The 144,179-nt window shown below is 44.6% G+C and overlaps 1 protein-coding gene across 12 annotated transcripts; it reads left to right on the plus strand.

Moving 5' to 3' along the window:
- The first annotated feature begins 9,802 nt into the window (after positions 1-9,802).
- LOC147124203 (FSD1-like protein) lies at positions 9,803-103,370 on the plus strand. 12 transcript variants are annotated; one of them, XM_085983798.1, is made up of 15 exons: positions 9,803-9,913; positions 14,524-14,619; positions 41,364-41,495; positions 50,011-50,112; positions 56,147-56,169; positions 57,612-57,733; positions 70,504-70,713; positions 74,072-74,170; positions 81,211-81,340; positions 81,427-81,462; positions 82,496-82,528; positions 88,947-89,047; positions 90,359-90,610; positions 99,092-99,180; positions 99,659-103,370. In XM_085983798.1, the coding sequence occupies exons 1-15, from the start codon at positions 9,899-9,901 to the stop codon at positions 99,779-99,781; spliced, it is 1,563 nt and encodes a 520-aa protein (XP_085839924.1). In that variant the 5' UTR covers positions 9,803-9,898; the 3' UTR covers positions 99,782-103,370. The 12 variants fall into 12 exon arrangements, with proteins under 12 accessions (XP_085839924.1, XP_085839944.1, XP_085839958.1 ...); XM_085983771.1 differs by lacking the exon at positions 9,803-9,913 and adding an exon at positions 33,854-36,388 and having other exon boundaries at positions 14,534-14,619; XM_085983777.1 differs by lacking the exon at positions 9,803-9,913 and adding an exon at positions 33,854-36,388 and having other exon boundaries at positions 14,534-14,619; positions 88,950-89,047.
- The last annotated feature ends 40,809 nt before the right edge of the window (positions 103,371-144,179 follow it).

The following is a 144,179-nucleotide window of genomic DNA, read 5'->3' on the forward strand; positions in this document are numbered from 1 at the left end:
AAGAATAGATCCTTAGGGGACTCCATGGTAATGGTGCGGGAGCGGGACGGGAAGCCTTTGCAGGAGATTTTCTGGTTACGACGGGATAGATAGGAATGGAAGCAGGGGAGGGCAGTACCACCCAGCTGGACAAGGAAGGAGAGTCGTTGGAGGAGGATGGGGTGGTCAACCATGTCAAAGGCTGCAGAAGGATGAGGATAGATTTCACCATGGTCATGGTCGCATATGATGTCATTTGTGACTTTGCCAAAGGCCGTTTCAGTGATGTGGCAAGGGCGGAAACCTGATTTGAGGGGTTCAAACATGGAGTTGCGGGAGAGATGGGCATGGATTTGGGAGGCAAAAACATATTCAAGGGCTTTGGTGAGAAAAGGAAGGTTGGAAATGGGGCAATAGTTTGCAAAGTGTAAAGGGGGCATAACGAGCATATAGTTATATGACAACGAAGTCCAACACCGCCTTCAGTGTGCCAGTGCAGCCTTCGGTCGCCTGAGGAAGTGTTTGAAGACCAGGACCTCAAACCCGGCACTAAGCTCATGGTCTACAGAGCAGCAGTGATACCCACCCTGCTGTATGCCTCAGAGACATGGACCATGTACAGCAAGCACCTCAAAGCACTGAAGAGGTACCACCAACGTTGCCTCCGCAAGATCCTGCAAATCCATTGGCAGGATAGGCGCACCAACGTCAGTGTTCTTGCTCAGGCCAACATCCGCAGCATCGAAGCTTTGACCACGCTCAATCAGCTCCGATGGACGGGTCACATTGTCCGCATACCCGATACAAGACTCCCAAAACAAGCGCTCTACTCGGAGCTCCGGCACGGCAGGAGAGCCCCAGGTGGGCAGAGGAAACGCTTCAAGGATACCCTCAAAGCCTCCTTGAAAAAGTGTAACATCCCCATCGACACCTGGGAATCCCTGGCCCAAGACCGCACAAAGTGGAGGAGAAGCATCCGGGAAGGCGCCGAACACCTCGAGTCTCTTCGCCGGGATCAAGCGGAAGCCAAGCGCAGGCAGCGCAAGGAGCACACGCCAACCCAAGCACCCCACCCACCCGCCCCTTCAACCACTGTCTGCCCCACCTGTGACAGAGACTGTAGCTCATGTGCCAAGTGCAGAACCTAACTGACTGTACTGCATAAATGCAAAATGTACTAACTTGTGACTGCTTGCTGGACCTTGTTACCACATTGTAAAACAAAACAGTCTTGTGATGATAGTAATAGGAGCGGAACAATGGTGACACACCTAAATGATTCAGTTCCTCAGGGCAGTGTCCTAGGCACTACCATCTTCAGCTGCTTCATCAATGACCTTCCCTCCATCATAAGGTCAGAAGTTGAGATGTTCGCTGATGATTGCACGGTGTTCAGTTCCATTTGCAACTCCTCAGATAATGAAGCAGTCCGTGCCCACATGCAGCAAGACCTGCACAACATTCAAGCTTGGGCTGATAAGTGGCAAGTAACATACGTGCCACACAACTGCGAGGCAATGAGCATCTCCAACAAGAGAGAGACTAGCCACCTCTCCTTGACATTCAACGGGATTAGCATCGCCAAATCCCCCACCATCAACATCCTGGGGGTCTATATTAACCAGAAATTTAACTGGACCAGCCACATAAATACTGTGGCTACAAGAGCAGGTCAGAGGCTAGGTATTCTGTGGCGAGTGACTCACCTCCTGATTCCCCAAAGCCTTTCCACTACCTACAAGGCACAAGTCAGGAGTGTGATGGAATACTCTCCACTTTCCTGGATGAGTGCAGCTCCAACAACACTCAAGAAGCTCGACACCATCCAGGACAAAGCAGCCTGCTTGACTGGCATCCCATCCATCACCTTAAACCTTCATTCCCTCCACCACCAGCGGAACATGTCTGCAGTGTGTACCATCTACAAGATGCACTGCATCAACTCGCCAAGGCTTCTTCGACAGCACATCCCAAATCCACAACCTCTACCACCTAGAAGGACAAGGGCAGCAGGCGCATGGGAACACCACCACCTCCAAGTTCCACACCATCCTGACTTGGAAGTATAACGCCGTACCTTTGTCGTCACTTGGTCAAAATCCTGGCACTTTCTCCCTAACAGCACTGTGGGAGTACCTTCACCACACGGACTGCAGTGGTTCCAAAAGGCGACTCATCACTACCTTTTCTAGGGCAATTAGGGATGGACAATAAATGCTGGCTTTGCCAGCGACGTCCACATTCTATGAATTAATTTAAAAAAATTACCTGTATGATTAACATTAAACAAGCTGGCCATCTGGAATTCTGAGAAGAACTCCCTCATTTTTTACCATCGCCAAATCCCCCACCATCAACATCCCAGGGTTACCTTTGACCAGAAACTTAACTGGACCAGCCACATAAATACTGTAGCTACAAGAGCAGATCAGAGGCTGGGTATTCTGCAGCGAGTGACTCACCTCCTGACTCCCCAAAGCCTTTCCACCATCTACAAGGCACAAGTCAGGAGTGAAGAACAACTCCAATCACGCTATAATAAATCAATCAGGATTGGTTACTAAGATGAGAACATAGAAACATAGAAGATAGGAGCAGGAGTAGGCCATTCGGCCCCTCAAGCCTGCTCCGCCATTCAATGAGATCATGGCTGATCATCCAAATTCAGTACCCTGTCTATGCCTTCTCCCCATATCCCTTAAGGCTAAAGGGATCAAGAAATATATCTAACTCCTTCTTGAATATATTTAATGAATTGGCCTCCACTGCCTTCTGTGGTAGAGAATTCCACAGGTTCACCACTCTCTGGGTGAAGAAATTCCTCCTCATTTCTGTCCTAAATGGCCTACCCCTTATCCTTAGACTGTGGCCCCAGGTTCTGGACTCCCCGGCCATCGGGAACATCCTTCCTGCATCTAGTCTGTCTAGTCCTGTTAGAATTTTATAAGTTTCAATGAGTTTCCATCTCATTCTTCTAAACTCCAGCGAGTATAAGCCCAATCGACCCAATCTCTCCTCATACGTCATTCCTGCCATCCCAGGTATCAGTCTGGTGAATCTTCGCTGCGCTCCTTCCATGGCAAGAAGATCCTTCCTCAGATAAGACGACCAAAACTGCACACAATACTCAAGATGTGGTCTCACCAAAGCCCTGTACAACTGCAGCAAGACATCCTTGTTCCTGTACTCGAACCCTCTCGCTACGAAGGCCAACATACCATTTGCCTTCTTAACTGCCTGCTGCACCTGCATGCTTACCTTCAGCGACTGGTGCACAAGGACACCCAGGTCTCGTTGCACTCCCCCTTCTCCCAATCTACTGCCATTCAGATAATAATCTGCCTTCCTGTTTTTGCCACCAAAGTGGATAACCTCGCATTTATCCACATTATACTGCATCTGCCATGCTTCTGCCCAATCACCCAACCTGTCCAAATCATACTGGAGTTTCTCGGCAAAAAATGAGTAACGATGTATAGAGGAGGGACACTATGTAGTAACAAGTGGAAGAGTGGCCAGATGGCGATGTATTCTACCCAGAGGAGGAAAACGTTAATATAATTTTGCTTCACTGAAAATTACTACTTAAATATTGAAATGTATTAGAATATGCTTGTGTTTAAAATAAAGAACCGTTGTACCAATTTTGGTATCACTTCTGAATTCTTACAAAGGACAGAGGGGGGGTCAATGAGTTTTTTTGAGAAGGGGCTGATAATGGCAGATTTTAAGGGGAGGGGAAACCGTTAACAATATCAGCTAACATGGGAGCCAGGAAGAGAAGTTGGGTGGTGAAGCCTTGCAGTCACCCACATCCCAAGAACCATAAAAATTCTGCTACCTACATGATGCCACCATCAAGCACATTTCTCTTTCCCTCCCTTCTCCACTTTCCAGGTCAGCCGTTCCACTCCAGGTCCAGATCGCCGAAGGGATCCACTTGCCTTCAGTCACTCAAGCGGAATGGTCACTGGTTGATCATTGGATAAATGAAAAATGCATTTATATAGCACCTTTTAAGACCTCAGGACTTTACAGCCAAGGAAGAACTTTTGAAGTGTTGTCCCTGTTGTACTGTAATGAGAAGCACAAATTAGCGCCCTCATCAGGCAAAAAGCAGATACCAAGAACTCCCCACAAGAGCCAGGGTGAGCAGCACAATGTGCCATAAGATGTGTGAGTGCATTACCACCATCCTTGACCACAGCATTGACTCACACCAAATCCCTCTAACAGTGGTTCCACCAGTGGGGGACGCAGTCACTGCTTGGCTTCCTGCAAACCAATAAAGGTTGGCATCAAGTGCTGAATATATAAATTCATCTCGACATATCAAGCCTGCAGGAAACACCTTTCAGCTCCTGTTGCCCCAAGCCTTAGAGTTTGTTCATTAACTATGTGATGGGCAAGTCTTTTCATTGCAGTGGGAGGATTCTGTAGCAGTTTGTGATGTGGCAGATACCTTGATTTTATAAGCCAATAGCCAGTGTCAGGTTTACTGGTCACCAACTGCTTAATTGAGACCCTCCTAGCAAGGGTTTGGCAAAGGGACCTACAATATCCCACCAAACACTGAAACTGGACCTTGTAACTTTGTTGGAGTTGGCGCAGAAATCACACTTGTGGTTTTTCTATTTTTACCAGGTCAGGAGACAATCCCTGTTTCAATATTTAAAGTTAGTGCCCAAATTCTGCTGGAGTGGGGCATCTCGCAACGGGCTCAGTTAGGTAAGACTTTTTCCCTCACCCTTCAGCTCGAAAAGATTTTGTCCTTAAGTTGCTGGAAGTGCAAGCTGATAATGGTGCAGCGAGGGCAATGAGCCATCTGGGACCTTAGTGAACGACAGACCAACAGTCTATCTCCCTTACCAATGAGATTTAAGGTTGAGAAAGAAACTGAGGAATCATGGAGAAGGAGGGTGAATTAAGAGTAAAATTAGGTACAGAAAGGGAAATAAAGAGGGAACGAAGGATTGGATTAAGAGAGAAAAAAGAGACAGAAAGGAAAAATATAATTGTAAAATTTGACTTCTTTAAAAATCTCTAAGAAGAATTTATTACATGTAGGAATGAGACTCAACAGTTCCCTTTCTGTGCCGGAGAGGCTGATTGGCAGTGCATTAACAATGATCAAAACATTAAAAGGGTTCTTATCCTGTTAAATACGAGTCCTAACTTTCTCCGGCAAGTTTAATTTGAGTTTAATGTTGACGTGCCAAATAACTGCCTGAATCCATGAGGTTACAACTTAAAACTAAAGGCTTTTATTAAGTAAGAATCTTGGCATCAAGTTAACACAGGGCAACCATCATTCGTCACCGACCCAGCCCTTGAGTAAAACCCAGCTCTTATAAATAAGACACACACCAATCAGGAGGATCCATAAAGGCGGAGCTAGGGAGGAACATTAGTGGTTACACCTGTAAAACATTTACAGACATTAACAAGTACAACAACAGACAATCCAGAACACAGTTATTTCATCACATGCACCCCCTGCTATAGATTCAATCTGTCAGGAGGTCTGATAGTCCTCTGGGAACGACGTAACTCTTGCCGAGGCTCCTCCCGGAGTACCAACTCCGGTTCATCCGAATTCCCAGAATCATCAGTGTTTTCCACGCTGAGGGTTTGTGTCTCTGAAGGTCCAATACCACGATTAAAAACTCTACTCTCAGAGTCGAACTCTTTGAGCTCCAGCAGGTGCAAGATCTTTAATAGAGACCATATCCTCTCGCCCATCCGGATATTGAATGTACGCATACTGGGGATTAGCATGAAGGAGTTGTACTTCCTCCACCAGTGGATCAGTCTTGTGGCCTCTCACATGTCTGCGCAACAGCACAGGGCCCGTGGTCGTCAACCATGTGGGTAACGATACTCCATTAGTAGCTTTTCTTGGGAAGCTAAACATCCTTTCATGAGGGGTGGCATTCGTCGCTGTACACAAAAGAGACCTTATGGAATGCAGCACGTCTGGCAGGACATCCTGCCAGCGAGAGGTCAGCAGGCCTCGCAACTTCAGAGACAATACGATAGCCTTCCACACTGTCGCATTTTCTTTCTCGACCTGCCCATTACCACGAGGGTTATAGCTGGTAGTTCTACTCGTTGCAATTCCTTTCAATAGCAAAAACTGTCACAATTCTTCGCTCATAAAGGAAGAACCCCTATCACTATGTATATAGTTAGGCATGCCAAACAAAGAAAACAGTTGGCGGAGGCATTTAATTACAACAGCACTAGTCACATCCGGACAGGGGATAACAAAAGGGAACCGTGAGTACTCGCCTATAATATTAAGAAAATAGACATTACGGTCGCTCGATGGAAGGGGACCTTTAAAATCGAGACTCAAACGCTCAAATGGTCGAGTTGCTTTAATAAGATGAGCTGGCTCGGACGGCTTATAGAAGCGGGGTTTGCATTCAGCACAAACACGACAGGTTCTGGTCATTGTCCGGCCCTCCTCAATGGAGTAGGGTAGATTGTGGGACTTAATGAAGTGGTTCATTCTGGTAACCCCAGGGTGGCAAAGTGCATCGTGGAGACTTTGAAGCTTATCTATACCTAGACTAGCACATACTCCTCGTGACAAAGCATCCGATGGCTCATTCAATACTCCAGGCCTGTACTGAATATCATAGTCATATGTTGACAGTTCTATTCGCCATCTTAAAATGTTATCATTTTTGATCTTGCCTCTCTGCTTAGTATTGAACATAAAGGCCACAGATCGCTGGTCAGTAGTAAGCGTAAAACGTCGGCCAGCGAGATAATGTCTCCAATACCTGACTGCTTCGATAATCGCCTGCGCCTCCTTTTCCACTGAAGAATGTCGAGAGAAGAAAGCTACTGGTCTACCAGCTTGGTTAAGAGTTGCTGCCAACGCAAAATCAGATGCATCACTTTCCACTTGAAAAGGGATCTTCTCATCCACGGCACATACCACTGCCTTCTCAATGTCCCGTTTGATATTACAGAAAGCCTCCTGTGCTTCCGCCAATAGTGGAAAAGGCGTCGACTTAATAAGAGGTCGGAGTTTATCTGAGTAGCTAGCCACCCACTGGGCATAGTACGAAAAGAATCCCTGACACCTTCTTAAAGCTTTTACAGTGTGAGGTAAAGGTAATTCCTTAAGTGGGCGTAATCTTTCAGGATCCAGCCCGATTACCCCATTCTCCACAACACAACCAAGAATACACAAACGTGTAGTATTGAAGGTACACTTGTTTTCGTTGTAGGTCAGGTTTAACCTTTTTGCCGTCTCTCGGAACTTCGCGAGATTTTGATCATGCTCCCGTTGGTCACGCCCACAGATAGTAACATTGTCCAGGTACGGGAATGTTGCTTCCAACGCGTATTCATCCACCATACGATCCATCTCCCGTTGGAAGACGGATACCCCATTCGTCACTCCAAAGGGCACCCTAAGAAATTGATACAGGCGCCCATTAGCTTCGAAGGCCGTATAAGGTCGGTCTTCTATTTTGATAGGGAGTTGATGGTAGGCAGACTTTAAATCAATGGTGGAGAACACGAGATACTGAGCTATCTGGTTCACCATCTCAGAAATGCGAGGCAAAGGATAGGCGTCCAATTGGGTATACAAGTTTATAGTCTGGCTATAATCGACCACAAGTCTTTTCTTTTCATTAATTTTAACCACCACCACCTGGGCACGCCACGGGCTATTACTATGTTCGATGATTCCCTCCCGTTAAAGCCTTTCCATTTCCTCTTTTATAAATGTGTTATCTTCTGAACTATACCGTCGACTCTTAGTCGCTATAGGTCTACAATTAGGAGCACGGTTCACGAACAAAGAAGGCGGACTTACTTTTAAAGTAGAAAGGCCGCAGACTGTGAGTGGAGGCTGAGACCCACCATACTTAAGGGTAACGCTCTCATGCTGACACTGGAAGTCCAAACCTAAAATTAAGTTCACACACAACTGAGGTAATATAAGGAGTTTAAAGTCCTTATACTCCGTATCCTTAACGGTCAATGTGACTTTACAATATCCAGTTACCTCCGAAGTAAGGGACTTGGACGCCATCACAATTTCACTTCGAGTAGGATACACCTTCAATGAACAGGAGTTAACAAGGTTGGGATGTATAAAACTTTCAGTACTGCCACAGTCTATCAAACACCCAGTAGGACGACCATTAATCTTAATGTCCAGCATAGATTTCGACAAGGAACACGGTATGGTCTGGTCAACCGTAACCGAGGCTAGAGTAAAACAATAGGCGGCAGCAGAGAAGACATCAGGTACAGGATTACCCTTACACACTTTACTAAAATGTCCCCGTTTCTTACATTTAAAACAAGTAGCCTCTCTGGCTGGGCATCTTTGCCTGGAGTGTTTAGGTTGGCCACAAAAATAACACTTAGACCCATGGGGTACAGCCGCAACAGTAGGATTAAGTGGAGGCTCCATTGACGTTATGGATGCCTCCATACTCAGAGCACACGAGGCTGAGAGAGACGCATGGGCTGATGCATACACTTCTAAATTCTTCTGGGCTACATCTAACGATTGAGCCGTAGCAACGACTGTTTTTAAAACTAACGAGTCATTCTCGAGGTGTCTCTGTCTAATATAATTAGATCGAAGGCCAGATATGAAAGAATCACGGATGGCTTCTTCCTAATACAATATGGCAGAGACAACCTTGTAGTTGCAATCCTTAGCCAAAGCCTTAAGATCCTGCAGAAAATCATCCAGGGATTCCTCGGGTAATTGCCTGCGAGTAGACAAAAGATACCTGGCGTATACTTCATTAACCAACTTAAGGTACTGGGCCTTAAGAGCTGCAAGGGCCTCTTCATACGTAGTAATATCTTCAAATATAGAGTAAGTTTGATGACTTACCAAGTTGGTTAAAAGACCCAACTTGTTAACTGTCGGATCGATCGATGCGATGAAATATTCAAAACATCGAAGCCAATGCGTAAATTTCTTCGATGCATCTGCCGAATGGGGATCGATATCCAGACACTCTGGTTTCAAAAATCGATCCATCTTCCAAAGTTGTTACTTAATAAAATTGATGTGCCAAATAACTGCCTGAATCCATGAGGTTACAACTTAAAATTAAAGGCTTATATTAAGTAAGAATCTTGGCATCAAGTTAACACAGGGCAACCATCATTCATCACCGACCTAGCCCTTATGAGTAAAACCCAGCTCTTATAAATAAGACTCACACCAATCAGGAGGATCCATAAAGGCGGAGTTAGGGAGGAATATTAGTGGTTACACCTGTAAAACATTTACAGACATTAACAAGTACAACAGACAATCCAGAACACAGTTATTTCATCACAAATGTGCAAATCCAGCATTTTAAAAAAAATAACAGGATTGAGGGTGAACTGTCGTTTTCATGAGACTAACAAGTCAAGCAACTTGCGCCAATTCGCAATTCATGAGGAATCTCTTCCTTGCCACAAGTTACTGGACGATTTACACTTGTATTTATTGTCTTGTCTCGGTTGGGCCGGCTTACGCAGGCTAGCTTGTACAGGTACTCCACCAACTTTAGTAAGGGATTGGCTAGGACACAGGGGATAACTGGGCAGCTCTTCCTCGAAATAGTGCCATAGCATCTCTTACGCCCACCTGAGAGAGCAGACGGGGTCTCGGTTTAACGTCTCATCCGAAAGGCACATTCCAACAGCGAGTCCCATTAAACTCGCTGTTATTTGGTCAGCATGAAAAGCACGTAGCGCGGCGAGCGCGCCTGTGATGTCGCGGATTGTGACGTCGCTCCGCCCTCATTAATATTAATGAGCTGCGCTGTGGGCGCCGGTTGCCGCGCATGCGCGTTTGTCTGCGCTGAGGGTCGGGGTTTCTAGTTGTCTTCTGGGACATAGACAGTGGCCGCCGGCAGGGCCCTTCACCGGAGCCATGGACTCGCAGCGGGTAAGTGCGTGGCTTCCCGCCTCGGTTGTGTGTATGTATGTGTGCGCGCGCGCGTGTGAGAGAGATGGGATGAGCCGGCTCTGGACAGCAGGCCCCTTCTGCCCCATCGCCAGTAGCAGCGGTGTCTGACCCCATAGTAAGGGAGAGGAGCGCGGTCAGCCCCCGGCCCACACACCCCCCGGCCCTCACCTCACCTCCATCTCAACACCGGCTCGCTCGGCCACACCACAGCAACAGAATCATCGCTGACACTCGGCTCCTTGCCGTAGGCTTGTTTTATTTAATTTTTCTTTAGTTTTGTGTAATTTGACTTCTTGTAGTTTATTGATTTATTTTGTTTTTATTTTAGTTTGGTTTTAGTTGTGTTGAGTCTCTTGGGGTGGGGGCTGGGGCGGTATTTCCATCCCTCGTTTATTTGCCTTGAGTGTCTGTGCGGATCTTGATAAATATTAGTCTCGTCGCGTTCAGGTTTTGGAGGTGAAAGGGGACTGGGTGGGGTGAGGGTGAGTTTGGGATGGGGTGAGGGTGACTTACTCGCAGCCCCAACAAGTTCATGCGGAGGAATGAAAATGCTGCATCACTGGCGTGTTAGCGCCGTCCATCCTGACCGGGTTTTAGATTTGCAGCAAGATCAATAGTGGGACTAATGTAGGGTGTTGGCCGAGTTACAGTCCATTTGTTGCAGTGTGGGTTTACATTTTATCTTTCAGCAAGTATGTGTACTTGTTTCCGTGCCCAAATGCTACAAACTCGCTTTCATGTGAAACAATATTTTTCTGGAAGCAGTTAATCCTACAGACGTTTTTTGCGATTATTTGGATAACTGAGTGCTAATACTTAAAACCTGTTTAGCTTCTTGTTTAGCAACGATGAAAGATTAGATGTATTTAAAAGGGGTGTGTAGCAGAGCTTTATTATTTTATATTTTGAGCACCAGGATTTGAAAAGAATCCTGTATCAAAGTGTTTAGTAGGTGATTTTTTTTAAGTCTCTGAAATACACTTGAGATAAAGCCTAGTCTATATGTAGTCTGAGCCAAAAATGGAGTGACTGCTGTCTGATTCAACGTACTGTGACGAGAGCATTTACAGGATTAGTGGATTGGCAGATAGACTGACATGAGATTTGTCAATCAGTGTATGCGATACTGGTAACTGTAATTTGGCAGTAAGGAGCTTCCCTTTTAAGATTCAGAGGATATGATTAGACCCACGACTAGATTGTTGGTTCGGGCTGAGTTAAAATTTGCTTGGCCATTGGTGATTGGATGTGGGTGCCCCTGGAACTTTCTACATATGCGACTGTCTGTCCTGTCCCTTTGCGCAGGAATTGAGGTGTAAAACTCCGCGGGCACGGAGGGGAGGTGGAAAGACTAGGGAGAGTGAATCTGACATTGATTAAAGTGAGTCAAAACTGTCCATTTCAGTATTCTGGCCATCAAACTCTTTCCTGGGTAAGTCCCCCTTCATTCTTGCTCTCAGCACTTGGCATGCATGTGGGGAGCAGAGCCACTTCCAAAGGGGAAATTAAATGGAGTAAAAGTGAATGTAAAGGTGACCAGGGTCTGTCTGCATGGGTGGCGGATTGCTGGTTATTTGTGGTCAAGGAGACTTGACTCTTCAATACCTCAGCTCGGTTTTGTAAACATAGTTTGGAAAATTACACTTTGTAAATTTGAAGAATCTAGAGTTTTATCTATTGTCAGTTTTACCCTGTAAATGTCTATCTAATGTCACTGTAGCAATTCATTGGAAACGGTGGGTGCAGGTCTGTGGTTACAATACAATGGTAAAAGATCAGTGTTGACATTATGCATGTCAGCGGGGTGAGCTTGTTTTGCTGCAGATTTTATTGTGAATTATATTTTTTTTCACTGAATTCAATGGAGGTGACTTGCCTGCTTATTCTGTTGTTTATCCCTACACTAAGGAGGTTTACTTGCTCTCTCCTTGTTTTTTTAAATGGCAGGATGAAGTTTAGTGATTTGGTGAATTTTTAAAAATCTAATAATTCAATGATGAGCAAATGCTGCGTCATTAGTAACAATTGATACGGGACTGGGGTCAAGGGAGATGCATAGTTGAGGAGTGATTACACTTTAACCAATTTCACTTTAACCACTGAGGCTGAGCCCAGGAGTGCACTTTCTAAGAAGTGGGGTGGGTGAGGGAGAAAATAAACAGAAGTAAAACAAAAGACTCAGCAAGCCAGCAAATACAGGAGTGAAGATAAAGGTACAAAAGGAGAGGAACAGGAAGGTGAAAGTGAAGAGAGAAATAAGGAAGGAAAAGAGGACAGATTTTTTTTTAAAGGAAGAAATTTTGGTGCATCATGTCATCAGTGCCAGATAAGGCACGAGTGAGTGTGAGCTTACGTATGCAGAGACACAGTTTCCACAAGATATGCTGAAGGTGTGTGACCAAACATCAGAATCCTTCCCAATCCAGGTCAAACGATAGAGACACTTTGGACCTTGAGTGACAGCACAGCCCTGACATGGCATGACCCATGAGAAATGTGGGAGTGCGAGCTTCAGTGCTGCGTACTAAACTATTTCGTTTTATCCACAAGCAATGGTGTGGGACATCCACTATATTATGTAATGACAGGTACATTGCATCGTACAACATTGTTATGAAACAAACCACAGGCGATCCACTAGTAGTTGTTAAAAATATACACCTTTTATTTGAAACATAATCCTGGGAAATAGTGAAGGACAAAGCCATTACATTAGAATAAATATCTGCCTAATGCTTACATCTAAAGCCCCAACGTGATAAGTTTCTATCATGCATCAAATGCAGCATTGGTCCGCAGCCTTTGATACAGTTGACCACTCCATCCTTCTCCAACGCCTCTCCACCGTTGTCCAACTGGGTGGGACTGCACTCGCCTGGTTCCATTCTTATCTAGCTAATCGTAGCCAGAGAATCACCTGCAACAATTTCTCTTCCCGCTCCTGCATCATTACCTCTGGTGTCCTCCAAGGATTGATCCTTGGCCCCCTCCTATTTCGCATCTACATGCTGTCCCTTGGTGACATCATCCGAAAACACAGCAACAGTTTCCACAAGTACGCTGATGACACCCAGTTCTACCTCACCACCACTTCTCTCAACACTGCCACAGTCTCTAAATTGTCAGGCTGTTTGTCCAACATCCAGCTTTGGATGAGCAGAAATTTTCTCCCATTAAATATTGGGAAGAGCGAAGCCATTGTTTTCGGTTCCCGCCACAAACTCCATTCCCTAGCCATTGACTGCATCCCTCTCCCTAATGTCTTTCTGAGGCTGAACCACATTGTTTGCAACCTTGGTGTCATATTTGACCCCGAGGTGAGCTTCTGACCACACATCCGCAGCATAACTAAGACCGTCTAGTTCTGTCTCCGTAACATCACTCGTCTCCGTCCTTGCCTCAGCTCATCCGCTGCTGAAACCCTCATCCATGCCTTTGTTACCTCTAGACTTGACTATTCCAACGCACTCCTGATTGGCCTTCCACATTCTACCCTACATAAACTCGAGGTCATCCAAAACTCGGTTGCCCATGTCCGATCTTGCACCAAGTCCCGTTCAGCTATCATCGCCGTGCTCGCTGACCTACATTGGCTCCCGGTTAAGAACAGAAGAACATCAGAAATAGGAGTAGGAATAGGCCACCTGGCCCCTCGAGCCTGCTCCACCATTCAATAAGATCATGGCTGATCTTGGGCTCAAAGCCACTTCCCTGTCTGCTCCCCATAACCCTTCACTTCCTTATCTTGCAAAAATCTGTCCATCTCCACCTTTAAATGTATTTAATGACCCAGCCTCCACGGCTCTCTGGGGCAGAGAATTCCACAGATTTACGACCCTCTGAGAGAAAAAATTCCTCCTCATCTTGGTTCTAAAAGAGCGACCCTTTATTCTGAAACTATGCCCCCGAGTTCTAGATTTCCCCACGAGGGGAAACATCCTCTGCATCTACCTTGTCGAGCCCCCTCAATATCTTGCATGTTTCAATAAGATCACCTCTCATTCTTCTAAATTCCCATGAGCATAGGCCCAACCTGCTCAACCTTTCTTCATAAGTCAACCCCCTCATCTCTGGAATTAACCTAGTGAATCGTCTCTGAACATCCTTGCCTTAAGCAATGCCTCGATTTCAAAATTCTCATCCTTGTTTTTAAATCCCTCCATAGCCTCACCCCTCCCTATCTCTGTAATCTCCAGCCCCACAACCCCCCCCCCCCCCCCCCCCGAGATATCTGCACTACTCTAATTCTGTCCTCTTGAGCATCCCTGATTATAATCGCTCAACCGTTGGTGGCCATGCCTTCTGTTGCCTAGGCCCTAAGCTCTGGAATTCCCTGCTTAAACCTCTCTACCTCTCTTTCCTCCTTTTTAAGACGCTCTTTAAAACCTACCTCTTTGATCAAGCTTTTGGTAACAGCCCTAATTTCTCCTTATGTGGCTCGGTGTCAAAAAAATTTGTCTTATAATACTCCTGTGAATCGCCTTGGGATGTTTTACTACGTTAAAGGCACTATATAAATAGTTGTTGTTGTATTGGATCATATGTAGAATATCATTTTGTGAGGCGGCTAACTTATTTCTCTCTTGTAGGAAGCATTGCAAAGAATTATCACAACACTGGCAAATAAAGATGATGAAATACAGAATTTCATTGACACATTGAAGCATACTTTAACAAATGTTCAGGTAATACTTATATGTTGGATTATTCTACTGTAATATATCTATATATATATAAAAGAGCTCTTCTGTCTGTCTGTCCCGATGTCTGTCTGTCTGTCCGTCCGTTCTCTATACGTTTGAAAGTTACAGAGCGTACCGACGCGCGCCTCGCCTCAAAAGAAAGCTTGCGATTCCGGACCGGTCATAGGCGTATTTACGTTTCGGCCGGACAAAAATCCCGCCCGTGGTATCCCAAAAACGTTCAGCGTTCCGCTCATTAGCATCTCATTAGCGACCGTGTGACGTCGAGGTCCACCAATCGGACGGCGGGTTCCTTCCTACAGTTGAGTGTCGAGTGACTCGACGATTGACCAATCCTATGCTTCGGTGACCTGACCGGTCGACCAATCGGTGCGTGTGTGGGCGGGCCTTATCCTTCTGAACCGAGGTGAGTGGCCGCCATCTTGATTTTTCACAATTTTTTCCCCCACACTTTCTGTGTGTTAGGGAACTAAGGTAAATATTTTAATGATGTGTTAGGGAATTAAATAACAATTTAATAGGGGGGGGGGGGGAGAGCCTCGGGAAACCGCGGGGGGGGGGGGAAGAGCCTCGGGAAATCGCGGGGGGGGGGGAGCCTTGGGAAATCGCGGGGTGGGGGGGGGGAAGCCTCGGGAAATCGCGGGGCGCTCGCGCTGACTGCGCATGCGCCGCCTGCACTGACCGCGCATGCGCCGCCCGCCCGCCCACAGCGGCCGTCCATCAGCGGCGCGATACGCGGGGGACCTCAGCTCCGGACCTCGCGCTAGGCAGGGGGAGGGGCCGGAGAGAGGGACAGAGGGGAGCGAGGGAGGGAGAGGAGGGGAGGGAGGGATAGGACAGGGAGAGGGAGAGGACGTGACCGGGAGAGGGGGGACACACAGGGGCAGGGAGACCAAGCGCCCCAAAATTGCCCACTGACCGCGCATGCGCCGCCCGCCCGCCCACAGCGGCCGTCCATCAGCCGCGCCATACGCGGGGGACCTCAGCTCCGGACCTCAGGCGCTAGGCAGGGGGAGGGGCCGGAGAGAGGGACAGAGGGGAGGGGAGGGAGGGAGGGAGACAGGGGAGGGAGGGATAGGACAGGGAGAGGACATGACAGGGAGAGGGGAGACACACAGGGGCAGGGAGACCAAGCGCCCCAAAATTGCCCTCGCGCCCCAAAATTGCCCTCGCAACGCGGGGCTCCCCAGCTAGTATATATATATTTGTTCTTGATTGACTATCTCTTTTTTCCCCTCCATTCATATTTCTTCCTTTTAATTGGCTATATGGTAATTGCAATTCAACTGTATGCAAATCTATTAGAAAGTAGAGGGTGAACTAATCAAATTGCTGAATACTTCTTGACCAGGACTTCCCATGGCCTACTGTCAAAAAATCTTTCTAACATAATTTGCATATTTCACAATAGTTTGCATATTTCACAATAGTATGCTTATATTTACTTGTAGAATTGTCGTGTGTCTTTGAGTACCTTCACTAAGGTTTTACTTTGAGGCCTTGGCCTTTCTCAAAAGCCTCAGCTTCCAATTGATAGTTTTGCAACAGCTATCAGTGTCGCTTGAAGGGTGTTATCAACTACATCTGTGCCTTTAATTCCCAGGAACGCTGCAATATTATGAGAAGGTACATGCAGTGTGCATTTCCTGTCCTTTACTTTGTTACTTCTCTGACAGTTCAGGTGTCACACTGAACTTTGTGCCACACTTCAAAGACAAGTGTGAAGATACAAAGGAACTCGCCAGCAACACAGCACCAGAGCCAAATGTCTGCAGTCTCTTAATTGACCTTTCTATGAGCTCACCTAGTGTTTACTTAACAACATTAAAACCTGGTAGCATTAAAGCGTATGTTACTGACTATAAAACTGTGCAAGCTCTGACTGTATAAAAAAGATCACCATCACCTGCAAGTTCCCTCCAAGTCACAAGTATCCTGACTTGGAAATATATTGCAGTTCCTTCATAGTTGCTGGGTCAAAATCCTGAAACTCCCTCCCTAACAGCACTACAGCCCGGATGTCCACCTTCACCACATGGACTGCAGTGGTTCAAGAAGGCGGCTCACCACCACCTTCTCTGAGGCAATTAGGGATGGGCAATAAATGCTGGCCTTGCCAGCAAAGCCAGCATCTCACCAGTGAATTTTTTTTTAAATCCCAAAGTTTAGCACTGCAGATGGCTGAGACACAAGAAAAGAAGGAGGAAAAACCAGTGAGGCCATTGCAGCTCAAATACATTAATTCTACCATTATGGTATCTAATTGTAATTTCATAGAATCATAGAATAATACAACACAGAAGGAGGTCATTCTGCCCATTGAGTCTGCGCCGGCTCTTTCCAGGAGCAATCCAGGCTATTATTGAATCTGTATCCACCACCCTCTCGGAGTGCACTCCAAATCCTAACCACTTGTTGCGTAAAAAAAAGTTTTCCCTCATGTTGCCTCTGGTTCTTTTGCCAATCACCTTAAAGCTATGCCCTCTCGTTATCAACCCTTCAGCCATTGGAAACGATTCATTATTTACTCTATCTAAATCCTTCATGATTTTAAACACCTCTATCAAATCTCCTCTTAGCCTGCTATGCTCCAAGGCGAACAACCCCAGCTTCTCTAGTTTACCCATGTAACTGTATTCCCTCATCCCTGGAACCATTCTAGTAAATCTCTTCTATACGCTCTTCAAAACCTTCACGTCCTTCCTAAAGTATTGGATGCAATTCACTAACATCTGGGGACTTGTGCCAAAATTGGGAGAGCTGACCCACAGACTAGTCAAGCAACAGCCTGACAGTCATAATTACAGAATCCTACCTTTCAGCCAACATCCCAGACTCCTCCATCACTATCCCTGGGTATGTCCTGTCCCACTGGCAGGACAGACCCACCAGAGGTGGCGACGCAGTGGTATATAGTCGGGAAGGAGTGGTCCTGAGAGTTCTCAACATTGATTCCGGGCCCCATGAAGTCTCATAGCATCAGGTCAAGCATGGGTAAGGAAACCTCCTGCTGATTACCATCTACTGCCCTCCCTCAACTGATGAATCAATACCCCTACATGTTGAACAATATTTAGAAGAAGCACCTGGGGTAGCAAGGGCTGGGTGAGGGACTTCAAGCCCATCATCAAAAGTTGTTTGGTAGCACCACTACTGACATAGCTGCCAGACAGTGCCTGTGGCAGATGGTGAGAGAACCAACATGAGGAAAAAACCTACTTGACCTCATCCTTGCCAATCTACCTATCGTAGATGCATCTGTCCATGACAGTATTGGTAGGAGTGACCAGTGCACAGTCCTTATGGAGACAAAGACCCATCTTCACACTGAGGACATCCTCCATCGTGTTGTGTGGCACTACCACCATGCTAAATGGGATAGATTCAGAACAGATCTAGCAGCTCAAAACTGGGCATCCATGAGATGCTGTGGGCCATCAGCAGCAGCAGAATTGTATACTACCACCACATCTGTAATCTCATGGTCCGGCATATTCTTCACTCTACATTACCATCAAGCCAGGCAATCAACCCTGGTTCAATGAGGAGTGTAGAAGAGCATGCCAGGAGCAGCACCAGGTGTACTTAAAAATGAGGTGCCAACCAGGTGAAGCTACAACACAGGACTACAGGCATGCTTAACGGCATGCTATAGACCAGTGGTGGGCAAAATACAGCAAGTGGGCCATATCCGGCTCGCTGAAACTGGACAGAAATAAAACGCGAGCCACATCTTGAGCTGAACATTAGTCAGAGTCGAGTCATGGCTGCTCATCTCGATTACTTTTTTTTAACCAAAGAAAGAGACTGGCGTTGCATCTTTCCTCTCCCAGTACCCATAGTTCGATGGCAGGGGACGTTCCCATTGCCATCTTGGACACTGGAGTGGATCCTGGAGCACAAGGACTCCAGGTAATAGCATGCGATTGTGGTTCAGGCCTTGTGAAGCCTCGAGCTCCTGTACCCCGCACACTTTATTAAAAAAAAAAAGAGAAAAGCTCTCGCGTCGGTGGCCCTGCAGACTCGAACCGCTCTGCCAAACAGCCACGTAGACTTACATAGAAACATAGAAGATAGGAGCAGGAGTAGGCCATTCGGCCCCTCGAGCCTGCTCCGCCATTCAATGCGATCATGGCTGATCATCCAAATTCAGTACCCGGTCCCTGCTTTCTCCCCATACCCCTTGAACCCTTTAGCCTTAAGAAATATATCCAATTCCTTCTTGAATATATTTAATGAATTGGCCTCTACTGCCTTCTGTGGTAGAGAATGCCACAGGTTCACCATTCTCTGGGTGAAGAAATTCCTCATTTCTGTCCTAAATGGCCTACCCCTTACCCTTAGACTGTGACTCCTGGTTCTGGACTCCTCGACCATCGGGAACATCCTTCCTGCATCTAGTCTGTCCAGTCCTGTCAGAATTTTATAAGTTTCACTTAGATCCCCTCTCATTCTTCTAAACTCCAGCGAGTACAAGCCCAATCGACCCAATCTCTCCTCATACGTCATTCCTGCCATCCCAGGTATCAGCTTGGTGAATCTTCGCTGAACTCCTTCCATGGCAAGAACATCCTTCCTCAGATAAGGCGACCAAAACTGCACACAATACTCAAGATGTGGTCTCACCAAGGCCCTGTACAACTGTAGCAAGACATCCTTGTTCCTGTACTCGAACCCTCTCGCTACGAAGGCCAACATACCATTTGCCTTCTTAACCGCCTGCTGCACCTGCATGCTTACCTTCAGCGACTGGTGCACAAGGACGCCCAGGTCTCGTTGCACTTCCCCTTCTCACAATCTATTGCCATTCAGATAATAATCTGCCTTCCTGTTTTTGCCACCAAAGTGGATAACCTCACATTTATCCACGTTATATTGCATCTGCCATGCTTCTGCCCAATCACCCAACCTGTCCAAATCATCCTGGAGTTTCTCGGCATCCTCCTCACCGCACACCCGCCCACCCAGCTTTGTGTCGTCTGCAAATTTGGAGATATTACATCTAGTTCCCTTGTCTAGATCATCATTAATAGATATTGTGAATAGCTGGGGTCCAAGGACCGATCCCTGCGGTACCCCACTAATCACTGCCTGCCCCTCAGAAAAAGAGCCGTTTATTCCAACTCTGCTTTCTGTCTGCCAACCAGTTCTCTATCCAAGTCAATATCTTGCCCCCAATCCCATGTGCCTTAACTTTACACGCTAATCTCTTATGCGGGACCTTATCGAAAGCCTTCTGAAATTCCAAATACACCACATCCACTGGTTCTCCCTTATCTATTTTACCAGTTACATCCTCAAAAAATTCCAGTAGATTAGTCAAGCACGATTTACCTTTTGTAAATCCATGTTGACTTTGTCCGATCCGGTCACTGTTTTCCAAGTGCTCTGCTATTGCATCTTTTATAATGGACTCTAGCATTTTCCCCACTACAGATGTCAGGCTTACCGGTCTGTAATTCCCCGTTTTCTCTCTACCACCTTTTTTGAATATTGGGGTAACATTAGCTACCCTTCAATCCATGGGTACTGTTCCAGATTCCATCGAATGTTGGAAGATGATCAGCAATGCATCTACTATTTCTAGGGCCACTTCCTTAAGTACCCTAGGATGTAGATTATCAGGCCCTGGGGATTTATCGGCCTTCAATCCCATCAATTTCCCTAACACCATTTCCCTACAAATACTGATTTCTTTCAGTTCCTCCCTTTCATCAGACCCTATGTTCCCTGACATCTCTGGGAGGTTATTTGTGTCCTCCTTTGTGAAGACAGAACCAAAATATGTATTTAATTGGTCAGCCATTTCTTTGTTCCCTATTATAAATTCCCCTGATTCTGACTGCAAGGGACCTACGCTTGACTTCCAATCTTTTTCTCTTCACATATCTATAAAAGCTTTTACAGTCAGTTTTTATGTTCCCTGCAAGCTTACTCTCATATTCTATTTTCCCCTTCTTAATTAATCCCTTTGTCCTCCTTTGTTGAATCCTAAACTGCTCCCAATCCTCAGGTTTACTGCTTTTTCTGGCCAATTTATATGTCCTCTCCTTGGATCTTATGCTATCCCTAATTTCCCTTGTTAGCCACGGTTGAGTCACCATTTTTGTTTTATTTTTATGCCAAACTGGGATGAACAACTTCTGTAGTTCATCCATGCGGTCCTTGAATGTTTGCCATTGCCTATCCACCGTCATCCCTTTGAGTGACATTCCCCAATCAATCCTACCCAACTCGCGCCTTAGACCATCGTAGTTTCCTTTATTTAAATTCAGGACCCTAGTCTCTGAGTCAACAACTTCATTCTCCATCTTAATGAAGAATTCTATCTTATTATGATCGCTCCGACCCAAGGGGCCTCGTACAACAAGATTGCTAATTAATCCTTTCTCGTTACATAATACCCAGTCTAAGATGGCCTGATCTCTGGTTGGCTCCTCGACATATTAGTCCAGGAAACCATCCCGTAAACACTCCAGGAACTGCTCCTCCACAGTATTGTTACTAATTTGGTTAGCCCAATCTATATGTAGATTAAAGTCACCCATGATGACTGCTGTGCCCTTATTGCATGCTTCTCTAATTTCCCTTTTAATGCCATCCCCAACCTCCGCATTACTGTTTGGAGGTCTATATACCACTCCCACTAACGTTTTCTGCCCCTTGGTATTTCTCAGTTCTACCCATAGAGATTCCACATCATCAGAGCTAATATCCTTCCTTACTATTGTGTTAATCTCTTTAACCAGCAATGCTACCCCACCTCCTTTTCCTTTTTGCCTATCTTTCCTGAATATTGAATACCCCTGGATGTTGAGTTCCCAGCCTTGGCCACCCTGGAGCCATGTTTCTGTAATCCCAATCAAATCATATTTGTTTACCTCTATTTGCGCAGCTAATTCATCCACCTTATTACGAATGCTCCTCGCATTAAGACACAAAGCCTTCAGGCTTGTTTTTTTAACGCTCTTAGACCTATTGAATTATTATTTACTGTGGCCATGTTTGATTTAAACCGTTGATTTCTCTGACTGCCACTTTTGTTTTCCTCCTTCCTATCTTTTGCTTTAATCCTTGTTTCCCTTTCCTCTGTCTCCCTGCTCAGGTTCCCAACTCCCTGCCATTTTAGTTTAAACCCTCCCCCAGAGCACTAGCAAACGCTCCCCCTAGGACATCGGTCCCGGCCCTGCCCAGGTGCAAACCGTCTGGTTTGAACCGATCCCACCTCCCCCAGAACCGGTTCCAATGTCCCAGGAATTTGAATCCCTCCCCCTCGTACCATTCCTCTAGCCACGTATTCATCTGAAATATCCTTCTATTTCTACTCTGACTAGCACGTGGCACTGGTAGCAATCCTGAGATTACTACCTTTTTGAGGTCCTATTTTTTAATTTACCTCCTAACTCCCTATATTCAGCTTTTAGGACCACATCCTGTTTTTTACCTATATCGTTGGTACCTATATGCACCACGACAACTGGCTGTTCACCCTCCCCTTCCAAAATGTTCTGCAGCCGCTCTGAGACATCCTTGACCCTTGCACCAGGGAGGCAACACACCATCCTGGAGTCTCGTTTGCGGCCGCAGAAACGCCTATCTATTCCCCTTACAATAGAATCCCGTATTACTATAGATCTACCCTTTTTCCTCCCGTCCTGTGCAGCAGAGCCACCCCTGGTGCCAGGAAGTTGGCTGCTGCTGCCTTCCTCTGAAAAGCCATCCCCCCCAACAGTACTCAAAGTGGTGTATCTGTTTGAGAGTGGGATGTCTACAGGGGACCCCTGACTGCGTCTAGTACTCTGTCTGTTGGTCACCCCTTCCCTTTCTGCCTGTCCAGCCTTTACCTGCGGTGTGACCAACTGATTAAACGTGTTATTCACGACGTCCTCAGCCTCGCGAATGGTCCGGTATGCATCCAATTGCAGCTCCAGCGCTGCGATGCGGTCTGCCAGTAGCTGCAGCTGGATACACTTCCTGCACACATAGTTGTCAGGGACACAGGAAGTGTCCCTGAGTTCCCACATATCGCAGGAGGAGCATACCACGTGGCCGGGCTGTCCTGCCATGACTTACCCTTTTAATTAATTGAAATTAAATCAAATCAATCCCACCAATTACACTACAGTTAAATGGTATATTTCAGTACAACATATAATCGATTGATCATTTCATTGATTTAGTAACGGAAGATTTAACTATTTTACGCTACATTTTGTGTATTTAAGATAGTACCTGTCTACTATGTGAATTTATGTTTATAAATTATTGGGAGAGTAGAAGTGGGAGTGGTGATCAACATTGGGTGGGCCTGTTTCAAATTTAACACTTTGCTCTGTCCAATGACTGTTTGTTAGTGGGGTTATTAATTCTTGCATAATTATTCACTTGTTTTAATATTATCCCAGTTAATCAGCATAGTGGAGGCATAACTAAATGGACCTGGGTATATTGGACATAGCATCTCATGGTTTTTAATTTAAGCCCTTTTCCCCCATACCATGAACAATTAAGTTTGTCACGACTGGAAAAGGGTTGTAGAGATTTGTCGTTGGCCAGTCCCTGTAATAAATAGAGCACTCTGGGAAGAAATGTGTATTATAATGGTGCATTACTTGTGCCCATTCTCAAGTGAAAGCTCGCAAACTCTAGAGGCATCTTGGCATTTCTCAGGAGTGATAGTACGTTGTCAATGAACAAGCCCAATTTGATGGCTGATCTGGGACGCCATTTGTGGTATAAATCATTTTCCGAGTCACCTAATTATTTCTTAGCGAGGTTTCAAAGGCATCAAAGTAGCTTTATCATATGTAATTTTTAATGGTTGTATAAATGATTTTATCCTTCATTGTGCCTTGTACCTTGTTTAGAATCGCTAGTGGAACCGGAATTGATATCTCAGTTTCCACTATAAGAATGAATTTAGACCATTTGTAATAAACAGACCGTGCACATTTCAACGTGACTTGTAAATCTGTATCATGTTTGTTAGCATGTTGATAATACTTTTAAGTGGAAACGACATGAATGGTTCCTTATACAATAAATGCCATAATAAATTTTAATGGTATCTGTTGTTAACACAATTCATTGTGTGGGGCCCTCAACAGCTCACCAAAACTTGTTAGTGGCCCTCTAACCCAAATAATTGCCCACCCCTGCTATAGACAGAGCTAAGCGATCCCACAACCAACGGATCAGATCAAAGCTCTGCAGTCCTGTCGTGAATGGTGGTAGATAGTTAACTAATGGAAAGTGGAGGCTCTATGAATATCACCATCCTCAATGATGGCAGATCCCAGCATGTGAGTGCAAAAGACAAGGCTGAAGCGTTTGCAACCATCTTCAGCCAGAAGTGCCGAGTGGATGATCTACCTCGGCCTCCTCCTGAGCTCCCCACCATCACAGAAGCCAGCCTTCAGCCAATTCGATTCACTCCACGTGATATCAAGAAACAGCTGAGCACATTGGATACAGCAAATGCTGTGGGCCCTGATAACATCCCGGCTTAGTGCTCAAGACTTGTGTTCCAGAACTAACTCTGCCTCTAGTCAAGCTGTTCCAATACAGCTACAACACTGTCAGCTACCTGACAATGTGGAAAATTGCCCAGGTATGTCCTGTCCACAAAAAGCAGGACAAATCCAATCCGGCCAACTACTGCTCCGTCAGCCTACTCGCAATCATTAGCAAAGTGATGGAAGGTGTCCATCGACAGTGCTATTAAGTGGCACTTACTCACCAATAACTTGGTTACCAATGCGCAGTTTGCGTTTCGCCAGAACCACTTGGCTCCTGACCTCATTACAGCCTTGGTCCAGGCATGGACAAAGGAGCTGAATTCCAGAAGTGAGGTGAGAGTGACTGCCTTTGGCAACAAGGCAGCATTTGAGCAAGTGTGGCATCAAGGAGCCCCAGTAAAATTGAAGTCAATGGGAATTGGGGGGGAGGGGGGAACACTCTTCACTGGCTGGAATCCTACCTAAAACAAAGGAAGATGGTTGTGGTGGTTGGAGGCCAATCATCTCTGCCCCAGGACATCGCTGCAGGACTTCCTCAGGGCAGTGTCCTAGGCCCAACCATCTTCAGCTGCTTCATCAATGACCTTCCCTCCGTCATAAGGTCAGAAGTGGGGATGTGCGTTGATGATTGTACTGTGTTCAATTCCATTCACAACTCCTCAGATAATGAAACAGTCTGTGCCCAGATGCAGCAAGACCTGGACAACATTCAGGCTTGGACTGATAAGTGGCAAGTAACATTTGTGCCGCACAAATGCCAGGCAATGACCATCTCCAACAAGACAGTGACTTACCATCGGCGAATTCCCCCCACCATCATCATCCTGGGGGTCACCATTAACCAGAAACTTGACTGGACTAGTCACACAAATACTGTGGCAACCAGAGCAGGTCAGAGGCTGGGTATTCTGCGGTGAGCAACTCACTTCCTGACTCCCCAAAGCCTTTCCACCATCTACAATGCACACGTCAGGGGTGTGATGGAATACTCTCCACTTGCCTGAATGAGTGCAGCTCCAACAACACTCAAGAAGCTCGACACCATCCAGGACAAAGCAGCCCGCTTGATTGGCACCCCATCCACCACCTTAAACATTCACTCCCTCCACCAGCAGCACATCGTGGCTGCAGTGTGTACCATCTACAAGATGCATTTCAGCAACTCGCCAAGACTTCTTCAACAGCACCTCCCAAACCTCTACCACCTAGAAGGACAAGGGCAGCAGGTGCATGAGAACACCACCACCTGCAAGTTCCCCTCCAAATCACACCATTCTGACTTGGAAATATATCACCATTCCTTCATCATCGCTGGGTCAAAATCCTGGAACTCCCTCCCTCTTAGCACTGTAGGAGTACCTTCACCATACGGACTGCAGCAGTTCAGGAAGGTGGCTCACTACCACCTTCTCGAGGGAAATTAGGGATGGGCAATAAATGCTGGCCTTGCCTGCAATGCCCACATCCCATGAATAAATTTTTTTTTTAAACTCCAGCTGGGGCCAAACTAATGCATATAGATTTAACATAACTTCCTGGCTTTTGTACTCTGTGCCTCCTATGTATAAATCCCAAGATCCCATATGCTTTATTAACTGCTTTGTTAAACCTGCCCTACCACCTTCAAGATTTGTGCACAAGAACCCCCAGTTCTCGATCTTTGCACCCCCTTTAAAATTGTACCATTTAGCATGTATTGTCTCATTCTTCCTACTAAAATGTATTACCGCACATTTTTCTGCATTGAATTTCATCTGCCATGTGTCTGCCCATTCCACCAGCATGTCTGTCTTCTTGAAGTCTATCACTATCTTTCCCATTGTTTACTACACTTCCAAGTTTTACACATCTGCAAATTTTGAAATTGTGGCCTGTACCCCCAAGTCCAAGTCATTAATGTACTGTATATGGAAAACCGCAGTGGTCCTACTACAGAACCTTGGGGAACTCCACTGTATACCACCCGCTAGTCTGAAAAACAACCATTCACCACAACTCTTGTTTTCTATTCCTTAGCCAATTTTATATCTATGCTGCTACTTCCCCTTTTATCCCATGGGCTCCAATTTTGCTAACAAGCCTAATATGTGGTACTGTTATCAAATGCCTTTTGAAAGCCCATATACACAACATCAACTGCACTGCCCTCATCCACTCTCTGTTACCTCTAAGTTAGTTAAACACAATTTGCCAATGATTTGAATCTATGACCTCTGGTTATTAACCCACTTGCCAGAGGGAATAGTTTTTCTCTTTCTACTCGATCAAAACCTCTCATCATCTTGAAAACCTCTATTAGGTCAGCTGTGGCTCAGTTGGTAGCACACTCGTTTGAGTCAGAAGGTTGTGGGTTCAAGTCCCACTCCAGGGACTTGAGCACATAAAAAAGCTAGGTTGACACTCCAGTGCAGTGCTGAGGGTGTGCTGCACTGTCGGATGTGCCGTCTTTCGGATGAGACGTTAAACCGAGGCCCCATCTGCTCTCGGGTGGATGTAAAAGATCCCATGGCTGTATTTCAAAGAAGAGCAGGGGAGTTATCCCCGGTGTCCTGGCCAATATTTATCCCTCAACCAACATAACAAAAATAGGTTATCTGGTCATTATCACATTGCTGTTTGTGGGAGCTTGCTGTGTGCAAATTGGCTGCCGCATTTCCCACATTACAACAGTGACTCCACTTCAAAAAGTACTTCATTGGCTGTAAAGCGCTTTGAGACGTCTGGTGGTCGTGAAAATTGCTATATAAATACAAGTCTTTTCTTAACTGAAGTCCCTCATTCCTGGTAAATGTCTTCTGAACCTTTTCCAAGGCCTTTACATCTTTCCTGAAGTGTGGTGCCCAGAATTGTCCACAATACTCCAGCTGAGGCCTAACCAGTGATTTATAAAGTTCTAGCATGATTTCTTTGCATTTATATTCTATTCCTCTATTTCTAAACCCAAGTAACCCATATGCTCTTTTAACCACCTTATCAACTTACCATGTCACCTTTTAAAGATTTGTGTATATGGACACCAAGGTCTGTCTGCTCATCTACACTTTTCAAAATCGTGCCATTTATAGTGTACTGTCTTTCCATATTGGTCCTCCCAAAGTGCATCACTTCACATTTCTCAGCATTGAACTTCATCAGCCATATTTCTGCCCATTTCATCATCCTGCCTGTCATCCTGAAGCCTATATCTATTGTATAGCTCTTTCAAAAGAGCTGGTATAGGCACAATGGGCCGAATAGCTCCCTCCTGTGCTGTGTCATACTATGATTCTATTATTGCAAGTGGTTTTGGCATTTTGGCCAATATAAGTGACTGCCTGTTTTAAACATCGATGTTTTAAGTGGTGGGGACGGCATCTTTTTTTGTTTCATGATGACCAAAAACTGAACAGGATATTCTCCATGTGGCTTGCCTAATTCATTGCAAATCCTTAGACTTGTAGTCTTACTGTGTGGTATATATATTCTAGGCTTTTCATTTGGCACGAAGAGTAATGTTTCCGCTGTTACTCCTGGGCTCTTTTGAATCTTCTGTGCTAATTTTATTCAATTTGTTGTATACTCATGCCCCACATGTGTAATATGGCCTCTGTCAGTGTTAAATTTCACTTGCCATCTGTCTGCCCAATTCAACACTGATCTAAATACTTTTGTTGCATTGTCTGTGTTGCTCTTCTATTTCCATGCTGTCAAGAAACTAATCTCCGTATCCAAGTCCTTTTGTGTAGATGAGAAGCAATAGCGGTTTAATCATCTTAAGATCTGCAGATAGGTCATCAATCTTCTCATCAGCAGTCCCAGTTGACTGATGTAATTGTGTATTACTGTTAATTGAGGTTGAAATAGCACACCAGTAATGCCATTGCTTTTGATTATTTACAAATTCCTGAATGCAGAGTTTTGAGTTGTAAAAATGTTTTGATTGTCAAACATTTCCAGGAATCTGGGTTCCTCTGTGAACTTTTTTGGGTTGGGTATCCAATCCCACAAGGTTCAGTAATCCTGTTGGTCCACATGATTTCTTAAATCATAATGTCCCAAAGAACAGTTTTTCAATTACTTTTAATGTTGCGAATGATCTGAAGTTATGTGATTGTCAGTAATTGAATATTTTCTCTGGTTTAATATGAAGTGTTAATAGACTTGCATTAAAATGGATTGGAATGTCATTTTTAAAAAGGGAGATTTCAAAATGATCTTCAACTTGCATGCGCCTGAATCACTTATACAGGGGTTTGTGTACACATGGATTAACTACACATTGAGGCTTAAGGTTGTCAGTAATGCAACATTTAGTTTAGTTTTTGACTGGAAAGTTCTGAATTCTTCACTCTCTCATTAACTTCTCCTGATTACTGCTTTAAGAACCTCTCATGGTTAAATAAAAAGGCAGAGAGAATGGGAAGTTCCCTGGTCCAATATATCCTCATAGTCATTTGTTAATTCTGAAGAGTTTAATTTTCCTTGAAGTAAAATTACTGGGGCAGAAATTCCTCCCCAAACACGTGAGTACGGAAGGGGTACTCACGCGTCTGGCCGGAGGAAATGCCTGTTTTCAGCATGCACAGCGCATGCGCTGAAAACCGGCATTTCCTCTCCTCCAACCCAAGAGTTGAAGAGGCTAGCGCGTGCGCTGTAGGGGGCAGCACGTGCGTCTTGGATTTCCTCTGTTTTGGGGGATTTGCGCATGTGTAAAGGCCTCCGGTCTTTACGCTTGTAAAAAGCACACGTAAGTATTTATTTTTACAGGTAAGTGGTGTTTTAGTGTAATTTCGAACTTTTTTCCCCACAGGTTTATTATTTTAAAGAATCTACAATAAGGTAAGTTTAGTTTTAGACCCTTTTTATTAAAAAAAAAAAAAAAAATTGTTTAAATTTTTTTTAACTTATTTATACTTAATTTAATGGTTGGGATTTTTTTTAATTTTTATTTAAAGTTTAAATAGTGTTTTGGGCCCCTGTAGTTTTCATGAGTTTGACAGTTCTTACTCTCAAACTCATGAATGAACCTTCCCCTCCCCTGATTGGTTGTACAGTGCTCACCTGATCCCAGCCGGCACATCGCACTAACTACGTCGCTGGATCAGGTAAGCACTGCGCGCTGACATCTGAACCGGGCCTGTCACAGGAAATGCAAGCAGGCCCGGGCTTCAGATGTCAGCGCGCAGGGTGAGTGCAGATCAGGGGCTTGCACCTGCGGGAAGCCCCCGACCTGAATTTTTGGCCCATTAACATTTCAAGTTGCAGTGAACGTTAGCTACGCTCCATGAGTACATCTGTTTGAGGGAAAATGGCATCAGGGGCACTTTGTATATTAAAAGGTTCTGAACAATTATGGTTTACTTCCCCTTTTATTATTTATTAATTTTGTATAAATATTTGGCACTGGTGACATTGGAGGTACCGGACTGAAACTATTGAGGCTGACTTAGCTGATTGTCCTTAGTGGGGAGACCGTCAGAAACAGCGTGATTACTCAACAGCAATGAGCGCTGTTCAGCGTCCTTTAGGCATTTATGTCCATGTTCATTGTTCTTAGAATTAAGATCAGCATCCTTATTTTATTTTTTTGTAGAAACTTATTTTTTTAGGGGGTTCATATGGTGATCCTCTAAAATCATTTAGTTTATTATTCTTCAAAGCTTTAGCAATTATTTTTGTCTAATTAATAATAATCAACTTTATTGTCATTGTTAGTGCACAAGTGCAGTACAACGAAATGTAGGCTTGCAGCTCCCGAGAGTGTACATTTAGATTAAGACATTTAAACATTCAACATTCATTTGGCTTGTAATACATTAACATAAACATAATAAAGTGCATTGGCAGATGTGCAGGCTTTAGAGTTTATTTGTGGAGTTCAGTAGGATGACAGCCCTGGGAAAGAAGCTGTTCCTAAACCTGGTCGTTCGGGTGTGAATGCATCTGTAGCGTCTCCCAGATGGCAGGAGGGCGAACAGACTGTGGCTGGGGTGGGTAAGGTCTTTGATGATGGTCCGTGACCTCCGTAAACAGCGTTTCTGGTATATGTGCTCTATGGTCGGTAGCCGGGTGCCGGTAATGCATTGGGCAGTTTTGACTACCTGCTGCAGGGCTTTCCGGTCATAGTAGCTACAGCTGCCATACCATACTGTGATACAGTTTGTCAGGATGCTCTCTATTGTGCAGCGGTAAAAGTTAGAGAGGATCAGGGGTGACAGGTTACATCCCTTTAGCCTCCTTAGGAAATATAGGCACTGCTGGACCTTCTTCACCAGAGAGGAGGTATTGAGGGACCAGGAGAGGTCTTCCGTGATGTGGACTCTGAGGAACTTAAAGCTGTCCACCCTTTCCACCACAGCCCCATGGATCTGGATGGGGGTGTGACTTCTGCCTTTAGACTTCCTGAAGTCCACAATGATTTCTTTGGTTTTCTTGATGTTGAGGGCCAGGTTGTTATCGGCGCACCACTTCACGAGATGCTGGACCTCCTCCCTGTAGGCTGACTCATCGTTGTTGGTGATCTGGCCTACCACTGTGGTATCATCCGCAAACTTGATGATGGTGTTGGAACCATGAACAGCCACACAGTCGTGGGTGAAGAGGGAGTAGAGGAGGGGTCTCAGCACACATCCTTGTGGGGCCCCCGTGTTCAGGGTCGGGGGGGGGCAGGGGAGAGAGGTGTGGTTACCTAATTTGACAGACTGGGGTCTGTTTGTTAGGAAGTCCAGGGTCCAGTTGCAGAGGGAAGTGTTCAGGCCAAGAGTGTGGAGTTTGGTGGCCAGCTTGTTGGGGACGATAGTGTTGAATGCTGAGCTGTAGTCTATGAACAGCATTCTGATGTCGGTCTCTTTACCGTCTTAAGTGATTCAGTGTAGAGCAGTTGTGATTGCATCCTCCGTTGATCTGTTTGCACGATAGGCAAACTGGTGTTGGTCAAGAGAGGCGGGAACACTGGCTTTGATGTGAGCCAGGACCAGTCTCTCTCAACACTTCATTATGATGGGTGTGATTCTTTCCAATTTTTAATAAAAAATAAATTTATCCATTTACTCATGTTGACTACATCTGTGATGAAACAATTTTAATTGTAAATTGCAGACAAATGCCTAAATTCGGTCAACATTACATATTTATCATTCTTCACTACAGCATGCTACATATCCGTCCAAGTCTGCCAAAACACAGCTAATTAAAACTAAGATGAGGCAACTTGTATTTTTAGAATTACAGTTCATAAGTGAACATAACTTCTATAGCCAAATAGTTATGTAATATGAATTGACTGCATACAGACAAATTGAGTGCACTGCACATGACTTTTTCCTTCAGTTCCTTGCTCCTCTCAGTTTTGTTTTATCCGATTACATAGGATTGTATTGGATATACAGCACAAACAGGCCATTTGGCCCAACCAGTCCATGCCGGTGTTTATGTTCCACTCGAGCCTCCTCCCATCTTTCCTCCTCTAACCCTATCAGCATAACCCTCTATTCCCTTCTCCCTCATGCTTATCTAACCGCTCCTTAAATGCATCTATACTGTTCGCTTCAACCACTCCCTGTGGTAGCAAGTTCCACATTCTCCCCACTCTCTGGGTAAAGAAGTTCCTTCTGAATTTCCTATTTGATTTCTTGGTGACTATTTTATATTGATGGCCTCTAGTTTTGCTCTTCCCCACAAGTGGAAACACACTCTCTGTATCTACTCTATCAAAATCTTTCATGATTTTAAAGACCTCCATTAGGTCACCCCTCGGCCTTCTCTTTTCAGGAGAAAAGAGACCCAGCCTGTTCATTCCTGATAGGTGTACCCTTGCATTTCTGGTATCATCCTTGTAAATCTTCTCTGCACCCTCTCCAGTGCCTCTATATCCTTTTTATAATATGCCAACCAGAATTGCACACAGTACTCCAAATGTGGTCTAACCAAGGTTCGATACAAGTTTAGCATAACTTCACTATTTTTCAATTCTATCCCTCTAGAAATAAACCCTAGTGCTTGGTTTGCTTTTTTATGGCCTTGTTAACCTGTGTCGATACTTTGTGTATTTGTACTCCTAGATCCTTTTGCTCCTCTACCCCATTTAGATTCTTATTTTCCAAGTAATATGTGACCTCCCTATACCAAAATTGATACCTCACATTTATCTGTGTTGAATTTCATTTGTCAATTATATGCCCATTCTGTGAGTTTATTAATGTCGTCTTGTAATTTATTGCAGTCCTCCTCGCTATTGGCTATGCCCCACAATTTGGTGTTGTCTGCAAATTTAGAAATTGTATTTTTGATTCCAAAGTCTAAATCGTTAATATAAATTGTGAACAACAGTGGGCCCAGCACCGATCCTTGTAGAACACCACTTCCCACATTCTGCCACGCTGAATAGCTACCCTTTACCCTTTCTGTCTTGAAGCCAGCTAACTATCCATTCTGCTACTTGTCCCCTGACTCCGCATTCCCTGACATTCATTAGTCTGTTATGTGGTATCTTATTGAAGGCCTTTTGAAAATCTAGATAAATTACATCTACTGCATTACCCTTGTCTACTCTCTCTGTTACCTCTTCAAAAAATTCAATTAGGTTGGTCAAGCATGAAATCCATGCTGACTTATATTATTTTTGGTTTCTAGATGTTCTATTCTCCTTTAGTAGGAATTTCATTATTTTTCCTACCACCGATGTTAAGCTGACTGACCTATAGTTCCCTGGACATGTTTTATCTCCCTTCTTAAATATAGGTATTATGTTAGCTATCTGCCAGTCCTCTGGCACTATACCTTTTTCTAAAAAATTACTAAATATATGTAGTAATATCTCTGCTATTTCTTCCCTAGATTCTTTTAAAATGCGTGGATGTAATCTGTCTGGACCAGGGTTTTTATCCTCCCCGAGTTTCGTTTCGTTTATTTAGTATATCTCCTCATTTTATTTTAAATGCAGTTAACTCATTACTAATCTCATCATCCGATGTCATCTCCACCTGTTCTAGCTCCCTGGTAAATACTGAAGCAAAGCAATTATTTAATATTTCTGCCATCTCTCTGTTGCTGCCTGCAGTATTATCATCTCCATCCCTTAGTGGCCCTGTTCCCATCCCGACCTTCCTTTTTTTATTTATGTGCCTGTAAAATATTTTACTATTTTGTTTTATGTTCCTTGATAATTTAATTTCATAGTTCCTCTTTGCCTTCCTAATTGTTTTTTTTTCTCTCCTAATCCCTTCATATTCTCCCTTATCATGCTCTGTCCATGTACTTAATGTATGCCTCTTTCCTTACCCTCAATTTTTCCCTTATGGCTTTATTCATCCACGGTGTCTCATTAGTGTTTAGCTTGTTCTTGTTTATTAACGGATTATATTTTTCCTGGACTCTGTTGAACGCCGTTTTAAATGTTTCCCATTGCTGTTCCATATCATTGTTTGCCAATACTGTTGTCCATTTTATTTTCCCAATTGCTATTCTCAGCCCCTTAAAATCAGCTTTTCTACAATCAATTACCCTGGTCTTTGTCATACCTGTGTCCTTCTCAATTATTATCTTAAAGCCTATTATATTATGGTCACTATTACCTAGATATTCCCCAGCTTTTACTTCTCTTATCTGCTCTGGTTCATTCCCCATTACTAGATCCAATAGCGAATCCTCCCTTGTTGGGGCTTTTTACATACTGGGTTAGCGTCATAACATAGCCTCATTCTTTGCCGTTATGACTCTAGGTATTCTGTGGCGAGTGTTTCAACTTCTGACTCCCCAAAGCGTTTCCACCATCTACAAGGCACAAGTCAGGAGTGTGATGGAATACTCTCCACTTGCCTGGATGAGTGCAGCTGCAACAACACTCAAGAAGCTCGACACCATCCAGGACAATGCAGCCTGTTTGATTGGCACCCCATCCACCACCTTAAACATTCACTCCCTCCACCACTGGCGTATCATGACTGCAGTGTGTACCATCTACAAGATGCACTGCAGCAACTCGCCAAGGCCTCTTCGGCGGCAGCACCTCCCAAACCCGCGACCTCTTCCACCTAGAAGGACAAGGGCAGCAGGCGCATGGGAACACCATCACCTCCAAGTCACACACCATCCTGACTTCGAAGTATATCACCGATCCTTTATCGTCGCTGGGTCAAAATCCTGGAACTTCTGACCTAACAGCACTGTGGGAGTACCTTTATCACACTGACTGCAGCGGTTCAAGAAAGCGGCTCACCACCACCTTCCCGAGGGCAACTAGGGATGGGCAATAAATGCTGGCCTTGCCAGCGACGCCCAGAACCCACAAGCGAATAAAAAAAATAATAATTCGGCCCATCAAGTCCATGCTGGCTCTCTGTAGAGCAATCCAGTCAGTCCCATTCCCCCGCTCTATCCCCGTAGCCCTGCAAGTTTATTTCCCTCAAGTGTGTCCAGTCTCCCCTGAAAAACATTGAGTGTCTCCGCTTCCACCACTTCCGTCGGCAGCGAGTTCCAGGTCCTCACCACTCGCTGCGTAAAAAGGTTTTTCCTCACGTCTCCCCTGTATCTCTAGCCCAAAATCTTAAATCTGAGTCCCCTAGTCCTTGTACCATTAACTAGTGGAAACAGCCTTTCCCCGTCTAGCCTATCCAAACCCGTCATAATCTTGTACACCTCCATCAAATCACCCCTCAACCTCCTTTGCTCTAATGAAAACAAATCCAGCTTCTCCAACCTGTCCTCTCTTTTCATTCGACCAAAAAAACAAGTGCACAAATTAACTAACAAAAAAGACCAATAACCCTTTTAAAGAGCCCTCCACCAATCAAATTAAAATTTGGTTGCCCAGATTAATTATGCACTCCAGTCCCCGCGGCGCCCACCGGTCACGAAAAAGCTCGAGCGTGCCGGCGGACACCGCGTGCTCCATCTCTAGGGCCACCCGGGCGCGAACATGGCCACGGAAGAGGGGGAGGCAATCCGGTCGGACGACCCCCTCGCTCGCCCGCTGCCAGGACCAATTGATGGCTTTCTTGGCCAGGCCCAGGAGCAGGCCCACGAGGAGGTCCTCCAACCCGCCCGCTCCCCTCCGCACGGGGTGACCGTAGATCAGGAGCGTGGGACTGAAGTGCAACCAAAATTTGAGGAGCAGCCCCCTCAAAAAATGGAAGAGGGGCTGCAACCTCTCGCACCCCGTGTAAACGTGAAAGACGGACTCCTCCAGACCGCAAAACAAACAGGCGGTCTGGGAGTCCGTAAACCTACTTAAAAATCTATTGCACGGAACTGCTCTGTGCAACACCCTCCAGGCCAAATCCCCGATAGAACAAGGGAGGACTCCCGCATAGAGAGCCCCCCATTGGGGACCTCCGCCTCCGTCCGGAGGTAAAACGGCACGCCACGGCGTGTCCGGACGGCAGGCGAAGATGGCAAAGTGGAAGGTGTGCAAGAGCAGCCCGTACAGGAAACCCCTCCGCGCAGAGTGAAAAAGCACGGAGGGTATTTCCTCGAGACGGCTCAAGTTGTGAGGCGCCGATCCCCGAGGGGAGTCTCGGGGCAAGGCGCCGATAAGGAATTCCATCCGAACGGGAGTAAGCTCGGACAGGATCTCCCCACGTGCCCGAGCCGCCTCGACGCACCTTGTGGCGCCGGGGGGCAGCATTGCTTTCACCGCCCCGATGGCATCGACCGCGAGCCGGACGTCGTCCCACGACATGCGCCGCGCCAGCTCCTCTGGCGCCATCCAGCCCGCTCCTCCGCCATCGAGTAGGTCCCCGACTCTAGTCACCCTGCCAGGCACAGCCCTGCGTTCTCCAACCTGTCCTTGTGTGATGAAATAAATTTGTGTTCTGGCATTTGTATTGGCTGTTGTTGTTGTACTTGTTAATATCTGGAATGTTCTACAGGTGTAACCATTTGCTCCTCCCTAGCCCTGCCCCTCTGGATCCTTCGGATTGGTGGGAGTCTTACTTATAAGAGCTGGGTTTTACTCATAAGGGCTGGGTCGGTGATGAATGATGGTTGCCCTATGTTAATTTGATGTTATGTTCTTAATAAAAGCCTTGAGTTTTAAGCCTTAACCTCTTGGATTCAGACCGTTATTCGGCACATCAATTTTATTAAGTAACAACTTTTGGAAGATGGATCGATTTTTGAAACCAGAACGTTTGGATATCGATCCCCATTCGGCAGACGCGTCGAAGAAATTTACGCATTGGCTTCGATGTTTTGAACACTTCATCGCATCGTTCGCCGATCCGACGGTTAACAAGTTGGGTCTTTTAACCAACTTGGTAAGTCATCAAACTTACTCTATAATTGAAGATATTACTACATATGAAGAGGCCCTCGCAGCCCTTAAGGCCCAGTACCTTACGTCAGTTAACGAAGTATACGCCAGGTATCTTTTGTCTACTCGCAGGCAATTACCCGAGGAATCCCTGGATGATTTCCTGCAGGACCTTAAGGCTTTGGCTAAGGATTGCAACTACAAGGCTGTCTCTGCCATATTGTATCAGGAAGAAGCCATCTGCGATTCTTTTATATCTAGCCTCCGATCTAATTATATTAGACAGAGACTTCTCGAGAATGACTCGTTAGTTTTAAAAACAGTCGTCGCTACGGCTCGATCGTTAGAGGTAGCCCAGAAGAATTTAGAAGTGTATGCATCAGCTCATGCATCTCTCTCAGCCTCGTGTGTTCCGAGTATGGAGGCATCCATAACACCAATAGAGCCTCCACTTAATTCTATTGTTGTGGCTGTACCCCATGGGTCTAAGTGTTATTTTTGTGGCCAATCTAAACACCCCAGGCAAAGATGCCCAGCCAGAGAGGCTGCTTGTTTTAAATGTAAGAAACGGGGACATTTTAGTAAAGTGTGTAAGGGTAATCCTGTACCCGATGTTTTCTCTGCTGCTGCCTCGGTTACGGTTGACCAGACCATACCGAGTCCCTTGTCGAAATCTATGATGGACATCAAGATTAATGGTCGTCCTACTGGGTGTTTGATAGACTGTGGCAGTACTGAAAGTTTTATACACCCCAACCTTGTTAACTCCTGTTCATTGAAGGTGTATCCTACTCGAAGTGAAATCGTGATGGCGTCTAAGTCCCTTACTTCGGAGGTAACTGGATATTGTAAAGTCACATTGACCGTTAAGGATATGGAGTATAAGGACTGTAAACTCCTCATATTACCTCAGTTGTGTGTGAACTTAATTTTAGGCTTGGACTTCCAGTGTCAGCATGAGTGTGTCACCCTTAAGTATGGTGGATCCCAGTCTCCGCTCACAGTCTGCGGCCTTTCTACTTTAAAAATAAGTCCGCCTTCTTTGTTCGTGAACCTTGCTCCTAATTGTAGACCTATAGCGACTAAGAGTCGACGGTATAGTTCAGAAGATAAAAAATGTATAAAAGAGGAAGTGGAAAGGCTTCAACGGGAGGGAGTCATCGAACACAGTAATGGCCCGTGGCGTGCCCAGGTGGTGGTGGTTAAAATTAATGAAAAGAAAAGACTTGTGGTTGATTATAGCCAGACTATAAACTTGTATACCCAACTAGCCGCCTATCCTTTGCCTCGTATTTCTGAGATGGTGAACCAGATAGCTCAGTATCGCGTTGATGCGCTATCAATTACTCATAAAAGACTGAGAGTTAAGAGAGTAACTAAAGGCTTTTATTAACAAAAGAATGAAGGTCTGCCTCGAGTGGTCAACTGGTCCAGAAATACAAAGGGCTGGGGAGCAGTCACCTTTATACTAGGACTTGTGGGAGGAGTCAGCCGAGGCATGTCCAGGCATGTACACAGTGGAATACAAACAGTGGTTTACCACACGCGTGTTCTCCACCATTGATTTAAAGTCTGCCTACCATCAACTCCCCATCAAAATAGAAGACCGACCTTACACGGCCTTCGAAGCTAATGGGCGCCTGTATCAATTCCTTAGGTTGCCCTTTGGAGTGACGAATGGGGTATCCGTCTTCCAACGGGAGATGGATCGTATGGTGGATGAATACACGTTGGAAGCAACATTCCCATATCTGGACAATGTTACTATCTGTGGGCGCGACCAACGGGAGCATGATCAAAATCTCGCGAAGTTCCTAGAGACTGCAGAGGTTAAACCTGACCTACAACGAAAACAAGTGTACCTTCAATACTACACGTTTGTGTATTCTTAGTTGCGTTGTGGAGAATGGGGTAATCGGGCCGGATCCTGAAAGATTACGCCCACTTAAGGAATTACCTTTACCTCATACTGTAAAAGCTTTAAGAAGGTGTCTGGGATTCTTCTCGTACTATGCCCAGTGGGTGGCTAACTACTCAGATAAAGTCCGACCTCTTATTAAGTCGACGTCTTTTCCGCTGTCGGTGGAAGCTCAGGAGGCTTTCTTTAATATCAAACGGGACATTGAGAAGGCAGTGGTATGTGCCGTAGATGAGAAGATCCCTTTTCAAGTGGAAAGTGATGCATCTGATTTTGCGTTGGCAGCAACTCTTAACCAAGCTGGTAGACCAGTAGCTTTCTTCTCTCGTACGTTGCAAGGACCAGAAGTTCAACATTCTTCAGTGGAAAAGGAGGCACAGGCGATTATCGAAGCAGTCAGGTATTGGAGACATTATCTCGCTGGCCAACGTTTTATGCTTATTACTGACCAGCGATCTGTGGCCTTTATGTTCAATACTAAGCAGAGAGGCAAGATCAAAAATGATAACATTTTAAGATGGCGAATAGAACTGTCAACATATGACTATGATATTCAGTACAGGCCTGGAGTATTCAATGAGCCATCGGATGCTTTGTCACGAGGAGTATGTGCTAGTCTAGGTATAGATAAGCTTCAAAGTCTCCACGATGCACTTTGCCAACCTGGGGTTACCAGAATGAACCACTTCATTAAGTCCCACAATCTACCCTACTCTATTGAGGAGGTCCGGACAATGATCAGAACCTGTCGTGTTTGTGCTGAATGCAAACCCCGCTTCTATAAGCCGTCCGAGCCAGCCCATCTTATTAAAGCAACTCGACCATTTGAGTCTTGATTTTAAAGGTCCCCTTCCATCGAGTGACCGTAATGTCTATTTTCTTAATATTATAGACGAGTACTCTCGGTTCCCTTTTGTTATCCCTTGTCCGGATGTGACCAGTGTTGTTGCAATTAAATGCCTCTGCCAACTGTTTTCTTTGTTTGGCATGCCTAACTATATACATAGTGATAGGGGTTCTTCCTTTGAGTGAAGAATTGCAACAGTTTTTGCTATCGAAAGGGATTGCAATGAGTAGAACTACCAGTTATAACCCTCGTGGTAATGGGCAGGTCGAGAAAGAAAATGCGACAGTGTGGAAGGCTATCGTATTGTCTCTGAAGTCGCGAGGCCTGCCAACCTCTCGCTGGCAGGATGTCCTGCCAGACGTGCTGCATTCCATAAGGTCTCTTTTGTGTACAGCGACGAATGCCACCCCTCATGAAAGGATGTTTAGCTTTCCAAGAAAAGCTACTAATGGAGTATCGTTACCCACATGGTTGACGACCACGGGTCATGTGTTGCGCAGACATGTGAGAGGCCACAAGACTGATCCACTGGTGGAGGAAGTACAACTCCTCCATGGTAATCCCCAGTATGCGTACATTCAATATCCGGATGGGCGAGAGGATACGGTCTCTATTAAAGATCTTGCACCTGCTGGAGCTCAAAGAGTTTGACTCAGAGTAGTTTTTAATCATGGTATTGGACCTTTAGAGACACAAACTCTCAGTGTGGAAAACACTGATGATTCTGGGAATTTGAATGAACCGGAGTTAGTACTCCGGGAGGAGCCTCAGCAAGAGTTACGTCGTTCCCAGAGGACTATCAGACCTCTTGACAGACTGAATCTATAGCAGGGGGTGAATGTGATGAAATAACTCTGTGTTCTGGCATTTGTATTGGCTGTTGTTGTTGTACTTGTTAATGTCTGGAATGTTCTACAGATGTAACCACTAATGCTCCTCCCTAGCCCTGCCCCTCTGGATCCTTCGGATTGGTGGGAGTCTTACTTATAAGAGCTGGGTCGGTGATGAATGATGGTTGCCTTGTGTTAATTTGATGTTATGTTCTTAATAAAAGCCTTGAGTTTTAAGCCTTAACCTCTTGGATTCAGACCATTATTCGGCACATCACCTTTTAGCTAAGATTCCCCCATCCCCGGAACCATTCTGGTAAATCTCTGTACCCTCTCAAGTGCCTTCACATCCTTCCTAAAGTGTGGTGACCAGAACTGGACGCAACACTCCAGTTGTGGCCTAACCAGCGCTTTATAAAGCTTCAGCATAATTTCTCTGCTTTTGTACTCAATACCTCTATTTATGAAGCCCAAGATCCCATATGCTTTGCTAACCACACTCTCAATATGTCCTGCCACCTTCAAGGACCTATGCACATTAACTCCCAGGTCCCTCTGTCCCTGCACACTCTTTACAACTGTGCCATTAAGTGTATATTGCCTCTTCCTGTTCCTTCTGCCAAAATGCATCACCTCACATCCCTTATCCCCTTTATCTAACTCTTCTGTCCAATTAATATCGGGGTAGTTGAAATCTCCCATGATTATTATTCAATGTTTTTTTTTACTCATTTCCCTAATTTGTTTGCATATTTCTTCCTCCACTTCCCTTCCACTATTAGGTCGTCTGTAGACTACACCTATTAGTGTGATTAATCCTTTATTATCTTTTAGCTCTATCCACCTGGATTCTATTTCTGTCTTGCTGATAGCTGCGTTGCTTTTTTCTACTGCCATTATGTTATCCGTAATAAATAGTTACTCCACCTCCCCTTTTCTCCCTCTCTATCTTTACTAAATATATTATACCCTGCAATGTTTAATTCCCAGTCCTGATTTTTCTGTAGCCATGTCTCAGTAATCCCTACTGTGTCTGGTTCTTCACAGTGCATGATTGCCTCCACCTCCCCTGTTTTATTACAGACACTGTGCATTGTTGTACAGACAGATTAACTCATTTTTAATAGCAGTTCCTCTCACTTTATTTTTAACCATCTTTTTAAACTCCTGTTCTATAACTCTATTTATTTATTCCCTGGCCATCAATGTCCTCCCTTTACTCTTTCCTATGCTCTCCTTCCCTGTTTTGTTCGTATTTAGGCTGGTTTCATTTATTGTAGATCCCTCCCCCCATCTTACTAGTTTAAAGCCCTTGCCACCTTCCTATTTACCCTTAATTATGACATCTGCTTTGCTTGATTTGTTCCTTTCCTTTTCATGGCAGGTCAATACCACCAAGGTGATGTTTGAATTAGAAGAAGAATTTGGTGCTGTCCAGGCCACCTTAGATGAGATGAAGGATAGTATGATGAATAAAATTAAACAAGAACAAGCATACAAAAGTCAAGAGCTTCAGGTAACATCAGTCCTTCAAGACAAACTTTTCATTGTGGTTTTTCCATCTTGTGTTATATATATCTTGTCAGGGTTATCTGGAAGAATGAGTTTTTTTGTCTGTGTATTTGTGTACATATGAAAATAAATGTGTATTTGTGTGTATATGAAAATAAATGCATCAGTTCATACTATTGAATTTTTCTGGTTACCCAAACTTGTAACTTTATGATCTCAATTTGAATCAACTAGAATTGGTCACAAAGATTCAGAAATCTGACAAACTTCTCTCAATTGTGCCACCGCTAGGGTTGGAATTTAATGTGGGACTATTCACAGCTTCCATTTGACTAATGAAAGATTAGTAAAATTTTGTTAACCATATAATATATACATTTGGGTTGCCACTTCTCCCCAACCCCCAGAATTGTCACTTCTGTTGTTAAAGGATACGTTCCTAACCAGAAGAGCTGCCTTTGTCATTTCAGCCAATTAAAATGACTATTTTTGTGTGTAACCTTATGCTGCGTTTCATATTCTACATCATTGCAGATAGCCTTTCTCACTGACTGGTTGATGTGCATATTTCCTCCGATGTTGCCTTGTGCAAAATCTATGCAGCAGGTGAAAAATCAATTGAACTGCTCTTTCTGCAATACTTCTGGCAATTGCAGAATGAGACAATGGTCTCAAGGTCAGGAAACTCTCTTATCCAGCACTTTGTATCTGGTAACGACACCTGATCCTACTCTAGAAAACAAAGAACAAGCCCTTATTTAGTGCTTTGTACTGTTAATGGTTTAATATAAACTTATGCTGAACGCTGTATGACTCTGCCTTTAACACCTACTGTGTTGCTCTGCAACATCAGTCCAAGCTGCTAATAACTGGCTTCTTTGTTCCATACTTGGACAAGTGAAATTCTACAGCTACAAAATGGTCACTAATCAGAGAATAGGGCTCCCAACAGTTGCAAATGGGGCTTGAAACTACCTTGCATCTTGTCAAAATGCATTCAAAACCAAATTACTGACTTCCTCAGGACATACACCATTACCTGCCCAAGGATTCTGATACCAGACTAATCGTAATTGTCTTGGTGCCCATGTGGGAGAAATTCAGTGAGGGTTTGAAGTAGCTATTCTTCAACTTCTACACACTGTAGAAGTATTGCCTATCTTAATAGGTTCTGAAGAAACCACGTGCTAAGCATGCAAATTGATACAACCATGTTGCAGATAGCGATGCTGAATATGGCCTCCGCTCTTCCATTGTATCAAGCCCCAGGTCTAGTGCCATTTGTGCCAGTTCATTCCCCAATTATGGGTTCTTTACTCCGTGTCAAATTGCTCCTTGGCAAAAAGATTAGGATAAAATCTTCAACCTCTTTACAGGAGCAGGGTAGATTAGACCGTGTCAAATATTCTGTTCCCTAAATGTTTAAGATTTCATTTTCTTAGATTTCCTAGAAGTCTAATGAGCTGACTCTGGAGATGAACCACCAGGATATCGTATGTGTGTCTCTTTTTTAGGACGAGCATACAAAAGAAAAAAAGGTTATGCTCTTTGGGCCACATGGGTAACACCAGCGATTCCCTAGACTGCTGCATTGAAAGCACATAAGCAGGAAGAAAATAAATGGCTATTCACATGCAAAGGGTCAAGAGATGGTTTAGAATTTTGCACTTGTTGGAGAGTGTGCTCTAGCTTGGCTCTGCCCCATGTGATGCACTGCCTGCATCAAAGCAAACAATGTACCTCAATAGCTGAGTCAACATGTTTGTGCCAACATCTGTCAGAGGCTATAAATACTGTGCAAAATACAACAGTCCATTCATGTTCACTGACTTTCAATTATTGCACAAAATGCTTGTTGCCAAACACCATGACTTGATAAATTTGCTTCACATTCAAGAAATGCCTCACATAAGGTTATAATACTGGGCTAGAAACCCAGATATTGAGAGTTCAAATCTTACCCGGACAAGTTGTGAAGTTGAATTCAATAAATCTGGTCATTCACGGACTGGCACCATGAAAACCAACCATGAACCAGCCAATTTGTCATAAAAACCTAACTGGTTCACATGTCCTTCAGAGAAAGGAACCTGTCGGATCAGGACAAGACTCTGACAATCTCAGCCCAATCAACACTGCATTCCTGCTTACTAACATCAAGTTGGAAGTGCTGTCCCACAGACTAGTCGAGCAATAGTCTGACAGTCATATTCAGTCATATCTATCAGCCAATATTCAGACTCCTCCATCATCATGCCTGGGTATACCCTGGCGTCCTTCTCGCCCCACCCCCTGCTCCTATCCAGTAGGAGTAGACCCACCAGAAGTGTAGTACAATGGTGTACGGTCAGGTGGGCTTGACCCCGGGCATCTTCCAAATTCAGTCTGGACCCCATGACTCCAGAGGCTGGTTACTCTACTACAAGCAGTTCATCTCCAGACCCACAGCAATGTGGTTGATTCTTAACAGCCCTCTGAAATGGCCCAGCAAGCAATTCAAAATCGCTACAAAAAACTATAATAATGAAACTGGATGAACCTAGGCACTGGATTCAGACCAGACAAAGGCACACCCCTAATTTTTTTTTTTTGGTGGGCAGCCCATTCACAGTTTCGTGCATGCATGAAATTTAACATGAGAAAAGCCGGTCCCGGGCTGCGTGGGACCGGCAGATAGCTGTGCGGCCGCGCAGCTTTGAGGGAACGTTGCACGCAGCCTAGTCGACCCCAGAAGCAGCATGCTATAGACAGAACTAAGCGATCCCACAACCAATGGATCAGATCAAAGCTCTGCAGTCCTGCCATATCCAGTCGTGAATGGTGGACAATTAAACAACAAACTGGAGGAGGAAGCTCCATGAATATCCTCATCCTCAATGATAGCTGAGTCCAGCACGTGAGTGCAAAATACAAGGCGGAAACATTTGCAACCACCTTTAGCCAGAAGTGCAGAGTGGGTGATCCATCTCTGCCTCCTCCTGAGGTCCCCACCAGTCTTCAGCCAATTCGATTCACTCCACGTGATATCAAGAAATGGCTGAGTGCACTGGATACAGCAAAGGCTATGGACCCTGACAACATCGTAGTTGTAGTGCTGAAGATTTATTCTCCAGAACTAACGGTGCCTCTAGCCAAGCTGTTCAAGTACAGCTACAACACTGGCATCTGCCTGACAAAGTAAAAAATAGCCCAGGTATGTCCTGTCCACAAAAAGCAGGACAAACCCAATCTGGCCAATTAACACCCCATCAGCCCACTCTCAATCATCGGCAAAGTGATGGAAGTTGTCATCAACAGTGCTATCGTGTGGCACTTACTCACCAATAACCTGCTCACCGATGCTCAGTTTGGATTCCGCAAGGACCACTTGGCTCCAGACCTCATTACAGCCTTGGTCCAAACATGGACAAAAGAGCTCAATTCGAGAGGCGAGGTGAGAGTGACTGCCCTTGACATCAAAGCAGCCTTTGACCGAGTGTGGCATCAAGGAGCCCTAGTAAAATTGAAGTCACTGGGAATCGGGGGAAGACTCTACACTGGCTGGAATCAAACCTAGCTCAAAGGAAGATAGTTGTGGTTGTTGGAGGCCTTTCATCTCAGCCCCAGGACATTGCTGCAGGAGTGCCTCAGGGCAGTGTCCTAGGCCCAACCATCTTCAGCTGCTTCATCAGTGACCTTCCATCCAACATAAGGTCAGAAGTGGGGATGTTTGCTGATGATTGCACAGTGTTTAGTTCCATTTGCAGCTCCTCAGATAATGAAGCAGTCCGTGCCTGCATGCAGACTTTGAAAGCATTCAGGCTTGAGCTGATGTATGGCATGAATGTTACTTGCCACTTAAGTGGCAGGCAATGACCCTTTCCAACAAAAGAGTCTGACCACCTCTCCTTGACATTCAACGGCATTTCCATTGTCTAATCCCCCACCATCAATATCCTAGGGTTCACCATTGACCAGAAACTTAACTGGACCAACCACATAAATACTGTGGCTACAAGAGCAGGTCAGAGGCTGGGTATTCTGCAGCGAGTGACTCACCTCCTGACTCCCCAAAGCCTTTTCACTACCTACAGAGCACAAGTCAGGAGTGTGATGGAATACTCTCCACTTGCCTGGATAAGTGCAGCTCCAACAACACTCAAGACGCTCGACAGCATCCAGGACAAAGCAGTCCGCTTGCTTGGCACCCCCATTCACCACCTTAAACATTCGCTCTCTTGGCTGCAGTGTGTACCATCTACAAGATGCACTGCAGCAACTCGCCAAGACTTCTTCGACAGCACCTCACAAACCCCTGATCTTAACCACCCAGAAGAACAAGGGCAGTAGGCGCATGGGAACACCAACACCTCCAAATTCCCCTCCCAAGTCACATACCATCCTGACTTGGAAATATATTGTCGTTCCTTCATCTTCGCTGGGTCAAAATCTTGGATCTCCCTCCCAAACAGCACTTTGGGAATACTTTCACCACGTGGACTGCAGTGGTTCAAGAAGACCGTTCACCACCACCTTCTCAAGGGAATTAGTAATGGCAATAAATGTTGGCCTTGCCAGCGATGTCCACATCCTGTGAATGAATAAATTTTAAATAAAGTGTGTGCTGGAATACTCACCACTCATCTGGATGGGTGCAGCTGCAACAACACTTGAGAAGCTCAGTACCATCCAGTAGAGAGCATTATGCTTGATCGTTGCCCCTGCCACTGGACTTGGTATCTGCCATTGGTGCCCTATGGCTGTGATATGTGCTATCTATCCATGTACCTACAGGTATTTGGGAACAGAAATATCCTCAGGAGGGTGATGATGAATTGCCACGAAGTGCTTTGTTGGATCAAAGCTCCAAGTACATAGAGGTGCTAAAGCAAAAGTTGGCCGAAGGCTCAATGTGTTTGCGCAGGTCTTTGACCCAGCGCGGAACCTCCCACCCCGTGACCACCTCTACCACAGATGGTACATATATTCCCCATAAAATCTCTCACTTGGACATGTATCACCTTCACCTTCCTTCCTTGCTGGATCTGTATCCTGGAATTCCCTACCTAATGCTATTATGAGCACACTGTCACCGCAAGGACTGCAGTGGTTCAAGAACGTGCATCACCTCTACAACCATGGATTGACAATATGTGCAACCTTGCCAGTGTTGCCCACATCACAAAAACAAAATGAAGGGGCACCAGTCTCTAGGAAACTGGGATAAGAGCAAATCCAACTGTTACATAAATCGACTGGAAGGAGGACAGTAAGGCTACTCTGGAATACTTTCAAACCACAGAACAGCACAAGCCAGTATATGTGTGGACAGAAACACTATGATGGTCAGCTACGTCTGCAGGGAGGTAATACCTTGCTTCTACTCCTTGTCGAGATACAGCCCTACTCAAATCCTTGTATTTGGGTATGATAACGTAACTGTAGGTGCTCTGTTTCCACATTTCACCATGCCATTTTCAGGAATTAGATCTATATCTGGGCATCTCTATTCACCTCTCAATTTAGGTCCTGTACTTCTGCTCGAGGACAAAAGCCATGTTGGCCACGAGGCTACGCAGAATCTCCTTTCTTGGATATGAAAGTGTCTGAACCGGTTCCCTCTGTTTCCCCCAATCCCACTAGTAATTCAAAAGTGCAAGTAGAGTGAGTGTGTGAGCATTGCTTTGGTAGCCTCGCACTGTCCTAAAAACTTTTTTGGTTCTTGAATGTTACAGCAATGAGAAGAGGCAGTATCTGATTGCCTTGCAGAAGGAATGTCCTTCCTGTCAGGGAGGGAAGAGATGGAATTCCTTGAGCGATTAGAAATGGTTAATATTCTGATTGCTTGGCTGTTGAGAGAGAAGCAATCCCCTACTTTAAAGAAAGACTGCATTATATCTGGGCAGCAGGCCTGAGACTTTAAGTTCCCTGCTTTCCCTGTTTCCAGCAAAGGTGGCCTAGAAGATTTCCATGGAGGCCAGTTATCCAATTAAGATTCGTCAAAAATTAAGTTATATAGAAATCAGTATGAACTTTGCCTGGCCCAAGATGTCTTGGTGCTATTGGCTGTTTTGTCACAATCCAGGTTCATATTGTGAAATGGAAATGGTATAAAATTATAATCGTCTTCCGGTTAATGCTCCAATTTATGGCCTGTGCAGTTGATTATTTTACACCTTTGAGGCTTATTCTATTGATTGAAAATGGAGGTCTTAACATCTGATAACCAATCAGCCTTTGATCTAATCATTTTGGCATTTACATTTGTGTGACTCGTTTTATTTGTTTGTATTCTTCATCACTTTTGGTTTGGAAGTTTCTTCATTTTGAGGCAGACTATGAAACTGCCTGAAAATGTTGAGGAAATGTATTGGAAAGGAGCACAGCAGCTGTATCAGCAAATATACTAGAAAACAGACTGTGTAACTGATGTAATTTAAAATATTACTGAGGGACTGCAGTAAGGAATTTGCTGCTTTTCAACATTGGGCTAGATTGTAAAAGTTAAACCAAAGTCGTCTTTTATAGAATAATTATAATGTGGTGTCACCGTCTAAAATTGTTACCTAATCTGACTAACAATTGTTTTAACCATTAAAGAATAATAATTTATTAAATCCTAATGAAGAAATTTGAGACAAGTTTGAAGTAAAACTTGTTTCTTTCATATTGTATGAACCGCATTTTGTGGGGAGAGGGGGGAGGTTGAGTTAATTGGCATTAGACAAGTTTTCATATTTACAGCATAAGCCAGGCCAGCCTTTATAAGGAATGTAAATGTGACCTTTACATGCCTTGCCATTTCTGAAGGGCTGCTGTCTAAAAGTCTTGACACTGTTGTGCAAAAACTGCATTGTTACCATTTTCAGTCATTTTGCAGCAATCTGCAGGCAGACTTCACTTTTTTTCATATTTCAAGAATCTAGAAAACTGAACATTCCTTCTAAAAGGACACCCCAAGTCTAGGATATTTGATATCCATCAATGTGTGGCCCCCAGGGCCAAATAAAACCAGAGATTAATGGCCCATTTATTTTAATGCTGCTGGAAGCAATCTTAAAAATGTCCTCTCTTTATTTGGTCCAGATTTAAATACTTTTCAAACATAGCAACATCAGGGCCATTGGAGGCACCAAGCATCACCTTGAGATGGGGTTTTTTGCACGGTGCCTCCAAAAGCTGAGCTACTGTGAGTTCTGTATGCTTGTGCAGGCCAACACTGCTTTTAGGCCAATGTAGGTCAGCAAGGAGATGAGTGATGGATGAGCGGGATGGTGCAGGATAGGATGCAGGCAGCAGAGTTTTGAATGAGCTGAAGTTTATGGAGAGTAGAAGATGGGAGGCCGGCCAAGAAAGCGTTGGAATAGTTGAGTCCAGAGGTGTCAAAAACATCTAAGAGTTTCAGCAGCAGATGGGCTGAGGCAGGGGCAGAGACGGGCAATGTTATGGAGGTAGGATTAGGCTGTCTTTGTAATGAGTGGATATGAATTCAGAAGCTAAGCCTGGGGCCAAATAGAATGCCAAGGTTGGGAATTATCTGGTTAAAATTGAGACACTGGCTGGGGAGGGGGGTGGAATCAGTAGCAAGGGCATGAAGTTTGTGACGGGGCCAAACACGATTACTTCAATCTTCCCAATGTTTAACTTGAAATAGCAGCTTGTCCAAGACTGAATGTTGGACAAGCAGTCTGACAATACTGAGGCTAAGCACCAACCCCAAATGGCCTGTTTCATTGTTACAATTTTTCTGTAATTCTATGTAACATTGTACCATGCATGGGTTGTCCTTTCTCTTCCATTCTCCCCCTGGCCAAGTTGACTGTACTTGGGGTTGTGTTCCAAGCAGCTCTGACGATGTTGGTCTTTGGAGTCCCACCACCAGGTTCTCTTGGGCTCTTTCATTCTGGATAATTAAGTTTTTGTTTGTGGTGGCTAAATTTCATTCAAAGAATTAAGACCACACCTGTGGTAGGAAATGAAGCAAATGGAGATTTTGTGTGCTGTTGACCTCTTACTGTTAGAGTTGAGGCCATATCTATCTAAATTTTTCTTAAAAACTGTGTTGTATCTTGGTTGTAGATGACCTGATTTTTCTTGTATTTAGTATTTGAGCACAATGGGGCTTTTGTAATTTGAGACCTAACTAACCCGTCTGCCCACAAAGGCTGAGGACATTACGCGGTAAACTTATCATTTGGCTCCTGTGGAAGTAAGTGCTGAAGGATAACTCCTTTTTCTGTGTTGGGTGAATAGACCACTGAAAATGTGACTAAGTTTGTATAACTGAAATGAGGGAGAGTTAGAATTATCAAAATGTATATATTTCATTTTTTCATTGATGTTGAGGGTTTACTTTTTTACACTGCTGAAATTTAGAGTTCATATAAATGAATTCGAATGGATCTGTGAATAATGTCCTTCGGTTTGCAATTTATGTTGATTTTAAGCCTCCGGTAAGAAAAAAATGTAACTTTATAGAATAATATGTGATCATATTGAACGTGGATGGATGACGTCTGTCAATCTTTTGACCTTACCAGAACCAGTTGACCATATGCAACAATGCATTGGAAGGTTCGGAGGAGCTGCTGGAATATGCAAATCGGACATTGAGCACAGATGATTCTGAAGCTTTCACTAAGGTATAGATTTGGCTTTGCATGGAAGTGACACAGAAATAAAGTAGGAAGATGTTGAACATCATTGGTAGGAGAAAAGTTAGTTTTGAAAATTTGGAAGCAGCATTTTTTTAAACTGTAGAGGAACATTATTAAGATCAGTAGAAATGGCCAATGGAGTATAACAAACTCATGCAAGGACCTAAATAACAACAGAAAATGCTGGAAAAACTCAGCAGGCCAGGCAACATCCGTGGAGAGAAAATAAGAGTCGACGTTTCGGGTCTAACCCTTTTTCAAACCCTATCGTCATGCAAGAACCTCCTGAGTTGCTTGTAAACTACACAGTACATAATCATGTCTTTCCACGAGGATCAGAATTTTTGACATATTTGTACCTTGTCTGTTTAAATGGTGACAACTGTCCAGTGCAGTGTTGGCCCAGCTTACTGCACTGTGGAGAGGTGGACTGGATTCTTGCCTGCAGTTACCCGCATGGTGCATTTCTGATCTCAAGTGTGCACTCAGAAAATTGCAGAGTTAAGGCTATGTGTCTCTCCACAAACCCTGAGCTAAAACTGGAGAGAGCATCACTTGGGACTGCTCTTGTGTAACTACTAGTGATTAGCAGGAGTAGCAGAAACTCTTGAGCATGTTCCCTGTCTCTGCCCCCCTTAGTCAGCGAATGGTGCAAGGCTCAGGAGATCCTAGAGGGAAAGGGGAGACAGCTACCAAATGGGACCAAAGAGATCTCAGGGTGGCTATGTCTATAGACTGTTGTGTGGGTTTCAAGTTGGGGTGTATATAAAAGTGCATTGAAATACCAGTAATACTTTTAAAGTTTTTTTTGAAAACAAAATTAAATGCAGCATGTAGACTTGTATGTAAAATGCAGCTGCTATATAATTGGTTTAAGGAATATTGAGGGAGTTGAATATTGCAGAGACTACCATATGAATTTTAAATAAAAATACATCATTGTGTATCTGGGGTTTGGTAATACTGTATGTTTCACATTGACCTCTGAAATGCTGTGATTGACCTCTTGACTAAATTCTGGGATATAGGCAAACCTTTTATTACCTGCTAAAGCTTAGCTATGCTGGCTTCAATTCCTAGTGTTCTTGATATTTAAAGCATCTCAGTAAGTTTCTGTACTAACTTTTCTGCTTTGCAGCTTCTAATAGATATGGTGGATTTCTGCTTTCTGTTGATGTTTGATATACCTCCCATAAAGGAAAAAAACATTCAGGCCATGAGTGCTTAAAAGAATCCGACGCGTCGTCTTCCGTGCTCTCGTACAAACATGCCATTTATCCAAAACCTGCATTTTCTCCTCTGCATTAGCTGTCAGTTTAAATGTGAAGAAGTGCTATGTTGGAACAGCCATGTTAGAACCTGTACTGAATGAAAGCTAGATGTTGAATACACAGCGAATGCATGTAAATGGAAAAATTGGAGTAAGATGGTTTGATTGGGAAAAACTGGGAGACTGAGAAAATTAGATATCTTTTATTGGTGGAAGGGAAGGACATTGCCATTGTTCAGTGGTTTTGAGGTGCTTCTTTGTGGATTGAAGCATGAAGGATAATAGGTCACATACAATAGGTGGGATTTTTTCCAAAAGTCTCCACAAGCATAGCTCCTGTCCATTCCATGGTTCCCTGACCTAATAATTTTGGAACTCTTCAGACATGTATGATGTATTTGCAATTTCACTGCTGTCTCCTCCATTGAAGCATTCAGGATTTTTACAACTAAGTTGAAAATGTAACTGGACAACCATGGAGCACAATTCTTAAATGAGCAGTGCTCCTGGGTGGATTTTCCCTGTGAAGAATGAGCTACATTTGAAGAATAAAGTACACCTATAGCAGGCATTTTATAGTTTCCTTTTTGGAGATAAAGGAGAACCTTTCTCTTCATCCCTCCCTTTTTAAAAATAGGACAATATAGATTTCCTGTTCTGGTTGATATACGATGTTGTATTGAAGTCCTTATAGTTCTCAGGGCTGTTTGATGCTAAACAAGACAGACAAGAAGTTAATTCAGCTCTAATATTTTCTCATTTAAATGGCTGCTAACAATTTGGATGATGTACTAAGGCTTTAACTCCAAAGTAAGAAATGTTTAACCAGTCACTATGTGGATCACTGTACACACTGCACCTCTACTTCAAAATATTTAACATTGCATTTACAGGATGTTGTACTTGCTGTATTGCAATTTTTTTTTTTTAATTCATAGGGTGTGGATGTTGCTGGCAAGGCCAGCATTTATTTCCCATCCCTAGTTTCCCTTGAAGGTGATGATGAGCTGCCTTCTTGAACCGCTGCAGTCCATGTGGTGAAGATGCTCTCACAATGCTATTAGGTAGGGGAGTTCCAGGGTTTTGACCCAGCGACAATGAAGTAACAGTGATATATGTCAAGTCAGGATTGTGTGGAATTTGGAAGGGAACTTGGAAGTGATGGTGTTCCCATGCACCTGCTGCCCTTATGCTTCTAGGTGGTGGAGGTTGCAAATTTGGGAGGTGCTGGCGAAGAAGCCTTGGTGAGTTTCTGCGGTGCATCCTGTAGATAGTACACACTACAGCCATGACATACCGATGGTGGAGGGAGTGGGTGTTTAAGGTGGTGGCCAATCAAGTGGACTCAAGTCAGAAGGTCACTGGTTGTAGCTCCACTCCAGGGACTTGAGTACATAATCTAGGTTGACACTTTAGTGCAGTACTTGGGAAGTACTGCACTGTTGGAGGTGCCGTCTTTTGGGTGGGACGTCAAGCCAAGGCCCTGCGGACGTAAAAGATCTTGTAGCAATATTTGAAGAATATCAGAGCTTGTAATGTATCATACATTTCTGAAGGGCTCAAATTATCAGACCCGAGAATCACAGGATAGGATGGGCAAACTCATTGCTTGTGTAGCCATTTGGACAAAGATCACACCTATAGTAGGAACTAGGTGATCTACTGTTCATTCTCCAATCCAGAAAAATACCTCAAAACCATTAAACAATGCAATTTCTTCTCCTCCATAAAATGCATCTAATTTCCGCAGTCTTTTGCAGAGTTTTTCCAATCGAATCACCTCCCTCCAATTCTGCAGGGAGTTCTCCCAATGTCCTGACCAATATTTATCCCTCAATCCAACACCAGCAAAAAACATTTTCTGATCATTTATTTCATTGCTGTTTTTGGGATCTTGCTATATGCAAATTTGGCTGCCATGTTGCCTCTACATAACAATGATTACACTTCAAAAGTATAGCCCCCCCTTTTCTCCCCCAGTGTGATCCTCTGTCTTTTTCTCTTTCCACTACCTGCTCTCTCTTGTACACGTGTGTTCCTTTATTTTTTAACTCGATTTGAAGTGCATACATATTTAAAGGACGCACATGCCTTCGAAGGTGCAACAGAGGTTCCCTAGATTGATCCCTTGGATGATGAGAGGGTTGTCCTATGAGGAGAGATTGAGTCGATTGGGCCTATACTCTCTGGAGTTTAGAAGAATGAGAGGTGACCTCATTGAAACATACAAGATTCTGAGGGGGATTGACAGGGTAGATACTGAGAGGTTGTTTCCCCTGGCTGGGGAGTCTAGAACTAGGGGGCATAGCCTCAGGTAAGGGGTCGGCCATTTAGGACTGAGATGAGGAGGAATTTCTTCACTCGGAAGGTTGTGAATCTTTGGAATTCTCTACCCGAAAGGGCTGTGGATGCTGAGTCGTTGAGTATATTCAAGGCTGAGATAGATTTTTGGACTCTAGGGGAATCAAGGGATATGGGGATCAGGCGGGAAAATGGAGTTGAGGTTGAAGATTGGCCATGATCTTATTGAATGGTGGAATAGGCTCGAAGGGCCGTATGGCCTACTCCTAATTCTTAGTTCTTATGATTTGTGTATCATTATTTTCTGAAGTCTTGGGCTGGGATGTATATTTACCCCAGACTCCAGTTTAAGATCATTGATCTGTGGACTAATGCAGTGGACTTGAATTGAGTAAACAAAAAGATATTGTGTGTTCTAACTCTGACGCTCCTAGTAAGAACAGGCCTGGACAGATTGAAAAAAGATTCATCTTCGTTACCGAAACAGGGTAAATGCAGTGATTTATATGCAGCCAAGCTGGAAAGGCCAACCCTGAAGATGTAAGAGCAGCTGATCTGTTGGGAAGAAATCAAGAAAGATTCCCTATTGTTTAAGAATGAAGAAAATAAAGTAGTCTCATGAAAAATAATAGGATCACATCAACAGAGTGAATTGAAAGGAGTGATTTCCAGTGATTGTCTTTGGCAAGCGTTGCCTTTTATTGTGCTCGAGGTAGGAGAAAGCAGCAACATATGCTGTCATTTTCAAATTGGGCCTTGGTGAATTAAAGTTGTACTTGGAGTTATAGAATGTCTGGCAATATCATCATTGGACATATAATTGGAATGTCATTTAAATAGTCCACTTGCCTTTCGATGTACAATCCAACAGAAGCCCCAGCAGAAGCCCTCAAATTTACCAGCTTTCCTCTTCTATAATAAAGAAAGAACTTGCTTTTATATAGGGTCTTACAGCTGATGCAGTACTTCTGAAGTGTAGTCACTGTTGGAATGTCGGGGAATATAATGTTTACAATACTGGTTTCTCCTATAGGTTTGCACTGCTTTAAGCCTGGTGAGCTGTGTGTCTCCTGCTAAAGTTGGTGGTATGGGCAGCCTGCTTCCAGTCCACTGATGTTCTTGGCCAGTGCCAGGCGTAGCTGAATGAAGGCGTTCCCTGCCCCTCCAGCCTTTTCGTACAGCATAATGACTGAGATCCGGAATCCAGTAGATTAGGGGATCACACCTGCATCTGCCACTGCAACACCCCATGACTGGAAATTCTAATAGTTACTCGGAGTAGAAATCACAGTTAACCTCAACTCTGGTACAACCACAGCGATGAAATTTGAAGCACTTGTTCAGGGAGAGTAACAATTGTGCTGCTGAATTAGTGGGAATTAACCTCTGGTAAATGTACCTTTTTGAGCTTCTCCACATTTTGGAAGCTATTGTCATGAGTTCTAAAAGATTTTGAGTGGTATATATGTGCTGCTACTTGACACATTCACAAAGCATGCTGGAGATGGCTAGCTGTGGTAAAGGATTACTATATCCTCTGACATGGAATTTACATTTGTCCCTAACACTTGGCAGCAATAGTAAATATTTGCCAAGAGTAACTATCTCCAATACAATTCAGTTGCATGCTCCCTTTGGATTTGAATTTGTGCTGTAAGAATTGAGAAAACATTCTAAATATGGTCTCGGGAGTTAAAAGAACTGGATTGTGCAACTCCAGATGCAACTGTGTAATATTCGGTGTGCAAGCAAAGACTGGTAAGTCATTGGTCACATGACTGCTAGATGAGGCTACTTTTTGATGTATCGGTGCTAAGTGCCCATCGTGGGCTAATGGCACAGTATTATAAAGTTGTGTACAGTAACACATCGACATGCTTTGCAAACAGTCTTGTTGCAGAAGATAAAAGTTACAATGTGCTTAAGTTTTGACTAGTACAGTCTACTCCTGTTGATTTAGTTACATTTTGCACTAAAAATTTGAATTATCCTGTAACTCAAATTAAGTGACTTTTAATTGAGGAGTGGACTGTACTCATTTAAATTACTAGGAATACATCTCTGCACCGGTGGGCACATCAACTTTTGAATTCTGTTGTTTTTTGAATTCTTGGCCCCAAAAGCTCTTTCCCTAAAGTTGCTGTGCTGCTTCAATAACTGTGGTGTGGTGTGCTTAAGCATGTATATGAAAGTCAATTATTTTGGCTACTGCAGCACTAACCCACTAACTGCTGCAGCAAGGATGCGATTCTGTAACCTCTTTACAATATTGCTGGTAATTAAAAGTAAATCCCAATATTTTTTATTAAAAAAAATGTCTTGGATTTTCTTGAACAAGTTTGTAGATTTCTCTTGTACTTTCACCTCTTACACCTTCAGCATGATGTTTCAGTCAACTTGCATGAACGGAACTAACATCCTCTTTTCCTCTTCCTCTTTCACTCCAAGGCTGCCAAGCAGATCAAGGATAGGTAAAAAAAACACTTATTTATCTTCTCTGGCAATTGTTTAATAATATACATGTGTGCAATATCTATTATAACTTTATTAATGTCAGAATTGAGAGAATAAGGGATGGAGAGTAGAATTTCCATGTTTTTGTCCAATGGTACAGAAATGAAGCTCATCTTTACATTCATCTTTACACGGGGTGGGGTGTGGGGGGGTAAAAAAAAAAGGCATACATGATGTGCTTGTTATTTCCCAATTAATCCACTTGTATGAATGGAATTGGCTTTCTGCTCGGCGAGTCTGCCACTAGTGGCAAGGTACTGAGCTGGGAAACGATACCTGGTGCATAGACATTAACTTGAGTCTGTGCTCCAATATTAGCGGTGCAATGCGTCCCAGCTGAATGACTGCCTTTTTTGTCTTGCTTGGGACAAACTAGTGGGTGAGAAGGTTTTTGAGGGTCACAGTAGTTGAGGTGGGGCTCCAGCTCGGTCCACTTAAGCTCTGTTTGTCACGGGACTGGGCATGGCAATCGCTCAGGATTTAGTGTATCAGTAATCACCGTGTGGGTTGCTCACTAAATCGCCTTCATCAGCCTGCTGTCTATTTCATTGGCTTTGGGTTAGCATCAGAGAACTTTATTCACTCCTTCCCCAACCACCATCCGTAGTATTCAAACTAAAAAGCTGCCACTAGTGGCTTGGTTCCAATGGAAAAATCCTGCCTTGTACTTGATCCAGCTAACAGGCACTCATCAATGCTCTGATACCTATTCTAAATTGACAGCAAAGTTGGAAAATTCATTTGAAATTTATGCCAAATAATGATTTGCACTCAAAATCACATGGGAAAATGGTGAGAGGAATATGGGGGCTGTCAGACTGGAGATCACTGAGCACACAACTTTATTTTTTAAATCTTATTTACAGCACTGCCGAACTGACATTATTCTGAGCTGCCCAGCATGTTTCCCAGCTCCTTGACTTGTGCATCTTTTAAAACTCGCAATCTTCAGCTAGTGATCTCGCATTTATACTTTTTAATGTGTTTAAGTGAGTATGCCATTCAGTGCACCTTAGTCCTGCTCTCCTAGTGTTTTACTTATGTCAGCGCCTATGATCCAAAGCTGTATCAATATGATTCTGGGACCCTAGCTGTTTCACTTTTTTGGATGGGTCATTGGAGTAGCAGTGTTCACCGTCTATAGACTGGACAAGGCTATTGTGACCATCCATGTCCTGCAGAAATACGCTGTTTAACCAGTTGTAGAGCGAGGTTGATGGTAGCTGTGGACTTGGTCATGTACTCGCAGCTGAAGGTGAAATGTAGTGGATAAAACCAGTGAAGATCAAATTAGCTTGATACAAATATCCTTACACTCCTGTTTTTTATCAGTACAAATAGGCTGAAAAGAGTACCTTGTATTTCTAATAACTTGTCAGATTTCACATTAATTTCATAGGGTCACGATGGCTCCTGCATTTCGACTATCTCTAAAACCAAAGATCAGCGACAACATGACTCATTTGATGGTTGATTTCTCCCAGGAAAAGCAGATGCTTAGATCACTGAAATTTTTACCAGGTAAGAATTTGATTTGTTGGTCTACCCAAGTTTAGATCAACACCGTGCCTGTTTAGTGCTTGCTCTATTAATGGAAAAACACTAGCAATTGCTCTCTTGCTCTCCCAACAATAAATCCTAGGCCAATAGGGCAAGCAGTTGACCTGCTCAGACACCTGCTCATCTCAACTGCTCAGTTCCAAGTCCTGGCAGTGGGCTACAAACTGGAGTGATGTGTAGCTCTTCTGTACTTGCTTCCTCCCCCTTCCTCTGGAGAAACATAAAACTTCAGTATTCTCCTCTGATCTGGCTGCCCAATCCCCGCACCACGTAAAATAGGACAATTTGCACCTAGGGCTGTTGCTCGCATGGATGTAAAATTTGTGCCCCCCCCCCCCCCCAATGGCCAGCCCCCAGAAACAGCTGCCTCCCCACAATAGTGTGACTGAAATCGGAAACTGAAATATGGGATTCAGCCTGTACCCAGTTTTTTTTGTTTTTTTTTGTTTCAAGCAGAGCCGTCATACATGAGTTTTAAAGGGACGGGAATCATTCTCAAGCCTGTCAATGTAGTATTTCCACAAACATTCAGTGGCATTTTCTGTCATTGTAAATGCTCATTTAATAGTTTGCTTCTTCATGCGATTGTGTTTTGAAATCTATGGAGAAGGAATATCAATGTTGGTATTAAATGGACATTTTCAAACCTCACTGAGCATTACATGCATGCATCTTCCTAATCTACTGTGGCACCTATACTGCCAGGTAGAAGTAATCCGAATCTGCATCAAAAATTCTGTGCCCATTATTAAATGTTCTGTTTTACCAATACAGTAATTCAGCTTAAAAACATCAGTCTGCTGTAAATTGTATACTTTGTACTCTTGTAACTGATGCAGTTTGACTAGTGAACTTGTATCAGTCTGCAGCTTAATTTGCACAAACTGAATTGACAAAAGTACAAGTTACTTAAAACATTTAAAGTAGGGTGAATTGTGTGTTAAATGCACTTTTTTCCCCTACACGTTTAAATAAATCTTCCACTCTTACCATATGGATCTTGTGGAGAAACAGATAAAAGCCTAAAATAAATCGATAAAAGTATGTGGACTTGTCTATTGAGGAATTATCTGTAGATTTTTCAAAGCTCAGCTGGATTTCTTTCAAGTTTAGAAGAGCTTATATAGGACCCTATTACAGCAGGTCTGATTATGCCACCTGTTTGTCTAGACTATACAATGCCGTGTTAATCAGACATCTGTCGCCTTTTCTGTTAAGCTTTTGTCATTTAAAATTGCGTAGATTGATGGATTTCCCTAGGTGGTTATTTTCATTCCCTGAGCCTAATAAAAAAAAAAATTTTAATTGAAAACTGTCAGCCATGGGCTATGTCATTATTTACAATATATATAATGTAAGGCATTGTCTTCGGTCCCCGCCACAAACTTCATTCCCTAGCCACCGACTCCATCCCTCTCCCTGGCAACTGTCTGAGGCTGAACCAGGCTGTTCGCAACCTTGGTGTCATGTTTGACATGGATGAGCTGCTGACCACATAACTGGGCCATCACCAAGACCACCTATTTCCACCTCCATAACATCGCCCGATTCCGCCTCTGCCTCCGCTCACCTGCATCTGAAATCCTCATCCATGCTTTTGTTACCTCTAGACTTGACTATTCCAACGCACTCCTGGCTGGCCTCCCACGTTCTACCCTCTGTAAACTTGAGGTCATCCAAAACTCGGCTGTCCGTGTCTGAATTCACATCAAGTCCCATTCACCCATCATCCCTGTGCTCGCTCTGAACGCCTCGATTTTAAAATTTTCATCCTTGTTTTCAAATCCCTCCATGGCCTCGCCCCTCCCTATCTCTCTAACCTCCTCCAGCCCGACAACCCTCTGAGATATCTGTGCTGTTGCGCATCCCCAATTTTAATCGCTCCACCATTGGTGGCCGTGCCTTCAGCTGCCAAGGCCCTAAGCTGTGGAATTCTCTGCCTCCCTTCCTCTCTTTCCTCCTTTAAGACACTCCTTAAAACCTACCTGTTTGCCCAAGCTTTTGATCATCTGCCCTAATATCTCCTATGTGGCTCGGTGTTTTTTATAACGGTCCTGTGAAGCGCCGTTGGACATTTTACTATGTTAAAGGTGCTAATTCTCTTCCTTGTGTTTAAATCCATGGGATGTATCTCTATAACCTCTATCAGCCCTACAACCTCCCCCACCCCCTATCCCCAAACTCTCCATTCCTCTGCCTCTGGCCTTTTGTGCAACCCCCTCCCTTTGCCCCACATTGCGGCCATGCCTATAGCAGCCTAGCTCCTATACTTGGAATTCTCTCCGCCTATCCTCCTCCCTCTCCTCCTTAAAGCCCACCGCTTTGACCAAGCTTTTGGTCGCTCCTCCTGATATCTCCTTTGGCTCCGAGTCCACTTTTTGTTTAAGCCTCTGTGAAGCATCTTGAGACATTCTTCTATGCTAAAGATGTATTCTAAATGCAAGTTACTGTTTCTTATCCTCATTCTTCATCTTCAATCATAATCATCCCAGGTACTTCTGTACCTAGAGAAAATGCAAGTGTCACTGTGACCCTTCATGAGTGGTAGGAACTCACGGCTAAAAGGCTTGACCCATGTCCATGAACTTACAGCAAATAACGCTGTCCTGGTCCTTGCAGCTAGGGTTAACCACAGAGTTGCCTTTGGTTTAGGAGACTGGCTGGGAATTCAGTTATTACTTTGGAGAGGAGGAGGACGATCCCAAGTCCTTGTTGGAGCTTGTCCTCGATCAGTCCAGTAGAGTTTAATTCCAGGGTGGACCAGTGCCTGAACATGGCTTCCCTAGATGTCCCTCTTTTGGCCCTCAACTGAAGGAGTCTCTGTGGATGTACAAAAGCAGCCATTGGTGTTGTGCAGAGTAGGTGGCATCTGTTGGGTCCATTGTGCCTTTGCTAATTTACCTTATGCCCAATTGCTACCAATTTGATGATTACCAGCTGCCCTTTAGGCATCGTCAAGATCGCCATCCCATGCTAAGGTTAATCTTGTGCCTTCAGACTGAGAGTCTAAACAGGTTTTTTTTTGTTCAGCTTTGTCCCTCGGGATACCCGCAGGAACTGCAAGCCAAGTCCTTAAACCAGGGATTCCAAAACTGAACACCGTACCCCAGATGCAGCCTCACCAAGGCCAGCTACATCTTTAGAATCATTTTCTTAGACTTATAAATCAAAAACCAAATTTTTAATGCTTCACTTGCGAATACTGAACCGATTACTTTAACAACCGATCCACCAAACCACTTCCCCCATCCCCCCAGATCTCGTTCCCGCTCTGTTACCTGAAGCATGTTACCATTTAATATGTAATCCAAATTCTTGCTGCTACCTATCTCATGACTTTGCCCGTATCTACATTGAACTCCATCTGCCACCTCTGCTCATTGACTTGGCCTGTCCAGATCCTTTTCTAAATGTCCTATTCTGGGAAAGGCATATTTGCATAATTTGCTTAAGGACGAGACATGACAGCTTGGCTTCATTCTATCCCAGATATTGCAAGAGGAGAGGAGCTACCCTTTGTGGGTTAGTTGCCCTATGTTCAATCAAAGCAGGAGCTGTAGGCCACCTTGTGACTTTAGCAGGGGGTCCCAGACATATTTACCATAATCCATGCTGGCCCAAGCCAACGGGTAGATTTGCTGAGAGCCCCTTTAGGTCTCGACTCCGTTCTGTCGTCCTGTAGTGATCCAAGCCTACCAAGTGGAGCTGAGGCCTAAAGGGGCTCTTGGCAAATCTACCTGTTGGCTTGGGCCAGCATGGATTATGGTAATATGCCTAGCAGACTGTCTGATAGAAGTAGATCTCAAGGATGCTGTACTGTGGTTTGTTGGAACAATGAGACTGAACAAATCTCTTTAGTCCCGGGTAATCAAATCACTGTAGCTAGACATTGCGTCACAATGTCAGTAATGCCACTAAGTAGGGCCAACTGATTTTTTATTACAAAAATGTTATTGGGGCAAAAATATATATATAGGATATAAATTGAGAGGTTTAAAAACATCTTTAATTTATAAATATATACTCTGAGTGAAGCATTAGTTACAAAAAACAGATGTATAAAATAATACTACTGTAGTAGACAATGTTCCCTTGAATTTCTTTTTTGTGCGTGACCCATTCAAATTTTTGCACATGTGCAGTTTCTTCAATGTAAAAGCCAGTGAGTGACCTGCATGGGACCTGCAGCTTAGCATGAACATTGCTAGTAGATCTCTCGAGGCTTTGCTTATGGGTAACCTGGGAACTGGCGCATTGGGGAAAATTTTAACCTGGAGGAACGCGCGGGGGGGGTGGTGGGTGGTGGTGTTAAAACTGGCAAAAATGCAAGCAGGTCAGGAAGCTGACTCTAACCCGCTGCTCACACGCAACCCCCTCGGGAGAGATGGGTTATCTATTAACATGCTATTCGCTCAATAGGCGCAATATTTCAACTTGCTTTCAACTCGCCTTCACATTTAATGGTGCATCCACAGGTTTCCTAGGCTTCCTGAAACTCGCCAGTGAAAGTGAGGCGCGAACACAGCAGCTTGAGGGGACTGTATCAAACTCGTGAAAATATGGCAATAAATATTCAGTACTTACAACTGCTTCCTTACCTGCTCATGGGAAAGGATTTGTTCACAGTACTTTTGCTGAGAATTTACTTTCTATACTTTGGAGGTTTTCTGAATCGCAGCAGGATGGGTGACACTTTGGTGCCTTAGATTGGACCTCGGACAATGAGCAATATGACCAGCAGCAGTCTGCTCTTGAGACACCTGTAGCTGGGCAGCAGAGAGGGGAGCAGCAGCTCGCAGGAGGCACTACCCGCAACACTGGGTGTACAGGCAGAGACTGAGTTTCCTAGACATGTCTGAACAGCAGTGTTTCAGGAAACTCAGGTTGTCACGTCAGGTGGTGGCAGACATCTGCAGCCTCCTAGAAGACGACCTGCTGGCCCTGGTGGTCACGCGTTACCAGTGGCTATCAAAATCACCACTGCTCTCAACTTTTTAGCCTCCGGAGACATCCAGGATCTCTTGGTCAGTAGCCTACAAATACATAAGATAGGCGACTGGTGGCTTGTTTGCTGGAGCCGGAAATTATGTGAACTTCACCTGTGATGAGATCAATTAGAATGAATGGGTGCTTAGGTTTGCAGGGTGTTAGCGACTGCATGCACTTGGCAATCCAGGCACTCGCAGATCACCAGGAGTATTCGTCAACTGCAAGGGCTTCCATGCCATCAATGTTTTTTTTAATTATTCGTTCATGGCATGTGGGCGTCACTGGCAAGGCCAGCATTTATTGCCCATCCTTAATTGCCCTTGAGCAGGTGGTGGTGAGCCGCCGCCTTGAACCATAGAGGGCAGTTGAGAATCAACCACATTGGTGTGGGTCTGGAGTCACGTATAGGCCAGACCAGGTAAGGACAGCGGATTTCCTTCCCTAAAAGACATTAGTGAACCAGATGGTTTTTTTAATGACAATCCGGTAGTTTCATTGTCACCATTATTGATGCTAGATTTTTATTCCAGATTTATTCAATTAGCTGAATTTAAATTCTCCAGTTGCCATGGTGGGATTTGAACTCATGTCTCTGGATCATTAGTCCAGGCTTCTGGATTACTAGTCCAATAACCTAATCACTATGCTACCGTACCCCATATGCAACCACAAAAAAATATTTATGCTGGTGTGCGCAAGATCCCTGGGGAGCTGCCATGATGCTTTCGTCCTGTGGCAGTCCAAGCACCCTGACATCTTCGGATCTGCAAGCAGACTTAAGGGGTGGCTACTAAGAGACCAGGGATATCCACTTTGAACTTGTCTGACACCTGTCAGAAACCCGACCAATGAAGTCCAACAGCGCTACAATGAATGCCATATGACCACCAGATGCATGATTGAACAAGCCATTGGCATGCTAAAGATGCGCTGCAGGTGCCTAGACCGATCTGGAGATGCCCTTCAGCACACACCAGCCAGGGTGTTCAAAATGATCATGGTGTGCTGCGCTCTACACAGCAGCAAGGTTTGGACTTGACGGAGGTACAAGGCGCAAAGCTCAGATCCTCTTCAGACGATTCCGAGGAGGAGGTAGGTGATGACAGCAATGCACCACCAGCTCCTCACATTGCTGCCAGGGATGCCCTTATTAATGCAAGGTTCACTTAGGTTGCATCAGTGGACCGATGTCAGAAGCACATGCAACGGCCACTCTTCCCGCCCTCCCTTCCCCCCCCTGCCCAATGCCACTGACGAAGCAGTCCTGCAAACAATCTTTTGTGCATTTCCCCCCCCCCCACCCCCCGCAAATTGGTCTCCATCAATTCATGTCTTCCCATTCATCATCAAACAAGTTAAGCGACTTGCCACCCAGCAACCAAGAATGGGGAAGATGGGAAAGTGGTGCTAAATAATAAGTTTAGTTAAAGCACATAAATTTTAACATTTACATTTTCCTCATATACCCTTGTGCAACTACAAAGCTTGCCTCTTTTCCTTCTGCTTCTAAGTGGTGCAACTCCTGTGGCTTCAGCAGAAGTAGAGGCAGGCTGCTCCGATCCCTACTCTGACTGCTGGGATGATCTTGACCAACGACCACTGGGTTTTGGAGCCTATGAGGGTCCCGCCAAATACTGCTCCGCCTGCACCAGTGCGGGGGCAGACTCCGACATCGGGAGACAAGGCAGCATGCCTGGTACTGACTGAGGGGGGTGCAGCAGGTGAGAAGTGGGAGCACTTTGAGTGGAGTTCCCACTTCCATGTTCCCTTTTGCCATCGTCCCTCATGGCCCAGCTGCATTTCACTGTTACCACTCTGCTGGAGAGCACTTTGGTGCAGATCAGTGTGGTGCTGTAAGGCCAAAGCTAAGATATCTGTCATTCTATTTAAGGTGGCAGACATGTCATCCAGAGTCTGCATGGCCATGGTCAAGGGACACATGCACTCATTTGATTGCAGAGTTTGATGTTCCACAGTGCTGGACACTCTATCCATGGAAGAACACATCATCGCAAAGCCCGGCAACATCAACCCACTCATGCTTGAGCTGGACTCCTCCATTCTCTCTGCAGTCGTGGTCAGTGTGCTTGGATGGCCTTTCAGTGCATTGCACATTCTGTGCTGCTACTCAATGATTCTCCTTTTCATCGACAGCCCCTGGTGTACAGCATTTGTGTCTAACTGAGCAGAACTTGGAGATGGCGGCACCCTCCGACACGGAGTCTCCACTGCTATCCCTGCCACCACCGTCTCCTCTTGCTCACTTATGAAGGGTGAGTCACCAGGTGAAAACCCAACTTATCTGTCTAACTGGTCCCAGCAAAGTGCGAGTATCTGAGCTGGTGCATGGTATGCATGAGTTGTGTGATGGTGCACCCTCAGATAAATTAGCTCCGCTGAGGAATCATTGTCCGCGACCGCCACCGACTGCTGCTATGCATGTGAAGGCCCTGTCGGAGATAAAAGATGAATTAGCACCGGCAAGGTTAGAATGTTGCAACTTATCCTTAAGAAGATGATCATATTTCACTCGCTGTTGAAATCCAGCCAACAAGACTAAGTGCTGTATGTGATAGGTGGCTGATATTTAATTGCGTCACCTGGTAGCTGGGAGGTCCCCATCTCCGGCCAGGGATGCCGAAACCCCACTGATCTCCACTGCCGCCTCTTCTGAGCTGGGAATTCTGTGGAGGCCCACTTCCGGTGTTCTCCTTCTCCCTCATGTTCTGTGCTCTTTTTCTCCTGCAATGAGGGAAAGAACAGACTTGTGAGTGAGTGTAATGATGTGGTCACCTGATTGATGCAGTGCATTTGGTGAGGGTGACTATCTGGGAGAGGCATGAAGTTGCATAAGGGTGAGGGTGGGTGGGAGTGGTGGATGGATAGATGGGGGGATTTGAGAAAGTTTTCCCCTCAGTGCCCCCAAACCAAAACTCATTCCAAATGACATCTTTAAGCTCAGTTTTTATATTTAGTGGCTTAACTTGGAGAATGTGGGAGGGGAAGGAAAACTCGGCTTATGCTTTCTCCACTGCTCAAGTCTCATTATGTAAGAATTTTCTGCCCACTTGCCCTTTGACTGGGCTTGTCGGAGTGCACTCTTTGGTATTTCTGGTTAGACTAAAGAGGATGGAAATTAAGACTTGACAAAGGGTTTTGACCTGAAACGTTGACTCTCTATTTCTCTCTCCACGGATGTTGCCTGGCCTGCTGAGTTTTTCCAGCATTTTCTGTTGTCATTTTGGAAATTAAGACTTCCATGCTGTGCATATCTCTTGCGTACACAGAATTTGTCAACAGGAGCTAGAACTCCTCAGCCCAATTAAAGTATCCAAACTTTGGGGATAGAGCAGAACTCAAGCCTCAGGAGAAGAACAGGTCCTTACGGGGAAAGACTTCATGGAAGCATTTCCAAGATACAGTGGCTAACTTTGTGGGTAAGTTTAATTGTTTTTGTTCCGAATTTATGTAGTTTTTTAATGTATAAATGTAACTTTAAGACATGCACTGGAATGTGTAAAACAGGAATCAGAAACGTAATTTGCACTTTTGAGGTGTGACTCCTTATGGATGTGTACTATCCCCGGGACTTTTAATTATATAGATAGAGTACATTGATGTCTGAGCAGTGCCATCAGAGATCGGTCAGTCTTATTGCACAAACCTGACGTTCATGCGTGAATTTATTGAAATATTCTTTGTCTCTGCAGATGATTCTTCTACATCCATTTCCTGGAAGTTACTCTAAGATCTTGTCACTTATTGTGTGGAGATAAAGGGAGGGACACAGATAGAAAGTCAATTAGAAAGCTAGGGGTCTGTAGTTTATACCTTAGTGTTTGAAATGACTGGAGGATTCCATGCTGTAGTGGGACTCTACACTGCCACCGTAGAAGCAGAAGAGTGCCAAAAACAAGGTCAGAAAATATCAGCTGCACTGGACAACGCTGACCCTATATCACCTCTCGTGCACACCCAGAACATGCAGGTGGAGGAAGTCATTCATAAATCGGCGATAATCGTCTCATTGCCTGTTGATCAATGACATAACTTATATGATTTATGCACCTTTTTGGCTGGGCATGGTTGATGCAGGTTTATTTTAGTTCATCTCACTTCACTGGTCATAAACCAGAAACTCTGGTCCTTGCTCTTGCATGTTGCCGCTCATACCTTTTTGAGTTCTCTAATAACTGGGGCTGCAGTGGTTGTGTGGCTAGCATCTAGTTTCATGGAGGCTGATGTTTCACAATATCCAAAATGTAACTATGGATGATCTTTCAAGCAGCGTGATCTCCCAAACTTCAGCTTGCCGTTAACAGTGAAAAATGTCCCACAGTGCTTTACAGAGCGTAAAGGAAAAAAATGAACAGCAATCTAAAGGCGATGTTAGAAGGGGTGACCAAAAGCTTGGTCAAAGAGGTGGATTTAATGAGGAGGGGGAGATGGAGAGGTTTAAGAGAATTGTGGGGCCTCTGCTGCTGAAGGCACAGCCAACCACGGTGCAACAAAGGAAGGAGGGGATGTACAACTGGCAGAAGTCAGAGGAATGGAAAGATTTAGGGAGGAATTTGCACACTGGAGAAAGTTTAGATAAGGACAGGCAAGGCCATGGAAGCACAAGCCAGGGAAGGGGACCACTAAGATTTGGATCACAGGTCACACTCACATTACCCAAATTGTAAGGTTTTTTTATTAAAGAGCTACAGTTTAAAGCATGATCAGATATTACTACATGCAATTGAAATAGATACAGTAGATATACAACCCGTGACAGATGAGGGCAATCTACGACCCTGGAACAGAACTAAACAACCGGACAGACGGTGAGGCAGTACGGTGGTCTCGGATTGGGTAGATACCTGCAGTCTGCTGCAGTGGTCACTTCCGTTGGGTCATCGCTCGAGCTGTTGGAGGTGTTAGGCCATCAGCCACCTCAGAGGCTAAACTTGACCAAGGTGTTAGGCCATAGCCACCTCGGGGAAGCCTTCGCCCCTAACTGCCTGATTTACCCTCTCGGTCGTCTATATTTATAGTTATTTCGGTGGGCTGGTGATTACCTGGTGTTCAATCATTTGTTCCCTGTCCTATTGTCCAATTACAAGGGAGAGGCTACCTATGACAGCCCTCTCCCAGCCTCGTGAGGTAATTTTCCTCTTTATCTCTGTTTTAAAGGTCTTGTTGCCCTCTCATAGACAGCTTGTTTATCCTACAGCTTCTTGCTGCATCCCTTATGAGCCTTAGTTATGCCCACTTGAAGGCCTGTTTTTGTGTTCTGACCTCGTAATTCAGCGCTCTCTACAGCTATTTTTCTGACATGACTGGAATCTTTGAGTCATCAACTTGGGCAAACTGCTGATCTAGAGAACCCATAAGACTATTATTTCTTTCAATCCACGATTTCTTATACCACTGAAGTGATGGGGTGGGCAGAGAATCCATTGGTAGAGGTGCTCTGTCTACAGATGGAGAGGTAAAAGCAGAACTAAGTGAGGACAGGCCCACTGAGCTGGACAGTGGAGGAGAGGTATTGGAGAAGAATGGTGTGTTTGACCATGTCGAAGGCTGCAGTGAGCTTGAGGAGGGTCAATGACCCATGGTCATATCATTTGTGACTTTTTTGGGCTATTTTGGTGATGTTGGAGGGGTAGAAATCTGATTGGAGGACTTTAAATGGACTTGTGGGAGAGATGGGCAAGGATCTGTGAGGTGACAACACATTTGAGGACTTTGGAGAAGAACGAGAGATTTGAGATGGAACAGTAGTTTGCAAGGACAGGGAAGCTAATAGTGGGATTTTTGAGGAGGGGTGTGATAATGGTTGGTTTTGAAAGAGGGAACCATTTACAATATGCAGTGGGATTGAGGGAGCAGGAGACTGGTTACCTAGATGTGATAGCTTGAAGAGGGCACAGGAGGAAATGAGGGAGAAGCTGGAGAGATTTGTAGGTTCAGGGCTAGGGCAGAGGGAAAGGTTTGTTTTGGTGAGCAAGGTGGAGGTCCAAAGGATTAGCAATTAGGAGTTTGAAAGTGCAGTTGTAAGTGAAGTGGAGGCAAGTTTTTCTAGGAGAGGGTGCAGAAGAAAGTGTGATTGGAAGAGAGATGCGGGTGGTGAGCAATACACGGAAGTGGTCGGAGATGGCCTTGTCTGATCCGGACAACAACAAATTGTAAATGTTGTCATTAGGAAGTATGTACATAGTAATGATTTGCTTGCAAGAGTGACGTATAGAATCTTGATTAAAGTTTCTTTTATCAAAACTTTGTACAGTGCCTTTTTGTCATCTTTATGCAAGTTCTTCATTTTGATCTCAAAATGTGTAAGCTTTTTCCACAAAAATGTTGCAATTGTGATTTTTTTCTGAAGTGTTCATTCGGAACACGAATACAAAAGGGTTTGTTGTACACATTGAAAGAAGCAGTAATGTTGAGGTGTCGGGTGGGTGAATTATCAGTGCTGCTTCATTGTAAGGTTTGAACACTTGTTTCACACTGGGAACAGTTGTGTCTTGGAGTATTACGTACCATGAGCCAGTAACCAATCATTATTCAGCCGTAGCTTTCAGCTCTGGTGGTACGAGGGATTTTCAAATATGTGTAAGTTAATTGGGTAGAAGCTAAATTGATGTTTTTGGTTTTGGCAGGACGTGATTTAACACTATTAAATCCAGATTGAATATGCAGCATAATCTTAACACTAAAATACTGTTGCTTAGAAAGCAATTTGTTCACATTTTCTCCAATCAATTTTTTGATTTTTCTGAAAGGGTCATGGCAATTTTATTGCCTTTTCTTTCCCATAGCAACAGGTTCTGTATGTGGTGTTTGTTTGTTGAGTACCATTGTCATTACTTTATATGGTTCAGGCTTTGTTTAAATGCCACTTTTTTCCCTTCCTGCTGGCTGTACTTCCATGGGTTTCCCCCTCCAGTACCTGGCTGTACTTCCATGGGTTTCCCCCTCCAGTACCTGGCTGTACTTCCATGGGTTTCCCCCTCCAGTACCTGGCTGTACTTCCATGGGTCCCCCCCTCCAGTACCTGGCTGTACTTCCATGGGTCCCCCCCAGCCCCCATTACCTGGCTGTACGTCCATGGGGTTCCCCCCCCCCCCCCCCCAACCCTAGTACCTGGCTGTACGTCCATGGGTTCCCCCAATATCTGGCTGTACTTCCATGGGTTCTCCACCCCCCCCCCCCCCCCCAAAGTACCTGGCTGTACTTCATTAGGTGACCCCCACAATTCCCACTCTTCATGTGAGCCTCGATGGTAAGACTATTCAACTGGGGCAGGGTTGTATCACAGCCATGCCTGATCCTGCTCTCATCAGACTCTAGCACGCTTTCCAGTGATCATAGTGATGTCCTTGGTTTCCCTGGGGTGGGGTGCTTGATTTCCCTCTCCCCACCCCAGGGACACCAAGGGCAACAGTAGCGCTCTTCTAGCCTAGCTGAGATCAACAAAGCCCCACAGGTCAGAAATCAGTCCTGGGATTTCTGGTCTTTGTGGCTCAGCTAGACGCTGCCTGTGTTAACTGAGGGAGCTACATGGTTACATCTTTAAACTGAGAAGTTAATTCCCTGAAATTTCACCAGACACTGTATTGTAATGAAATATTTGGTGTTTGTTAACTTCTGTTTAGAAGGTTTTAATTATTTCTAAATTGTATTCTTGAGTTATTGGTCATATCTGTGTGCTGAAATGTTATCGCTGTAAATGATTAAATGTGTAACTTTTTCTGCAGTCCCACGAGCTCCTGAGATAGACCCAGCTGAATGTCTGGTTGCTGATAATTGTGCTACTGTAGTGTGGAGAATGCCAGAGGAAGATAATAAGATTGACCACTACATACTAGAGTACAGGAAAACCAACTATGAAGGACCTCCTAGAGTTAAAGAAGAACGGAACTGGGACATCATTGATAACATCAAGGGCACTGAATACACATTACCAGGTAACTTCTGAGTTTTAAAAGTTGAAATTTTTAATTTTTTGGTTACTGGCCCAGAGATGCTTTGGCCTTCAGGCTGTGGCCATTTTGTTAATGGTCCACCGTCAGTCTGTCGGAGTTGTGGCTGTTTCAGCCTTATAGTTTCACATCAAGGAATTCAGTGGATATAGAATTGTTATGTGCTGCAAGAATACTCTGGGTTAATGGTCTTGTCTCCCTCCTGAAAAATACTTCTCTTTCCCTTTCTCCTCCCCACCCACTCTCTTTCTCCGCCCCCCCCCCCCCCCCCCAAAAAGAAAAAAATGAAGATAAGTGAAAATGACTCTTCTGATGATTGGAACAGCCATATGTGCAACATTCCCAGGCTGGGATGTGCGATCCCATTGCTTAACCTTGGAAGCAGTGGCAGTGCTAATGTTTACTTTCAGTGAAGTGGGAGAAAGTGACAGCGTTAGCTTTGGGAATGTGGCATAGCAGGCAGCCAAACTCTGGGGAGGGTCCTATCACCCCAGATCAGCATCTGTAAATAGTTCATTCACTTTTTAATGTCTTCTCCATTAAAAAGAAAACTTGCATTTTATATAGCGCCTTCCACGTCCTCTGTACATCCCAAAGCGCTTTACAACCAACGGAGTGCTTTTGAAGTGTAGTTACTGTTGTAATGTAGGAAATGCGGCAGCCAATTTGTACATAGCAAGCTCCCACAAACATTATTGTGATGATGACGTCATTTGTTTTAGTGATGTCGTTTGAAAAATAAATGTTGGCCAAGACACCGGGTGAACTCCCCTGCACTTCAATAATTTCATGGGATCTTTTACGTCCACCTGAGAGGGCAGACCATGCCTCGGTTTAATGTCTAATCTGAAAAACAGTATCCCCCAAGAGTGCAGTGTCTCTCAGTACGGCATTGAAGTGTCAACCTAGATTTTGTGCTCAAGTCACTGGAGTGGGACTTGAACGCACAGCCTTCTGATTCAGGCAAGAGTGCTACCACTGAGCCAAGGCTGTACACCTATTAGTTCTGATGTACTCAAATTTTCTCCAACATTGTACAACAGTTAATAGGTTTCAGATAAAGGAGATCAGGCAAAGTACTTTGCAAAATCTTATCTTACTGGCCTTTTAAAATAGAAATATTTGAGCAGCTAACAATTGGCAACATTAATTTATTGCCTGGAACTTTATGATAGACAAGTAGAAGTTCTCCCACTAATTAGTTCATTGTCTATAGCATGCTTGGAATGTGGGGTAGCTGGACTTTATATAATCATCACTTTATATAATCATCAAGGCAGCTGGGAAATTATATATTTTCCAATTTCAGGCACCCGGTCATCAAAAACTAGCAGATAAGTATAGAAGTCCAGCTGCAAAGTAAAGCTTCCTCTGCTCTGCCTCAACAAAGGTTTTCATCTGAGTCCAGAGCTAAACTATTCATTGCATTGGTATGGTATTTAAATTGCCCATTCTTGTAACGTCTGTGCAATGAGGTTGACAATTAGGGGCAGTTTAATTAATTCAAAAAATCTCTGGCAACATTACATTACATAGGATATACGGCACAGAAACAGGCCATTCGGCCCAACCAGTCCATGCCTGCATTTATGCTCCGCTCGAGCCTCCTCACGTCTTTCCTCATCTAAATCCATCAGCATAACCCTCTATTCCCTTCTCCCCTCATATGCTTGTCCAGCCTCCCCTTAAATGCATCTATACTATTTGCTTCAACCACTTTCTGTGGTAGCGAGTTCCACATTCTCACCACTCTTTGTGTAAAGAAGTTTCTTCTGAATTCCCTATTGGATTTCTTGGTGGCCATCTTATATTGATGGTCTCTAGTTATGTTCTTCCCCACAAGTGGAAACATTCTCTCTGTATCCACTCTATCAACATTTTTCATAATTTTAAAGACTTCTATTAGGTCACCCCTCAGCCTTTTTTCAAGAGAAAGGAGACCCAGCCTGTTCATCCTTTCCTGATGTATATACCCTCGCATTTCTGGTATCATCCTTGTAAATCTTCTCTGCACCCTCTCCAGTGCCTCTATATCCTTTTTATAATGTGGCGACTAGAACTGTACGCAGTACCGTGTGGTTTAACCAAGGTTCGATACAGGTTTAGCATAACTTCCCTACTTTTCAATTTTATACTTCTAGAAATAAACCCTTTTTTTAATGGCCTTGCTAACCTGCGTCGCAACATTTAGTGATTTGTGTATTTGTACTCCTAGATCCCTTTATTCCTCTATACTCCACCTAGACTCACACCCTCCAAGTGATAAGTAACTTCCCTATTCTTCCTTCCAAAATGTAATACCTCACATTTATCTGTGTTGAACTTCATTTGCCAATTATATGCCCATTCTGCAAGTTTATTAATGTCCTCCTGTAAGTTGTTGCAGTCCTCCTCAGTATTGACTATCCACCACCCCCCCCCCCCCCCAAAATTTGGTGTCATCCACAAATTTAGAAATTGTGTTTTTGATTCCTAAGTCTAAATAGCTACCTTTTACTCCTACTTTCCTGAAGCCAGCCAGCAATCCATTCTGCTACTTGGCCCCTGACTCCGCATTCTCTGACCTTGTTCATCAGTCTATTATGGGGTACCTTATCGAAGGCCTTTTGAAAATCCAGATAAATTACACCTACAGCAATACCATTGTCTACTCGCTCAGTTACCGCTTAAAAAATTCAATAGGGTTGGTCAAGCAAGACTTTCCCTTTTGAAATATAATATTTACAGCTTGTTACACTATTAAAGAGTGACAGTGTAAGTTTTCCATTTCATTATGTCCCAAGTTCCAGTCAATTCTAGAAATATAGAAGCTTTGAAAACTTAGAAGACTGCATGGAATTATGGTCAACAGGATATCTTCAGACATATTTCTGCAATATAGAAGGACCTGCTGTACTGTTTATGGATTCCATATTTTCTCCAGAAGATTGATTATCCATTGTCTCTTCACTGTGCATCTGAACAGGCCCCCTCCACAACCCCGCTCCTTGCCTTTTTTTTGTGGAGTAGCTGACATTCTACTCGAGAATTACTTGCGTAACAGTTCTCGCTGACGAGAGCAAATTTAACTGCTCTCAGTTTTGAAATTTTGTAAATTGTCTAATAAAATCAAAACTAGGTTACAGAGCATGTGGAAATTGGATTTGGCATTATAACTAGGACTAAATCTAAACTGCATTCTTATTTGTTCCTCTGAGTGTTGGTGGATAGGGAGGGTTTATGGCAGTGAAGTAGAAAGGGGGAGGGCTCCAGTGTTTAATGCCAGAGGGAAATGTTCATATTTCACACATTTAACCGATGAGGGTGGAGCATTGTTCACTCATGGTCTTACTTTGTTCTCCAGGACTAAAGTTTGAAACCAAATACATGAACTTTCGGGTCAGAGCATGCAACAGGGCTGTGGCAGGAGACTATTCCGAACCAATAACCTTGGAAACAAAAGGTGACTCCTTTGCAATGTTTCACATTTATTCCCAATCAGTAAATTGTAGGACTACTGTTCAAGAACTGCACTTCAAAGGATTATTGCTTTCTATGGGCAAAATAAATGTGAATGTATAAGTAGGTTTCATTTTAAAATTGAAACTTTATACAGGAAAGTAAAGGTTAATAATTCAATGCTTTTATAATCCTTTTGTAATGATTTGTTCCCAGACTCTGTCGTAGCATTACGACTGCCTAATGTTTCATTGTTTCTTTCAAATAATGTTCATTACACTTTTTGTTTTTATTCATGCATCCTTCATTCACTGTAGGAACTTGGTCCAGCTTGTTGGTTCGAGAGATATTAAGCATAGCACATAAATATGATTTAAAATGTATTATGCACCAGTTCATTATTGTAAAGTCTGTGGGTTGTTTAGTTAATTAATACACAGACTCCAAGAGTAACTTAAAACAGGACTTTACTATTCGAAGGTCGGGGCGAATCTGCCCAATAACTCCTGGCACAACACTTATATACTGGTGTGGTCACTGTCGGTATTACCGTATACAGAAGCCAAACAAAGTAGTGCCACACCTAAAATAGTTCTCTTAAAGGTGAACGGTTACATACAATAGTTCTCTTAAAGGTAGACGGGTACATACACTACAATCCTCCCTTTTTAGCTTACAACATACTTATTCCCCATTAAACATAACATATAATCAACTTCATGTAAAACAATTCACAGATATAGTCTCTGCGGGAAACAGTTCACAGATTCAGTCTCTGGTCTTGACTCGGTCCGAACAACATCTCTGTGGTGTAGCCGGTTCACATTGCTAGCGTGACTCATCCAATAGTCTTTCCCTTGGCTTAACAGCTTGAACTTCCGTCCTGCTGAACCAGCAGTGCAGACTTTTACAAACAGCTGGACTGCCTTGGTAATTTTTCCTACTTTCCAACTGATTTGGCCCCCCTTCGTGGGGCCCACGTGCATGATCTGATAGAAGTGATAATGATTTAGATGGTTATCGTCTTCTGCTTCGTCTTTTTCTTTTCTGCTTCTTGGAGACTCTCGGGGCTCCCTTATCCGCTGCCAGCTGTAGCGCCACCATCTCCCTATGTTCCTTAGACTTTAAGTGCTTCATCCTGATTTCTGCACTTTGGGAGTTTTCATCACAAGCTGGGCAGACAAGTCATCGTAATATTCCGTGTCACTCAATAGGTCATGGTAATATTCGGTGTCGTCCTGAGCTAGTCTAGCGAGAGGGCCTGCTACTTCTTCCGTACCCAACTGGACGTTAGCCGACTGTTGTTCCCTCCCTAGACATCTTTCCTGAAGAGACTTCTTCATGCGTTCATATTCATCCCGCTCTTCCTGGGTTTCCTGCAAATCCTTCACTAATGACCTCGTTTGTGATTTCAATACTTCCCCTTCCCTCGGGGATTGATTGATCAGGCTATTCAATCCTTCTACTGGAGCAGCTGTTTCAACATTCTGCTGTTCACATTGACATGATTCAGCGTACTTTTGGCATCCCTGTAAAATCTGTGTTGCAACCTCAGCTATTTCCATAACTTTTGAGAGCTCCGAACTTCCCTTTGAAGATTGAAGCTCGTGTTCAGATTGTTCCCATTGTAGAGTCTTGTCCTTCAGCATATGAAGGAGTTGGCTGACCGTTAACTCTTCCACGGGAACACTGTGGGTCAGGGTCTTCACCCTTTCATCCACCTTTTCCTCCAATGCTTTCACCTTCTTTTCCTCTTGTACTTTGGCTTCCAGCGCTCGGAGAAGTTGCGCCTTGATGCTCTCTAGCTCATGTTCAGAGGCCATTCTTACAGTCTCTGTTTCTTACAGTTCCCTTTTCTCCCACTGGACGGATTCCCAGTTGAATCTGTTCTTCAAGTTGTTGAATCTCGGTCATTGCCGCCCCATATTTGTCTTGGGTTTCCTTTAATATTTTTATGAGTTCTTGGACATCTTGTCTTTCATGTTCTGCCATGTCTTTCACCTCTAATTTCTCATCTATGGATGGAACTTCTACCGATGAGTCTGTCTTGGCCTTGAGCTCATCAAGAATTTCCTGCAGCCTTTGGACTTCTTGCTCATGTTCAACCTTCAGTTGCTCATATGCTTCCACTGAAACTAGCTTTTCGGAGGTTGCCGAGTTAACCCCTTCCAGAATTGTAGCCTGGGCCTGTTCATACTGTTCCTTCAACTTCTCACACTCTGCTTGTAAGGAGTCGTAGAGAAGAACTGGAATAAAATCCTGGCTTCCTGAAGATTCCTCTTCATTTGCTTCTTCCTGCAAATGTTCTAACTCCTGAACAGCATAAGGGAGATGTGATCGGTAATTGGTCACGATGGCTCTATGGTCGCTCTCTGCTTGAGCTAGCTGCTTCTGTTGTCTTTCCAGATTCTCCCATTCGGTGTCATAGAACTTTTTCATTGTTTTCATCTCTTGTACGAGACGGTAACTCAATTGTTCTAATTGTTGTCGTAATTTGAAATAAGTTTGAGTCCGAGCTCGGTGTTCTTCCGTCATGGATATGTCCATAACTTGAACAGGCTCAGAATTTTCTGTCAATCTAGGTTGTCGTTGTTCGGTGGAGTTCTGTTCTGAAACTTTGTTCTTCTCTGGAGCATAAGCCTTTATGCATGCCTTCGTTTTTCCAACCTTCGTCGGCAAGTCCATTTCAGCCTTGTCTTTCATATTTGGGTTGGTCTTATCGTCATCCGTTTCAGAATCTGAGCTGATTGTCTGCCCCGAGTCCTCACTCGTTATGGCTTTTAGATAGTGCCATTCCATGTCTATTTTCTTGATCCACTCCCGCCCTAGAAGTGGTGGTCCTCCCTCATGTAGTACGTAGAAGTTCATTCTTGGGTGTTCTTTACCCCTATCTCTCACTTTGACTCTTATCTTTCCCATGGGGTATACTTTATGCCCCGTGTATGTCTGCAATACGAACTTGGTATCTCTTAAGGGTATATGTGAGAATAGCCGGTGGTAATCCCTTCGATTTATGACTGATAGAGCTGATCCAGTGTCCAACTCCATTTTCACTTGGATTCCAGCTATTTTTAGCATGACCCAGATAGTTTGTAGGTCAGCTTCCTTACTCACATTGTGAATTCTCAGACTACCCAGCTCCTGGCCGTTTGGGTCTGAGTCTGAATTCTGTTCGTCTGAACTCTTCTCAGCCGCCTTGTGTACCTTGTTGTACTTTTCCTGTGATGGCTTCCTTTGGTTGTTGGTCCTTTGGTTGTTGGTCTTCTTCCCTGACCGGCATACCTTAGCTATGTGACCCAGTTTGCCACATTTCCTACATTCCTGGTTCTTAAACCAGCATTGGTTCTGGTCGTGTGTTGTCTTCCCACAACGATAGCATTTTGTTGTTGTCGAGGTAATTTGATCCACACTTAGTGCTGCTGTCTTTAGCTGCATTTCCGCAGTTCCCTTCGCTGCGGCTTCGTGCGATGCTGCAATAAGGACAGCCCTGTCAAGTGTAAGGTCGTTCTCTTCGAGTAGTCGCTTTTGCGTTCCTTCCTTTGCCAACCCGCACACGAACTTGTCTCGCAATGCCTCTCAGATTCCTTCCAAACTGGCAGTATTTCGCTAGTCTACGCAGTTCGACCAAGTATTCTGCGTTGCTTTCGTCTTTCCGTTGCGTTCTTGCATAGAATTTGAATCGTTCCGCCAACATCAACGGTGTGGGGTTCAAGTGATCCTTCAGAACAGCCACAATATCACCGAAAGTCTGATCCGCCGGTTTAGCTGGTGATAGTAGATGCTTCAAGAGCCCGTATGTCTTCGCGCCCATCGAGTTTAGCAAGGTTATAGCTTTGTCGTCATCTTCTATTTTATTGGCCTCACAATAGATCTCAATGCGTTCCACATACGTGGCCCAGTCTTCTACCTCGGAATTAAAATCGTTGATGTTACCACGCTTAGGCATCGTCCTCTCTTCCTGATAACACCACGAATTATTTCTTTAAATTTTCTTTTTTTTCCCAAGATGGCGGTTTCCCGCGCTTATCTTCTCTCCCCGCCCACTTCAATGGCGGTTTCCCGCTTCTGTCTTCTTCCCCGCCTAATGGCGGCTTCCCGCGTTTCTTCCCTGGCGGGAGGGGTACACACTCCCCACGGGCGACGGCCGCTGGCTTTCAGGTTCACAGCCTGCGCGTCGGCTTCAGTGCTTTCCCTTTTCTCGGCAGGGCAACCGGCGCTGGGTACACCCCGTTGACGGCAAACAGTTTCAGCCGCTGGGCTGGCTCTCGCTCAGTTCCCCTTGCTCGGACTCTGTCTCTCTCCCGCTCGCTCGGCTCTACCGGCGCTGGGTACACCCCGTTGACGGAGAACAGTTTCAGCCGCTGGACTGGCTCTCGCTCAGTCTCCCTTGGTCGGCTCTGCCTCTCCCGCTCGCTCGGCTCCCAATCGCGCCTCCCAGCCCTCTCGCAGTCCGGTGCTTCCCTCCCCGGCTGCGGCTGAGTTTATCTTTTCCCGCGCCTACGTTCCCGGTCGCAGCGCTTCGTGGCTTCGGTCGCTGCCCGGCCTTTATCGCCGGTCGCGGTCTAGCTGTCTCACGACGCCGTTGCGTCCCCCAGCCTGTCTGTACCGCGGCTCCCTTGCTCCACGCTGCCCCAGTCTCAGCGCCTCTGGGCCCGACTTCTGTCCGGCTCCTTTCCCCCTCGACCGTGGTCGAGTGCACCGCCCTTATCCTCCGGTTATTCTTTTTACTTTCCCTTACTCACAGTCACCGTGGCCGCCTTGCTTCTCATGCTGATCGGCTCACTCCTCACCGTGGCAGAAGGGACAGTCAGTGCCTGTTGCTGATGGAAGTCTTTGTCTCTAAATTCTTCCTCCTTTCTAGTTCTGCAGCCTCGAGTTTTTTTTTCAGCAGAACGACGAGGGCGGTTGCCTCTTCTCGACGCTCGTTAACTGCTTCGGAAGTATTTGCCGCAGGGTACGATCGGACTCGTCGCCACTGTAAAGTCTGTGGGTTGTTTAGTTAATTAATACACAGACTCCAAGAGTAACTTAAAACAGGACTTTACTATTCGAAGGTTGGGGCGAATCTGCCCAATAACTCCTGGCACAACACTTATATACTGGTGTGGTCACCGTCGGTATTACCGTATACAGAAGCCAAACAAAGTAGTGCCACACCTAAAATAGTTCTCTTAAAGGTGAACGGTTACATACAATAGTTCTCTTAAAGGTAGACGGGTACATACACTACAATTATCTGTTGCAGATGATCATGAAAAGTCTCACTTTAAAAGGGGTGGGATTGCTGGAGTGAACCAGCCAATCAGCAGCTGCCAATTCCTACCAAATGAGAAGACCAGCATTGGGGTCCACTGATACTTTCTCGTCTAGTCTCTCCGAGCACCATTACAGGTCAAACAAAATACACCCAAAAAATTATCTCCAATCTTACCAGCCCATCTCTTGGAGAGAGAGTGCATTTTTACCCTGAATAAACCAAACAAACACTGATGCCATGGAAAGCTGTCAGCACTTCAGCTGATGAGATCACCTTTAACCAGCCCACCTTTATCAACTCTAGCTCTGCACTATAGGCATTGGGCGGACTGGGCGATACCAGAGAAGGTGTCTCTGTTAGCCTATGTGTCCTAGGGCATTCCTGTTCTCCCTTTGAAATGTTCACCTGATTCCTTCCTTGGGGAAGTGTTGCCTTCTCTTGGAGAATCATATTCAGCAATTGGTACAGGACAGGCTAAACGAACACTCCAGGGGTACTGTTCAGAACCTTGGCAGCTCTCCTCCAAATGTTGCAACCTCCAACTTGTTGCAGATTCTTTATGCCCATCTTGCTGTGGACTGGGAACCCAGGCATTGAAGGTTGTTTGTGCCCTGTGGCAGAACGGCATTAGGCAATTGATAACAGGTAGCAAAATAGCTGCTGGAGTCCCTTCCTCACTACTGCTCTCTTGAGCATCCAGTTTTAGGCCGTTCCAGTGGTTCCAGGTCTATTTCCCAAGCTGTGCTTAATCAGATATTGATTGGCAGTGTTTTATAAAGAAGCTACGTGAAGTGCTCTCACTTCCAGAGTCAGTTTAAATTTAGTTAATGAATAAAACAACCCTTTTCTTTTTGCAGAAGTGTTTTGGCAGCAGGGTATCTATTTCCTCGAGGGCCATGCTTCTGAATCTGGACTGCATTTGCATGGCTCTTACAATGTGTGACTGATGCTCGAATAAAGAAAGTTAGGTTGCTTAACTTGTAGGCTTTTCATGTATTCGATACAGGTCTTCATGGCATCCTTCACATACCTCTGGCTTTCCTAAGATTGTTTAGCTTAGTTGGGAATTTTAGCGAGAGGTCAGTAGAGATTAGCTTCTGGTCATAAATAAACAGGTAATATTGCATACATCCTGGGGCTTCACACAAGGTGGAAGCAGGAGTGTATGTACATCATGTAGATGGGCATGTTTAGCACTTGGCTTCCTCAGAACCAATCGAGTTTGGCCTAGTTCCTATAGTATTTGAAGAATTAAGACAACTCTACAAAGTAGGTAGTCTAGCTTTCCATTGCCCTACTCCCTCCCAAAAAAAAGCTTTCTGAGCTTCAGAAATGTTTCAGGATTCCAGATGTCTTTGAAATGAGCATGCCATTTGTCTGCTTGAGCCTCTCCCATGGTCTTTGTCTTTCCAGAATCCTCCTCCCCCTAAAACCAATTGTCCATACTTGCACGGTGCTTCATCTTCCTATGGCTGAAAGCCAATAAGTCCCTCAGTAAAAGCCGACTGTTTTGACTCTTAAGTTGCAGTTAGGTTTGAGCACTCACCAATTTATTTTTGGAGTTTGAGCTCTGCTGGTAGAGCATTATGTTGCTGCAGATTTATCAAGGTTGTACTTTGTAGAATTTAATTTATATTTCTTGTTGAATATTTTCATTGTATTGCATGAAATATGAATTATTTTAATGTGAAAGAATGTAAAGCTTTGTTTTTGGAATGCCATTTCGCTTTATTCTCTGATGTCTTAAAATGTTGATCAAAGTTAGTTTTGTACCAATTTGTTCATAGGTTTCAACTTTAGCTTTGATGGCACAACTTCACACCAGAACTTAAAAGTTGATGATTTTAGCGTTGAATGGGACTCTTCAGGGGGAAAAGGGCAGGAGGGTAAAGTAAGAGGAAAAGAAAACAAGGGCAGGTAATTATTTTATTGTGTCCACTTCTTTTGTTCAGAGCAAAAATACCAAAAAGTTTTGTATCTAATAAACTGTCGCTGTTTTCCAGGACCATAGTCTGTGGATTTAAACTACTGCAGGAGAGGTTATAGTATCAACAGCTATATTTGAAGATATTTATGTAATGAAAAGAATTAATCCAACGAACTTGTACCACTAAAGTGCAAGTTATATGGAAGAATCTATTTAGTAGTTGGTGGGTTCAGTACTGTGCACATTTCAGGTGGATGTATTGTGAATATTTGATCTAAAGCAGGAAATGTTTGGCTTCCTAATTTTTGCCCTGACTTGCAGGATCCGCCACCATGCACAGTTACAAGCTGTCGCTGGGAATTTCCACGGGCTTTTCCCACTCCATTGCTGTAATTTTTAGAAATACCATTTCTGTGTGTGAACAGAGTTTTGGCAAAGTTACTGCAGCGGAGCGGGAGAAGCCTGTGGAACTTCTGGGTGGGTGTACAATACCATTTTTCTGCTCCCAGGATCCATTATGATTACGAAGAAACAGAAAGTTAGTCCTCCCTTGTATACCCAACATAGGAACAGGAGTAGGCCATTCCGCCCCTCAAGCCTGTTTTGCCATTGTCGGATCAAACCTGAGCTTTAAGTTATAAACTTGCACGGTACCAATAGTGTTCTCTCGCCACCACCACCCCTCCCCCCGGCCCGTAATATACTGTGGGGAAAATATACAGGGTACCCACAAGTCCAGTGATGTAATGAAGTACATGTTCAGATCCTAAATCCTAAAATTGGTAATACCCTTTCTCCTACATCATATGCCACCACTGCTTTCAAGTTTAATTATCTTTGGAAAACTTCTGGACGCTGGATACTGCAAAGGTAGGGAAAATATACAAAGTAATCACAGAACAAATTTAAGGGGCAGTCCATTGTCAGGGTTCATACAAACAGGAGTCATTTGGTTTGCTCTTGCAATCTGAACCCTTGATTGTAGTGCCTTAAAATCCACTCTGATGACCATTATCCTTTGTAGTTAACCAGCAGCAAAGTGTAATATAGCACTAAAAATCTGTCCATATGCAATTTTATTAAAATTTTCCAAAAGTGTTTACATAACGTATTGTGCTAATCTCCTTATTTTCATCATCTCACAGTGGCCAGGTTTCCTTGGTGAAGAACAATATGAGGTGAAATATGATAGTTGCATAGTTTGAGCTTAGCTGGTAGTGGTAGCACACTGATAACCATACTTGTATTTCCTCTACTAATGGGAATAGTGTGGAACTGATCTGCCAGCCTTATCATCAGTCCTTTCAATTTTCTTAATGGTTTGGAATGCATCTGCTTTGTACAGGTTGCAGTTGAGTACACCTACTCTTGATTAATTTAGGGTGTAGGGAGTCTAATTTCAGTTGCCCCCAGTTAATGATCTCTGGCTCTTTAGATTTGATATTTAGCCCCCTGATGACTGATCAGCGTTCCTTTCCCTGCCATTTTTAACCAGTAAATATATGAAAGCAACTAGAAATTGATTCCCGTGTACTTTAAAATCCTAGTGGGGGTATCAATTAAATATATTGTAATAAAAGCAAAATGGCTTAAAATTAAACTAATAGATACAGTGCCTTACTATTGAATACAAATGTATAAAACTCAAGAAAATATCATGAATTCTAGTAAAAGGATAAATCTGTTTCAGTAGAAATGAATGGTGCAACATCCAGTAACTTTTCTTTCAGACGATGAAATGATCCGTGTTCCTGTGGATATGTATGGTAACAGCTGGTAGAACAGTGCTCAGCATTTTCTTGTTTGCTACATGGATGAAGTACTGACTTGCAGATTCTGTGTTGTGCTACCTGTTCTGTGCAGAGTGATAGGGAATCGTAGTTTCTACCTGCCAATTCGATTTACAGTGTCTTTACCACCTTTTCCCTACTAAAATGCCTGATTAACACTAATTTTTAATTTAAACAGAAAATGCTCAGCAAGTCAGGCATCTTGTTTTAAGCAAGTACAGAGGCGGGGATGGGGGTAATTAAATGACAACGGGTGATGGTGCAAGGCAAAAAGGGTGTTAATGGGACAAGTAAAGAAACAAAAGATAGGTCTAGAGGCGCTATAAATGGCAACAGCAGAATCATTACCAGCACCTGCTGCCTGAAAAAATGGGAGCAGTGGTTATGATCTGAAATTGTTGAACTTGATGTTGAGTCAGGAAGGTTCTAATCAAAAGATGAGGTGCTGGTCCTCGAGCTTTTGTTGAGCTTCATTAGAACAGTGTAGGAGGCTGACGTCAGAGTGGTAGGGGGACACAGAATTAAAATAGCAGGCGAATGGAAACTCGGTCATTCTTGCAGACTGAACGGAGGTGTTCAGCAAAGTGATCACCCAATCTGCATTTGGTCGCCCCAATGTAGAGGAGACTGCATCGTGAGCATCGAATACAGCATACTAAATTGAAAGAAGTACATCGCTGTTTCACCTAGAAAGGAGTGTTTGGGGTCCTGGATGGTGGGAAGGGAGGAGGTGAAAGGGCAGGTGTTGCATCTCCTGCACTTGTGTGGGAAGCAGGTGTTGAGGGTGATGGAAGAGTGGACTAGGATTTCTCAGAGGGAACTGTTCCTTCGGAACGCTGGGAGGGGAGGGAAAGATTTGTTTTGTGGTGGCATCATGCTGGAGGTGGCGGGAATGGTGGAGTCCAATGAAGCTCAAGGAACAGCACCTCATCTTATGATTAGGCGCTTTACAGCCTTCCAAACTGCACATAGAGTTCAACAATTTCAGATCATAACCACTGCTCCCATTTGTTTCGGACAGCAGGTGCTGGTAATGATTCTGCTATTTCCATTTACACCTCCTCATGACCCATCTTTTGTTTCTTTACTTGTCCCATTACCACCCCCTTTTGCCTTGCACCATCACCCTTTAGTCATTTAATTCCCTCCTCCATCTTTCCCTGTCTCTGTACTTGCTGTTACATCTGTAACATTTTCCAGTTCTGATGCAAGATCATTAACCTGAAACGTTAACTCAGTTTCTCGCTCCACAGATGCTGCCTGACCTGCTGAGTATTTCCAGCATTTTCAGTTTATATTTCAGATTTCCAGCATCCACAGTATTTTGCCTTTGTACAAATTTTTAATGACGACTCCTGTTACCCAAATAATTGAGTGAGAAAGTGGCTTTAAACAACGACGGTGTCCGCAGTGTTTATGTTGTTGTCTTTGCACACAAAAAACAAATTAATTTCAAAAGTAAAATTAATACGTTTTTACTCAGTTTTAATATATAGTTTTTGTGTATTTTAAAAGCGGTTACAATTATTACTTCAGAAATTAATTTCACCAGTGACTTGGCAGACAAAATAACGAGTGGCTTTTATACAATTAGGGCTTTTTCGCAGCACTTTTAAGTTGTGTACACAGCAAAAGGACAGTTTCTATAAGCAAACAGTCTTAAGAATTGAACCTTGCAACCTTATGCATATTGTGAATGGGAGACTGTATCACCAGATTAACAGTTATCGTTTTACCATGGTATTGCACACCAGAGATCATATGGGATCACAAGTCCCATTCACCCATCACACCTGTGCTCGCTGACCTACATTGGCTCTGGGTCCAGAAATGCCTCAATTTAAAAATTCTCATCCTTGTTTTCAAATCCCTCCATTGTTTCGCCCCTCCCGATCTCTGTAACCTCCTCCAGTCCTACAACCCTTGGAGATTTCTGCGCTCCTCCAATTCTGGCCTCTTGCGCATCCCTGAATTTAATCACTCTACCATTGCCAGCCGTGCCTTTAGCTGCCTAGGCCCCAAGCTCTGGAATTCCCTCCCTAAACCTCTCTGCCTCTCTAACCCTTTCTTCTTTAAGATTCTCCTTAAAACCTACCTCTTTGACCAAGCTTTTGGTCATCTGGCCTAATATCTCCTTATGTGGCTCGATGTCAAATTTTGTTTGATAACGCTCCTGTGAAGCACCTTGGGACATTTTATTACATTAAAGGTGATACATAAAAGCAAGTTGGCGTTGGGATACACGCCATGCGTACTTGTCCACTCCAAAAGGCAGTAAGTATCACTCGTCAACTGTTGTGTTCAACCTAGAACTAATGTAGTCAAATTTAAGAACAGAAGAATGTAGCAGGAAGCGAACTGTACGATTCTTGCCTTGCAGAGGGCATGAACAGCTCCAAAACAAAGTCCATTCTTCTCAGTAGCTCTTGATAGAGTCCCTGAGATGTTGGGGCTGATTGTAGCTCCCAGCAGGAGTGGGTGGCAATCCCATGTGGGAATCTTTGGTGGAGATCTGGCAGATTTTAACTGCTGGGATTTCTTTGAATGCCACCAGTCAGCTACTCACCCGGGGCAGCAGAGGCTCCTCTTAGCCCCATTAAGGATTTTTTTTTAAACTTTCCTTTAAATGGCCTCACTGGTTTCCCGACAGCTTCACTTGGCAGGGTGGCCACAGCAGGTGCCCCACTCAAGCAGGTTAAAATGCCACGACGCACATGGGACCCCAATTTGCATTTATTAATGAGGCTCCCGCTGGCGTTCAATGGGAACCTCATCCACCATCAAAACTGATGGCGTTACAATGGGGAATCAGTTGGAACTGAGCGGGATAAGGAGCAGTTTGATTTTTAACTATTCTCCCGCTCCTTTATGGGGACAGTTAAAACTCCTTGTTATGTGGGCAATGACTCCAGGGAACTCCTGTTCGCTGTCTCACCTGGAATAGGCTGTGTGAAGCAGAGAACTGAGGATCCTAAGGCTGCCGCCCTATTGTATGTCTGTCTTCACATTGAGGCAGGCTCATTTGAGGATTAAACAGAATCTTCTCAATGGTCGGGCAATTAAGATGATGACTATTTCTAATACTTAACTATGTGAGGGGTTAACCGACTCCTGAACACAAGGTGATCTATTTGCTCCTGATAACTGACTCCAGCCGGTAATTTCATCTGCTTCTCCCAGTCTGCCAACTTGAATACAATAACCACTCCTTAATGGACTTGATGTGAAAATCAAATAATTTATAAATATAATTAACCTCTGAGTATAGGCAGCATTAAATGAGGAAACCATCTAGGACTGATAGTTCTGCTGGAAATGCCACTATCTGGATAGTTTATTTGTTACCCTATGACAGAGACAAAGAAATTCTTTAATCAGATTGGATGCATCTTTAAGAGGTAATTTTTTATTGAAGTTGCATCAGTTATTTGGGACATACCCATTCTTCCTACAAATTGAACCAAACCAAATTCTTTCAAAAATGTAACTTTAGCGCAGTTTGGATCTCCATTTCACCCAGCCCTACATGCCAGTTCTCTGGAGACAACTAGAGAAAACTTTTTTGCAAGTACAAAACCTTTACATGCATTGTTGGATATTGTCCGTGCACACAGGCACCTAACCTGTTCAATAAATTTTGGATGCACCCGTGTACATTTCTGTGCTACGGTAACTTTTAATATCTATTCACGGAAAATTTTAGCAGCCATCCCGTGATTGAAGTGCCCTTTTTGGCATGGCTGTGTTAGCTACAGATCTGTACATACTGAACAGCGTTTTGAGCGACCGTATGCTGAACACTACAGTTTATAGACAATGCATGAACTGTGTGTTTTAAATGCAACGCATTGTTGGGGGTCTGAGGCTGCATTACAAATGTGCTTTTCTAATTCTTGAGCATGCTTTGCATTAATCTGAATCAAATAAAATCCAGGTTGCTGCTGGAAACCTGCATTTGGTGCAAGACTCAAACCTCAAGTTATCAAGGTGCATCTTTGAGTGTTAAGATCTTTTCAGTTTTAAAAATGTGTGCCTCTTCATATAACTGCCTCAAAATGTTGTGTGTGTTTCCAAAATGGGCTTTGCACAGCTTTCTTGGGTACTTAACGCCCAAGCAATTTCAAATATTTCACTTCAGTGGTGGAGCTACTTGAGATTTGGTCAGTGTATATTGACAAATATTCAAGAGATGGAGGTTAACTGTCATATAGCTACATCACAGTTAGTACATTTCTACTCACTCAAACAGCATTTTAAAAACAGAAAAAAAACATAATTTAAGTAAATTCTGATTTTTATTTCCATAAAACGTACTAAATTTCTAATATTATTTGGGGCAGAAATGATATTGCTCTCTTCAAATGATTAACACAGTAAAAGTGCACACTTTAAAATGTTTTGATCTTTTGGTGTCCAGTGCATACTCATGGAACTTTTTGCATGTTACAAATTACTGAGTGTGTCTAGACAAAAGTTTTTGTTTTGCCCCTATTCCATCATATTTATTAGGGCTGCCCCAGGATTGCCCATACATAACTGCAACAATCCAGGAAGGATTTAGATGTATCAAATACAGTTGAACATCAAGTACAAGTGTTTTGTGCAATGTCTTCTCAAAAGTAGCTGTGGTTATCGGGTCTTCTGCTATAGTAATTAAGCTCTGTAAATAATGACATCAAATTATGATTTCATATTTATAAAAGCATGCCTCTAATTAAAAACTGCTTGCACTTGACCCTGTAAGTGACTGTACAGGAGCACTGGTCTGCTTCATACAGTAGAATTTACCCAGCCTTTTTCAGTTTGTTTCATGATTAATGCTTGCTTTACAGAAACGCTTCAAATGTGTACGTAGGTTTCAAAACTACTAACTGATGGAGATTGTTTCAAAAGTCTTCACTTTGGTCCCAAGTGTATAGCATTTCATTTGTGGTGGGTGATTGTGAGTACCATTAGGTGTGGGTTTTTATGTGGGACCCTCCAATTTTTAACAAGATAGACTTTATTTTTGCAGTAGATTTCCCATTAAAGATCTAAGTAAAGCGGTTTCATAAAAGTTGGAAGTTCCCACAATTGGCCTGGATCTGTTTGACTCCAATATTAAATACTTCTGTGTTTGGGGCTGAAGTGAGCACTTTTTAGACAGCCCTCTTATCAATCCATCATGGGTCTAAATGTTAACTTCTCTTTGCTGTTCCTTTCCTGCGGATTCATTCTTTATTTTCTGGTGAGTAAGTTTTGTGTGTTTCAAAAGCTACGCCCTTCCTTTCCCTTTTTTCACCAGTGCATGCGTTGGGTTGTATTTCACTTTGCACCTCCTGTCTGTTGTTTGATTGAATAACAAACATTGGAACTAATAATTCAGTGGACCCATGCCATAGTCCTTGGACAGCTATATAAAGCTTATTTATAGGAACAGGGTTAAGCTGAGGGAGAGCCATAAAAAGTGTTATCATGCGCTGACAGGCTACTGCAATTATACAATAACCTGAATAAGGCACTTAAAAAGCTCCTCGCAATAAATATTGTCTACAAGTCACATGATTTCTTTGGTAACTACTGCTATTCACTTATGTCACCATGATTCTTTCTGCCTAAAAACTCATTAAATGAGCAGTTTAAAAAAAATCAAAAGGTTACATATTAAATGGAAGTGATTGGTTTTTAGACAATTGCACAAATCTCAAAGTTAGAATGGAAGCTTCTCTTAGTCTGTCGCTCTGTTTATATAACTTTCTGCTACCTTTTATTTTAGCCACAATTATTGAATGTGAACTAATCTTACTTTCCTTTCATTTTTCTGTAGAAGTGGCACACCGTCTCCAAAAAGGACATCAATGTCCGGCCGACCAGCATCGGCAAGAAGTAACCGAGATCGTTTTACTGGTGAATCTTATACAGTATTAGGTAACACTACACCTTCGTGTATAAAAAAATACAGTATACTGTCTTCTGCCCTTTCCCTCCCCATCCCAAAGCAACTCTCCATACTAAACCTTTCATTTGGTATTTTAATTTTTCCAGAGTATTATATATAACTTTGGCCAATAATAGATTAGAGATTGTCACAAACAGTCAAAACAGGGAGTAGAAGCAGGAACAAGCTTCGAAGAGGGAAGCTACAGGGGCAGTTCATATTTAACTACTTTGTACAGAATGTGGTGAACGTGTGCAGTGGACTAGCCAGGGATGTGGAGGAGGCACGTAGGGTGGAAAATGTTAAAGAACTGGGAAGATATTTGAGGGAGTGGGTGATTAAGCGGTTATTTCATGTTTAGAAGTGACCAGATTGACTACATAGTCTTTCTGGTCCTGTACTTGACTATGCGGGTTTCTGCTCCAAATGCTGTACATGTTTTAAATCTGTAAACTATTCCAATATGATCAATAGCAGTCTTAGTGATTCAAAAAAGTAGATACTGCCAATATTGTGCTTTTTAAGAACAGGTGCAACCATCTTCCACTTGATTCTGAAGAACAAAATATTGATTTCAAAGACACTTGCAACAAAATGTTGTAAATCAAAGTTAAATGTTTAGTTTAGGAATGGGAACTTTGTGAATTTTTTGAAGAAAGGTTTCATTGAGACTGCTTTGAAGTACTAAACAGCTTTTTCTAGGCTGTGATGAGAAGAAGTAATCGTCAGCTAATTTGTAGAATTATTTTGCTCTGATTGATGCCCAGTTTATCTTGTTGGATGTGAATCCGCAAGGTTTTAGTTTATTTCCCTTTTAACTTCTCGAGGACAATGGCAAATGAGGTTGATGTGTTACTCTGAAGCTAGTTTGATTCTGACCGAGGACTGTATAAACCTTTTTGCTTTAGCGATAACTAAGTTTGGAAAAGTTGGGGATATTGGGGACAGGTCTGAAACCAAACTGTTAAACTGGTGGATAAGCCAAAACTTATTTCCAGCTCTGTTGGTAAATCTGAGGCCATTCTGTTCGGCTCCTGTCCCAGGTTAAGCACGAAGGTGCAACCTCACAACCAGTGGTCTTTTATAATGCAGGTACAAGCGGTTATTACATACTTTCAAAAGGCATGGGTGAGCAGGTGAGGTCTCTTCTGTGCTCCCTGCCCACCAGTAAAAGGCCTCAAGATGTTTCATTGTGTGAAAGATGCTATAAAAATGCAAGTTGTTTATAAAAAAAAAAAAAAATGTAAAACTCTTAAGGATCAGCTACGGTTAATTCAGTTATGCTTGTACTTTCTTCACAGGAGACGCAGTCATCGAAAGTGGGCAGCATTATTGGGAAGTGAAGTCTCAAAAAGACTGCAAATCCTATAGTATAGGCGTGTCCTACAGAAATTTAGGAAAGTTTGATCAGCTGGGGAAGACTATTACGTCATGGTGTATTCACATTAACAATTGGCTACAGGCGTCCTTTGCTGCCAAACACAACAACAAAGCCAAAGCCATGGACGCGCAGGTTCCAGACAAAATAGGCATATACTGCGACTATGATGGAGGTAGTTTTCTTGTACATAGACATTATCAAAGCTTTATATCCTATAACAAAACAATATAGACATTTGTAATTTTCCCATCATAACTTTTCCTTCTTTGCTGCCTGCCAGATGGTTATTCTAATAGTTTTGATGTCAACTGAAAAACTTGGTAAGCTCCAAGTCTTGGTCAGCCATAGCTTGTGACAGAAGCATGGAGCAGTAACGAGATAACTGTTTTTCCTTAAATGGTTCTGAGCACTGTCATTATGTTTTGTCTAAATTAATACATCTGACATGCATTTTAGGCTCAATGATAGGGATTCTAGATCCATACTCTATAAATAATCTATTAATTCACTTTATTCTCAAGTGAGGTTTGTGTAAATTAAAACTGTCTAGATTATCAATCTGTAAAACAAGACTAGCGAAGTAGCTCTGTTGAATGAATGTGTCCTTCTAAAATGATATCTGGGTAACTGTTTCTGAATGGTCATGATTCACTTGACCAAGCCTGTGCCTACATCTTGTGATCAGTTTGACTTTGGTCAGTATATTTTGGGGCTTACCAGTCAAAGAAAGGTATGCAATTTAACATGGACTTGGATGGTTTGCTGGGTTCGAATCGATAATATACGCTACCCTTCAAATAGCTTCTGAACTCACCCGCACTCCACACCTGACACTGAACCTGGACATCAGTTTGTCGATGCTCCAAGCTGACTCCACCCTATGTACGTCAACTTTATCCCACCACAGGACCTCTGACTTTGACTTTAACTTTGGACTCCCTTTCTCTTCTCTGTTAATTACCAAGACATATCTAACCTAATCTTGCTATGTAATCATGCCTACGTAACTTGAGCTTCCATGTCCATTCGCATGTGCGTTTTGGCTGCCGCTCCGGACCCGAGCCTATCGCTTCTATTTCCCTTTTTAAAAATCTTTTTCTTTTGCGCCTCCTAAGGCCCCTCTCTCCTGTCATCATGCCTCCTATAATTTCTCCCCACTCTGGTACCTCCCAAATCCTTACCGCAACCCTTCACCACTTTCAATTTTCCTACTCTCCTGCCGCCATCCCAGGCTTGACTCCCTCTTGTATTAGGCTACAGCTTTCCTCTGTGCATCACTTGGCATCCTCGAAAGGCTCATTGAGGAACTCGTCGCTGCCTCATTATGAGCAGCAACCCCACTGCCCCATCCTACTCTCTCTCTGACCTTCCCACCCAGCACGCCTGCTGGGGGCTAATCTTGCCAACCTCCTTCCTGTTCCACTTGCCCCTCCCAGTGCTGACCCTGTGGACTCTGCTGGAGGATCAGCTGTCGCCACACCTCTCCATATCTCCCTCCAGAATGTCTGTTCACTTGTGAACAAAGCCCTTGCCATCCATGATCTTACTGTGGATGATTGCATTGACATCATGGCCTTGACTGAAACTTGGCTGCTGATGGGTGATGACCAATGTTCCTTGTAAGCTGCACTTTTTTCTACGCGGCCTGTTTCTTTTACTGTGTGGTCCCTATAAATTTCTGTGCCTGCGCGGTACTTACAGTGGAAAAGCCGATAAATGGCCTGCGGGGGGCCGTTCCCCATTACTGTGCGGCCGCACAGCTTAGAGGGAACATTGGTGATGACACCTTCCCCGTTACTGAAGCCTCCCCGCTTACCTATACCTTCCGCCACCTGCTCTACCCAGACCACCGCGGTGTGGCCCTAATCACACCTTAGTTTGTCCCCCTACTCCTGGCACCTTCGCCTCCTTTGAGCATCTTGCCTTGTTTCACCCCTTTCGCCTCCTTTAAAATCCTCGTTCTTTACTGCCCACCCAAGTACAACGGCAAGTTTCTCACTGAGATAGCTTCACTGATTTCCTCCCTCAGCCTCTGCATTGAGCAACTTCTCATCCTTGGTGATTTCCACCTCCATCTCAAACTTAGCATGTCCTTTTTCCTCTGAGTGCACTGCCCTCTTACCCTCCCATATCTCCCCTTCCATATAAACTCGTCTACCCATATTCACGCCCATCCGTTGGACCTTACCATCTCCCGTGGCCTCTCTATTCCCATGATGTCAATCACAGATAAGGTCATCTTTGATCATTTCCTTGTATAAAGTCACTTACAATGGCACTTTCAAATTCCCAACTATCTAGCTGTTGGTCCTCCATTTGCTACAACATTTCTGCAGCTACCGATCTGCTCAATCACACCCTCCCCTCCACCTTTGGTGCCCTTATTCCCATTAAAACCATGACTCTCTCATCCTAGTCTTTCCCCCTGGTACGGCCCCCATCTCCGCACTCTGAAGTCCAAGGGACTCGGACAGAATGTTTATGTTAGACAACTGGTTTAACCATTCACCGCCAGATCTGGCTGGACCACATAAACCAAAGTCGAGTCCTGCTCTTGTCTGTCAAAACTGCTCACAATTCCAGGATCATCCTGGAATGCAAAGACAATCCCCGGCTTCTTTTCTCTACTGCAAACTATCTTCTTAAACTCCTCTCCCCTGTCTCCTCCACCCTCACCTCCCAACAAGTGCGAGGTGCTCATTATCACTAAGATTGAGACCATCCGATCAGCTGCCTCTACCGCCTCCCTCCCTTCCCCATGCCCACCGGGCCAAACTTCCTCTAAGGCGTCCCCCTGCCCTAGCCCTGAACTCGCATCTTTCTCTAGTTTCTTTCCTATCTCCCCTCATGCTCCGAGCTCATCTTATCCATGAGACCCACCTCCTACTCCCTCGACCCTATTCCCACTAAAGTGCTGACCACCCAACTTCCCTTCTTGGCTCCCATGTTAGCTGATATTGTTCTCTCTCCTCAGGTACTGTTCCCCCTCTCCTTCAAATCTGCCTTTATCACCCCTCTCTTCCAAAAAAAAAAAAAACCCTTAACCCCCTCTGTCCTTGCAAACTACTGTCCCATCTCCAACCTCCCTTTCCTCTCCGAAGTCCATGCCCATCTTTCCCGGAACTCCATGTTTGATTCCCTCTACCACAGTACCGAAATGGCTCTTATCAAAGTCACAAATTACATCCTATGTTACTGTGACAAAGGTAAACTATCCTTGTCCTTCTCAACCTGTTTGCAGCCTTTGACACGGTTGACCACAACATCCTCCTCAACGCCACTCCAACGTTGTCCAGCTGGGTGGGACTGCACTCGTCTGGTTCCATTCTTATCTATCCAGTCGTAGACAGAGAATCACCTGCAATGGCTTCTCTTCCTGCTCCCGCACTGTTACCCCTGATGTCCCCCAAGGATCTTTCCTTGGCCCCCTCCTATTTCTCATGTACACGCTGCCCCTCGGCGACATCATCTGAAAATGTCAGTTTCCATATGTACGCTGACGACACTCAGCTCTACCTCACCACCACTTCTCTCAATCCCTCCACTGTCTCTAAATTGTCAGACTGCTTGTCTGACATCCAGTACTGGATGAGCAGAAATTTCCTCCAATTAAATATTGGGAAGACTGAAGCCATTGTCTTCGGTCCCTATCGCAAGCTCAGTTCTCCAGCCACCAACTCCATCCCTCTCCCTGGCAACGGCCTAAGGCTGAACCAGACTGTTCACAACCTTGGTGTCATATTTGACCCTGAGATGAGCTTCCGACCGCATATCTGTGCCATCGCTAAGACCGCCTATTTTCACGCCCATAACACCAGCCAACTCCGCTCCTGTCTCAGCTCATCTGCTGCTGAAGCCCTCACCATGCCTTTGTTACCTCGAGATTTGACTAGTCCAGTGCACTCCTCGCCAGCCTCCCACATTCTACCCTCTGTAAACTTGAGGTTATCCAAAACTCTGCCCGTGTCCTAACTCGTGCCAAATCCTATTCAGTCATCACCCCTGTGTTCACTGATCTACATTGGCACCTGGTTAAGCAATGCCTCAATTTTAAAATTCTCCTCATATTTTGACAATCCCTCCATGGTCTTGCCCCTCCCTATTCTAACACTACAACCCTCCGAGATACCTGCGCTCCTCTAATTCTGGCCTCTTGAGCATCCCTGATTTTAATCGCTCCACCATAGCCAGCAGTGCCTACAGCTGCCAAGACCCTAAGCTGTGGAATTCCCTCCCTATACCTCTCCTCTGCTTCTCTACCTTTCTTTGCTCCTTAAAACCTACCTCTTTGACCAAACTTTTGGTCATCTGTCCTAATATCTCCATATGTGGCTCGGTGTCAATTTTGTTTGATAATGCTTGACAGTGACGCGCCTTAGATCGTTTTACTATGTTAAAGGTGCTATATAAATACTTGTTGCTGTCCTCATCGTCGGACATCCAGTATTGGATGAGCAGAAATTTCTTCCAATTAAATATTGGGAAGTCCGAAGCCATTGTCTTTGGTCCCCACCACAAACTCCCTTCCCTATCCACCAACTCCATCATTCTCTCTGGCAACTGTCTGAGGCTAGACCAGACTGTTCGTAATCTTGACATCCTAATTTAGCCTGAGCTGAGTTTCTGACCCCATATCCTCTCCATCAGCAAGATCGACTACTTCCGATAGCAAAATACTGCAGATGCTGGAAATCCGAAATAACAACAGAACCCTGCCTCCACTCATCTGCTGCTGAAACTGTCATCCATGCCTTTGTTGCCTCTAAACTCGACTGTTCCAGTGCGCTCCTGGCCCGCTCCCACCTTGCACCCTCCATTAAACTTGAGCTCATCCAAATGCTGTTGCCCATATCGTAACTTGCACCAAGTCCTGTTCGCCCATCACCCCTGTGCTTGCTGACCTCCATTGGCTCCTGGTTAAGCAACAACTCAATTTGAAAATTCTCATCCTTGTTTTCAAATCCCTCCATTGCCTTGCCCGTCCCTATCTCTGTAATCTATAGAGAACCTATATATGTAATCCAGCCCTATAATCAATGTTTCCTTTAAGCTGCGCAGCCACGCAGCTCTCTGAAGATCCCGCGGACAACTTTTAAATAGAAAAACCGCGCATGAGCAGTATTTTGAATGGGCCACACAGCCCGTTAAAGGGGCTGTGCGGACCCAAAAATAATTACAGGGAACATTCCCTACAGCCCTCCGACATCTGCACTCCTCCAATTGTGGCCTCTTGAGCATCCCCGATTTTAATCGCTCCACTGTTGCTGGCCGTGCCTTCAGCTGCCTAGGCTCCAAGCCCTGGAATTCTCGGCCTCTTTATGCTGCTTTATGACACCAAATGGGAGGTGTAGGAAGAATGCGACAAAATGCAGAAAGACATTAATAAACTTGTAGAATGGGCATGTAATTTACAAATGAATTTCAATATAAATAAATGAGCTGGAGCATTTTGGTAGGAAAAATAAGGAGGTCACATACTGCTTGGATAATAGAGTCTGAATGGGGTAGAGGAGCAAAGGAATGTAGGGGTACAGATACACAAATCACTAAGAGTACCGACGCAGGTTAATAAGGCCATAAAAAAGCAAACCAAGCACTGGGGTTCATTTCTACAGATATAGAATTGAAAAGCAGTGAAGTTGGAATACTGTGCACAGTTCTGGTCTCCATATTATAAAAAGGATATAGCGGCATTGGTGATGGTGCAAAAAAGATTCACAAGAATGATACCAGAACTAAGAAAAGAAAAAAAAGAAAAACTTACATTTATATAGCACCTCACGACCACCGGACGTCTCAAAGCGCTTTACAGCCAATGAAGTACTTTTTTTGGAGTGTAGTCACTGTTGTAATGTGGGATATACTTCTCGGGAAAGGCCAACTAGGCTTGGAGCTCTTTTCTCTAGAATAGAGAAGGCTGAGGGGTGACCTGATAAAGGTCTTTAAGATTCTGAAAGGATGGAGAGAAAATGTTTCCACTTGGTAGTGGATCCAAAATGAGACATCATAAACGTTCAGAACAGATCTAGCAGCTTCAAACTGGGCATGCATGAGGTGCTGTGGGCCATCAGCAGCAGCAGAATTGTATTCCACCACAATCTGTAACCTCATGGCCAGGCATATCTCTCTCTACCATTACCATCAAGCTAGGGGACCAACCCTGGTTCAATGAGGAGTGCAGAAGAGCATGCCAGGAGCAGTACCTGGCGTAACTAAAAATGAGGTACCAACGTGGGGAAGCTGCAAAATAGGACTACATGCATGCTATAGATAGAGCTAAGCGATTCCACAACCAACAGACCAGATCAAAATTCTGCAGTCCTGCAACATCCAATCATGAATGGTGGTGGACAATTAAACAAATAATGGGAGGAGGAGGCTCCATAAATATCCCCATCCTGCATGAGGGCAGAACCCAGCATGCATATGCAAAAAACAAGGCTGAAGCATTTGCAACCATCTTCAGCCAGAAGTGCCAAGTGGGTGCTCCATCTTGATCTCTTCCTGAGGTCCCCACCATCACAGAAGCCAGTCTTCAGCCAATTCAAATCACTCCAGGTGATATCAAGAAAGGGCTGAGCGCATTGGATACAGCAAAGACCATGGGCCCTGACAACATCCCGGCAGCCGTGCTGAAGACTTGTGCTCCAGAACTAGCCGCGCCTCTAGGTAAGCTGTTCCAATCCATCTACAACACTGGCATCTATCCGACAATGTGGAAAACTGCCCAGGTATGTCCCGTCCACAAGACAGGACAAATCCAATCTGGCCAATTACTGTCCCATCAGTCTGCTCTAAATCATCAGCAAAGTGATGGAAGGTGTCGTTGACAGTGCTGTCAAGCAGCACTTACTCACCGTTGCTCAGTTTGGGTTCCGTCAAGACCATTCCTCTCCAGACCTCATTACAGCCTTGGTCCGAACATGGACAAAAGAGCTGAATTCCAGAGGCGAGAGTGACTGTCCTTGACATCAAGGCAGCATTTGACGGAGTGTGGCCTCAAGGAGCCCTAGTAAAACTGAAGTCAAGAGGAATTGAGGAAAACTCTCCTGGCTTGGAATCATACCAAGCACAAAAGGAGATGGTTGTGGTTGTTGGAGGTCAATCATCTCGGCCCCATTGCTGCACGATTTCCTAAGGGCAGTGTCCTAGACCTAACCATCTTCAGTTGCTTCATCAATGACCTTCCCTCCATCATAAGGTCAGAAGTGGTGATGTTCACTGATGACTGCACAGTGTTCAATTCCATTTGCAACTCATGAGATAATGAAACAGTCCAAGCCCACATGCAGCAAGACCTGGATGACATTCAAGCTTGAGCTGATAAGTGGCAAGTAACATTCACGCCACACAAGTGCCAGGCATTAACTATCTCCAACAAGCGAGAGTCTAACCACTGCCCCTCGACATTCAACGGCATTACCATCACCGAAACCCCTAACGTCAACACCCTGGGGGTCACCATTGACCAGAAACTTAACTGGACCAGCCACACACATACTGTAGCTACAAGAGCAGGTGTATTCTGCTGCGAGTGACTCGCCTCCTGACTCCAAAGCCTTTCTACCATCTAGGCACAAGTCAGGAGTGTGATGGAATACTCTCCACTTGCCTGGATGAGTGCAGCTCCAACAACACTCAAGAAGGTCGACACCATCCAAGGCAAAGCATCCCACTTGATTGGCACCCCATCCACCACCTTAAACATTCACTCCCTCCACCACCGGTGTACCGTGGCTGCAGTGTGTACCATCTACAAGATGCACTGCAGCAACTCACCAAGGCTTCTTCGGCAGCACCTCCCAAACCTACAACCTCTACCACCTAGAAGGACAAGGGCAGCAGGCGCATGGGAACACCACCACCTCCAAGTTCCCCTCCAAGTCACACGCCATCCTGACTTGGAAATATATTGCTGTTCCTTCATTGTCACTGGGTCAAAATCCTGGAACTCTCTCCATAACGGCACTGTGGGAGTACCTTCACTGCACGGACTGCAGCAGTTCAAGGCGGCGGCTCACCACCACCTTCTCGAGGACAATTAGGGATGGGCAATAAATGCTGGCCTTGCCAGTGACACCCACATCCCAGGAACGAATTTTTTAAAAAGTCACTAATAAATCCAATAGAAAAGTCAGGAGAAACTTCTTTACCCAAAGAGTGGTAAGAATGTGGAACATGTTACCAAAAGGAGTAATTGAGGTAAATAGCATAGATGCATTTAAGGGAAACTAGTTAAGCACATGGGGAGAAAAGAATAGAAGGATATGCTGATAGGGTTAGATAAAGAGGGATGGGAGGAGGCTCATGTGGACCAGTTGGGCCGAATGGCCTGTTCTGTGCAGTAGACTCGGTGTAACTCCTTTGAGACCCTTCTTAAAACCTATCTCTTTGACTAAGCTTTTGGTCACCTGTACTAATATCTTTGTGCCTCAGTGTCAAATTTTGTTTGATAATCGCTTTACTACGACATTTTACTACATTAAAGGCGCTATATAAATGCAAGTTGTTGTATATGCATAGACTAATTGTAGAACTTTTCCTATATTTGAGTTTTTGATTATCTGATATATTTTAAAAGGACCTTATGCTTGACTCTTAAGATATAAAAATGGAAATGCTCACTTGTAAATTTGCATTTCACTTTTTTTAGGTCACATTTCCTTTTATAATGCTGATACAAAGCAGTTATTACATACTTTCAAGACAAAGTTTACTCAACCACTAATTCCAGCCTTTATGGTAAGTGAGTAATACGCACTGTGCTCTAGGACAACTTCGGTAAGGGTTTGTAAACAAACTATTGTAGCTCTGAGAATCTGATATCTAATGACAGGCCAGTTCTAATTGCACTTGGCCATTTATACAAATAAATAAAGGAAAGTTACTAAAACTAGTCCATGAAAATAAGACTGCTTTTAATCTTAAAATACAAAAAAAACTAAAACAGACTGTAGGATGGAGGCAAGTCAGATGTAGTATATTCACTTAATGCACATTTGTTGAAAGCTTGTCATGAGGTATGTGGTACAAAAATATTTAAATAATTTTACAAATAAACTGACAGCTTTTTGCTCTTGTAAGTTAAGCTATTTGTCTAATGAAAACTTCTCCTGTAAGTTCTTTGAGCTTTTATAATGAGCTGCATTTGTATGGATCAAATGTGTGCAGATTTTAGGAAATGTTCCATTATTTTGATTGACTTTCCCCTCCCTTGCAGGTCTGGTGTGGTGGCCTAAACTTGTACACGGGACTCCAAGTACCAAGTGCTATAAAATCCTTCCAGAAGGGTGATGGCGGATTGGGCGGCTCTGCAAACAGTTTAATTGGTCTTGCTCAATAATTGTTTGTGTAAGACTAGCCTACTTAGAGTGATGTGATTTTAATTCCTCGCTGATTGGAAATCTGTGTCGTATAAGGAATGGAAACATGGATACGATGGACCAATCCCACTCTTTGGTTTTCCTTTCGGACCCAGTTACGGCAAACACTTTCAGCGTGTAATATACAAGCAAAGTGCTGTATTGTAACTCAGGGTTACATCTATAGTCAGCCATGTCTTGTTGATCTGTGTTCATGAACTTCAAAAACATACATTTATGTGTAGTGTAAATGCACTACTTCAGGGTTTTATCCTCCGTGTGCATTCTGTACCCATGCCATTATTCCTTTAGCTAGAAGCAACATGTAAAATTCACAAAAGGATCTAAGTGAATTCTGTGGCTTGGACTACAGAACTGACCTTCTAGAAGTAAGGTGGAGGATACATGATTCCTTCTATAGGGTGGCATAGTTCAGCTGGAATGCCAGGGAATTAATGAAGCCTATTGGATTGGAATGTTTGGTAATGGAGTTGAAGGCCATGATTGCAGCAGTATGAAGATAACACCAAAGCATGATGTTTAAATCTCCCTTTTAATATGTACATGATGTTGTAAAGCTGCCTTATTTAATGTAACATAATAAGGTGTATACTAAGGGAATACAGAACTACAGCAAAATGAGTAGTCATTATAGGAGTAACTGTTAGCGCTTCCATTATTTAAGCTAAGGGAATATGTTAAATACTACTCTGCTCAGTAGTGGTGCTCCATTACAGTTAGCACAGTGCATATGTTCAGCACCACAACAGTAAAATTTCCAGGCACACTGGATTTAGAGTTGGACTTTGCCACTATAACAACTAATGTAATTCCTTAGTGTGCTTCACAAGCCACCTTAATTAGTACTGAGAATTGGTGACCCTTTAAAAGTGTCTGACAGTAAATTTGAAGTTCATAATGTGCATATCTCTTGTATTAGAATGTACTGAAGCTGTTGGTAAAGATGGAATGACACAATTGACCTTCCTGGGCTTAAAATAAAATTAACTGTAGTCCTCTCCGCCATGCACAGAGAGTGACCGCTCTCGTTCTAATATTAGTGCCTATGAAGTCCTGGTTTGCATTTGGTTTCCTCCAAGGTCATGTCAGCAACATGAGTATCCTGTAAAAAGTCTTTACTGACCTCATCTTGGTCTAATGAATAAATTTGGGAGCTTTTAATCTTGCTGCCCATTTGTTCAATGTATAAGTTGAGACCTAAACTACCCAAATAGCTTGCTTCATATCACGTGACTGTCTTTACTCCAAAATTTAAAGGCTGCTTTTATATGTTGTGACTGAATTTAACCATAATCGTAAATTCAAGCCAGGGATCTGATTTTTCAGGCAGTATTGTAATGATATTGTCAGTACGGTTTCTGCAGACAACTTTATTTTCTAATACCTTAAACTCCACTTTTTAAACCATTCCCAGACTACATTGTATTTAAGGACTCCTTGACATTACCCCAAATCCAGTCTGTCAAACCTCCTCATTGAGTTTCTGATCTCGGGAACTCGTGACCTAAATCTACATTCTAACCCATCGTTCCCATGCTATGTCAAGCCAGAAAAACCGAGGGGCCTTGGTTGTCCTGCTGGAACTGGTGAGTTTGAAAACATGAATATATTTAGGGGCAAAGTGTGACTGGTGATAAACGGTTTGTCACACCACATCTCTGTAATCTTGTACTTTTAATCAAATAACCTGCTAATCAATATGTGAAAGTGAATATAATTTCAATAGTAGTACGCACTTTAGGACTGTCGAGTTTTCCTTTCCATTCCAGTTTCCTGCTCTCTACTAACGTCTAGGTATTATTAGTATTGATTTGTTTACTAATAAACCTATATTGGTATGTTTTGTAATGGTTCTAATGGTCAAGATTTGTTTTTACTAGATTACCTAGAATAACTTTAACTAGTGAATACCATTCAAGTTAATAATGGGGGAGAGATATTGGAGGAATCATTCATTAGAGCTATAGGCTGGGCAAATGGTTGCATATTCAATGGTACTAGAAGGTGAATAGCTCCGCACTGAAACAAGTATTCACTAGATAGAGTCTGTGTGCTGCACTTCGAGTTAATATGAACAAGGTGCTTTCAGTCAGTACTGTGACTTCAGACTTGCTTTCTATCTATGAGCCATAGGATATCAAACTGAGGACTTACAAACTGTCAAAATGAACCTGCAACATCCTTGAACCACAATACAGCAATTTTTTATGGATGTTTAAAAGGAGGACGCTCCATAAATGTCTTGTACTCAATTCATTGTCTTTAATTGTATTTCACCTGTCTTGTTATTAAACAGTACAAAATATTAATTATAAGTAATCCTGTAGGGTGGATTAAAGGAGTTTACAGGTACAGGATTTGACTACCTTTGATTAGCAAGTGCTTATCTTTTCTGTGTAAACTACTGTCAGATACTGAGATCTACCACAGCCTACTTATTTGTAGATTGAACTACAGGTTTCATTATATTGTTTAATATCTTTGCATTTATTGTGCATGGTTTCATTGTGACGTATATCCCTTGTATAACAATATGCTAATGCTCTCCAGTATATTATCATCTAGGACCTGAGCAATAGTCATTGTTCTAGTGCAACTAAACATGATTTTATTTCCTGTGTAGAATAAATGGAACTTATCATCATAGGCATACAATTCATAATCATCTTGTCAAACTTTTATGCCTCAAATATTAAGTGAACTCTCATCTTACTCCAGTAACATTGAATAAATGAAATGCCTGTAATGTGGATAATGCATTCGGCTTTACAAAAAGGAGATACCATAGCAGAAATTTGACCTCTTGGAATTTCTGCATTGGAAGATGCTGACCAAGGAATTGCTCATCTCAGCTAGATGTTTACTTGTTGTAATTACAGTATGACTTGTGTAAGATAGTTAGAGGGAGAAGTGTATACTGTCTTAAAAGTAAATGTTAAGTTTGCTGCAACAATATCGTTGCATGTTTTGAACTATGTGCTAAGTAGCTTTGCATTATTTCTCTGCACTGGGAAAGGGCTTATGGTTGTGTCTGTTCTCTGCAGTAAATCCTTGGTACAAGCACCTATTCATGGCTAAAGTGAGCTCTGTAACACTACGCAAGTGAGCCATAATTATGTAGACTGCTACAAAGCAGTTACAGCATAAACGAGCAACACAGATGTCCTATTGAGAATGCACTGCAAAAACAAAGCACACCCCATTTTCTCTGTCCCACATTTTCCCTAGCCCGCTCCCCACCAGACCATAGTCAAACAATGCAGAGTTACAAGCACATGGTTTATTTCTTGCTGAGTAAACTATTGACTTTTGCTCTTGTTTTAAATAAGAGGCTTTCCCTTTGTAATATGATGCTTGGTTGTATTTGTTGCTAAGCAGAATATTCACTAACCCCCAAGTCTAAACTACTGAGAAGAGAAAGCCTGTGCTACAGATCTTTGCTATGCAGTTTCAACAGTAGTTGAACTTACTCAGGGTTAGAGAAATTACCAAATATACAGCAAAAAAAACCTGATCATGCCATCTACACAATAAAACCTGCTTTGAAAACATTTGTCTTTAACAATTGTATACATTTACTTATTTATAATTTAATCAAATTGGTGATGATAAAGGAGACCATATACTTTTAAGGGTAATAGCCAGGCACTCGAGGTCCAGTTATAAACATTCTCAGGGGAACAACGCTAGTTACAAATCTTCTGTTTAATTCTATTTGTCAATTTTAGAAGAATGGGCACACTGGAATGATCAGGTGAGGGGGTCCCATTGCATGCTTAATAACATTACTTTTAGCAAGATTGGGCACATTAAGTGTAGGTATTTATAGGTTGTAGTCCAGTCCTCTAATAGACTAATAAAAGGCTTCTACTTAAAGGGAGTAAATACTTATTTATGCATCGGGTTCTCTACCAAAAAAAGACTTTCTTATTTTGGTTATGGTGTTCACATACTCAGGTTTTTAATTTCAACACTGTCTATGTGTTATGAATTTAGGGTTTTGCCGTGGTCTCTGTACAGCGGTGCGAGTCACTACCGTAAATGGTCTGAACGTCTTGTGTCTAGGGCCATGCCTGTACTGCCCAGTATCCAACAATGTAATCGTGTAATCCGGGGGCGGGGAGGGAGAGGGGTTGTAACAGTAGTGTTCCCTTGTGATCTGAAATAGATATTCACATCTTATGCACATGTCTCCACATACCTCCAGTCTTTTTGAAGGCTGGCTGAATAAACCTTTCCACCTCCCTCTCTTTTAAGACCCTCCTCTTTGAAGCTTTTGGTCACCCCTCCCAATATCTCCTTTGGCATGGCATCCATTTTGTATTATTACACCTCATTGAAGTAACTTGGGATGTTTTTCTACATTAAAGGCACTATATAAATGCAAGTTTCTCGTTGCAAACTGACTGATTTTGCAGCCTTTGTTACATCTGAGTGCCCATGTCTCTGTCTCTGCTTTCTTGTCTTCCCCTGTTAAACCGAAGTAGAGGGCGTCTCCCAACCAACCTCTACCTGCACCATGGGCCTTTGAAAACGAAGGTATGAGGTATTTATTGGTTACTGGAAATTGCTGTTTGTTTACAATCTGGGAAATTACTCCATTAGTTTCATCTCTGCTTTTTTTTTTAAAAATCTGTGCAAATGCACTTGTCTCAAAAAAAAACATTTAAAAGTGACTTTTCCAAATCCCCTCTGCTGAAAAATGGTCAAAAATATCCAAAATGTGACGTGGTGCTTTGAAATCAACTAGGACCCTGTTGGCAAAATCTTTTTAAGAAATTCTGTTGTCAACTTAGCTGAAAACAATCTTAATTGCTGCTTTTTTTATAGCCTTAACCTTAAGGGGATGCAAAACTCCAGTGAGGGAGTGGAGTTAGCTAAGAACAAAAGCAAAATAATGTGGATGCTGGAAATTTGAAATAAAAACAGAAAATGCTGGAAATACTCAGCAGGTCAGGCAATATCTGTGGAGAGAGAAACAGAGTTAATATTTCAGGTCAAAACATGATGGGGCAGAAATTCCGATGCCTACGGGTGTGTACGCGCTGTGTACTCACCCGTAGGGACATCGGAAATGCCGGTTTCAGGCATGCACTGCGCATGTGCTGGAAACCGCCATTGACAGAAAGCTCTTGACAGATCCAAGAATCTTCCTATGCCCTCTTATTGATCATCTAGCAGAGTGGGTCTCCATCCTCTGCACCAGCAAGTTCCTGAAGTAACAGGCTTAGACACACTGGCCTAAAAATTCGGTTGGTAGCGCCAGCGATTAGCGCCTAAAGAGCCCAAGAATTGGGGCGACACCTCCCATATTGAGTATCCATTTAGCGCCTGCGCTAACTGTTAGCGCGCGCCCACGTGCGCAGGCAGATCATGATGTCATTTCAGTGTGCAACGCCTTTTTGGCGCCCCTGACCGGATATTCGGTGGCGCCCGGAACCTTTCCGCCTGGCGCTATTAGTGACAGTTGGATGGAACGTTCCCAGGCCCTTCTCGGAGTCGGGGGGCGCTATTTAAAGGGGACAGCTCTAATATAAAAGCTGCAGCCACTTGGCCTGTTCATTCTGATCGTTGCTGGAGAGTGTTGGTGAACTACTGCTGCACAGTTTTTTTTCAGATTTAGCCTTCGGAGACTTGGGACCTGCATCCCTGTCCGGAGCAGTTGGAGCGCTAGACATTACAGCGTGTTGCCCGTCTGCCATAGCAATGGGAGTTGCTTTGGAGGGGAACGTACTCATGGCCGGACACTTGGAAGGGGCACAGAGAGGGCTGGGATTGGCCAGAAGGAGGAGGGGCAATGGAGGTCGCCCAATCCGACGATACGCGGCGAGGGTTTTCATGCAGCAGGTGTCATACCTTACCATGTCGGAGGAGCAGTGTCTGCGAAGGCTCAGATTCAGTAAGGAGGTTGTGACTGAGCTGTGCCACCTGCTTGCTGAAAATCTGCGGCCACGTCTACGGTGCAGGACCTCTCTGTCGGTAGCCGTCAAAGTGACTGTTGCCCTGAACTTTTACGCCAGTGGATCCTTTCAGTCAGCCACTGGGGACAGCGCGAATATATCACAATTTGCAGTGCATTATTGCATCCAGCAAGTGACAGCTGCCCTCTATAGAAGGAGGCGTCAATTAATCACCTTCCCTGTGACCCTGGAGAAGCAGGCGGAGCGCGCACAGGGCTTCGCTGCTATTGCGGACTTCCCCATGGTGCAGGGGGCCATTGATTGCACACACGTGGCTTTGCAGGCGCCATTACAGAATCCTGAGGAGTTCTGCAACCGCAAGGGGTTCCACTCCCTCAATGTCCAGCTGGTCTGTGACCACCGCCAGATGATCATGGCAGTCAATGCACAATTCCCTGGGAGCAGCCACGATGCGTTCATCCTGTGGCAGACTTCAGTTTCTGACCTTTTTGAGGGCCTGGCTCACCCACGAGGCTGGCTTCTCGGCGACCAGGGCTATCCTCTCTGCCCATGGCTCATGACCCCACTCCGTTTGCCCGCCACCCCGGCAGAAGAGCTTTACAACAACAGCCATCAGGCGACCAGGAACATTGTGGAGCACACTATTGGTGTGCTCAAACAGCATTTCCGCTGTCTAGACCATTCGGGGGGAGCCCTGCAGTACTCACCGGAGCAAGTGGGTTGCATCGTTGTCGTCTGCTGCATGCTCCATAACTTGGCCATTCGATGAACCCAGCCAATGCCAGCCGACCCGCAAGGTCCAGCAGAGCAGGAGGAGGAGCATGCGGACGAGGAGGAGGAGGAAGATGGGAGGGCTCCTGAAACTGGAAGGGCCGTCCGTCAGAGAGGCTCATAAGGACTCTGTTCTAGGCCCCTCTGACGGATTGATGGGTGTCATTCGTCCTGCGCACTTTGGATCGTACAAAGCCTATGAAGGCCACCATGAGTGTAAATAGTAACGAGTAACATTGTAAATAAACAAAATTCTTTATTGTCGAAAAAGTGCTTCCTTCCAGCATAACAACGTCATGTCAACAGAAACCATAACTAACAAAATAACAGTTAACTCTCTGGCAAAGCCACAAAACTAAACAAACCATCAGAAACAATCACAACAGGTGAGGGCGTCCTTGAATTTGAACAGAAACGTCGCAGCACCTCCCTCTACTGCTGGCCCCTTAATGGAGACCGACTTCTCTTTCGCGGTCGGCCCCTTCCCTCCCTGCTGCTCCTGCGTAATTGAACCCCAGTGGCAGCGTCAAGGCTGGGGGACGCCTGCTGACTTTCTGCAAGCGCAGAAGCCACTGAGGGACGGCCTGGACGACCTCTGGGCTTGGAGGGTGCAGAGGCTGGCTGCTTGATCTGGGCATAGCTGGAAGCAGTGTGCCCTGCAGGTGGTGGCAGCTGCACTGCAGACGTTCCAGCGGTGGCATGAGCAATGGTCACCTGCCGAGAGAGGACACCTGCACCATGGTCGGACGACACACTGGCTCTCTGAGGGGACCAGCTCGGCTCATCCGCCATAGTCGACTGCTCCACTGATTCCTGGCCTCGTGGTACTGGAAGGGCCCGGGGTGATCCTAGCTGATGCACAGAGGGTGGCTGCAGTGAGAGTTTGCGTTGCCTCAATCTGGGTGTGGACGAGGCCAGCAAGTGACTGCGTGGCAGGTGCCAGTGCTTCGGAGAAGCCCTGGACAGTTCTTTCCATTGCTTCGGACAAGGCCGGAGCAGTCCGTTCCACTGCCTCGGACAAGCCCTGGACAGACCTTTCCAGGGATTGTCCGAAGCTCTGAACAGTCCTTTCCATAGTGACCTTGAAGCCCTGGACAGTCCTCTTCATTGCTGCCCCAAAGTCCAGCACACTCTGCCAGTGTTTCTATCGACTGAGGCATCCTCCCCACTGCAGCCATAACCTCAGTGTGCATGAGCCGGGCCTGGGTGCTCATTTCAGCCAGGCTACACACCTCCTCTGCACTCTGTGCAACAGTCATCACTCCCTGCCTTGCCCTCCAGGGAGCCGGTGGCCGAACTTGCCTACCCCCCTCGCGTTGCTGCAGGCCGCTTGTTCCGGCAACTGGCTCCTCATCAGAGCACCCCCCTCCCCTCCAGGGAACTACTATCCCCAGTCTGCAGATGTGTAGGCTCCCCTGAGGCTGGAACGGATGGTCCGGCTTCCTCCTGATCCTCGCCTCCGGAGGCACTGGCACTGGCAGCTTCAGGGCCCGGATCCCGAGCTGGCGATGCAGCATCTGAAAGCAGGGAGGTGGAACAGTGGCTTTAGCTAAAGGACAGGTTGGCAGCAAGGCTATGACATGGGTCCAGAGTGAGAAAGCATGCTGGCGGGGGGACCAAGTGGAAGGAGACAGCTGTAAAAGGTGAGAACCTTACCATCGCTGTCGACAATGGGGTCGGCAGCTGTAGTGGTAACAGGACCACTCAAGACGTCCTCCAAGAATCTGGTGCACTCTCTCTTCGAGATCCGTGAGAGTGACCACTTGTGGAGGTCCTCCACCGGTTCGAAGCTGGTCCTTGCGAATCTTCGCCAGCTTGGACTGTAGGGGAAAGAAGGGGAAGTTATGTTACATGATGCCCTGAGTGATCATCTCATGCCCCCCATGGTGGAAGTGATGTTACATGATGCCCTGAGTGATCATCTCATGCCCCCCATGGTGGAAGAGCCCTTGCATGATGCCCTGAGTCAAATGTGCATGGGTGTGCCCAGAAAGGGCCATGGGTGCTTGCTGACACATGGCCATTGGGGCATTGCGCACCCTGTAGCCCTAAAGTCAGGTGCAGATGGAGGGATTCAGAAGTTTGCATAAACACCACTCACCCTCACGACCCGAGTGAGGTCGTTGAATTTCTTCCTGCACTGTACAGGGCTCCTGGTCACCATGCTGCTGGAGTTGACCCTCTGAGAAACATCCCTCCAAGCTTGGCGGTATTCCTTTTGATTCGGCCTCCTGCCATTGTCCGGGTACAGACCTTCTCAACGGCGCTCCACAGCGGCCACCAATTGCTCCAGAGCCTCATTGCTGAAGCGCTCTGCTCTCTGTCTCACCGTCTCCATCTGGTCCAAGTTTTTTGCGCCGGAGAAGGGCCTGCGCCGATTCTGAGGCCTACAAGGCGCTGAGTGTGGAAGCCGAGGCTGACTGACCCACCCCTTTAAGAGCCGGCCGGCGCCTGGAAGTCTCGTGGTTATCGGTAATTGAGAGCACCTGCACTGCACCCGTCCGCGCCGGTTTTGGGTTGCGCCGGACGTTTTGCGCCTTAGGCATCCCGTGCAACGTCTGAATTCGCGCCTCAATCACCTTTGGGGGGTGATGCAACCCAATATCGCACCAGGCGGCGATAAGTTGCGTCTGGCTATAAACTTTGCGCAGCGCCAGTTCTAACGCCTCAAGCGGGGCTATACCCAATTTCTAGGCCACTATGTTCTCCAGTGGTTCTTATTATTGCCATCATTCCAACTGACACTTCCTGAATGGATGGGAGACTGTATTTGGAACTAGTGGGCTCATGCCAGATGAACTGGGCATAAGTCACCCTGCTCAGAATTACAAGTGGTCTATTGGCCATGAGACATTTTCAGACTCTTGTGCAGGGCAAATCAGTATGTTTTTGGATACCCAACATGATGGTACATCAACAAACCAGGTGGGATCCACTCTTATCAAAGAACACATGTTACAACTTGCCCATTGGTGCCCGAAGCCTAGGGTGACACTTGATGCAACACTAGGAGAATACAACAGCTGATACCTGCAGTACATTGGGAGTCCATCCCTACAAGGGAACGATGCACACTGAGGTGGTCCACAATATCTCCGAACTGGGATTACCTGATCTACCCTGGAATATTGGACTCTTGGTGATCTGATTTTAGTTCATCAAGTTAGATCCAGGTTGTCATCATCAATAAGTACTGCCTTTTAAACCATAAACTTACTAGTCTAGCATTTTTCAACAACCATCTTTTTGTTTTAATTTGCCCCCTCATGTGAGGCTGCATTTATTGCCCATCCTTGGTTGTCCTGAGAATGTGATGTCAGGCCTTCTTGAAGCACTGCAGTCCTTGTGGTGGTGATGCTTCCACAACACTGTTAAGGAATTTCAGAATATTGATCCAGTGATGATGAAATGAACTGACATATGTCCAAGTCAGGATGGCATGCGACTCAGAGAAACTTGGAGGTGATGGTGTTCCCATAACGTTGCTGTTCTGGCTCTTCCTGGTGTCAGAGGTTGCAGGGGAAGTGTAGTTATCGAGTCCAGTGACAAGGACATGAATCAAGTGAACGGCGCACTCCTGGATAATGTTTTGTTCATTGCTGTTGCAGCTGCACCCATCCAGGTGAGTAGTTAGTATTCCATTGCATTCCTGCTTGAGCTTTGTAGAGGATGGAGATTCTTTGAGCGATAAGTTCACTAGTCAATCTAATCCACAGTGATAATGTATATGTCCCTCACATAGTAACACCCTCTACAACCACACATAGGCTGGTCCCTCTTTATTTCAGTAAACAATTGGGAGGACAGTGACGATCTAATCATCCTTCCACCGCAGATTCTAAAACCTCAATCTCCGTTTCCCTCCCATCATCAGGTCTGGCTCATAGAACTTTGCTGAAGTCTTGATGGAGAGTAGCTTTTCATGTTCCATGATGAGTGTCTCCTCATCAAAAATGATTACCGTAGTCAATCAATAATGATATTCTGTACTCCAGCTACTCAGCAAACTGCCTTTGATGATGTAAGAATAGGATTCTGCCATTCCGCCCCTTGAATCTGTTGCACCATTCAATTAGATCATGGATGATCTGTACCTTAACTCCATTTATTTGTGTCTGATCCGTAATCGCCAGTCTCGGTCTTGAAAATTTCAATTGACACAGATGGCCCTTTGGGGGAGAGAATTCCACATTTTCACTCCCCTTTGTATGAAGAAGTGTTTCCTGATTTCACTCCTCCTGAATGGCCTAGCTCTAATTTTAAGATTGTGTCCCCTTGTTCTGGATTCCTCCATCAGAGGAAATAGTTTCACTGTATCTACCCTATTGAATCCTTATATCCTATTAAACACCTCAATTAGTCCAATATCAACATTCTAAACTTAAGGGAATATAACCTATGTTTAAGCATTCTGCCCTCATAATTTAACCCTTTAACCCTGGTATCATTTTGGTAAATCTGCGCTGTATTCCCACCAAGGCTAATATATCCTTCCTGAGGTTCAGTGCTCAGAACTGAACCCAATACTTCAGATGGGGTCTGACGAAAGCTCTGTACAACTGAAGCATAACTTTCTGCCCTTTGTATTCTAATTCAATTCAATTCTCTTGATATAAAGAATCAGCCTTGGCTCAGTGGTCACACTCTCACCTTTTATTGAGAAGAGTGTGGTACAAGTCCCACTCCAGGACTTCAGCACATAGATCTAGGCTGCCATTTCAGTGCACTGGACACGCTGCTATTCTGATGAGACATTAGACTAAGATCCTATCTGCCTATTCAAGTGGATATAAAAGATCCCACGGCACTATTCAAAAAAAAAGCAAGGGAGTTAGAATCATACAGCATAGGAGGAGGCCATTCAGTCCATCATGCCTGTACTGGCTCTTTGAAAGAGCTATCCAATTAATCCCACTCCTCTGCTCTTTCCGTAATTTCCCTGCAAATTTTTCTTTTTCAAGTATATAGACAATTCTCTTTTGAAAGTTACTATTAAGCCTGCTTCCTCCACCCTTTCAGGCAGTGTATTCTAGATCATAACAATTTGCTGCGTTAAAAAAAATCTCATTACCCCTCTAGTTCTTTTGCCAGTTATCTTAAATCTGTGTCCTCTGGTTATCAACCCTCCTGCCAGTGGAAACGGTTTCTCTATTTAGTCGATCAAATCCCTTCATAGTTTTGAACACCTCTATTAAATCTCTCCTTAACCTTCTCTGCTCCAAGGAGAACAATCCCAGAGTTTTCCTCATGTTGTGACAAACATTTATCCCTCAACCAACACCAGAATAACAAATTGCTGTTCGTGGGACCTTGCTGTGCACAAATTGGCTGCCACATTTACCTACTAAACAATAACTAAGCTTCAAAAGTATTTGATCGGCTGTCAAGCACTTTGAAATGTCCTGAGGACGTGAAAAAAATTATATAGCTGCAAATTCTTTGTTGCTTTCCTAGTCGTAGAACTCGTCAGATTGGGTTTGGGTGCGGACATGATAACTGATGCTACACAGGCTGCAAAAGTGTTCAATACATTTTTTGCCTCTATTTTTACTGAGGAGGAGACAGGTAACTTACTTGACCTGGAAAGGGAACTAGAGATTGCCATAACATGAGGAAAAAACTTAGAAAAATATCAAACCAAAAACACAGACATCCAGAAAACGAGGAACTACGCCTTACTTATTGTCAGACACTAACACAATACAGAAACACACTCAGAACCAAAAAAGAGCAATATATTAAGAATACACTCAGCTCCATGGAGGAATCCATTGATTCCAATTGTTTCTGGGAAAACTTGAAAACACTACACAAAAAACATGACGATTTGGCCATTCAAAATGGGGACACATGGGTAAACCACTTTGAAAAATTATACCAGAAAAACACACTAAGACCAGAGCAACACCAAATATGCAAAAAACTGGAAAAGCTAGAAATGGCCATAAAAGATAACCAAAACCCGCTGGACGCCATAATAACAGAAAAAGAACTTCTTGAAAAACTCAAGGACCTGCGACCAGGAAAAGCCTGCGGGACAGCCGGCATACTAAACGAGACGATTAAACACACAGACAACAAAATGAAACTGGCTATCCTAAAACTCTTCAACTTGGTTCTGAGTGTCGGTTATTTCCCTGATATCTGGAACAAAGGACTCATAACGCCCATATACAAAAGTGGGGACAAAATCGACCCAAACAACTATCGAGGCATCTGTGTAAACAGTAACCTGGGGAAGGTATTCTGTAGCATCATAAACAAAAGACTTATAAACTTCCTTGAGGAGCACAATGTCTTGAGTAAAAGCCAAATTGGATTCCTGCCAAACTATAGAACATCCGATCATATCTTCACCCTACAGACCCTAATTGACAAACACGTTCACCATAACAAAAGCAAAATCTACGCATGCTTTGTAGATTTCCAGAAGGCTTTCGACTCCATCTGGCATGACGGTTTATTCCTGAAACTTATCGAAAGTGGGGTAGGAGGGAAAACATATGATGTAATTAAATCAATGTATACAAACAACAAATGTGCAGTTAAAATTGGAGACAAACAAACAAAATACTTCCCACAGGGGCGGGGGGTGACGCAGGGCTCGCCAATCTCACTGACACTCTTTAATATTTACATAAATGGATTGGCAAAACTACTTGAACAATCTACAGCACCCGGCCTCACCCTATATGAATCCAAGGTTAAATTCCTCCTCTATGCAGACGACCTGGTTCTGCTGTCACCTTCTAAAGAGGGGCTACAGCAAAACCTGGACCTGCTGGAGTCGTACTGCCAGACTTGGGCCCTGACAATAAATCCCCAAAAAACCAAAGTCCTTGTGTTCCAGCAAAGATCCAAACATCAGGGACCCAAAATAAATTTCACAGTAGGAACAACCAAAATTGAACAAACCACTAACTACACATACTTGGGCTTAAAAATCAGTTCTGCGGGAAACTTCAAACTGGCTGTGAATGAACTGAAAGAGAAAGCAAGAAGGGCTTTCTATGCCATCAAAAAATCAATCCAAATAGAAATCCCAATTAGCATTTGGCTCAAAATTTTCAAATCAGTAATTGAACCAATTGCACTCTATGGCAGTGAGGTATGGGGACCGCTAACTCAACAAGAATTTGCAAAATGGGACAAACACCCAATTGAGATCCTACATGCAGAATTCTGTAAAAGTATCCTCCGGACTCAAAGGAAAACAGTAAACAATGCATGCAGGGCGGAACTAGGCCAATATCCATTAATAATCACTATCCAAAAAAGAGCCACCAAATTTTGGAATCACCTACAAATGAGCAATCCCCAATGCTATCACTACGACGCCCTGAAATGCCAAGAGCTGACCATAAAGAAGAATACCCTCAGTCAACTAGTCCTGGGACTCAGTGAAGTAACTACTAACAATACTAACAATAACCAGCCCCAGGACAGTGACAGGGTAACACAAAGAATTCGACCCAACACAATCGTCGCTAAGCAAAAGGAAAAATATCTGACATATTGGGCAGAAACAACAAAAACCCAAAGCAAACTCAATTGCTACTTGGCCCTAAACAGACAATACAACATAGCTGATTACCTGACCATGGTAAAGGATAACAAACTGAGAAGAACCTTGACAAGGTACAGACTTAGCGAACATAGCCTAGCGATCGAAAAAGGCAGACACAGGCAGACCAGGCTGCCAAGAGAGGACAGGATATGCTCGCACTGCAGTCAGGGAGTGGTGGAGACAGAGATGCACTTCCTCACAGCTTGTGGAAAATATCAGGGCATCAGGGAGAATTTCTACCAAAAATTCTCACAAATATGCCCTGATTTCAGAAATCTGAATGACAACCAAAAACTCCCATTCCTACTGGGAGAGGAGAGAAGCTGTATAACACTGGCGGCACACTATGTTACAGCTTGCCATGAACAGAGGGACAACCAGTAAACTAAGAAAAGAATATATATAAACAATGCGAATGTGTATTTATACACTCAGGGATATACCTGTTTATACACTGTATGAATAGAACTGCGTTTATGTGGTAAACCATAAATGTATTTTGATGCTTTGGCAACATAAGATGTAACTTATCATGCCAATAAAGCGATTTGAATTGTGAATTGTGAATTGTGTTGCAGAGGTATGTTGTGACACTATTTATATTACTACCAGCATGGTTTGCATACAGCTGTGCAAATTTAAGGTGAATAAATCTCTGGCTGGATCAGATGCATCTGAGGATCCTTAAAGAACTAAGGGAGGAAATTATAAGAACTCTGGCATAAATCTTCCTGAAATTACTGAATACTGGAGAGGTGCCTGGGGAAATGCAGATGTTACTCCTATTTTTACAAGAAATAGCAAAAGTGACCCAGGAAACTACAGGCCGGTGAGTTTGAAACTATGTCCTTTTATTCATTCTCGGGTTGTGGGCATCGCTGGCAAAACCAGCATTTATTGCCCATCTTTTTTTTAATATTTGTTCATGGGATGTGGGTGTCGCTGGCAAGGCCAGCATTTATTGCCCATCCCCGGTTGCCCTTGAGAAGGTGGTGGTGAGCCGCCGCCTTGAACTGCTGCAGTCCGTGTGGTAAAGGTACTCCCACAGTACTATTAGGTAGGGAGTTCCAGGATTTTGACCCAGTGACGAAGGAACAGCGATATACTTCCAAGTCGGGATGGTGTGTGACTTGGAGGTGGTGGTGTTCCCATGTGCCTGCTGCCCTTGTTCTTCTAGGTGGTAGATGTCGCAGGTTTGGGAAGTGCTGCCGAAGAAGCTTTGGCGAGTTGCTGCAGTGCATCTTGTAGATGGTACGCACTGCAGCCACGGTATGCCGGTGGTGGAGGTAGTGAATGGGGTGCCAATCAAGTGGGCTGCTTTGTCTTGGATGGTGTCGAGCTTGTGTATTGTTGGAGCTGTACTCATCCAGGCAAGTGGAGAGTATTCCTTCACACTCCTGACTTGTACCTTGTAGATGGTGGAAAGGCTTTGGCGAGTCAGGAGGTGAGACACTCGCTGCAGAATACCCAGCCTCTGACCTGCTTGTGTTGCCACAGTATTTATGTGGCTGGTCCAGTTAAGTTTCTGGTCAATGGTGACCCCCCAGGATATTGATGGTGGGGGATTCGGTGATGGTAATGTCATTGAATGTCAAGGGGCGGTGGTTAGATGCTCGCTTGTTGAAGATAGTCATTACCTGGCACCTGTGTGCCGCAAATGTTACCTGCCACTTATCAGCCCAAGCCTGAATGTCATCCAGGTCTTGCTGCATGTGGGCATGGACTGCTTCATTATCTGAAGAGTTGCAAATGGCACTGAACACTACAGTCATCAGCGAACATCCCCATTTCTGACCTTATGATGGACTGAAGGTTATTGATGAAGCAGCTGAAGATGGTTGGTCCTAGGACACTGCCCTGAGGAACTCCTGCAGTGATGGTCTGGGGCTGTGATGATTGACCTCCAACCACCACAACCATCTTCCTTTGTGCTAGGTATGATTCCAGCCAGTAGAGAGTTTTCCCACCGATTCCCATTGACTTCAGTTGTACTAGGGCTCCTTGATGCCACACTCGGTCAAATGCTGCTTTGATGTCAAGGGCAGTCACTCTCACCTCACCTCTGGAATTCAGCTCTTTTGTCTGTGTTTGGACCAAGGCTGTAATGAGGTCTAGAGCCGAGTGGTCCTGGCAGAACCCAAACTAGGCATCAGTGAGCAGGTTATTGGTGAGTAGGTGCTGCTTGACAGCACTGTTGACGACACCCTCCATCACTTTGCTGATGATTGAGAGTGGACTGATGGGGTGGTAATTGGCTGGATTGGATTTGTCCTGCTTTTTGTGGACAGGACATACCTGGGCAGATTTCCACATTGTCGGATAGATGCCAGTGTTATAGCTGTTCTGGAACAGCTTGGCTAGAGGCACAGCTAGTTCTGGAGCACAAGTCTTCAGCACAATAGCCAGGATATTGTCGAGGCCCATAGCCTTTGCTGTATCCAGTGCGTTCAGCAATTTCTTGATATCACATGGAGTGAATTGAATTGGCTGGAGACTGGCTTCTGTGGTGGTGGGGACCTCCAGGAGGAGGCCGATATGGACCATCCATTCGGCACTTCTGGCTGAAGATGGTTGCAAATGTTTCAGCTTTGTCTTTTGCACTCACGTGCTAGGCTCCACCATCATTGAGCATGGGGATATTTATGGAGCCTCCTCCTCCCGTTAGATGTTTAATGGACCACCACCGTTCATGACTGGATGTGGCAGCATAGAAACATAGAAGATAGGAGCAGGAGTAGGCCATTCGGCCCCTCGAGCCTGCTCCGCCATTCAATGAGATCATGGCTGATCATCCAAATTCAGTACCCTGTTCCTGCCTTCTCTCCATATCCCTTGATCCCTTTAGCCTTAAGAAATATATCCAACTCCTTCTTGAATATATTTAATGAATTGGCCTCTACTGCTGCCTTTGGTAGAGAATTCCACAGGTTCACCACTCTCTGGGTGAAGAAATTCCTCCTCATCTCTGTCCTAAATGGCTTACCCCTTATCCTTAGATTGTGACCCCTGGTTCTGGACTCCCCGAACATCGGGAACATCCTTCCAGTGTCGAGTCTGTCTAGTCCTGTTAGAATTTTATAAGTTTCAATGAGATCCCCTCTCATTCTTCTAAACTCCAGCGAGTACAAGCCCAATCGACCCAATCTCTCCTCATACGTCATTCCTGCCATCCCAGATATTAGCCTGGTGAATCTTCGCTGCACTCCTTCCATGGCAAGAACATGCTTCCTCAGATACGGCGACCAAAACTGCACACAATACTCAAGATGTGGTCTCACCAAGGCCCTGTATAACTGCAGCAAGACATCCTTGTTCCTGTACTCAAACCCTCTCGCTACGAAGGCCAACATACCATTTACCTTCTTAACCGCCTGCTGCACCTGCATGCTTACTTTCAGCGACTGGTGCACAAGGACGCCCAGGTCTCGTTGCACTTCCCCTTCTCCAAATCTTATTGCCATTCAGATAATACTCTGCCTTCCTGTTTTTGACACCAAAGTGGATAACCTCGCATTTATCCACATTATATTGCATCTGCCATGCTTCTGCCCAATCACCCAACCTGTCCAAATTATACTGGAGTTTCTCGGCATCCTCCTCACAGCACACACGCTCACCCAGCTTTGTGTCATCTGCAAACTTGGAGATATTACATTTAGTTCCCTCGTCCAGATCATTAATATATATTGTGAATAGCTGGGGTCCAAGGACCGATCCCTGCGGTACCCCACTAGTCACTGCCTGCCACTCGGAAAAAGCCGTTTATTCCAACTCTTTGCTTTCTGTCTGCCAACCAGTTCTCTATCCGCCAACCAGTTCTCTATCCAAGTCAATACCTTGTCCCCAATCCCATGTGCCTTAATTTTACACGTTAATCTCTTATGCGGGACCTTATCGAAAGCCTTTTGAAAATCCAAATACACCACATCCACTGGTTCTCCCTTATCTATTTTACCAGTTACATCCTCAAAAAATTCCAGTAGATTAGTCAAGCACGATTTACCTTTTGTAAATTCATGTTGACTTTGTTCGATCTGGTCACTTTTTTCCATGTGCTCTGCTATTACATCCTTTATAATGGACGCTAGCATTTTCCCTACTACTGATGTCAGGCTTACTGGTCTGTAATTCCCCGTTTTCTCTCTACCACCCTTTTTGAACAGTGGGGTAACATTAGCTACCCGCCAATCCATGGGTACTGTTCCAGAGTCTATCGAATTTTGGAAGATGACCAGCAATACATCTACTATTTCTAGGGCCACTTCCTTAAGTACATTGGATGTAGATTATCAGGCCATGGGGATTTATCGGCCCTCAATCCCATCAATTTCCCTAACACCATTTCCCTACAAATACTGATTTCTATCAGTTCCTCCCTGTCATTAGACCCTATGTTCCCCGACACCTCTGGGAGGTTATTTGTGTCCTCCTTTGTGAAGACAGAACCAAAATATGTATTTAATTGGTCTGCCATTTCCTTGTTCCCCATTATAAATTCCCCTGATTCTGACTGCAGGGACCTATGCTTGACTTCACCAATCTTTTTCTCTTCACATATCTATAAAAGCTTTTACAGTCAGTTTTTATGTTCCCTGAAAGCTTACTCTCATACTCTATTTTCCCCCTCTTAATTAATCCCTTTGTCCTCCTTTGCTGAATCCTAAACTGCTCCCAATCCTCAGGTTTACTGCTTTTTCTGGCCAATTTATATGTCCTCTCCTTGGATCTTATGCTATCCCTAATTTCCCTTGTTAGCCACGGTTGAGTCACCTTTTTTGTTTTATTTTTATGTCAAACGGGATGAACAAATTCTGTAGTTCATCCATGCGATCTTTGAATGTTTGCCATTGCCCATCCACCGTCAACCCTTTGAGTGCCATTCCCCAATCAATCCTACCCAACTCGCACCTCATACCATCGTAGTCTCCTTTATTTAAATTCAGGACCCTAGTCTCTGAGTCAACTATTTCACTCTCCATCTTAATGAAGAATTCTATCATATTATGATCGCTCTGACACAAGGGGCCTTGCACAACAAGATTGCTAATTATTCCTTTCTCATTACATAATACCCAGTCTAAGATGGCCTGATCTCTAGTTGGTTCCTTGACATATTAGTCCAGGAAACCATCCCGTATACACTCCAGGAATTCCTCCTCCAGAGTATTGTTACTAATTTGGTTAGCCCAATCTATATGTAGATTAAAGTCACCCATGATAACTGCTGTGCCCTTATTGCACGCTTCTCTAATTTCCCGTTTAATGCCATCCCGACCTCCGCATTACTGTTTGGAGGTCTATATACCACTCCCACTAACGTTTTCTGCCCCTTGGTATTTTTCAGTTCTACCCAAAAAGATTCCACATCATCAGAGCTAATATCCTTCCTTTCAATTGTGTTATTCCCCTCTTTAACCAGCAATGCTACCCCACCTCCTTTTCCTTTTTGCCTATCTTTCCTGAATATTGAATACCCCTGGATGTTGAGTTCCCAGCCTTGGCCACCCTGGAGCCATGTTTCCGTAATCCCAATCATATCATATATTCATTTACCTCTATTTGTGCAGCTAATTCATCCACCTTATTACAAATGCTCCTCGCATTAAGACACAAGGCCTTCAGGCTTGGTTTTTTTAACACTCTTAGACCTTTTAGAATTATTATTTACTGTGGCCATGTTTGATTTAAACCCTTGATTTCACTGCCTGCCACTTTTGTTTTTCTCCTTCCTGTCTTTTGCTTTTATCCTTGTTTCTCTTTCCCCCCGCTCAGGTTCCCAACCCCCTGCCATTTTAGTTTAAACCCTCCCCCAGCACATTAGCAAACACTCCCCCTAGGGCGTCGGTCCCGGCCCTGCCAAGGTGCAAACCGTCGGTTTTGTACTGGTCCCACCTCCCCCAAAACCGGTTTCAATGTCCCAGGAATTTGAATCCCTCCCCCTTGCACCATTCCTCTAGCCACGTATACATCTGAAATATCGTTCTATTTCTACTCTGACTAGCACGTGGCACTGGTAGCAATCCTGAGATTACTACCTTTTGAGGTCTTATTTTTAAATTTACCTCCTAACTCCCTATATTCAGCTTTGAGGACCTCATCCCGGTTTTTACCTATATCGTTGGTACCTATATGCACCATGACAACTGGCTGTTCACCCTCCCCTTCCAAAATGTTCTGCAGCCACTCTGAGACATCCTTGACCCTTGCACCAGGGAGGCAACACACCATCCTGGAGTCTCGTTTGCGGCTGCAGAAACGCCTATCTATTCCCCTTACAATAGAATCCCCTATTATTATAGCTCTCCCCCTCTTTTTCCTCCCATCCTGTGCAATAGAACCACCCCTGGTGCCAGGAAGTTGGCTGCTGCTGCCTTCCCCTGGTAAGCCATCCCCCCCATCAGTATCCAAAGCGGTATATCTGTTTGAGAGGGGGATGGCCACAGGGGACCCCTGCACTACCTGCCTGCACCTACTACTCTGCCTGTTGGTCACCCGTTCCCTTTCTGCCTGTGCCACCTTTACCTGCGGTGTGACCAACTGATTAAACGTGCTATTCACGACGTCCTCAGCATCGCGAATGGTCCAGTATGTATCCAATCGCTGCTCCAGCGCCGCAATGCGGTCTGCCAGTAGCTGCAGCTGGACACACTTCCTGCACACATGGTTGTCAGGGACACAGGAAGTGTCCCTGAGTTCCCACATAGCGCAGGAGGAGCATACCACGGCACCGGGCTGTCCTGCCATGACTTACCCTTTAATTAATTCAAATTAAATTAAATCAAATCAATCCCACCAATTTCACTACAGTTAAATGATATATTTAAGGGCCCTAGTTTACAAACAGTCCCCGCTACACCACAGAGAGATTAGAAAGTATAAACCACAGAGTTAAAGTTTTTAAAAAAGAGAGAAATACTCCCCAACCAATCACTTACCTGCTTTCTGGTGACATCACACCTCGATTATTTTTTACTTCTCTCCCTCTGAGATTGGAGATTAGTACGCTCTGAGGCCTACCCGCACCTCGAGCTTACCTTATATACTGCCGCCATTGAGATTCCCACCTCTGCCGCTCTGAGGCCTACCCGCGCCTCGGGCTCACCTTATATACTGCCGCCGCTGAGATTCCCGCAGAGCTTTGATCTGATCTGTTGGTTGTGGGATCACTTAGCTCTGTTTATAGCATGCTGCTTCTGCTTTTTAGCATGCATGTGTTGCAGCTTCCCCAGGTTGGCACCGCATTTTTAGGTACGCCTGGTGCTGCTCTTGGCACGCTCTTCTACACTCCTTATTGAACCAGGGTTGGTTCCCTGGTTTGATGGGAATGGTAGAGTGAGGGTTATGCTGGACCATGAGGTTACGGATTGTGGTGGAATACAATTCTTCTGCTGCTGATGACACACCACCTCATGGATGCCCAGTTTTGAGCTGCTAGATCTGTTCTGAATCGATCCCATTTACCATGGTGGTAGTGCCACACAACACGATGGAAGGTGTCCTCAGTGTGAAGACCGGACTTCGTCTCCACTATGACTGTGCGGTGATTACTGCTACCAATGCTGTCATGGACAGATGCTTCTGCAACAGGTAGATTGGTGAGGACGAGGTCAAGTAGGTTTTTTCCCTCGTGTTGGTTCTCTCATCACCTGTCGCAGGCCCAGACTGGCAGCTATGTCCTTCAGGACTCGGCCAGCTCGGTCAATAGTGGTGCTACCAAGCCACTCTTGGTGATGGACATTGAAATCCCCCACCCAGAATACATTCTGTGCTTCTTCCAAGTGATGTTCCAAATGGAGGAGTACTGGTATATCAGCTGAAGGAGAGCAGTAGGTGGTAATCAGCAGGAGGTTTCCTTGCCCATGTTTGACCTGAAGTCATGAGACTTCATGGGGTCCCGAGTCTGACTGAATACCACTGTGCCGCCACCTCTGGTGGGTCTGTCCTGCCGGTGGGGTGATGATGGAGGAGTTTGGGACATTGACTGAAAGGTATGACTATGTCAGGCACAAGTCCCCAGATGTTGGTAAGGAGGACTTCGCAGGGTCGACTGGGCTGGGTGTGCCATTGTTGTGTCCGTAGCTGGTGCTGAGGTCAATGCTGGGTGGTCCGTCCGGTTTTATTATTCTTGCTTTTCGTAGCGTTATTTTTACAACTGAGTGGCTTGCTAGGCCATTTCAGAGGGCATTTAAGAGTCAACCACTTTGCTGTGGGTCTCGAGTCACATATATGCCAGTCCAGGTTAGGACAGCAGATTCCCTTCCCTAAAGGACATTAGTGAACCAGATGGGTTTTTACGACAATCCGACAGTTTCATGATATTCCAGATTTATTTAATTAACTGAATTTAAATTCCCCAGCTGCCGTGGTGGGATTTGAACTCGCGTCTCTGAATTATTAGTCCAGGCCTCTGGATTACTAGTCCAGTAACATAACCACTATGCTACCGTACCCCATTGTGGGTAAAGGTATGGAAACCCTTATTAAAGATAAGATCACGGAGCATCTGGATAGAAATAAAATCATAAAAGATAGCCAATATGGGTTCATGAAGGGTGGTCTGATCAATCGAACTTACTTACTTTTCTTTGAGGGTGTAACAAAGGAGCTTGATATGGGTACTGTAGTATATGTGGTTTATTTGGATTTCAGTAAGGGCTTTGATACAGTTCCTCTGGAAAGGTTGGTAATGAAGATAAAGAAAGTGGGAATCAGTGGAAATATTTTACAATGGATACTGAATTGATTGACTGGTAGAACCCAGAGTGTTCTGATGCAGGGATTGTTATCAACCTGGGAGAATGTTACCACTAGGGACCTACAGGGGTTTGTTTTGGGACCTCTTTCCTTTAATATTTTAATAAATTATCTGGAGCTAGGTGTCACAAGCACAGTGGCTAAATTTGTAGATCATACAAAGCTAATAAAGGTAGTCATCTGCAAAGCTGAATAGGATAAGCTACATAAGGATTTTGAACATACTTGGGAATTGAGCAGACAGATGGCAGATTAAATTCAGTGTAAAGAAATGCAAAATGCTTCACTTGGGGACAAAAGATCCAGGAAGGCACTATTACTTATTAAAAGAAAATAATATTTATGGAAAATGAAAGAGTCCCGATTGACAATAAATTGAAGCTATCGCAACAATGCACAGCTGAAATATGAGATAATCCTGCCACTTTATAAATCACTGCTTTGACCACACTTGGAATACTGTGTACAGTTCTGGTCACTGCAGTACAAAAGGATACAGAAGACAGCAACCAGAATAAACGGGTCATTTTCGGGTTGGCAGGCTGTAACTAGAGGAGTACCATGAGATTCAGTGCTTTGGCCTTAGCTATTTATAATCTATATTAATGACTTGGATGAGGGGACCAAGTGTAATGTATCATAGAATGGTTACAGCACAGAAGGAGGCCATTCGGCCCATCGAGCCCGTGCTGGCTCTCTGCAAGAGCACTTAAGCTAGTCCCACTCCCCCGCAGCCCTGCAAATTTTTTCCCCTCAGGTACTGATCCAATTCCCTTTTGAAAGCCACGATTGAGTCTGCTTCCACCACCCTTTCAGGCAGTGCATTCCAGATCCTAATCACTCGCTGCATAAAAAAGTTTTTCCTCATGCCGCCTTTGGTTCTTTTGCCAATCACCTTGAATCTGTGTCCTCTGGTTCTCGACCCTTCTGCCAATGGGAACAGTTTCTCTCGATCTACTCTGTCTAGACCCCTCATGATTTTGAATACCTCTATCAAACCTCCTCTCAACCGTCTCTGCTCTAAGGAGAACAACCCCAGCTTCTCCAGGCTATCCACGTAACTGAAGTCCCTCATCCCTGGAATAATTCTCGTAAATCTTTTCTGCACCCTCTCTAAGGTTTTCACATCCTTCCTAAAGTGCAGTGCCCAGAATTGGACATTCCTAAGGTGCGGTGCCCAGAATTGGGACACTCAAGTTGAGGCTGAACCAGTGTTTTATAAAGGTGGTTCATAACTTCCTTGCTTTTGTACTCTATGCCTCTATTCACGAAGCCCAGTATCCCGTATGCTTTTTTAACTGCTTTCTCAACCGGCCCTGCAAAAATGTATCATTTCACACTTTTCTGCATTAAATTCTATCCCTATCCTCCTCACTGTTCACTATACCTCCAAGTTTAGTGTCATCTGCAAATTTTGAAATTGTGCCCTGTACTCCCAAGTCCAAGTCACTAATATATATCAAGAAAAGCAGTGGTCCTGGTACCGACCCCTGGGGAACACCACTGTATACCTTCCTCCAGTCCGAAAAACAACTGATCACCACTACTTTCTGTTTCCTGTCATTAGCCAATTTCGTATCCATACTGTCACTGTCCTTTTTATTCCATGGGTTTAACTTTGCTGGTAAGCCTATTATGTGGCACTTTATCAAACGCCTTTTGGAAGTCCATATACACGTCAACCGCATTGCCCTCATCAACCCTCTCTGTTACCTCACCAAAAAACTCAATCAAGTTAGTTAAACACGATTTGCCTTTAACAAATCCGTGCTGGCTTTCCTTAATTAATCCACACTTGTCCAAGTGACTGTTAACTTTGTCCCTGATTATCGTTTCCAAAAGTTTAACCACTACCAAGGTTAAACTGACTGGCCTATAGTTGCTGGGTTTATCCTTATACCCTTTTTTGAACAAGGTGTAACATTTTCAATTCTCCAGTCCTTGGGCACCACACCCATATCTAAGGAGGATTTGAAGATTATGGCGAGTACCTCTGTGATTTCCCCCTTAGTCTCCCTCAGCATCCTAGGATGTATCCCATCCGATCCTGGTGACTTGACTTAACTTTTAAGTTCAGACAGCCTTTCTAGTACCTCCGCTTTATCAATTTTTATCTCATCCAGTATCTCCACTACCTCTTCTTTCACTATGACTTTGGTATGTTAGCCTTTATTACAAAAGCATTGGAGTATAAGAGTAAAAAAGTCTTGCAGCAATTATATAGGGCCTTGGTGCGACCACACCTGTGTACAGTTTTGGTTTCCTTACTTAAGAATGGATATAGTTCCCTTAGATGGAGTGCAACATAGGTTCACTAGACTGATTCCTGGGATGGGGGTATTGTCCTATGAGGAGAGAATGAGTGAGTATACTAGGCCTATATTCCCTAGAGTTTAGAAGAATGAGAGGTGATATCATTAAAATGTATAAAATTCTTAAGGGGCTTGACAAGGTAGATGCTGGGAGGATGTTTCCCCTGGTTGGGGAGTCTAGAACTAGGGGTCACAGTCTCAGAATAAGCAGTTGAGGCAGATGAGAAATTTCTTCACTCAAAGGGGTGTGAATCTTTGGAATTCTCTAACCCAGAGGACTGTGGATGCTCAGTCATTAAGTATATTCAAGACAGAGATCAATAGATTTTTGGTACTAAGGGAACCAAGGGATGTGGGGATAGTGCGGGAAGGTGAAGTTCAGGTAGAAGAACATAACATAAGGACAAAGAATTAGGAGCAGGATTAGGCCATACGGCTCCTCGAGCCTGCTCTGCCATTCAGTAAGATCATGGCTGATCTTCAACCTCAACTCCACTTTCCTGCACTATCCCCATATCACTTGATTCCTCTGGAGTCCAAAAATCTATCTATCTCGGCTTTGAATATACTCATCGACTGAGCATCCACAGCCATGATCTTATTGAATAGTAGAGCAGGCTCGAAGGGCTGAATGGCCTTCTCTTGCTCCTATTTCTTATGTCCTTGCACACTAGCAGTGAGGCCAGGTCTAAACAGATGTTTACATAAAACAGGTAAATGAACAGTTTATACTATAAAATATTGAATCATACACATTGTTATTTCCTCAATAAGACCCAATCATTTTCTATCTATATATAGGGCCTGGAATCCCAGGGTCCCTGTCTGCCGCCAGAAGTGGAGAACTGTAGCCAAAGACATGGATCCCATCCCAAGTTGCATTAATGGGGTAATTTCCATAACTAAAACAGGCATCCCATGTCTGTAGGGATGTATCATTGTTCAGGTGAAACTCCAACAGGAGGCAGGCAGGTTTCAAAAAGGGTCATAGAACAAAGACAACATTTTTATTTCTGCTTTCTGGGAGCAAAGGGCCACCCATGATTCAATTACCAGGTATATTTTTATCAATTGGGGCTCTCCTAAGGCCCAGTACAAGACCCACATCAGCTCTTGGCTAACATACTATCGGAGGTGTACTGGTTGGAATTCCTGGGGGAGCCTGCGAATGTCCCAAGGCCCACCCCAAAGTTGTGAATTTATGGGGAGGTGGGCAGAAGACTCAACTGTACGAGCACTGATCTGGATTGGGCTGCTAGTTGCACGTGGCTGAATCCTGACACTGCCCTGTAATGTGCACCCCTCCCCCATGTCCAACTTCTGTCCATTCTCCCAAACCCACTGGAATTTTGGATCCGTAGACTATAAAGCAGAATCTCACTTCTTACACGACAGTTTCACACTGATCTTGCTTCTCTGCTGGCTGGTACAATCTATATGATAGTTCCCCAATACCAATGAATGAAGGATCAAGGGCACAAACCTACATGCTATCAGTTCATGCTGAGACTCTGCAATGTCACACCAGCAAGTTGCCTGATTCCAGTTCTATTTTTCTTATTACTGCTATTTTCAACATACAGTAACTAAAATAATAAACCACCATGTAATAAACAGGTCTAATAATTCTAATCATGGCAAATTGTTTATTGAAGGGCATGTAGGATAACCACTATGTCTCCCCTAAAGCTGGAGGAAAAAGAAATAATCTTCTTCTTAGGCAGTCCTTCGGAACTGAGGATGACTTGCTTCCACATTAAAAATGTTCTCGGGTGACTGATGAGTCCAACGCGGGACCTACAGTCTCTGTCACAGGTGGGGCAGACGGTGGTTGAAGGGGCGGGCGGGTGGGTGGGGTGCTTGGGTTGACGTTCGTTCCTTCCGCTGTTTGCGCTTGGCTTCCGCTTGCTCCCGGCAGAGAGACTCGAGGTATTCGACGCCTTCCCAGATGCTTCTCCTACTTTGTACGATCTTGGGCCAGGGATTCCCAGGTGTCGGTGGGGATGTTGCACTTTTTCAAGGAGGCTTTGAGGGTGTCCTTGAAGTGTTTCCTCTGCCCACCTGGGGCTCTCTTGCCGTGCCGGAGCTCCGAGTAGAGTGCTTATTTTGGGAGTCTCGTATCGAGCATGCGGACAATGTGACCCGTCCATCGGAGCTGATTGAGCGTGGTCAAAGCATCGATGCTGGGGATGTTGGCCTGAGCGAGAACACTGACGTTGGTGCGCCTATCCTGCCAATGGATTTACAGGATCTTGTGGAAGCAGCATCAGTGGTATCTCTCCAGTGCTTTGAGGTGCCTGCTGTACATGATCCATGTCTCTGAGGCATACAGGAGGGCGGGTATTACTACTGCTCTGTAAACCATGAGCTTGGTGCCGGGTTTGAGGTCCTGGTCTTCAAACACTCTCTTCCTCAGGCGACCGAAGGCAGTGTTGGACTTCCCCATCGACGTCTGCCCTTGATGACAGTAGCCTCCCGAGGTATGGAAAGTGGTCCACATTGTCCAAGGCCTTGCATGGATTTTGATAATCGGGGGGCAGTACTGTGTGGTGGTGGCAGGTTGGTAGAGGACCTTTGTCTTACGGATGTTTAGTGTAAGGCCCATGCTCTCGTACGCTTCGGTGAAGGTGTTGACGATGGTTTGGAGTTCAAATTCAGAGTGGGCGCAGATGCAAGCATCGTCTGCATACTGTAATTCGATGACAGAGGCAGGAACGACCTTGGATCTGGACTGGAGGTGACAGAGATTGAACAGTGTCTCATTTGTTCTGTAAATGAGCTCCACTCCAGCGGGGAGCTTACTGAGGGTGAGATGGAGCATTGGCGCAAGGAAGATTGAGAAGAGCGTTGGTGCAATGACGCAGCCTCGCTTGACCCCGGTCCGTACATGAATTGGGTCTGTGGTGGAACCGTTGGTCAGGGTTACAGCTTGCATGTCGTCGTGAAGCAGGCGGAGGATGGTGACAAACTTTTGAGGGCAGCCGAATTTGAGGAGGACACTCCATAATCCCTCACGGTTGACAGTGTCAAAGGCCTTTGTGAAGTCAAAGAAAGCCATGTACAGCGGTTGGCACTGGTCCCTGCATTTCTCTTGTAATTGGAAGATCATGTCCATTGTGCCCCTTAGTGGGTGGAATCCGCATTGCGACTCTGGGAGGAGCTCTTCAGCCACTGGGAGAAGGCGATTGAGGAGGATTCTTGCGATGACTTTCCCTGTGGCAGACAGCAGGGAAACTCCTCTGTAATTACCGCAATCGGACTTGTCACCTTTCTTGAAGATGGTCACAATTACAGCATCTCTGAGATCCCCTGGCATGCTCTCTTCCTTCCAGATAAGAGAAATTAGTTCATGAATTCATGCCAGTAGTGCTTCTCCGCCATGCTTTAGCACCTCGGCAGGGTTTCCATCTGCTCCTGAGGCCTTGTTGTTCTTCAGTTGTTGGATGGCCTTTTCAACCTCATGCCGGGCTGGGGTTGTGCTGAGATGGTGGCGGGTAGCATGCTGCGGGATGGAGTTGAGGACACTTGCGTCGAAGACAGTGTCTCGGTTAAGGAGATCTTCAAAGTGTTCCTTCCAGCGGGCACTGACTGCCTCCCTGTCTTTGATGAGTACCTCTCCGTTCTTGGCCCGCAGTGGGGTAGGACCTTGGGTGCTTGGGCCGTAGGCAGTCTTACTGCGCTAAAGACTCCAGGCACGTCGTGGTTGTTGGCTAGCTGCTGGATCTCCTGCGCTTTCTCCACCCACCATCTGTTCTTTAGGGCGTGAGTTTTTTGTTGGACCTCGGCCTTCAGGCATCTGTAGAGCTGTTTTCTTGCTCTCGAGTTCTGTTGCTGTTTCCAGATCAGGAATGCCTTGCGCTTGCGGCTTATTAGCTCCTGGATCTCCTGGTCATTCTCGTCGAACCAGTCTTGGTGTTTCTTGGTCGAGTGACCGAGCGTCTCTTCACAGGTGCTGATTATGGAGGCCTTGAGTGTAGACCAGGCGCTGTGGACACTCTGTGTCTCTGCATCACTGGGAGTCGTCGGGTTGTTTGTGAGGCGCAGGCTGAATAGGGCTTTCTTAGCGGGGTCTTTGAGTGCTCCAGCGTTGATTTTCCTGCGGCATTGTTTCTGTTGCCACTGCTGTTTTGGGGCTACATTGATGGAGATGACTGCGGATTAGGTGGTGGTCTGTCCAGCAGTCGTCCACTCCTGTCATGGGGCGGGTGATGCATATGTCCTTGCAGTCCCTTGCTCGGACGATGACGTAGTCCAGCAGATGCCAGTGCTTGGAATGAGGGTGCTGCCATGAAGCCTTGTACTTGTCTCTCTGACGGAACAAGGTGTTGGTTATGACAAGGCCATGTTCTAAGCATTTCGGCAGGAGGAGGGTACCGTTGGAGTTGGCTTTCCCTACCCCCTCTCTGCCGATCACACCTCCCCAGAGGTCTGTGTCCTTTCCAACTCTGGCATTAAAGTCACCAAGGAGGATCAGCCTATCGCTCGTTGGGACTCGGGACAGGGATTGTTCGAGGCTGGAGTAGAATTCCTCTTTGGTCTCGTCTGTGGCTTCCAGTGTTGGGGCGTACACACCGATGACCGTAGCACACTGGTTCCCGACTAGGGTGAGCCGAAGAGTCATGAAGAGCTCGTTTATACCGCTAGGGGAGTCTCTGAGATGCCCAACTAGTTCATTTTTTATGGTGAAGCCTACCCCATGAAGGCGGCGTTCTTCTTCAGGTTTGCCTTTCCAGAAGAAGGTGTAACCACCGCCTTGCTCCTTGAGCTGGCCTTCCCCTGCCCGCCGGGTCTCGCTTAGGGCGTCGATGTCGAAACGTCTGAGCTCCCGGGCAACGATAGCAGTACGCCGCTGTTGGGGTTGTCCATGAGGGTCCTGATGTTCCAAGTCCTGAACTTCATTTTAAAGGGTGGAAGATGCCTGTGCGTGAATTCTTTTAACGTGGAGTGGCCGTTGCACACCAGCTACCACGCGGGCTTGGCAGAGCAAGGTCTTGGTCCAATGGCAAGGGGATCCAAGGCGATTGGAGACCAGGCTCTGGTACAACGGCCTAGCACACACACACAAACATACTGCTACTGTCCTCCTCCCTCCTTCCCGCAGGTCCTCTCTGCCTGGGTTTCATAGGATGCATTGTGGTCCTCCCGACCTTGCTGTTGGCCCGTGTTGCACCTTCCCTGGGCCCCGTCCCCACTGCTGGTACACGCTGCGCCACTCCTGGGCCTTGACCTTGCTGCTGGTCTTGTCCTCGCTCTTGGGTCCCGGCCTCGGACATGAGTGATGTTGTCTCTCACAGGATTAAACAGTAGTTTAATGCTAAACTACTGACTGCAATTTATTTACAATTAATGATTCATCAAAGCAAAAAAAATGCAACTGGAATAACTATATTTACAAAAAGAGTCTCTTATTCTCCCAGCTTCTATGGGTAAATGTGGGAATTCATTAAAATATAAGCTGTCTAATTATGGTGTTTATTGCACCTATACTGTGCTGGAGGTGCAACTGAAATGCTGAGCACTGCACGATTCCTGTGTTTTAGAATATTTTTTTTAAAAGATGGTAAACACAGTCTTATAGAATTATATTACGACTTGGGCATCCTGTCTCATACCTGGGACTTTCCTGCACCTTCACACTGACAGCTGGAAAAAATTATATATTAGTCTTTCACATCTCACCATGGTGATTTGATATTAAAATATTCCTGTGCAATGCTAATGAGAGGTAAACATATATTGTCTGGAATCCAAACATCACATTCTAGTTTACAGTAATTAGAAGGACACAACCTATTTCATAGCTGGAAATAAAAGTAACTTGATGAATTGGCCATGATTCATGTTGTTTATGAGCAGCTATTTCAGGTTTCAAGATGGTGTTTGGAATCCATCTGAGAGCTGGGCTTCAACAATTTCTAAACAACAAACATATAAGTTCTACAGTCTAAAAGGACAAAAGTTCCCCTTTTCGTATACAATTAAATTGGTTTTATTGTTTGCGAGTAGGAATAATGCACAAAGCACAAGAAGAGGGAAATAAACTAACCCATTCTAATCTACAAGGAGGGTGCAGAGACCACAGGCAGGAAGGGTCCCGACAACTGTCAACCTTTCCAAAAGGAAATGAAGGACCAGGGTCTCCAGAGCACTAATACTCCCAACTCTGATTTCAGTTGTACTTCCAAGTGTATTCTATTTTTGACCATTTACATTCAAACTTTTTTAATCATTTCACAGAAATCACAGAAACCCCACAGTGCAGATAGATGCCATTTCGGCCCATCGAGCCTGCACCGACACATATCCCACTCGATCCCCGTAACCCCTACACCGACACATATCCCACCCTATCCCCGTAACCCCACGTATTTAATCCCCCTAACACTAAGGGTCAATTTATCATAGCCAATCAACCTAACCCGCACATCTTTGGACTGTGGGAGGAAACCGGAGCACCCGGAGAAAACCCACGCAAACATGGGGAGAATGTGCAAACTCCACACAGACAGTCACCCGAGGCCAGATTCGAACCCGGGTCCCTGGCGCTGTGAGGCAACAGTGCTAACCACTATGCCACCGTGCTGCCCATTTGGATTGCATTTTTCAGTCAAACCTGATACTTCGAGCCTCTCCTAACTCACTTTACACAATTGTTCTCCATATTTTTTAAGCATTGCTAACAATGGGATTGTTTTCATAGGTCGCATTGTGAAGAGGAATAACATTAGGTCCTTCAGCCCTTCGAGCCTGTTCCGCCATTCAATGAGATCATGGTTGATCTATATTGTAACTCCATCCACCCCCCTGCCATCTGGGAGACGCTACAGATGCATTCGCACCCGAACGACCAGATTTAGGAACAGCTTCTTTCCCAGGGCTGTCATCCTACTGAACTCCACAAATAAACTCTAAAGCCTGCACATCTGCCAATGCACTTTATTATGTTTATGTTAATGTATTACAAGCCAAATGAATGTTGAATGTTTAAATGTCTTAATCTAAATGTACATTCTCGGGAGCCGCAAGCCTACATTTCGTTGTACTGCACTTGTGCACTAACAATGACAATAAAGTTGATTGTTGTTGTTGTTTTATACCCTTGTCTAGCAAAAATCTATCAATCTCAGATTTAAAATTATTATTTGAGCTAGCATCTACTGCTTTTTGTGGGAGAGAGTTCCACACTTTTACCACCCTTTGCGTGAAGAAGTGTTTCCTAGCTTCTCTCCTGAAGGGCCTGGCTCTGATTTTTAAGGTGATGCCCCCTTGTCCTGGACTTTCCCACCACCAGCGGATAAAGTTTCTCTCTTAGCTACCCTATCAATTTCTAAAAACCTCAATCAAATCACCCTTTAACCTTCTATTTCCAAGGAATACGAGCCTAGTTTATGTAATCTCTCCTCACAATTTAACCCTGGGAGCCCTGGTAACCATGGTTCCCTGTAAAAAAAAATTTGGGGCCACGCGGCCCATTCAAAAGTCCGCGCATGCACGTTTTTTTCAATTTAAAAGCCAGCTCACTGGCAGGACCCCTGTAGTGCCGCGCAGCTTAAAGAGAACATTGCTGGTAACATTCTGGTTGCACTCCTTCCAAGGCCAATATATCCTTTCTAAGGTGCAGTGCTCAGAACTGTACACAGTACACCAGATGTTCAGTTGCAGCCCATCCCAACAGCACAGCTCCCTTGTGTCCCCATACTGATGTTAGTGTCCCATGAAATCGAACCCCTCCTTCTCGCACCAACCCTTTAGCCACATGTTCACCTTCCTGATCTGTCTATCCTCATGCTAATTAGCATGTGGCTCCGGTAAAAATCCTTAGATTACCACACTTCAGGTTCTGCTTTTTAATTTAGCTCCTAACTCCTGATACTCTCTCAGCAGGACTTCCTCCCTTTTCTTCCCCATGTCATTGGTCCTGACATGGACCACAACAACTGGATCTTCCCCCTCCCTTTCCAAACTCTTTTCCAGCCATATTGAGATATCGATTACCCTGGCACCAGCTAGGCAACACACCCTTTGGGACTCATGATCATGGCTTTGTAAGGTTTTGCTGTTGACTGAACACTTAAGGATTTGTTTGTCCAGCACTTGAGACATTTTAAACTGAGCACAAACCAGTTTAAATGAATGGGAAACACATTCAAACCCATTACAGTCAATGGGGACAGATCGGACCCTTTTGTATAGCCCAGATACATCCAGATTTGGGCGCGAAGATAACAGCTCCCAATGGGGTATAAAGATAGCCCCTCAGGAAGCCATTCTCTCTCTCTCTGCCGCCTTGCTTCCAATGCCCTGCCTACAAGAGGAACAGCTCAACAGCCCACCCAAAGAAGTGGAATACCAGCAGTTACTTTTGAATTACTGGGGTATCTCTACTTCGGGATAGTGAAGAATCTAAGACGAACCGCAGGGGCACGGAGCAGGCATTCACTGGTGAGCATAAGCTTTCTGGCCCATTACAAGGCAACCTAGATAGGTATTAGGGGTGGGAATTAAAGGGAAATTTTGTTAAATTGTAATTTTAGTCAATTTTCCCTCGATGTGTCCGTTTCTCCTCCCCTATTAAGTATAAGTGTGCTATATTAAGTAAAAGTGTGCTGTATTCATCATTATTTTCAATTTATTCTTTATTTCAATAAATACTGGTCTTCTTTGCACCTAACCACGAGTCTCGTTTTGTCTACATCGCTACTGAAATAAGTCCGGCGGTCAGAACCAGAAAAGGGAGCGATTCGAAACCGCACGGAGCCTGGAGCAGCTCAGATACTTCTGACTGGCCAGAGACAAACCCCAGGGGCAACCAAAATCACACCCCACCTTGCCTAAACCCCCCTTTTCTACAAAATGGCGACCACGGCAGGACCGTCAGCAACAGTATGCGATGTAGCAGACGGTGGTCTGGGTCTGGAGAGCGCAGCAGTTACTGGTTTTCTTTTTATCCAACTGATCTGTTTGTGGTCAGGTTCCCGCAGGCTTAGGGAAATTAAAGCAGAGAGTTAGGATAAGGAAATGGAGATTGAAGAATACCAGGCCAAGATAGAGCACCTGGTGGTCCAGTTTAGTGAGAGCAAAAGCCACACAAGGTACGAGTTAGAGTACCTGAAGTGCCTAGTTGCAGAGGCCAAGAGCAATGAGATGAGGGTGCGGGAGGAAAACGCCCGCCTCATACAAGAAGTAAAAGAGCAGGAGGAAAAGGTTAGGGAGGTAAAGGCAGTGTATAAGCTGGCCTGCGACCAAGGGTTTGAGGAAGCAGATCATGGCCCCTGTAGGGAAGAGATAGAAAGCTTGACTATGGCTTTAAAGAGGGCAAAGGGGATGGGTGATATGTCTTATCAGCCCGAAGGCAGGTCAATCGGACTTTACCGGCAACCCAAATAGAACCGTCCCCCAGGAAACACCCAGAACAAGGTTGGTTAGGGAATCAGAGGTCCCACGACCGCCACCCACAGCTCCGAGCTTTCAGGAGCTCTGGCAGCAAAGGGGGGTGGAGGATGAGGTGGTAGAGGAAGCACAGCAGGCCCCGCTAGATAAGCCGGGACCAGGACCAGTGTACCCCCTCTGACAACGGAGGTACGGTCCGCCCGTTGATGACGATGACCCAGGGGCCATCCAGAATCAATTTGTGGTGCCGTATGGCACCCACCAGCTCAGGGACATGGTTAGCCACATCCCCAAGCTCACTAAAAAGGGAGATAGAACAAGCAGCTTGTGTTAATGACTGCGATGACGCAGAGCAAGCAAAAATGCTGCTGTTTTCCCTGGGAGGTGATCTCCTCCAGACCCTATCTGGCGAGTGCAAAAGGGGGCAGAAGGATTATGAGGATCTGAGGAATGAGATATTGGAGGCCATGGGACTCCATGATGGTAGTCCGTTCGCCCGGGTAGAAAGAACGGTGCAGCTCCCAGGGGAGTCCCCGCAGGCGTTCGTAGACAGGCTGTGGCCAGTCTACCGGAGCGCATGCCCGGGAATGCCAGGGCGGGCACCACTGAACCCAGTCCAATTGACTCACTGGCTCCGTTGTCTCATGACAAACAGCCTACCCCAGATCCAAGCCCAGGTCGCGGCTTGGTTTGACCCCCGAAACCCCCAGACCACCGAAGAAGCGGTGATCCGCCGGCTCACAGTAGCCTTTAGAAACATGAGGTGTATCGAGGTGCCCCAACCCAAGGAAAAAGTCCATGAGGTTAAACCTGGGAGCCAGAGTAAGAAAGAGTGGCACCAGGAGGGGAACCACGCCTCCCAGGCTAGGTTAAATTGTTATGGGTGCGGGAAAGACGGTCACTGGAGAAAAGACTGTAAGAATCCCTAGAAGGATAACAAGGGAAAGGATCCCACAGCCCCAGTCCAAAAGGCAGGGCCAGATATCCCTCCCGCTGCGATCGAGTCATTTTTACAATCCCTACGGTCTCTTCTGACTGGCATGGGGAGAGTAGCAGCCACCACCGGTGCTTTGACCCCGTCTGCCCCACCCCACTCCCAGCAATGACTAGAGCCAGCGCAGCCTGTCGACCTGTGTCCCCGCGAAAATGCTGAGGGGAGCAGGCCCTATGTTAAGATGGGGGTGAAGACGGTGCAGGGGAGATATTCGGTGGACACTGGAGCTTCCAGCACAGTGGTCCATTCGGAGGACCTGACCAATTCACCCCGGTCTAACAAGGTCCCATTTAGCTTAATGGGATCCACAGGGAACGAGCAGGCTGGGGAAAGGTCAAAACCTTTGGCCATAGGTTTAGGATTCCTCCATACCACATGGGAGGGTAACCACAAGACCAACAAGGTGGCCATGCAGGGGGACAGGGAAGGAGAGTTCTGGGACCCCTGTAGAGCAGGTCCGGTAGCAGCAATCCAGGACAAGGGAGGCACACGGGATAGTTTTGGCCCTGGACCAAAAGCAGGTCCAAGCCCAAGATTCCACCTTTAAGGCCGCCCTGGTAAGGGAAAAGAGTTCAGAACAGGGTTACTGGCAGGCTGCTAGTTATATTAAACAATGCAAATTGTTTAAGCCGGAGGCAGGGAAACGGGCAGCTGGGATTGAACCTGATGTCAGAAATCCTCAACCTGCAGTGAGTACAAGCTCACAGGCTGCACAGGCAGGCGCTGTGGCTTGTGTTAGGGGAGGAGCCATTCATGACCAGTGTAAGTTGTTTAAGCAGGGGGACAGGGAAGGAGAGTTCTGGGACCCCTGTAGAGCAGGTCTGGCAGCAGCAATCCAGGACAAGGGAGGCACACAGGTGATAGTTCTGGCCCCGGACCAAAAGCAGGTCCAAGCCCAAGATTCCGCCTTTAAGGCCGCTCTGGTAAGGGAAAAGAGTTCAGAACAGGGTTACTGGCAGGCTGTTAGTTATATTAAACAATGCAAATTGTTTAAGCCGGAGGCAGGGAAACAGGCAGCTGGGATTGTACCTGAGATTAGAAATCCTCAGCCTGCAGTGCGTACACTCACACAGACTGTGCATGCAGGCGCAGTCACGTGCGTGAAGGGAGAAGTTCCCCAGCACTTGGCCCGAGCGATTTCCCCCTCTCTTATGGGACTCCGGGGAGGTGCCTGAACCAGGTTTTAGACCTGAAGGGGAAGACTCTCAGCCAGCGGCAGCCGGTGGCAAGGGATTGCCTGTCCCCAGCCCAGGTTTGGGAAGGGAGGGACCCGAGGGAGAAGGTCCCCAGCCAGCAAGGAGTGTGACCCAAGCTAAGGGTCTACTCACCAGGGTAGCCCCACCAGCGACACTCCCTAGGAGGTCTCTTTGGGTACCCCAGCCCAAGAAAGTATGGTCATCCACTTTCCAGTGGAATAGGGCGGGCTCCCGAGTCAGGGAGAAGCCAAAAGACAGAAGTCCCCAACCAGCAGCCATAAGTTGTGAGGGATTTGAAGTTGGGATCAGTCCAGCCATGCTGCAGGCAGTAGCCCGCAACAGTCCAGACAGGGATTAGGCTGGCCGCCCGGAGACAGGCGGCGCTTGTATATAGCTTTGTTCAAGTAATGTGTATAGAGGATTAAGTTAGAATGTGTTAATTTTAATCTTATATTGCAATTCGGTAGTGTTAATTATTAGAGTATAAGTTTTAAGTATGGTACCGTTCCAGAATGTTGTCTATGTGAGCTGAGGTCGCGGGACCCGATCACATTCCCCCGAGCCAGGGAACCTGGCTAGATGTTTTTTTTAGTCTTTTTCAGAGTTTCGGGAGGTGCAGAGGACCATCGTGTCTTTGGATGCTTGGGGAAGGGAGCACCCCTAGCCCACGAAGGGAGGGGTCTGCAGGAGGCAGATGTCCACAGCAATTAAACTGTTATTGGAAATCCAGATTAAGATTAAGAGTTTACAAAAAGCTTGTTAATTATTTGATATTTTGGTATTATGTACTGGTCCCAACTCCAAAGGAAATAAGGTGTGAATTGAGTTCCTAAATGTGAGATTGTACTACTTGTTTAGAGTCAATTGAACAAATTGCATATGCCTGTGAATTGTTGTGTTCGTAGATTATGGAAGTTTGAAATACATTTATGGCTGAAGAATGGTGCCATTTATTAAAGTGTCAGACAATTGCATTATAAAAAAAAGGAAGCTCGTTTTCTTCCGTTTGTATTTTTAACAGATATGTTTTGGCTTGGTGGTAATCCCATTAGAGATGTTGTATCGTGTTAAAACTATGTCACAAGTGGTGCAGGGGCATTGGACCCCTCCATGCTTGAATTATTGTAAATATTCAGTGGTGCAGGGGCATTGGACCCCTTCCATGTTTGAATTATTGTAACTAATCATGTTTTTCCTGTCGATAGATGCCTACCGTGTACTGCGATTCTCTCTGGATAGGGGAGATGGAGGTGTCGAGGGATCAAGGATAGATATAGATAAGTATAAGGGAAGGTTGTTTGTGGGGGGATCAGAAATTATTGCTCACTTTTGAACAGGATACTACAAGCAAGTTTTAGTATCCTAGGGCGGACTGTAAGGTTTCGCAAAATTTCAGAAATTCCTGCAGCCCCCGAAGATTATTTGATTAAAAGAAAATCTGGTTGGAATGTACCTTAAAAACCCAGGGCATCAAAAATGGCTGTCAGGCCTTGTGGCAGAAGACAAAGGCAGTCTGCCTGAACATGTCCCATCACTGACTGAAGTACTTGAGGTACTTAAAACTGTCAATCAACTGCGGTTTAGGAAGTTCAACAGAGGAACAAAAGGATTGTTTGTTTACAGAGCTCTCTACAATGTTGATTCAAGAGCTTAAGCACTTGAAGCTGTCAATCAGTTGCGGTTGGGCGGTGACCACAAGACAATGGATTGTTTACAAAGCACTTGAGTGCTGTTGACTGAACACTTAAGGGTTTGTTTGTCCAGCACTTGAGACATTTTAAACTGAGCACAAACCAGTTTAAACATATGGGAAACACATTCAAACCCATTACAGTCAATGGGGACAGTTCGGTCCCTTTTGTATAGCCCAGATACATCCAGATTTGGGCGTGAAGATAATGGCTCCCAATGGGGTATAAAGATAGCCCCTCAGGAAGCCATTCTCTCTCTCTCTGCCGCCTTGCTTCCGATGCCCTGCCTACAAGAGGAACAGCTCAACAGCCCACCCAAAGAAGTGGAATACCAGCAGTTACTTTTGAATTACTGGGGTATCTCTACTTCGGGGCGGTGAAGAATCTAAGACAGACCGCAGGGGCACGGAGCAGGCGTTCACTGGTGAGCGTAAGCTTTCTGGCCCATTACAAGGCAACCTAGATAGGTATTAGGGGTGGGAATTAAAGGGAAATTTTGTTAAATTGTAATTTTAGTCAATTTTCCCTCGATGTGTCCGTTTCTCCTCCCCTATTAAGTATAAGTGTGCCGTATTAAGCAAAGGTGTGCTGTATTAAGTAAAAGTGTGCTGTATTCATCATTATTTTCAATTTATTCTTTATTTCAATAAATACTGGTCTTCTTTGCACCCAACCACGAGTCTCGTTTTGTCTACATCGCTACTGAAATAAGTCCGGTGGTCAGAACCAGAAAAGGGAGCGATTCGAAACCGCACGGGGCCTGGAGCAGCTCAGATACGCCTGACTGGCCAGAGGCAAACCCCAGGGGCAACCAAAATCACACCCCATCTGGTCCCCCCCTTTTTCTACAGCTCCAGAGGATGCTATCTATCCCCTAATTATTGAATCCCGTATAACTATTACACTTCTATTCTGCCTCTACCCCTATGGACAGCCTCCTGTTGCACGGTGCCCAGGTCAGTATTGTGGCTGCCCTCCCCACAGTGTTTGTCCTTATCCTCACAGGTATCAAGTACCTGTTGGACGTGACCAGGGTCTGCGGGACCTCCTCTTCCATCTCCCCTCAGTTCCCCCAACCCTGTTGACAGGCAGACACACTCTCCCCTTCCTGCAACTGTGTTTTCCTCTGAGATGGGACTGTACTCTGGAGAAAACTGTCCTGAACTTCCTCCCTCTCCATCATTTGTCAGAGTGTCTCTAACTCGCACTCCAGCTCAAAGACTCTGAGCTGGCAGAGACATTTCCTGCAGATGTGGCAATCTGGAACAGTTTCACTGTCCACAAATTCTCACATATCACAGTCCCAACACACAGCCTGCATTTCTAGTATTTATTTATTTGTTAGTAATTTAATTCTAGATATAATAGAATTACAAAAGAGGAGGACATTATCCACACACCTTGCTAATTTACTGTTTACCACTAATTGGAATTCCCTAAGGAATCCTGGTGATGAGTGATGTTACAGGTGAAAATCTTCTGCAGAGCTCCCGGTCGCATTTGACTAATTCAACTCAAAATGCACGCTTTAAACAGTTTTAGTTTAATGCTTTCAATATTTTCTCAGTCATTAACATATATTTTTATAAAAGTCATCTTGAAATGGTAAATAAACACCACAGCCAATGTCAGCACTGCTGAAAATGGAAGAGACCAGAGCAAAGTTTCAAGAACCCAAACACGTGCCCCTCCAAATTTCTTCGGGTAGTCAAAAGACCCCGAATAAGATCAAGCAGCTCTATCCCGCCAACAGGAGGGAATATTCAGTTCAGCTCTAAAGCATAATTGTGTGGAACACTGCTTTGTCACTACCCTTTGTGTGAAGAAGTGCTTTCTGACATCACCCCTGAATGGCCAAGCTCTAATTTAATGTTATGCCCCCTTGTTCTGGACTCCCCCACCAGAGGAAATAGTTCCCTACGCTATCAAATCCTTTACATAAGAACATAAGAAATAGGAGCAGGAGTAGGCCATTTGGCCCTTCGAGCCTGCTCCGCCATTCAATAAGATCATGGTTGATCTTCTACCTCACCTCCACTTTCCTGCACTATCCCCATATCCCTTGATTCCCTTAATATTCAAAAATCTATCAATCTCTGTCTTGAATATACTCAACGACTGAGCCTCCACAGCCCTCTGGGGTAGAGAATTTCAAAGATTCACCACCCTCTGAGTGAAGAAATTTCTCCTCATCTCAGTCCTAAATGGCTGCCCCTTATTCTGATTATTCTGTGACACCCTGGTTCTAGATTCCCCAGCCAGGGGAAACATCCTCCTTGCATCTACCCTGTCAAGATCTGTAAGAATTTTGTATGTTTCAATGAGATCACCTCTCATTCTTCTAAACTCTAGAGAATATAGGCCAAGTTGTCTTTTACTCACGTTTACTCATCTTAAACACCTCAATTAGATCACCACTTAATCTTTATGTTCAAGGGAATGCAAGCCTAGTCTATGCAACCTATCATCATAATTAAACCCTTTTAGTCATTCTCGTGAATCTGCCCTCCAAGGCTAATATATTCTTCCTGAGGTGCGGTACCCAGAACTGAACACAGTACTCCAGATGGGGTCTAACCAGAGCTCTCTACAGCTGTAACATAATTAACACACCTTTGTATTACAGCCCTCTTGAGGTAAAGGCCAGCATTCCATTAGCCTTTTAAATTATTTTTTGTACCTGTCAACTAGCTTTTAGTGATTTCTGTACTTAGACCCAATGTTCCCTGTAACCTGCACTTTGTTCTGCGCGGCATTTCCTTTAATGCATGGTCCCTTTAAGTTCCTGCGCATGCGTGGTATTTACAATCTAAATGTAAATGTTTGGGTCCCAAACACTCCTTCCAGGTGAAACAATAATTTACTTGTACTTCTTGCAATTTAGTATACTGTATTCGCTGCTCACGATGCGGTCTCCTGTACATTGGGGAGACCAAACGCAGATTAGGTGAGTGCTTTGCGGAACACCTCTGTTCAGTCCATAAGCATGACCCCCAAGCTTCCAGTCATCTGTCACTTTAATTCTCTGCTCCACTCCCACTCTGACCTCTCTGTCTTTGGCCTCCTCCACTGTTCCAACGAAGCTCAATGCAAGCTCGAGGAACAGCACCTCATCTTTTGATTAGGCACTTTACAGCCTTCTGGACTTAACATCGAGTTCAACAATTTCAGGGAATAACCTCTGCCCTTATTTTTTCAGATGGCAGCTTTTGATGTTTCTGCCATTCCCATTTACACTTCTACTAGGCTCATCTTTTATTTCTTTATCTGTCCCATTACCATCTCCTTTTGCTTTGTACAATCATACCTTTTGTTATTTAATCACTCCTGCCTTCCACCCTATCACAGACCTTCCCTTTTGTTCTTTCCTCCCCTCTCCCTTTCCCTGCCGCTGCACTTGCTTAAAATCTGTTACATCTCTAACTTTTTCCAGTTCTGACAAAAGGTCATCGACCTGAAACGTTGGCCCAGAAATTCAGGTCTCCACGGGTGAGTATGCACTGGGTACTCACCCGTAAGCCCAATGGAAGTGCCGGTTTCCTGCATGCACTGCGCATGTTGGGAGGACTCGTAAAAATCAACATTTCATTGTGCAGTACACACATCTGCTGCATATATGACAAATAAAATTGAATTGAATTGAATTGAATCCGTTCCCCTGAAAGAAGGGGTTCAGAGTTCGAACGCGTGCGCGGGAGAGGCTGCGCGCGCGCATCGAACTTAGTTTTTTTTTACAGGTTTTCCCAAGAGGGTACGTCTGCAGAATTTACACATATAAAAAGCAGGCGTAAGGCCTGCTTTTTACAAGGTAAGTGGTGAATTAATTAAAATTAAAACATTTTTTCCACAGGTTTATTATTTTTAAATACTTTAAAGCAAGGTAAGTTTATTTTTAGCCCTGTTAGAAAATAAAATTATTTTTTTCAAAAATTTAAATTATTGTTTAAAATAGTTATTTCATGTAATTTATAGTTTATTTTTAAAAATGTGATGTTTTTTTAAATTTATTTGAAGATTTAGTGATGTTTTGGGGCCATAGTATTTATAAGTTTTGACAGCTCTTCTTGTCAAACTTATGAATGGAGCATTCCCTGCTCCGATTGGCTCCCCATGGCCCACGTGATCCCAGGGGATGCATCAAACTAACTGCGCCCCTGGGATATGCAAGCACTACGCGCCGGCAGCTGGAGCAGGCCCCGGATCGGAATTCCACGCGGGCCCACAGCTCAACGGCCAGCGCGCAAGGTAAGTGCAGGTTGGGGGCTTACACCCGCGGGAAGCCCCCGACCCGAATTTCTGGGCCGTTAACTCAGTTTCTCTCTCCACAAATGCTGCCTGACCTGCTGAGTATTTCTAGCATTTTCTGTTTTTATTTACAATGTAAAAGCCGGTGAGCAGCCTGCGCTGGACCTTTTGAGATTACTGCATGGCCACGCACTTTAGCGGGAACATTGCTTGGACCCCTAAATCTCTCTGCTCATTCACAGTTCCTAGCTTCTCGGCATTTAGAAAATGCTCTGATCTATATTTCTTATTCCAAAGTGGATGACCACACTCTCCCACATTGAACTCTATCTGCTACTGTTTTGCCCACTCACTTAGTCTATCAATGTTTCTTTGCAATTTTCTGCTCCCTTGTACACTATTTACTGTGCCAATTAACTTAGTGTTGTCAGCAAACTTGGATATACGGCTCTCTATTCCTTCATCCAAGTCATTTATAAATACAGTCAAAAGCTGAGGCCCCAGTACAGATCTCTGGGGGACACCGCTAGTCATATCCAGCCAATTTGAGTACATACCCATTATCCTGACTCTGTTTCCTACCTCCTAACCAATTCTTATCCAAACCAATAGGTTGCCTCCATTTCCATGCGCTTCCATTTTTGTTCACAGTCTCTTATGTGGAACCTTGTCGAATGGCTTCTGGATGTCCATATAAATAACAACCATAGACACTCCCTTATCTACTATGTTTGCTATCTCCTGAAAAAAATCAACTAGGTTCGTTAGACATGACTTACCCTTTACAAATCCATGTTGGCTCTACCTGATCAGCTCATATTTGTCCAAATGCTTAGTGACTCTGTCTCTAATAACAGATCGTAGTAACTTCCCCACAACTGACATTAGACTAATAGGCCTATATTTTCCTAATTTATCTCTCCTACTCTTCTTACATAGTGGAGTGACATTGGCAATTTTCCAATCCAAGGGAATAATTCCTTAATCAAGAGAGTTTTGGAAGATCATGACTAAAGCATCAATAATTCCCTCACCTACTTATTTTAATACACTGGGGCGGAAACCATCGGGTCCTGGAGATTTGTCTATCTTTAATCACATTAGTTTTTCCATCACTTTTTTTAAAATTTATATTCAATCTAGTTAGTTCCTCTATTTGATTTATTTTTATTTTTCCTTGTATCGCTGGTACTTTATCTGCTGCTGAAACCCTCATCCATGCCATTGTTACTGCTAGACTTGACTATTCCAACACACTCTGGCTGGCATCCCACATTCTACTCTACGTAAACTTGAGGTCATCCAAAACTCGGCTGCCTGTGTCCTAACTTGCACCAAGTCCCGTTCACCCATCACTCCTGTGCTCTCTAACCTACACTGGCTCCCAGTTAAGCAACACCTCGATTTCAAAATTCTCATCCTTGTTTTCAAATCCCTCCATGGTATCACCCTTCCCTATCTCTGTAACCTCTCCAGCCCCACAACCCCACACCCCCCACCACCCCCGAGATATCTGC

The sequence above is a fragment of the Somniosus microcephalus genome, chromosome 1 (genome assembly GCF_052327205.1).
Source record: "Somniosus microcephalus isolate GS21.2 chromosome 1, FLI_Smic_1.0, whole genome shotgun sequence".
Taxonomy (NCBI): Eukaryota; Metazoa; Chordata; class Chondrichthyes; order Squaliformes; family Somniosidae; genus Somniosus; species Somniosus microcephalus.

Coding starts and splice junctions, on each gene's coding strand:
- LOC147124203 (XM_085983771.1), top strand. CDS start 36,236: ATGGATCGATTTTTGAAACCAGAACGTTTGGATATCGATCCCCATTCG. Junction 36,389..41,363: donor TGGGTCTTTTAACCAACTTG/GTAAGTCATCAA, acceptor TTTTCATGGCAG/GTCAATACCACCAAGGTGAT. Junction 56,170..57,611: donor GCCAAGCAGATCAAGGATAG/GTAAAAAAAACA, acceptor TTAATTTCATAG/GGTCACGATGGCTCCTGCAT.